This window comes from Pseudoliparis swirei, chromosome 15 (genome assembly GCF_029220125.1).
Source record: "Pseudoliparis swirei isolate HS2019 ecotype Mariana Trench chromosome 15, NWPU_hadal_v1, whole genome shotgun sequence".
NCBI classification, from domain to species: Eukaryota; Metazoa; Chordata; class Actinopteri; order Perciformes; family Liparidae; genus Pseudoliparis; species Pseudoliparis swirei.
Window position 1 is genome coordinate 20742421 of NC_079402.1, and position 144179 is coordinate 20886599.

At 43.0% G+C, this 144179-nt stretch overlaps 3 protein-coding genes across 11 annotated transcripts in view; 2 read left to right on the plus strand and 1 right to left on the minus strand.

The window, feature by feature from the left end:
* Window positions 1-301: 301 nt before the first annotated feature.
* Window positions 302-56177, minus strand: LOC130204910 (probable E3 ubiquitin-protein ligase HERC1). Its single transcript, XM_056431916.1, has 80 exons — window positions 56109-56177; window positions 51734-52718; window positions 50427-50522; window positions 50154-50336; window positions 49841-50053; window positions 49233-49331; window positions 49037-49133; window positions 48778-48921; window positions 47970-48097; window positions 47283-47427; window positions 46986-47157; window positions 46664-46798; window positions 46215-46380; window positions 45868-45993; window positions 44882-45103; window positions 44559-44711; window positions 43815-43953; window positions 42636-42839; window positions 42240-42461; window positions 41646-41819; window positions 41060-41174; window positions 40824-40941; window positions 39891-40092; window positions 39480-39780; window positions 39318-39366; window positions 39199-39244; window positions 38414-38676; window positions 37772-37969; window positions 37454-37574; window positions 36767-37007; window positions 36493-36659; window positions 36048-36200; window positions 35839-35936; window positions 35620-35715; window positions 34510-34677; window positions 34172-34411; window positions 33997-34080; window positions 33198-33414; window positions 31803-32097; window positions 30750-31453; window positions 29961-30174; window positions 29084-29253; window positions 28426-28509; window positions 27351-27537; window positions 27120-27247; window positions 26721-26944; window positions 26299-26558; window positions 26098-26150; window positions 25812-26009; window positions 23416-23581; window positions 23074-23323; window positions 22193-22418; window positions 21493-21770; window positions 21046-21173; window positions 20511-20638; window positions 14844-15071; window positions 13648-13775; window positions 13311-13510; window positions 13001-13115; window positions 11917-12048; window positions 11657-11755; window positions 10872-11045; window positions 10503-10787; window positions 10337-10402; window positions 10069-10194; window positions 9501-9639; window positions 9170-9351; window positions 8867-9022; window positions 8657-8779; window positions 8356-8458; window positions 6294-6463; window positions 5602-5740; window positions 5346-5515; window positions 5039-5208; window positions 4153-4318; window positions 3323-3399; window positions 2950-3202; window positions 2680-2832; window positions 1516-1821; window positions 302-820 (listed from the first exon to the last, which is right to left on the minus strand). Exons 2-80 carry the CDS (start codon window positions 52685-52687, stop codon window positions 635-637), a joined length of 14388 nt encoding a protein of 4795 aa, XP_056287891.1. The 5' UTR covers window positions 52688-52718; window positions 56109-56177; the 3' UTR covers window positions 302-634.
* A 4172-nt stretch (window positions 56178-60349) lies between these two features.
* esm1 (endothelial cell-specific molecule 1) lies at window positions 60350-62854 on the plus strand. Its single transcript, XM_056431913.1, has 3 exons — window positions 60350-60787; window positions 61422-61565; window positions 62012-62854. The coding sequence occupies exons 1-3, from the start codon at window positions 60469-60471 to the stop codon at window positions 62098-62100; spliced, it is 552 nt and encodes a 183-aa protein (XP_056287888.1). The 5' UTR covers window positions 60350-60468; the 3' UTR covers window positions 62101-62854.
* Window positions 62855-71894: 9040 nt separating this feature from the next.
* arhgap24 (Rho GTPase activating protein 24) overlaps window positions 71895-144179 on the plus strand; it is a 72533-nt gene continuing 248 nt past the window's right edge. The window contains exons 1-10 of one of the 9 annotated variants that reach the window (XM_056431894.1): window positions 71895-72237; window positions 83429-83644; window positions 99093-99180; window positions 132216-132338; window positions 135726-135933; window positions 138329-138461; window positions 139713-139786; window positions 139877-139998; window positions 140085-141207; window positions 142191-144179. The exon at window positions 142191-144179 is cut by the window's right edge and continues 248 nt beyond it. In XM_056431894.1, coding sequence (XP_056287869.1) covers window positions 83444-83644; window positions 99093-99180; window positions 132216-132338; window positions 135726-135933; window positions 138329-138461; window positions 139713-139786; window positions 139877-139998; window positions 140085-141207; window positions 142191-142455 — 2337 coding nt within the window. In that variant the 5' untranslated portion in view covers window positions 71895-72237; window positions 83429-83443 and the 3' untranslated portion in view covers window positions 142456-144179. Of the gene's footprint in view, window positions 72238-83428; window positions 83645-99092; window positions 99181-113050; window positions 113413-119108; window positions 119474-119565; window positions 119769-119818; window positions 119875-120033; window positions 120102-126260; window positions 126343-132215; window positions 132339-133503; window positions 134087-135725; window positions 135934-138328; window positions 138462-139712; window positions 139787-139876; window positions 139999-140084; window positions 141208-142190 lie in introns of those variants that run through there. The other 8 variants (XM_056431895.1, XM_056431896.1, XM_056431899.1 and 5 more) reach the window with 8 other exon arrangements.

The following is a 144179-nucleotide window of genomic DNA, read 5'->3' on the forward strand; positions in this document are numbered from 1 at the left end:
TTTGTGTTGTAATATAAGAGACATTTTCTTATGTACAATATTTCTACACTCAAATAAACAATAATTGAACGCAAAGAGTTATTTAACAGTATGTTCGAGGAGTTTATTAAGTGTTTCCGGCCCTTTAAGAGGCGGCCATGACGCTGATGTGACCCGCGGTGAAAATGAGTTTGACACCCCTGATCTAAGACAAGCAAGCTTTTACATTCACTTACTTAGTAGAATATTCACTTAATTCATAATATGAATGTAAATACATATTGTGATGCAGAAATCAAAATCAAAAGGCCGACACCAAAAATACTTATTTAAACACCCTTTTATTTTACAATAATATTATCTGTGTGGGACGGGTTATTAAATTATTACATATTTTCAAACAAACAGGCACATTAACTCTTTTTGGGGCTTTATTCGCCTATATATTTTTAAAATCTTGTTCTCTATCCCTGTCGTGCCGATTCAGAGTAAGCACTGCGTTAATTACACCACCTTGCACATTTGGAAAACCAAAACTACACGTATCTTTAATGTCAACCAACATATAAACAATACAGCACACTACCTTACAGGTTTGGCGAATAGAAATCAGTGCATAATGTGCGCGGCGTGGGAGAAGATCCGTTCGTCGCCATCAGTCCTCCGGGTCGGAGCTGTCCACCGGCTCGGTGTTGTGGGTCAGCATGTAGTTGTCCATGTCGATGGAGGGGCAGTTGTGGATGGAGTAACGCAGACGCTCGGCGAGGACGGCCTGGCTCGTGTACGGGGGCAGGCGGAACAGGAAGAAGCACGTCTGCGCAGTCGGGAGGCCGTTGATGGGCTGAAGGAAATGAAAGGGAGGGGAAAATAAGTTTATCGTTTGTACTGTAAAGTAGTTCTGAAACTGGGCACTTCGCAGATGATGGAAAACAGGCTTCCGGACGCGCGTGAATTAAGTTATCAACATTTAATGGCAGGAAGTGTAAAACAAACATTCAAGGCGCTCTTCCTCGGCTCCCGGCGCCTCCGCCCCCTCAGCCTTGCGGCCTCGAGGATACCTGTAGAAGAGACCCGATCTCCCTCATCCACGGAGTTTCATACTCAATCTCACTGGTCAAAACGGCACTTCCGGTCCAGTCGCTAAACAAGTATTTACACAATAAGAGTCCCGTCTTGTTATTGTCCGCATTAAAGTCACTTTCACAATAAAAGTCTCTTGTTATTGTAGTCACTTCACGGAATTCAACCGGCCTCGTCAATCTATAATACTAACATACAGTCACTCTCATGCAATATACATTAATTCTTGCCATTTACATTTGCATAGAGTAAACATTACCCCTATGCTTCATAATACATTAATCACAATATCAATATTCTCCCTAATATTTTCTATTATAATATCTTTCTCTATGTATTAATTTAAAACATAAGACCTCTGCAGATGTTATCAAAATAAACTATTACAACTTAACAGTACCGTGGATACGTTTGCCTTTGTGAACAGGCTGGTTGTTTCGCTCGCGATGACCTCACCCTGTCGACCTTGATGATCTGGAACTTGTGCGTGATATCCGCCGGGTTGGAAGGCAACCTGGACCGGCCGGAGACGAAGCGGAGGAAAAGCACCCTCTCCTCGTTGGTGAACTCCTCCAAGCTCTGCCAGAACCAGCCGATGAGCTGGTGGCTCTCGGCGATGTCACGGTAACGCACCAGCTTCTTCAGCATCTCCACGGAGACCTCCGGCAGGCCGCAGACCAGCTGCTCCAGCTGCTGGGCCGTCAGCAGGGAGAGGAGGGGCACCGGGATGATGTTGGACATGCCCTCTCGGACCGCTGCCACCTGGACACAACAGAACATCCGCTTTGAGACTTCTGAGGACGAGATAAAGGGAACGCCGACAACGGCACGACGAGCAGTCGGTCCAGTGAATGGAAACTGGTGGGCAGACTGGTGTTTAAAGTGGGTGAGTTTCAGGTGCAGTGGGGAGAAACTCACTCTCCATGTTATTGTTCAAAACGGTCCATATGGGTCAGGTCTGGTGAATTTAGATGGTGGAACCCAACCACTCTGGCATATTATAAAGAAATAGCATTCGACAGTTTGCATGCACATAGGTTGTGTGCATACACTACCGCTCAAAAGTTTGGGGTCATCCAGACAATTTCGTGTCTTCCATGAAAACTCACTTTTATTTATCAAATTAATTGAAAATTGAATAGAAAATATAGTCAAGACATTGACAAGGTTAGAAATAATGATTCATATTTGAAGTATTAATTTTGTTCTTCAAACTTCAAGCTCAAAGGAAGGCCAGTTGTATAGCTTATATCACCAGCATAACTGTTTTCAGCTGTGCTAACATAATTGCACAAGGGTTTTCTAATCAGACATTAGTCTTCTAAGGCGATTAGCAAACACAATGTACCATTAGAACACTGGAGTGATAGTTGATGGAAATGGGCCTCTATACACCTCTGGAGATATTTCATTAGAAACCAGACGTTTCCACCTAGAATAGTCATTTACCACATTAACAATGTATAGAGGGTATTTCTGATTAATGTTATCTTTATTGAAAAAACAGTGCTTTTCTTTGAAAAATAAAGACATTTCTAAGTGACCCCAAACTTTTGAACGGTAGTATATGTTCGTACAGATCTGCTAAATAAACACAAATCAATCTCCATTATTTCAAACCTGTGAATCCATTTCGTGGAGCCGGTAGTCCAGAGCTCTCTCAACGTATTCTGTACGGTTGGCGAAGTTGAGGGAGATGTTTTGACCTCCAGGAACGACAGGTACCAGCCTTCCATCTGCACTGTTGGCCATAAACGAGTCCAGCGGGATCATCTTCATCGGGAAATGTGGCAGGAGTGGGAGAAATAAAAGGATAGTATAGAAAAACAAAGCGAGGGATTGGGATACAGAGAATGAAAGGATAGGAGGTGAAGGTGCATCGCGTCTCACCACATGGAAGTTGTCCTCTGTGATTCCACTGTTGTCCAGGTGAAGAATGCCTTGCAGGGTGCGGTAGGTGAGCAGGTCCACCTCCTCCAGGTCGGGCTCTCCCAGCGGCATCGAGCAGAGCTGTTTCCACACCCAGGGAGCCAGATGCAGGTCCAGAGGTTTCTTGGTGCGGATAGCCACAGCCATGAGGATACCCAGGAAGCGGAGCTGGACCAAGTGGTCCTCTGAGAGTGCCGCTGGGTTCAACAGGAACCTGTCGGGGGACACAGCCAACGCCAAAGTCAAAAGAGACATTCTTTTAAATGTGATGTAAAAAATTTAAAAAAGTACTGATTCTGCTGGTGACGATGGAAGATGAGTACAAAATGTGCACCTGTCGGTGTTACTGCCCACATCTGCAAAGCTGTTGGGAGTATGAATCAGAAGATCCACGACACCAGACTGCAGCTCCTGGTGAAATGATAATAATAACTTTATAATGATAATAAATTTATTTATATAGCACCTTTAAAAACAATGTTTACAAAGTGCTCCGCAGAGAGTCAAAGCAAAACAAGTGGAATAGCAAGAAACCAATATTACATTTAAAAGTATATATTAAAATAATAAATAAATAAATTAAAAACCAAATCAAATTAAAAACAGACAACTAAATTAGGGGAACCAAAGTTCTGCATAAAAAGACTAGATTAGATACTAGATACTATAATAATAACTTTATTTATATAGCACCTTTAAAAACAATGTTTACAAAGTGCTCCGCAGAGAGTCAAAGCAAAACAAGTGGAATAGCAAGAAACCAATATTACATTTAAAAGTATATATTAAAATAAAAAAATAAAATGGAAAATAAAAAATAAATAAATTAAAAACCAAATCAAATTAAAAACAGACAACTAAATTAGGGGAACCAAAGTTCTGCATAAAAAGACCAGATTAGATACTAGATACTATAATAATAATAATAATCCGTAGTCTTATATAGCGCTTCTCCAAGTACCCGAAGTCGCTTTACAGAGTCCAGAGTCCAGTAGTCATACACACACAGTCACATCAGTAGCCACATCTGCCCTGGGGGCAGACTGACAGAAGCGTGGAAATAACATTTTATTGAGTAAATGTCCAAGCGGCAGAGAATATGCCGGGCTGCATTTGAACCGTCTGTGTTGCTCTTCGACCTCCACTGCGTGGTGTCCGTCCTACCTGGCACATCTCAGTTATGGTGTCGTCGAACACCCCTCCGGCATCGTCGGCTCCCTCGCCGACGAGCTTGACCTTCCAGGCCCGCGATGGCAGCCGCAGCTCCAGAGGGTTCAGGCTGACCACTTGTTTGGCGATCTGCACGAAGATGGGCTTGCTGGAACGCCCCCTGTGGAGTGCCAGGAAGAGGACTTCAAATCAAAGATCTGATAAACAAATATTACCAGGTATACACTAGCGTTCAAAAGTTTGGGGTCACTTAGAAATGTCTTTATTTTTCAAAGAAAAGCACTGTTTTTTCAATAAAGATAACATTAATCAAAAATACACACTATACATTGTTAATGTGGTAAATGACTATTCTAGGTGGAAACGTCTGGTTTCTAATGAAATATCTCCAGAGGTGTATAGAGGCCCATTTCTATCAACGATCACTCCAGTGTTCTAATGGTACATTGTGTTTGATAATCGCCTTAGAAGACTAATGTCTGATTAGAAAACCCTTGTGCAATTATGTTAGCACAGCTGAAAACAGTTATGCTGGTGATATAAGCTATACAACTGGCCTTCCTTTGAGCTTGAAGAACAAAATTAATACTTCAAATATTAATCATTATTTCTAACCTTGTCAATGTCTTGACTATATTTTCTATTCAATTTTCAATTCATTTGATAAATAAAAGTGAGTTTTCATGGAAGACACGAAATTGTCTGGATGACCCCAAACTTTTGAACGGTAGTGTATAATAAATTGAAGATTGCAATAGAGCAGACAGAAGCCGTGAAATGCAAATACGTCCCGTCGGACGGTCGGGAACGCAGCCGGTTATTTATCGATTACCTCCAGTGTCTCCACCAGCCGACCCCTGAATATCGTGGTCATCCTTACCTTGTGGAAATCCGTTTCACCGTGATCTGTGGCCCGTACGTTTTTCCCTGGGTCATCGTCCTGCCGATGGAGCGCACGAGAGGCAGAGTGTTGACCTTGGGTGACAGGAGACCTCTGAGATCCCCGCGGATGATGGCTGTCGTCCCTGAACTATAGCGTGACGTGAACACCTGGATAGAGCGCAGGGCGGGGAATGAAATAGGAGGATGAAAATGGGAAATGAAAAATGACAGCAATGCACAGAGAAGGCTCACAATCAGGAAGTGAATGGTTATTAGAAAGGGTCGAAAATTAGATTGAATTTTACCGGATTCTTGGCGTCCAGGTTGAGCAGCCTCCAGGACTTGTACATGAGATCAGAGAAGCGGTAGAGCACCTGGAGGCGCATGCTGAGGACATCAGGGCTGCAGTCTTTCAGAGTGTTGTACTGAGGAGGAACTAACTGGGGAAGGCCGAGCTGGAAACTTCCAGAGCCACCTGGAGATGTAGAAAAATGGAGTCTCGAGTGGATTTCCTTTCATGGATTATAGCTACAAAGAGTCTGTGTGTGTCTGAGTGTGTACCCGAGTTTTTCAACGAGGTAGACGGGGTGGTCCAGGCTGAACTGTGGCAGCGACCAGCGGAGATCTGTCTTACGTTTTTCCCCTGGAGGGTTGTTACGAGCGTGGGCTCTTTCACCGGGTTGGAGTGCCCAAGGCCGAGCTGGAACACACACACACACACACATTAAAGAGTGTGCTTCTATCGCCAAGAAAACAATCCTCGTGAACTGGAAATCAAGGAATAACACACATATCTCACACTGGAAAAATGTAATGTCAGAATATATTTCAATGGAACAACTCACCTCATCTCTCATTTACAATACAACAGAACACCACGACATCTGGTCATCATTCACTTCATTTTTACAAACATGACACCACTCCTCTTATTTATGAGTTAATTCATAATGCACACGCACACACATATGTCTTTCTTTCTTCTTCTCCTTCTAATTATTATTATTATTATTTTTGTTTTGGTTTTTGTTGTTGTTTTTTTCACAAATACTCTGACTTTATGATGTTATGTCCATTGTTTTGTCGTCTGCATTGTTTATTGTCCTCTAGGTGTTATGTCTATGTATTGTCTTTTGTCTTATAATAAAATAAAAAATTAAAATAAAATAAAAAAGAGTGTGCTTCTGACGTGCAATGAACGCACACTTCAGGTTGATGAAGTGTGCGATTTGATTCCCCGGGATGTCGGTTACCTGCCCCTCGCTGTTGCAGCCCCAGGCGTAGACGTCTCCGGTGGAGGACAGGGCGAGCGAGTGTTCACAGCCCACGGCGACGTCCTCTATGAACAGCCCCTCCAGAGACGGCACCAGCTGGGGGCGGGACTTGTTCCTCAGCATCGAGTCCGGCAGGCCGATCAGAAGCTCTGAGCGACAGAAGGAAAGCCAAGTCACACAATTGGCATGTACGCATGTGCTCAACAACGAAACCAAGAGAAGCGTACGTTGATTTACTATTGATGAAATGATGACGAAGGAGAAAAGTTCGAGCGACTCAGCACTTGATAAGAAAACAAAGTTTATTCAGGTCAAAAACAGACGCCAAGAACGACCGGAGACGTTCAGGAGCCGAATTGAGAAAATCTAAGGATATGGCATTCGGCTACAGGTTATATACGAGAAAGGAAAGAGGCGTTAAGCTCTCTGTCTGTGGGGTGAAACAGTGGAATGTTTTAACTGATGACATCAAAGAAAGGACAAATCTGGTGATATTCAAGCAAAAATTTAAAGACATGACACTGGAGAAGTCCAGACGTAACAGCATTGATGAAGCATCATAATTAACGGTTAATGGGGACACGTTTTTTGTTTTTTTTATTGTTTTATGTAAATATGTATGTGTGTCTATTTATGTGTGTGCGTGTATGTATATGTATATATGTGTGTGTGAATATGTATGTGTATGTATATCTATATGTGTATATATGTTTATGTATGTATATATATAGGTATATGGTTCTCTGAAATAAGTTTTTTCGTGAACTCACAGGTTAGGGCACTTATAAGCTTGATAGCTTCAGCCTCGACCCTTTCGGTCAGCCACTTTCTTTTGTTGAATTTTGATTTTTGTATATTTTGCTGATCGAAATAAACTAAACTAAACTAAAACTAAAAGGTTAAAATCTATAGGCCGGCCACGTCAGTTGGGAGGGCTTCGAGTGGGCTCCTATCCCCCACCCCACATGGTCATCTTTCACACCAAAGGCCCCTCACCACAGAAACCTTGTGACGCTCTGGGCTCAGAGCTTCCTCCGACCTACAGATTTTGATACCTGACATGCCTACTATGCCTACTATGAACTATTCATACACTCTGTCATATTCATTGAATGTATTTTAACTCTAAATCTGTCCTTCTGTACACATTACATCTATTGCATCTGTCCATCCTAGGAGAGGGATCCTCCTCTGTTGCTCTCCTCCAGGTTTCTTCCCTTTTTTTCCCCCTGAAGGGTTATTTGGGAGTTTTTCCTGGTCCGATGTGAGGTTTTGGGGCAGGGATGTCTATGTGTACAGATTGTAAAGCACTCCGAGACAAATTTGTAATTTGTGAAATTGGGCTATACAAATAAACTGAATTGAATTGAATCTTGTGTAATGGAAAATACACGACAGTGCCAAGTAAGTTGGTGACTTGATTTAGAAGAGAGCATTCCCTCCGTGTCTTTTGTGCCAATCAGGACAATTCATGACTGAAATACACAATGTGTAGCTTAGCTAAGTTATTGCATCAAAAACAAAATACACTGTGGCAGACAGTAATACAATAATTACACGTTTTAGATGCAGATACTACCAGAAAACTAAATTTAAGCTTCCTGGGTTTTTTTCAGATCAAGTAATTGACATTTAACCCTCCTGTTGCCTTCGGGTCAATTTGACCCCATTCAATGTTGAACCCTCCTGTTACCTTTATATTTACTGACATATTTTACCCTCGGGGTCAATTTGACCCCAGCAATTAAAACCTCCAGAAAATTATTAGAATTAATATTGTTTTCCAAGTTTAAGTGTGAGGTACTTTATGTTTGTTTGTTGACTACCCAAATAGCCCTTTAAATATATAAAAAAGTTGATATTACTTATATGTTTGACACAGTGAAAAACAGCCTGGGGTCAAATTGACCCCAAAGAACACCGACGTTAAATGTTGAATGGGGTCAAATTGACCCGAAAGGTGACAGGAGGGTTAAAAGAAGCTGCATAGTTTTGAAGTACGTAAGAAACGCTGCAGGCGTCTCAAAAGACGTAAACGCACCTTGTCCAAATGTGTAAACGTGTCCGTAACTGGCCAACGCCACGGAGAACTGAGTCCCGCAACTGACCTTCTTGATCCCCCTGTTGCAAAGCTGCTCCACTTTCTGAAATGATGAACAGGCAAAGATAATATTGTATCTATATTAAATAAAAGCACTTGATTAAGATCAGAGAATAAATACATTACGCCATGGATACAATAGAGGGAATAGCAAGCAAGTATTGGTGTTTCCCACAACCAGGTAGTAACACGAATCGACTGTTTTCTTTTTAGGATTCTTGAATATAAACCTTCGTCTCACCTGAGGGTAGAATTTCGCTGTCGAAGAACCAGTTCCCAATTTCCCATAATCCCCATCTCCGAATGCCCACACAACCATTCCATCAAGGGAGAGCACGAGTGTGTGGTTCAGACCGCATGACACCTGAAAGAGCTCATTAAGTTATATTTTCCTATTTCACTGTGGAAACTGCATCACCACCTGAGTTCAAACAAACAGTCCAATTCTCACCTGCCCCACATGATATCCCTCTAGCGCAGCCACCCTTTCAGGCAGTATCTTATTGGAAGTTGACCTCTGACCCAGTCGACCAGACTCACCGCTGCCGAAGGTGAACAGTTTCCCGTCTGCTGTTACCACGGCTGAGTGGCGGAAACCGCAAGCAAGCTGGGAAGAGGAAGAAAAGGCACCTGGATATTCTCACACGCTTTTAGAGAACAGAGATGCATTGATTTATCTGTGTTTAACACTAAAATGTGACTTCTGTGAACTGTGTTCCTATCCCCTTGGAGTTCCAAGCAGGTGTATCTCTACCTGAACGACCTCTTCTCCCTGTAAGGCCTCGATCTGTTTCGGCCGCCTCTGCCTTTCGCTGTTGCCGTGGCCCAGTTTTCCAAAATCTCCATCCCCCCAACTGAACACCTCCCCCGTCTCAGTGAGGGCCATGGAGTGTCCGTCAGATCCACAGGACGTCACCAGCTGCGTCACCACATAGCCTGCCCACAGATCAGAGAGTTAGTGAAGCTCAACTTCTAGAACTAAGAGAAAGAAGCGACTACATTCAATTGAAATACTGCAATGTGTTTTTTTTTTTTACATTGTTTGAGGGCGAAATTTAAATTCATCGCCTGGATGAATCCTGTACCTTGAAAAGCGGATATAATCGTGGGGACGTATAGATCATCAGAATTCCCCTGACCCAGTCGGCCATACTGTCCTTCTCCTACAGCCAGGACCGTCCCATTGGACTGGACCAGGAAGGAACAGTTCTGTCCACACACAACCTGAATGACAACACCCGCAGAGGGAGGGAAACATTAGAGAACTAGAACGGGGACTCGGTAGAGCGCATACCTTCGCATATCACAAGATTGGGCATTGAATTATGAACATTTTGGCATTAGTTGCATGCCAATTGGATACAAATTGACCGTGCTATGGTAAAAAGAAGATGTTGACCTTTTCATGACCTTGACATTGACCTTTTACCCGATCGATCCCAAAATCTAATCAAATGGTCCCCGGATAATAACCAATCATCCCACCAAATTTCATGCGATTCGGTTTTATACTTTTTGAATTATGCGAGTAACACGCATACAAATAAATAAATGAATAAATGGCGATCAAAACATAACCTTCCGCATTTTCAATGCGAAGGTAAATACAGAAACTATGGGCAACGTCTGTGTCCTGTGTAAACGAGTCGCTACCTGTATGGTCTGTAACAGAGAGGGTGCAAGGGTGGGCGTCATGAGGTTGGTTCCCATTCCTGCCAACTGTCCGTAACGTCCGTTCCCCCACAAGTAGACCTCACTCTTGCCCCCTAGTTGCCAGTCCTAAAAACACACAGCAGGTGCAATACAAATTACAATATCCTCCAACACTCTCAAGTTAAAATAAAACACAATTCCACTGTGCAGATAGATGAGAGACAGAGAGAGTCAGTTAAAGACTGTTTCACAAGAGCTAAACTGTCACCTCTGGTTTGGTGGTGGCCCATGACATCAGCTGTTCGTCCATCCTGAAGCTCCACTTACTATTATCCTGGGAAACAGAGAAGTCTCTCAACAGATACCGACATTGGGGAACGTTATCCAACCATTTTCCGAAGCAAACGATATCTCAAATGACGGCCGTCGCTCACTAGCGCCTTGCCGATTTCGACGGCGTCGAACTCCTGAAACTCGGAATGATTGAAGGATTCCGGGAAGGCGGTCCCGCTGGCGATCGCCTCGGCGCTGCGGACAGTCGTGGCATAGGTGGCGAGCCAGCTCCACTCTGGCGGGCAGGAGGGGGCGTCGGGTCCCGTGTGGTGTGGAGGGCGTGGGTAACGGCACAGGTGTTTCTCTAAGGACAATCCAACACTCAGGGAGGCCAGGCTTTGCAGGAAGGCGCTGTGGACCAGCTGGTCCCCGGCCGCCACATGGGCCTGCAAGAGGAGACGGAATTCTAAATATCTGTCTCAGCCCAGAAAACACAAACACGACTTTAAAAACATAGTTTCGGTAACGACCCGCTCGTAGCTGTACTGCTCCTGCAGCAACAAGGGCAGCCTCTCCAGTAAGACGGCCAAACAAGGCGCTCGATTTAGACCCAGGATGTTCTGGCTTCTGAGGACCGTGCGACAGGAAGCCAGCACGTGATTTTGACTGATCCATTCAGGGGTGCAGCAGATCAACAAAACATCCTGGGGAAAAGAAAAACAACACAATGACAGACCAGAACTGTGGTGTGACACAGGGAAGAGAAAATGCATCGGCAAACAAATCAGAATCAGAAACAGTTTTATTGCCGGGAATGTTTCCACAAACGAGGATTTTTTTTTGCCGGAAGGTGCAACATTTAGACATGACAAACAACAATCAACACGACAGCAACAGTGAACTTAAGTATAAGATAAGATAAGATAAAGATAAAGATAAAGTGCTCGGACAACAAATAATGTTAAAGTGTTTAGGTGTGTGTTTCAAGTGACGTGTGTTTAAGTTAAAGTGCATGTTAAAGTGACATGTGTGTGGAGGAGGCCTCCAGGAGGGAAGAAGAAGGAGGAGGGAGAAGGAGTAGGAGGAAGAAGAAGAAGAAGAAAAAGAAGAAGGAGAAGGAGGGGGAAGAAGGAGGAGAGAGGAAGAAGAGGAGGTAGGGTAGGTATTAAATGAAGTTAACACTAGTATGGAATAGTATGAAGAAAAGCACTGTTGTTTTCTTAAACGTCTGTATGCTAAAAATGAAGTTAAAGTTTTGAATTAGAATTCAAAAAAAAGGAAACAAGGGCTCAGAAATCAAAATATGTTAAATTACCTTCGACCTCCCGAAGCAGGCGGCGACACCCAAATGTGGTACCCAGGTAGTAAGGATGACCGAACCCAGACCTGTAACAGTCTGCAGGACCGAGCCATCCTAGAAGATGCACAGAGCGGCAGGAGGGTTACAACTCTAAAAAGGAGACTCCTTGACAGACGTATGTTTGAATAATACACAATCATAGTTTAGCTGTCTGGTAAGAAAGGAATATTTTCACTGACTTCAGGTCAAGCAAACGGTGAATGTGGTTTTCTGACCTGCAAGGACCAGATGTTGAGCAGACCCCCGATCCCTCCAGAGACCAGAGCAAGTCCACTGGAGCAAAAGGAGAGCGACTTCACTCCTGTGATGTGGCCACGAAGCACAAACACACTTTTTGCACTCTGCTGCTGTCCAAAGAAACAGAACTGGATGAGTACATGAGCTGAAATCAGCTCTCAAAGTCAAACTAAATGAATGACTGGCACATATATGCCTGATAAGCTTCTATCATACGACAATTTAACCCTCCTGTTACCTTCAAATGGACTAACATATTTTACCCTTTTTGACCCCAGCAATTAAAACCTCCAGAAAATGATTAGAATTAATATTGTTTCCCAAGTTTAAGTGTGAGGTACTTTATGTTTGTTTGTTGACTACCTAAATAGCCCTTTAAATAAATAAAAAAGTTGATAATTACCTTCGCATTGAAAATGCGGAAGGTTATGTTTTGATCGCCGTGTATTTATTTATTTGTATGCGTGTTATTCGCAGAACTCAAAAAGTATTAAACCGAATCGCATGACATTTTGTGGGATGATTGGTTATTATCCGGGGACCATTTGATTAGATTTTGGGATCGATCGGGTCAAAGGTCAAGGTCATGGAAAGGTCAAAATCTTTTTTTTACCATAGCACGATACATTTTTGTCCAATTGGCATGCAACTAATGCCAAAATGTTCATAATTCAATGCCCAATCTTGTGATATGCGAAGGTATGCGCTCTACCGAGTGCCCATTCTAGTTCTTATATGTTTTACACGGTGAAAAACAGCCTGGGGTCAAATTGAGCCCAAAGAACACCGATGCGTACGAGTTGTGTTCAGGACATTGAAAACATATCATGTGATTTTTATATTTTTCCAGTTGTCCCCGGTAAATTAGGAAAAGTCATGAAATATGAAGCAAAAAAAATGATGTCAATCATATTTTTAGAGATGTTAAATATTGAATGGGGTCAAATTGACCCCAAAGGTAACAGGAGGGTTAAGGATATTTGTAGAACCAGGGCTGCAAAAAGGAACCATCTACACACCTATGTCCACACACCTATAATCCAACCTTTAATCCAAACTGACCTTGACATCAGTGCTTTTATCTTGGCGCCGGGAGCTGTTCAACATGTTGGGCAAAGACACAAAAGTCCCGCCCTGCGGCAGAGTCCAGACGTGCACAGAGCCGTTCTGACAACCTCTACAGAAACAGGGAGAGAAATTAAATGAGAATTTACAACAAACATACCAACATTCATTTCAAGATATTTCATAAATCTGATTACAGAAATCACCCAACAACTACATTTACACGAATGTTTTCTCTTTCTTTGTATTGTAGGAAAGAAGAAAACATTCAACAGAGAAAGACAGAAGATTTAGTTCCAAAACTCACGTAGCCGCCATGAGCCTGGGATCCGGTCCTCTGCCGGCCAGTGGGCACCATTCGGCGACGTTAACGGTGCTGGAGTGAACGAGGGAGTGGAGGGTCACCCAGTTCCGCCCACAGCGTCCCAGTATCTTCACGACCTCGGACCTCCCCAAACAGAGCAGCAAGTGTCCTGTGGGGTCCCACTTTAGAGAACACACACTGTCCTGTAGAGTGACGAGAGGGAGGGTCGAGTGGTCAAGAAGAGAACAGTGGGTGGTAGGGCTATGGCCCATGTGTGTGAAGTAAATACAACTATTTGTCGGGTGTTTTTTGTGCTCTGGAGTGAAGTTTGCCGACAGACCTGAAAGACAGACAGCACCGCAGGCTGCTCGTTCTCATGGGTCTCAGTCGTGGCCAATAGGATCATCCCATTGAGGTAGCCCACTGCAAAAGGCTTGTCCTCGCTGTGCCAGGCGACACACTGGGGGGCTAGGAAAGATGGGCAGAGAAGATCAATCGCTTTCAAGAATAGTTCCACATTTTGATTTTGATGAGACTGAGATGGGAAGATTGATACCACTCACTAGTCTGTGTGATATTACGCTACAGCAAGCAGGCAGTTAGCTTAGCATACTTAAAGGAGAAAGAGTAGTAGAGCAAACAGCTAGCTGTGCAAACCTACAAGAAAAAAACTCCAGGAAGTTACCGTGTCCAGTCAACAAACTGTTCCAGCGTGTAACTCACGGCGAGCCTGCTATGTGATGTTCGTGAACATATTAAATAGACAAAAATATCATGTGTTAATGTGAGCTTTAGACATGTTGGTCCTTTTTTCCCTTTGCTTCCAAACTGTACGGTTAGCTAACCTCAACATCGGCTGGCTAGAGCTTCATATTTACGGTATAGACACGGCGTGGTTTCAATCTCCTTATTTCATTCTCTGAGAATGAAAGAGTGAGACGCTATAGTTTTATTTTATTTTTTTATAAGACAAAAGACAATACATAGACATAACACCTAGAAGACACAGTGGACACAACATCATAAAGTCAGAGTATTGAGAAAAATATAAAATAAATAAATACAAATGCATGTGTACATGTGTGCATGTACGCGTGTGTGTGCGTGAGCTTTTTTTATTTTATTTTATTTAATTAATTTTTTTATTTAAAGAAACAAAATACATTGATGAAAGCAGAAATTTAATTGGTTTCCAGGCAAGGGAAAATAAAATAAAAAATTAATTAAGATGAATGAACTAATCAATAAGATGAGTGGTGTCATGTTGGTAAAAACACTACAGTTTTAGAATTAAGAGAGTGTGTGTGTGTGTGCTTTTTTTATTTTATTTTTATTTAAAGAAACAAAATACATTGATGAAAGCAGAAATTGAATTGGTTTCCAGGCAAGGGAAAATAAAATAAAAAATTAATTAAGATGAATGAACAAATCAATAAGATGAGTGGTGTCATGTTTGTAAAAACACTACAGTTTTAGAATTAAGTGTGTGTGTGTGTGTGTGTGTGTGTGTGTGTGTGTGTGTGGCAGTCTCCTCACCCTCTTTACTGTGGCAGCGGGTGAGCTCGGTGCTGATCACATGCAGGTCTACCTGCTGCAGATTGACCTGCAGCCAGCAGAGAGAGCCGTCCAGCCGCGCCACCAGCAGACTCTCGGCGGGTCGGTTCTGACCGGCCGTCGGCGGGTCCAGAACCGCCGAGCTGAAGGTTTGAGCCCAGCAGAGGGCTGCGACCCGGGACACCTGAGCCTCCACATGACAATGCGATCCTGAAGTGACACAAACATGCGCATTTCGTTACAACTCTTTGTAAATAATCATAGCGGCAACATTTCAAGTTGCAACCGAGAGAAAAAAGCGGGGCGCACGCCACATTAGCAAAGAGACACAAGTCAGACGCACCCCTGATGTTCATGATGGAGATGTGCTTGTTATCTGGGGCAGCCAAAAAGTTTCCCCCTGTGCTCCAGTACACGGGAGACATGTGGGGACATCTCCCGGCCCGCTCGCTGCTGGATCGATCCACCTTACTGGAGAGTCAGAGGAGGGAGACGTTTACAACGACAAGAGATCCGAGTTCCTCGATAGAAAAGCAACACCGCTGCTCTTCAGAAACGTCCCGGTGTGTTGCTTCATCTACAAGAAACGTTACATCATATCCATTTGGCTAAAACTACATTAGACGAGTGAAATCCAATATTCTCAGACATAGCCTCCGGATAAAATCTATGTTTTGACAGTTAGAAATCTGGTCTTAATCTGTTATAACCAAAGGTCTAAAGATCTATAAAAATCTCTAAACTTACATTTCAAACCCGTTATTACAAGCTAAAGCACGATAGTCAAACAATCAACAATGATGTCAAGTTCAAGCACCAAACACATGACTGCCATGAGCCTCTCTGGAGAGGACACCACTGAAACCAGCAGACAGCACCTGGTAATGCAGGAGAAGGTGCTGTGTAATTCCACACTGTGCTGGCTGATGCTCCACAGCTGCACCACCTTGTCCTGCGAGCAAGTAGCCAGCAAATTCTGGTCACTGTTCCAGGAACAGCTCGTCACCTGAAGATAAAAGATGACATTGAAATTATTGTTATGTTCACCTCTCATGATATGCTGTGAATCACAAAGCCTGTTTTCACTGAAACTGAAATCAGTAGCCAAGCGCTCCAAAGGTCCAAGGAGGCGAGTCTGTGACTCACACTGTTAAGAATACCACAACGATAATCACTGTCTTGGTGGAAAGTAAAAAAGAAGCATGCAGAACATCTTTTCTTGTTGTGAGAATAAAGGAATTACAGATTAAGATCACGGATAAAAAGGATAACAGAAACGACACACATCCTGATTTTAGAAATGAAAATCTTCTGACGCGGCGGACCTTGTTGTAATGTCCTTCCAGCCTCTTGAGAGAACTTTTGCGCAGGTCTCCAGCCAGGTCGCTGTACGTCTGGGGGCGGTTGTGAGCGTCCCTTCCCGTGGCAGCCAACGCCTGCACCAGCTGCTTCGCCGCCCACTGGCGGTGTTTACTGGTCAGCCTCGCCGACAGGACGCATGCCGCCAGGGCGTTGGCCAGCTCCAGAGGGCCCACTCGGGCACCCGGGTGGGGTAAAGGGGAGGCGGGCGAGGACGAAGAAGACACCCCTTGGTTTCCTGCGTCTGCGTCACATGTGTGGAGGAGAGCTACGATGAATCACCAAAATCACACACAACTAGAACGGGCACTCGGTAGAGCGCATACCTTCGCATATCACAAGATTGGGAATTGAATTATGAACATGTTGGCATTAGTTGCATGCCAATTGGATACAAATTGACCGTGTTATGGTAAAAAGAAGATTTTGACCTTTTCATGACCTTGACCTTTGACCCGATCGATCCCAAAATCGAATCAAATGGTCCCCGGATAATAACCAATCATCCCACCAAATGTCATGCGATTCGGTTTTTAAAAATTGTTATGCAAGGAACACGCATACAAATAAATAAATAAATAAATACACGGCGATCAGAACATTACCTTCCGCATTTTCAATGCGAAGGTAATAATCCTACACAACAAGGCCACTGCTTTCTCTCACCGTTCGCCTCGTGTTCGGCCTTATCCGGGCCGTGGCATTTCACGCCCTTTTCGGTGAGCAGGGACACCAGGTTCTGTGTGACTAGGAATGTAGGCGGAGTCTGCTCATCGTAGTCCTGCTGCTGGGCTGCGGCCGTTTGACTGGAGGTCAGACGGCTGCTTTGCTGCGGGTCACCGGTGGCCCCGGCGGCCCCGATGTTCACCCCTGTAGCCGCCGCCATCAGGTCCTACCGCACAAACAACAACAACAAACATTCAGTCAGAACCTTCATTCATTTGCTAACAGTTCAATTATCCGTTCAAGCCAGAATAATTACATGACTAAATTGATCTTTAATTATGCACAATGAGTAGGGCTGAACATTAAAAACAAATGTTTTAATGACTAAATGTTAAAGTGAGAAAACCTAAAGCAACAAGAGATATTTGAGCTGGTTTTCTACCAATAAGAAGTCAGACTGAAAACTGCAATTAAGTCATACAATTATATAAAAGCATGCCAGCGCCATAAAGGAAGTGTAATTTTGAAATGTCCCCACTGTGGGACGAATAAAGGAATATAATATATATATAAATCATAATTTCCTGATGTATTAAAACAAATAATAATGTACTGTTATCAATGACAAATGTGACACTTTGTAACATAGAAGTTTGTTTGTGTATTTTATTCAGTCAATCAAATCAAATACAATATTATTCTATATAATATACAAAAGAGAAAGACTGAAAAGGTATATGTAGAAGCAAAAAATGCTTATAAATTCCTACCCTAAGTCATATTGAGAATGAGTTACTGTGATGTAAATTCTAGATCATGTCTTCCAGTAATTAGCCTGATGCAGTTTATATCATCAGTGTATTAACTGAAGAAAACTGACCCGAGTGCATATTTTCACGAGCTGCCTGTAAGCCGTAGGGCTGTGGGACACCACGCTGCCGATGGCCGAGGTAAGAAAGCTGAGGCAGGTGGAGCCGTTGCGCTCCGTCGCATGCCCCCTCACGCCCAACTGTTGGTCCACACTGCCGTGAGCCCTGCCCCCTGCAGCCAGAGTCATCAGGCGGACCAGGATATGGATATCTGCCAAACCCAAGGACTCCAGGCCGTTTGAGTGGCTGCACACTGATGCACTGGAGAGGAGGTTTAAAGAAGACTCTTGAAAACGCTCCGATTTGATGAAAGACAAATGATGGCGAGGGCTATATATTCTGGTCACATGTACCTGGAGGCAGTCTGAGACAGTGCTCTCATCACCATGCTGTATGCGAGCAGAATCTGGGCTGTGGAGGTGACTCTTCTCAAAGCCTTTAGTCGATCATGAGAGTCCCTCAGTGATACCGCCTGCTGTCCGAGGCTCAGGGGCGTCTTCTGCTCAACGAGGGCATTGCCTGGTCCGGAAAAACACATCGAAAGTCATGCTACTTTGGTAAATAATTGGACAAATCCTCTATTCACCTTGCTTAAACTCACATCGTTAAACACCATATCGTGTGTGTGTGTGGGCATGCAGAAAAGTCGAGATAATGGATCAAATGGGAGAACTGGGAGTGATTTGCTGTGTGCCTCAGCCGCCCAGCGATGATGAATGAGTGATGAGTCACTCTGCTGCAGTGAGTCTCACTGCGGTGGGATTCTCCTGCCGCCAACAGAGGGAATGTGGGTGGGTGTTACAAGTGGGCTAACTCTTTCAGCAGAGACAGAGTTACAGAAACATTCAATGCAACATGAACAAGAGGACCGTTAGCTGCAGACACGCATAGCCAGCAATGACATCATTGGGGGGGTGGGGGGTGTATAACATCATTTGAACACACTGCCCTAGTCTCAGGGCAGACCTGCATAAAAAAGATCTTGCAGAGACGATGTCAACGGTGTGTATTTGTTCTTTAAACTGGAGGAAACTATTTCTCACCACATGACTTTCCATTCTTCACATTTTTACAAATATAATGTTTTTAAAAACCAACGGTCCTATACATGCAATTTGTTTTGATTATTACCTTTGCATTGAAAATGCGGAAGGTTATGTTTTGATCGCCGTGTATTTATTTATTTATTTATTTGTATGCGTGTTACTCGCATAACACAAAAAGAATTAAACCGAATCGCATGAAATTTGGTGGGATGATTGGTTATTATACGGGGACCATTTGGTTAGATGTTGGGATCAATCGGGTCAAAGGTCAAAGTCATGAAAAGGTCAAAATCTTCTTTTTACCATATAGCGCGGTCAATTTTTATCCAATTGGCATGCAACTAATGCCAAAATGTCCATAATTCAATGCCCGATCTTGTGATATGAGAAGGTATGCGCTCTACCGAGTGCCCATTCTAGTTGTTATTATATCTTTATTCTATGTATTATTATTTTGCAACCTTGTCTGAAACAAATTAACTAACATATAGGCTACAGTGGGTACGGAAAGTATTCAGACGCTTTTAAATGTTCCACTCTTTGTCTCATTGCAGCCATTTGCTAAAATAAAAAAAAGTTCATTTTATTTCTCATTAATGTTCACTCAGCACCCCATCTGGACAGAAAAAAAGAAATGAGTGTACATTAATAAGAAATAAATGTTTTTTTCATATTTTAGCAAGTGGCTGCAATGAAACAAATGGGGCACAATTTAAAGGGGCCTGCATACTTTCCGTACCCACTATATATATTAATAAATTAAGATCTATTGGTCTGATGTCATGCCCCTTTAGCATTCCAAGTGGACCAAAGATCAACACAGTCGTCAGATATATTCGGACATATAAACACATTCATTCACAACATGACAATAGCCAACAGTTTGATCTAGAATAGGTGAGATTAACTTGAAGCTGCTGTACTTTAAGACTTTCACTGCAACAGCCTCCGCCTGAAGCTAACTAAACATCAGCAGCATCACTTTATGATTTACTACACTGACAGCTAACATTCACCCTGGATTCTATTTATTGGTTTCACGACTTTCTACACAGCAGCTTCTTCCTGTTTCTCTCCTTAAGTGACAAGCCATCCTTCCCCTAAAAGGGGACACGGCCTCGGCGATTGGCGCATGATGACGCAATGCCTTGTCCTTGAAAACGCCCCCGCTCCGCCCTCTAAACAGGACACTGCAGGTCGGTTCCGTAATGAGCAGGCTGGAAACACTTTTCTTCTTTTTTTCTCTTTTCCGTTCTGCACCATAGATATGATTTTTTAATTGCATTGTCTTTTGAAAATGTTGCAATAAATATTTTGAGACACTTGAACTCAAAGAGAGTAGAATACATTGAGCAAACTAGAATGGGCACTCTGTAGAGAGCATACCTTCACATATCACAAGATTGGGCATTGAATTACGAACATAAAAATTGACCGTGCTATGGTAAAAAGAAGATGTTGACCTTTTCATGACCTTGACCTTTGACCCGATCGATCCCAAAATCTAAGCTGAAGGTTTGAGCCCAGCAGAGGGCTGCGACCCGGGACACCTGAGCCTCCACATGACAATGCGATCCTGAAGTGACACAAACATGCGCATTTCGTTACAACTCTTTGTAAATAATCATAGCGGCAACATTTCAAGTTGCAACCGAGAGAAAAAAGCGGGGCGCACGCCACATTAGCAAAGAGACAAACGTCAGACGCACCCCTGATGTTCATGATGGAGATGTGCTTGTTATCTGGGGCAGCCAAAAAGTTTCCCCCTGTGCTCCAGTACACGGGAGACATGTGGGGACATCTCCCGGCCCGCTCGCTGCTGGATCGATCCACCTTACTGGAGAGTCAGAGGAGGGAGACGTTTACAACGACAAGAGATCCGAGTTCCTCGATAGAAAAGCAACACCGCTGCTCTTCAGAAACGTCCCGGTGTGTTGCTTCATCTACAAGAAACGTTACATCATATCCATTTGGCTAAAACTACATTAGACGAGTGAAATCCAATATTCTCAGACATAGCCTCCGGATAAAATCTATGTTTTGACAGTTAGAAATCTGGTCTTAATCTGTTATAACCAAAGGTCTAAAGATCTATAAAAATCTCTAAACTTACATTTCAAACCCGTTATTACAAGCTAAAGCACGATAGTCAAACAATCAACAATGATGTCAAGTTCAAGCACCAAACACATGACTGCCATGAGCCTCTCTGGAGAGGACACCACTGAAACCAGCAGACAGCACCTGGTAATGCAGGAGAAGGTGCTGTGTAATTCCACACTGTGCTGGCTGATGCTCCACAGCTGCACCACCTTGTCCTGCGAGCAAGTAGCCAGCAAATTCTGGTCACTGTTCCAGGAACAGCTCGTCACCTGAAGATAAAAGATGACATTGAAATTATTGTTATGTTCACCTCTCATGATATGCTGTGAATCACAAAGCCTGTTTTCACTGAAACTGAAATCAGTAGCCAAGCGCTCCAAAGGTCCAAGGAGGCGAGTCTGTGACTCACACTGTTAAGAATACCACAACGATAATCACTGTCTTGGTGGAAAGTAAAAAAGAAGCATGCAGAACATCTTTTCTTGTTGTGAGAATAAAGGAATTACAGATTAAGATCACGGATAAAAAGGATAACAGAAACGACACACATCCTGATTTTAGAAATGAAAATCTTCTGACGCGGCGGACCTTGTTGTAATGTCCTTCCAGCCTCTTGAGAGAACTTTTGCGCAGGTCTCCAGCCAGGTCGCTGTACGTCTGGGGGCGGTTGTGAGCGTCCCTTCCCGTGGCAGCCAACGCCTGCACCAGCTGCTTCGCCGCCCACTGGCGGTGTTTACTGGTCAGCCTCGCCGACAGGACGCATGCCGCCAGGGCGTTGGCCAGCTCCAGAGGGCCCACTCGGGCACCCGGGTGGGGTAAAGGGGAGGCGGGCGAGGACGAAGAAGACACCCCTTGGTTTCCTGCGTCTGCGTCACATGTGTGGAGGAGAGCTACGATGAATCACCAAAATCACACACAACTAGAACGGGCACTCGGTAGAGCGCATACCTTCGCATATCACAAGATTGGGAATTGAATTATGAACATGTTGGCATTAGTTGGATGCCAATTGGATAGAAATTGACCGTGTTATGGTAAAAAGAAGATTTTGACCTTTTCATGACCTTGACCTTTGACCCGATCGATCCCAAAATCGAATCAAATGGTCCCCGGATAATAACCAATCATCCCACCAAATGTCATGCGATTCGGTTTTTAAAAATTGTTATGCAAGGAACACGCATACAAATAAATAAATAAATAAATACACGGCGATCAGAACATTACCTTCCGCATTTTCAATGCGAAGGTAATAATCCTACACAAAAAGGCCACTGCTTTCTCTCACCGTTCGCCTCGTGTTCGGCCTTATCCGGGCCGTGGCATTTCACGCCCTTTTCGGTGAGCAGGGACACCAGGTTCTGTGTGACTAGGAATGTAGGCGGAGTTTGCTCATCGTAGTCCTGCTGCTGGGCTGCGGCCGTTTGACTGGAGGTCAGACGGCTGCTTTGCTGCGGGTCACCGGTGGCCCCGGCGGCCCCGATGTTCACCCCTGTAGCCGCCGCCATCAGGTCCTACCGCACAAACAACAACAACAAACATTCAGTCAGAACCTTCATTCATTTGCTAACAGTTCAATTATCCGTTCAAGCCAGAATAATTACATGACTAAATTGATCTTTAATTATGCACAATGAGTAGGGCTGAACATTAAAAACAAATGTTTTAATGACTAAATGTTAAAGTGAGAAAACCTAAAGCAACAAGAGATATTTGAGCTGGTTTTCTACCAATAAGAAGTCAGACTGAAAACTGCAATTAAGTCATACAATTATATAAAAGCATGCCAGCGCCATAAAGGAAGTGTAATTTTTGAAATGTCCCCACTGTGGGACGAATAAAGGAATATAATATATATATAAATCATAATTTCCTGATGTATTAAAACAAATAATAATGTACTGTTATCAATGACAAATGTGACACTTTGTAACATAGAAGTTTGTTTGTGTATTTTATTCAGTCAATCAAATCAAATACAATATTATTCTATATAATATACAAAAGAGAAAGACTGAAAAGGTATATGTAGAAGCAAAAAATGCTTATAAATTCCTACCCTAAGTCATATTGAGAATGAGTTACTGTGATGTAAATTCTAGATCATGTCTTCCAGTAATTAGCCTGATGCAGTTTATATCATCAGTGTATTAACTGAAGAAAACTGACCCGAGTGCATATTTTCACGAGCTGCCTGTAAGCCGTAGGGCTGTGGGACACCACGCTGCCGATGGCCGAGGTAAGAAAGCTGAGGCAGGTGGAGCCGTTGCGCTCCGTCGCATGCCCCCTCACGCCCAACTGTTGGTCCACACTGCCGTGAGCCCTGCCCCCTGCAGCCAGAGTCATCAGGCGGACCAGGATATGGATATCTGCCAAACCCAAGGACTCCAGGCCGTTTGAGTGGCTGCACACTGATGCACTGGAGAGGAGGTTTAAAGAAGACTCTTGAAAACGCTCCGATTTGATGAAAGACAAATGATGGCGAGGGCTATATATTCTGGTCACATGTACCTGGAGGCAGTCTGAGACAGTGCTCTCATCACCATGCTGTATGCGAGCAGAATCTGGGCTGTGGAGGTGACTCTTCTCAAAGCCTTTAGTCGATCATGAGAGTCCCTCAGTGATACCGCCTGCTGTCCGAGGCTCAGGGGCGTCTTCTGCTCAACGAGGGCATTGCCTGGTCCGGAAAAACACATCGAAAGTCATGCTACTTTGGTAAATAATTGGACAAATCCTCTATTCACCTTGCTTAAACTCACATCGTTAAACACCATATCGTGTGTGTGTGTGGGCATGCAGAAAAGTCGAGATAATGGATCAAATGGGAGAACTGGGAGTGATTTGCTGTGTGCCTCAGCCGCCCAGCGATGATGAATGAGTGATGAGTCACTCTGCTGCAGTGAGTCTCACTGCGGTGGGATTCTCCTGCCGCCAACAGAGGGAATGTGGGTGGGTGTTACAAGTGGGCTAACTCTTTCAGCAGAGACAGAGTTACAGAAACATTCAATGCAACATGAACAAGAGGACCGTTAGCTGCAGACACGCATAGCCAGCAATGACATCATTGGGGGGGTGGGGGGGGGGGGGGTGTATAACATCATTTGAACACACTGCCCTAGTCTCAGGGCAGACCTGCATAAAAAAGATCTTGCAGAGACGATGTCAACGGTGTGTATTTGTTCTTTAAACTGGAGGAAACTATTTCTCACCACATGACTTTCCATTCTTCACATTTTTACAAATATAATGTTTTTAAAAACCAACGGTCCTATACATGCAATTTGTTTTGATTATTACCTTTGCATTGAAAATGCGGAAGGTTATGTTTTGATCGCCGTGTATTTATTTATTTATTTATTTGTATGCGTGTTACTCGCATAACACAAAAAGAATTAAACCGAATCGCATGAAATTTGGTGGGATGATTGGTTATTATACGGGGACCATTTGGTTAGATGTTGGGATCAATCGGGTCAAAGGTCAAAGTCATGAAAAGGTCAAAATCTTCTTTTTACCATATAGCGCGGTCAATTTTTATCCAATTGGCATGCAACTAATGCCAAAATGTCCATAATTCAATGCCCGATCTTGTGATATGAGAAGGTATGCGCTCTACCGAGTGCCCATTCTAGTTGTTATTATATCTTTATTCTATGTATTATTATTTTGCAACCTTGTCTGAAACAAATTAACTAACATATAGGCTACAGTGGGTACGGAAAGTATTCAGACGCTTTTAAATGTTCCACTCTTTGTCTCATTGCAGCCATTTGCTAAAATAAAAAAAAGTTCATTTTATTTCTCATTAATGTTCACTCAGCACCCCATCTGGACAGAAAAAAAGAAATGAGTGTACATTAATAAGAAATAAATGTTTTTTTCATATTTTAGCAAGTGGCTGCAATGAAACAAATGGGGCACAATTTAAAGGGTCTGCATACTTTCCGTACCCACTATATATATTAATAAATTAAGATCTATTGGTCTGATGTCATGCCCCTTTAGCATTCCAAGTGGACCAAAGATCAACACAGTCGTCAGATATATTCGGACATATAAACACATTCATTCACAACATGACAATAGCCAACAGTTTGATCTAGAATAGGTGAGATTAACTTGAAGCTGCTGTACTTTAAGACTTTCACTGCAACAGCCTCCGCCTGAAGCTAACTAAACATCAGCAGCATCACTTTATGATTTACTACACTGACAGCTAACATTCACCCTGGATTCTATTTATTGGTTTCACGACTTTCTACACAGCAGCTTCTTCCTGTTTCTCTCCTTAAGTGACAAGCCATCCTTCCCCTAAAAGGGGACACGGCCTCGGCGATTGGCGCATGATGACGCAATGCCTTGTCCTTGAAAACGCCCCCGCTCCGCCCTCTAAACAGGACACTGCAGGTCGGTTCCGTAATGAGCAGGCTGGAAACACTTTTCTTCTTTTTTTCTCTTTTCCGTTCTGCACCATAGATATGATTTTTTAATTGCATTGTCTTTTGAAAATGTTGCAATAAATATTTTGAGACACTTGAACTCAAAGAGAGTAGAATACATTGAGCAAACTAGAATGGGCACTCTGTAGAGAGCATACCTTCACATATCACAAGATTGGGCATTGAATTACGAACATAAAAATTGACCGTGCTATGGTAAAAAGAAGATGTTGACCTTTTCATGACCTTGACCTTTGACCCGATCGATCCCAAAATCTAAGCAAATGGTCCCCGGATAATAACCAATCATCCCACCAAATGTCATGCGATTCGGTTTAATACTTTTTGACTTATGCGAATAACACGCATACAAATAAATAAATACACGGCGATCAAAACATAACCTTCCGCATTTTCAATGCGAAGGTAATAACCGGACTGTGGTCTTTCTACAGCAAAGCGCGATACCTTTGGAAGCTGCCGCTCTCGTCGGGTCGGCCGAGCTGTACACCAGGGCGCCGAGGGGATCCGGCTCAGTGAAGGCAATGGGGTCCGGCACCAGCTTGTTTTCAGTCAGCCCCAGCGGTCTCAGCAAAAGCCCAAAGTCCTCCAGTCCTGTCAGCCTGTCTGCGTCAAACTCGTCTCTGTGGCTAATTTCCCAATCATCTGAGCAAACAGAGGTTATTCATATCATAAAACAATCGAAAAATGATTTTAAAAATATGAATACTAGTTATTTTATGACCTTCCCTACCATCAGACGTGCTGTCCAATTGGCCGATCAAATCGGATGTCAGGCCTTTAATCCTGAAGCAAAAGGAAGACAAATAACATCCTATAGAACCGTTTTACTTCACCAAATATAGTCCATAACAGCATGAGGACAAGAAACAGTCTAAAAAAGGCATCGCTATTGGTTGCATGCATTTGTAATTTCCTTAATTCTCTACAATACCTTTCATATTTAGAACTTGTGTTGCTCAGGTTTGCAGCCAGATACTTCTCCCTGCAGGAGCTGCAGAGGAGGTAGAAGGGGAAGTTGGAGCCACACTCCCCTTTGAACCAGACGTCCACGTAGGCCCCGGTGCTGTCGTAGCCCTTACGTGCAGCACTCTGACCGCAGCCTGGGTGGCGGCGCTTTACGTGGTTGTTAAATTGCAGCGTAAGGGTGCTGCACAGCTCACACTTCACCATCTGACTGTGTTCTTCTCCAGCCTGGAAGTTTCAAACAAACCGTGAAACAAAAAAAACGGCCACAAGCAACACAGGGAAAGATGTTTTCCTTTTCGAATTCAAAGTATTTTTGGATTCTGTTACGTCATGCAGCCTTGGTGACGACAACGTGTGTGTGTGTGTGTGTGTGTGTGTGGGCATTACCTCCACTATCTGGAGCGTATCTCTTTCCAAGCTGAAGAATGACGTGGTGAGCAGATCCTCATACGTTTCTTCATGGTACGGGTCATCCATGTAGCCCAACTCAGACTCCTCAGCAGAGAAGGGATGAAACTCCACCTGCTCTGGCCAATCAGTGACCGATGTGTGCTGTTGGTACAGCTGCGGGAGCCGGTTGGGTGATGGCAAGTCTGAAAAGATGGCATTTGCTTCAAATGAAAAAATGAAGAGTTTAATGTTTAGTCATGATTACAATCGTCACAAGAGTTCAATCAGGGAGCTCAAAACAAGCATGTTAAACATTTGTGTTGTTGTTCTTTTTACAATATCTGCTTTTTTTAGCACATGTGAACAAATTATTTCTGGATCAAAGCCGTGACTGACCTGCCCTTCGAAAAGAAGTCCTCTGACTCGGGCCTGAGCGCCGCCGCCGCGCTGGAGGAGGCCTGTTCCTCGTGAGGTGGACGTCCAAGAAATTCTCCCTCTCTATCCAGTCGAGCCCAGGCAACAGACTAGAAACAAAAAAATACAGCCCATCGTTGCATTTATAACAGTGATAATATCATAATGCCAGTGTCAAAGAAATCAAATTAGAATGTTTCTCAAATCCCGGACCTTTCATTGATTTGAGTGGCGGGGCGCTCGGGACATTGGACCGTCTCTGGTCCGTCTGGCGACGGCGTGTCAGGAGCCCCCTCCGGTCTCGCAGACTCAGCTGCCTGCTGCTCGTCCATCACGGGGTGCTCCAGCATCCAGCTGGCCAACACCTCGATGGTTTGAGAGTCCAAGTCCCCCGCTACATCTGGGAGGGACCACAGGGAAGGTGAACTGTCAGAGTTCAAAAAGAAAAGATGGATCGTGGAGCGTTTCACATTCTCATTTGTGTTGGCCAACCCCACCAGATGATCACGCTTAGGTGTGCTGTCTGAGGTCAGCCTGGCACATCTGCTCTGATGATACAGAGTGTGACAAGGGTCAGTGTGTCAAATGTGTAAAAGTGTGACATATTGAAAGTGAGAGAAGGTCTAACATTTTTTTAGAATGTGAAGAGTTTGTGATTTAACCCTCCCGTTACCTTTAGGGTCAATTTGACCCCATTCAATGTTTAACATCGGTGTTCTTTGGGGTCAATTTGACCCCAGGCTGTTTTTCACTGTGTCAAACATATAAGAAATATCAACTTTTTTTATGTACTTAAAGGGCTATTTAGGTAGTCAACAAAGAAACATAAAGTACCTCACACTTAAACTTGGGAAACAATATTAATTCTAATAATTTTCTGGAGGTTTTACTTGCTGGGGTCAAATGGACCCCGAGGGTAAAATATGTTAGTAAATGTGAAGGTAACAGGAGGGTTCAACAGGCGATGTAGAACACATTACAATGTATGCCGATTAATATAGATTAATTTTTCTGACCAATAGTACTTTTTAGAATCAGAATTTGTTCACCTTTAAATTGTAATATTAGAAGCCCATATATTCTGTGAGCAACATTTGAGAGAAAATTGGATTTTCATTTGTTCCTTTTTAAATCCTAAAGCCAAAACTGATTCCCACCACGAGTAGGAGCATCGTGTTAATCTTTACTACGACAACAAGGCTGCAGCACAGTGAAGGACAGATGATTAAAATAGAAAGCACGTGAAGCAAATGAAGTGAGTGACATCAGATGCTCCACCAAGCAGTACCTGCTGCCTCCATGGCCCAGTAGATATGTGTCATAGAGAATCCCATTTCTAGCAACCGACTGGTGACAAACATTTGTGTCCGTTCTGGTGATTGAGGAGAAAAGTAAAAAGTACACAAAAAACAGAAAACAAAAAACAAGCCCACAGCTACAGAAATGTTCATAGACGTGAAGACAGACGTGATATTAGTCGTGAAGTTATTTCCACAGTCCGTTTTGTTTTTTTCCCCCTCAGTTTATGTTCTGCTTCTTTAGTTTACAGACTACAACAAGCACCAAAAATAAGCCAACATAAGAGATGATGGAAAAAAATAGTGCCATTCAAGCATGTGAGGGGAAAAACTGTGTAAAACTGAGTAAAATCAGATCTGTCCAATAGCAAAGCAAAACACGTGCCGCTCTGAGACGTACATATAAAACCATGCAAGAGACAGGCAGATCCCACTCAATAATCTTAATACCACTTATTTTTACAATAGCTTAATTTCCAAATTATATTACATGAATATGAAGCCATGGAGAGTTTTTTTTAATTGATTTTTTGTATATCAACTGACTTAGCAGAGCTATTCTCTTTAACGCAGTGTGTCGTTGGTCACTTATTGTAAGTTAGATGATTTTTTCTTCATTCGACAGCTTTTATCTGCGCGTGTTCTTACCCAGGCTGCTCCTGGCCTGTGTGCTGCAGGGACCTGGTTCCATGAAGCTAGTCTGCTGCTCTGTGAAGGCGTCACAAGAAGCAGAGCTGGCCAGGCTGAAGCGAGGGTGCAGCGCGGGGGCCGCGCTAACCAGGCCGGTAAGCGTGGGGAACCGAGTTAAGACCATGTGCCTGGAGCGAGTCAAGAGACATTATACACAGTAATAACACAGTAATAACACAGTAATAACACAGTGCACGTGATGCTATACTGTCGGTATTCAGTGATGACCTGACATTTAAAAATGTGATGCATCTCAAGGAAAAAGGTCAGGTGGCTACAAATCACAATGAGCCAAGCATGCGTGCCTATACGTCAGTTATTTAAACGATCAAGTCCGGGATTTGTCGTTGTTGTGTCAACTCGCATTCAGAGAAGTTTTTACAATATGTCATTCAAGAGAGACTTTGGCAAATATCTCTGGGCTATTCTTGTCAAAACTCTCCTCACTTTGATTGTATTCTCTGTTTGATCATCTGGCACGAGGCCGTTAGTTCGTTTGCCACTTGTAAGCAGGAATAACACCGGCCCTGTCAGCCGGCTGCCTTAATAGAAGAACAAGCAGGCAGAGTTGCAGCTGCAGCTGAGGTTAGAGACAGTGCAGGCAGAATCCTAACGCTCTTTTTTCAGATACATCCTCACTCAACCATTCTCTGGACTTCAGAAAAGCTGCCGCTTCCAAAAATACAGGTCTGTAGCGATCAGTAACAACACGGGAATTGAGGATAACTGACTGCTGTGTGTGTGTGTGTGTGTGTGTGTGTCCATTAGAATAAATGACTCAACCGACAGGTAAATCAAACGAAAATCATTCACGATCCATCCGCTCTTTACTCACTGGAGGAGGCTGATGGGAAAGACGGGGTTGAAGTTATCGAGGCCTTCCGTCTGCAGGTTCGTTGGCAGAGAGGACGCCAAGTCGGCGTTGGAGGACGAGGCAGAGGCTCTGTTCGATTGGCCGAAGATGGCGGTGCCTTCTGAGCCCGCGCTGTACAAGGACACGGAGCTGGAGGACTTGGAAATGGGCTGAGAGGACAAGCGCTGGCCAGATTCTGCGAGGACAGGAAGGAGAGGAGGTCAGATCATCCAATACTAAACTATGTATTTTAGATATTGACCCTGAACACAGCACGTCAGTCCTTTAGTCTCTGAATGTTGATTATTAACGTGTTAGCAATTTAAAATTGTAAAATAATTGTGAATATTTAGTCTATTGACTGAAAACTAACTGGTTTTCCATGATTTGATAGTTGATTATTCCGTCTTCTCCAATGTCAAAGTTTGAATTAAATTCGAAACCTTAGGTTACTGGGAATTTTTTCATCATTTCTGACTTTTAACATTTTTTTACCGAACAATTAAATTTAAGAAAATATCAGATTTGCAGCCCTCAAAGAACCAAGTTATTTCAATTCAAAAGGTCACATGATTAAATAATTATGAGTTCTTGTTAATTTCTTCACACATTTTTCGGACGCATGGTCAACAATTTAAAGTCAATTAAACGTTATAGACAAATATCACAAATCGAATATTTGTCTCTCGGAGCCTCGAGTCCAAGTTTGAAGTCGACACCTCTGCACACACAACAACACGCGTCTCAAATATGATCCATGAACATCGATACCTCTGTGTTCTTTGTCGTCCTGCAGTCTGCTCAGGGCTCCTTTGTAGATCATGACCTGAGCCCTTTCCAGGTCGACAAGAGACACGCTCTGTTTGATGGGACAGGGCCTCACTGCCCACTTCACCATGCTCTGCACCACATACTGAAGCACCGATCTCAGCTCCGCACTCTCATCCCACTGGCTGCTGCCGGCCTTGGCCTGATCAAGGTTCGGGCTGGAAACGGGACTCATTGAGGAGGAAGGGTCAGGTTTAGGCACCAGGAGCAAATCCGATAGCTTCTCACAACTAAAAATGACAGTCAGGGATTTCAAAGCTCCAATGAGGAGGTATGAGACTCGAACTGCTCTCAGTTCATGTGCAAAGGCATCCGCTTTGGAGGTCTGGCATGTTTGGGGAAGCTCGGGTAGACGGGTCAACTCCTGATGGTCAACAAGCGTTGTGGCATCTTTGGTTGTGGAAGAAGATGGGACGGGGTCTGTCTCGGCCATCTCAGTTTCTCTAATGTTCTCCTCAGAGGATTTCCGTTTGGAGGCTGGATGAGCCCCCTGCCATCCCTGCTCCTCCAGCAGCCCCATCAAGTAAATCAGGTCTAACAGCACCGTCGGTTTGAGGCCTCCGAGTGGGGTGACGTCGCAGAAGGACACGTCGCTGGGCTCCAACGAGACCATCGGCGTGTCGCTGGGTGACCAAGAATTCACGGAGCTTAGTTATCGGTAAGGACGGGAAGAAGCCACAGACACGGCACGGGGGGGGGGACACCGGGACGGATTCAACAGGGGTTAATGGATTTAAGAATGAGGAGGAAGAAGCAAAAAGACAGTAAGATCAGGGGGGTTAATGATGAAAATAAAGTAAGATGTCAGACAGATTACTTGGAGGAAAAATAAACACCAACAAATAATTATTATACAGAGTAATAATAAACATGCAGAAAGGACAAAGACAAGAAACCTATATGAACTGTTACATGGAAGTTGATGAGAATCAACATTTAATATGTAACGACGTGTCATAAATTCGGGGGCGTGTCATGAATACATATGTGTTCTACCTGATGGAGACGTCGGCCTCCTCCCACTGCAGCTTGGCGAGAGAGCTTCCTTCTTTCAGGACTCCCAGCAGAATGGCCCTGCGTCCACTGGGCTTGTGCAGGCACAGACCTCCGGCCCGGAGGCCACCGTCCACTCCTCCGATCAGGGCCAGCACCGGCCACACGTCGGTGCAGAGAGCGGCCAGCTTGGTCTCCGACAGGGTCCGACGTCGTCCCAACAAGTCCCCGGTGTCGTCTGCAGCGACGCCTCCGTCTCTTTCCTGCTCTTCCCTCTCAGAGTGTGTGGGACCGACGCCTGGAGGTGAAAGTCAGACGGTGAGCATGAAACAAAGAGTGAAGGAACAGCCATGAAGCCACAGAATTACCAAATCAAAGTGTCCAACTTATTTTCATCCGTCCGTTCTCGACACCCGCCAGTCATTCCTTGGTCCACTATGGCCGGATTGTGATTGACAGGAATTGCTAAATTCATTTTAGTGCTGAATCACATACTTGGAGGATAATAAAAACAACTCTCAAGCCTGGTGAAGGCTGAGGTACAAATTAGGAGTACTGAAATTACTGTGCAACAGTGTATTTGAAATCATATATTTTCATATTAATGCGATAGGTCTTTTCTATGAGCATGCATTAACAGAGCAACATAAATGTAGGTTAAGCAATGAGGGTGGAGAACCAGCCGAGTAACCCAAAGCATCAAGGTGTAAACCTCCACATCGAAAAGAAACTCCTAATTTAGCTTTAGCAGTCTCAGAATATCTGTGCTCCTGGGACCAGTACAGTTGTACAACACGGGTGTAAAAGGAGATCAAAACTCCTCATGAGCCGCAACCTCCTTTGTTCATATGTCCACTATCGCTATCCATCCTCCCCAAAAAGATTATGCAACGAAGCATATTTACCTTCGCATTGAAAATGCGGAAGGTTATGTTTTGATCGCCGTGTATTTATTTATTTATTTGTATGCGTGTTATTCGCCATAACTCAAAAAGTATTAAAGCGGATCGCATGAAATTTGGTGGGATGATTGGTTATTATCCGGGGACCATTTGATTAGATTTTGGGATCGATCGGGTCAAAGGTCATGGTCAAGGTCATGAAAAGGTCAACATCTTCTTTTTGTATCCAATTGGCATGCAACTAATGCCAAAATGTTAATAATTCAATGCCCAATCTTGTGATATGCGAAGGTATGCGCTCTACCGAGTGCCCGTTCTAGTTTAGAGTTATAGTTTTGTTGGAAATAAACAACATTCAGAAACGAATGAGTGATGTAATAATTCCTTTTTTCCTTATTGCTAACTATCTACTTGATTGATGATATGATGATTTCCAAAGTGTTATAAAATGAAACGAGAGCAAGTTTTATTCAAGAGCAGGCTGAACGGTCCCGACCTGGATTGAAGTCATCCTCTTTGAGCAGGGGACCAATGAGCTCCAGGTGGGTGTGGATGTACTGGTTGATGTGCGAGGCCCACTGGTCACACCGATGGAGCCGACGGAGGAGCTGCACTGTGGACTCCAGCAGCACCGTGGTCCGAGGGCTGCAGAGTGGCTCCCCGGGGAGAAGTTGACTGGGCATGCCTCGCATCTTGAGGTCACGCAGTGCCACCTGTGAGAAGAACAAAGGCCCATTTATGTTGCCCTCCAAGATCCTATCCAAAACATGCACCTATTGTTTCCTTCATTTCACTCGTTTGTAATTAAGATACAGTTATAATATTATGTGTTTTACCAACTGTGGCCAAAGATATTCAATAACTCAAATATCTGGTGGCAAACGCACACTAATCTCTGCCTCCACAGGATTTAGAGATGGGGGACAAAAGTGTCCGTTATTACCTTCGCATTGAAAATGCGGAAGGTTATGTTTTGATCGCTGTGTATTTATTTATTTGTATGCGTGTTATTCGCATAACAAAACAAGTTTTAAACCGAATCGCATGAAATTTGGTGGGATGATTGGTTATTATCCGGGGACCATTTGATTAGATTTTTGGATCGATCGGATCAAAGGTCAAGGTCACGTAAAGGTCAAAATCTTCTTTTTACCATAGCACGGTCAATTTCTATCCAATTGGCATGCAACTAATGCCAACATGTTCATAATTCAATGCCCAATCTTGTGATATGCGAAGGTATGCGCTCTACCGAGTGCCCATTCTAGTTGAGTAAGTGCCTATAGTAAAAGTACCTTTTCTCCAGGGTTACTGCTGTAGAACAGCACACAAGGATACAATTCAGAGGCAACCACACCTTCAAATGCCAACTTTGGTTCCTAGCGGAAACGAAACAAAACAAAGATATTGCAAATCAAGAAAATACCAAAAGGGTAAAAATGAATCGTAGTTGTGGATATTTGGTCCGACCTTGTCATTCTTAGCAAACGATATGGTGTGGGCCTCCATGTCCAGGATGCAGGTGACTGTGTCGCCTTGGGTAAACGAGGGAAGTGTGCGGACCAGTTCCCCTCCATGGTACAGGTTGCCGCTGTAGGCCCGATACAGCCACATGTCAGTGGTGGTGTGGTGGTTGTGATCTCTGACTGGCCAGCGTGAAACACCGACGCATGTGGCCTCGTTGCCTCTGTTCTCTTTGGCAATATAGAACTAAGAAGAGAAGGATTGATCTGTTTGTTAGACATGTTCTAAGGAGAAGATGAAGTGTATCAATGTTTCCTTTCTTCATGTATACATCAGTTACTCACCTTCCAGATGAAACAGCCGGCTGTGATGGCTGTGGTTGCCAGGCCGTACCCTTTCCCTCCCGAGCCGTGGGAGAGGATGTTCCCGCTCTCCAAAGAACAGCAGATCAGCTTGTGTGGGTCAAAGGAAAAATCTCCAATAGGAATACATTCATCATAGCTGCCAGGTTTCTGCAAAAGATAATAACAACAAAACAATACTTGGTTAACAACCACTGTGCGACACAAAAGCAACGCAATATGACAACACTGGTTGCACGGTGGTGTGGTGGCGAGCAACAGGGGTCCTGGTTTGATCCCTTGACGCCCTTCTGTGATTTGCAAACACATTTTGAAATGATAATAATTACATTATACTGGAGGGTTGTGTTTCATATTCATGTTTTTTATAATGTGACTCTAATACAAATGTGTTCATTTTCTTCCCTTTCCCACTTCCTACCCCTCCCCGCTCCCCCTCCGTGGAGAACAAGCCCATCTGTTCCACCAAGTGGCCCCGCTGTGCTCCGCTTCATTACTGCCAGGAGGGAATTTCACTTCGACCCAAACTCAGCATTTTCTGAGTCCTGCAACGTTGCATTCAGTCCCGATTGTCAATAAACATCAACACACGTTCAGACATGGTTATGAGCATTTCGACTGGCTGGTTGTACGGAAACATTTTGATCGAATTGTTAGAAAGCCGAGTTGTGTTTTAATGTAAGCACAAAGATTCGGCAAGAAAAGAGGACGGCTAAGAACCCGCAGCGCAAGCTGAGGGGTTTGAAACGCGGGTATTTTGTGTAAGTTGGAATAGATCAAAGAGTTAGCTCTGAATAGATTTCCTCACACTTTGTCTGCATTGAAAAGGAGAATGACTACCCTATTTGTCATGTACACGAAGTGAATGATACAGTTCTGACTTATCGAAAAAAGTACTTTTCAGACCGCAGATAAGTGGCAATAATGTGGTTAAACGCTCATGAAACTGCAAAGACAATTTGTTTTACATAGTAATACACTGAAATAAAAATACTTATTATTACAGTAAACGGTACATAGTATTATTTGTAGAAAAATAGCCGAGGAACTGAGAGTTGACCACATTGTAATTGTGTAATCCTGCTGTATTACCCCCTTTTCTTTTTCAGCCGTCTCCTCGTGGTTCTTCTCGGCTAGAGGTTCCTTCCACATATAAACAGACAAGAGCTGAAATAGTTGTTGAATAATCTACAGGAGAATGGAGAAAAGGAAAACATGTGAAGGATAACTACTTCATTATAACATTCACATTTTCAAACTTTTCTTTTGCTTCGTCCCTTGCACGTTTGAATTTACACTTCAACATCATACCTGTTGAATTTGAACCGGTTCAGAACAGGCAGGTAACAGTCTTTCCAAAACATGGAACGCCAAGAGCTTAGTGCGGAGGTTCTGGAAGCACGAGGATCCTGAAAAGAGGCCGGTGGAAATGCACAGGGAGTTATGTATGAACAAAAATATAATTTTGCACTTTAAACAATAGCAATGCTGTTTTTAAATACCATTTAAAAATGTCTTACCTGAAGAGCACTTATGTGAAATAATGGCCATGATTGGATCAATCCACTTGACAAAGGTAGAAAGTCTTTTCATCACTCTTAATGACAGGACACGCCTCAGAAACACCAAGAAATCTGCAAGCTGAGATTCAACCACTTTGCTGCTTTCCCCTCCTAAAACAACAAAGACAGAAGGAGAACTCGACTTAATAAGGCTTCACAAAAGCATCATTTGTCCTTAAAAACAACAGACTTTATCGTGTTGTGCGATTGGTAAAAACATATAATATATAAATTATAAATACAGTTAATATATATATAAAAGATATATATATACAGTAATTATATATATATATAAATTATATATACAGTTAATATATATATATATAAATAAATATATATATAAAAGATATATATATACACAGTAATTATATATATATATTAAATATAGCTTAATATGCAACACCAATTGGATTTGTGCTCTTGCTGCAGGAGTCCAGATCTGTCCTGTCAGCAGTTCCTCTCTCTGCGGTCTGCTGCTGGTGAAAGGTATACAGGATGTGTTGGAGCTGCTCGCACAGCACTTCCATTAGAGCATGGGACACATCCAGAGGCAGCGAATCCTCACAGGAGCTGAGAGCACAGGACAATGTGTTACGCATGTAGCACTAAAGTCTACTTTCACTTTGAATCAATGAAAACCAAAGAAGTAATGAACATCCTGTTCTTGTCACGCTCACCTCGCAGACACGGTCAATATTTGAAGCAGGCGGGCACAAGCTAGTCTGACAGCCCCACTTAGCAGCATGGTTCCAGATTTAGAGGCCGCAAACCAGCCCTGGTTCATCAGCGCACAGCTGTCGTTGGTCAGCATGGAAAGGATTTCCAGGATTCCACATTTGATGACCAGCACCAGGTCCACTGGTTGGTAGCAGAAGTTCAGGGCAAACATGGTGGCCAGGAGAAGGTGCTGGCAGGAACCTGGTGACGATAGAGACCTAATCTCAACTACATGCAAAATATGATAAAAAGGCATGGGCAGTATATAAAACATGTGTGCATGCTTAAAAACACAAGTAAGTCCAACATACCTTCAAAAGAAAATCCTATCAACAATGAGTCAATACAATGAAACAAGATCCCTGGGAAGTTTCATACCAAGACAACTTACAAGACATAGAGCCAAACACAAGACGACAGCTGAAAGCCCATTCTTCAATAAAACAAATTATTTTTATATCGTGAAAGAATATAATATTGTCGTTGTTTTTCCAAGAGCAGGGACGACTGAATGCCCTCGTGTTACCTGTGTGGTCGTATGAGTGTCTTTAAGCGTAAACTTTTAGACACGGTCAAAGTCAGTTTTTCCATCCGCAACTGAAAAATTGGACCATAATGAAATTCCTGTAAGTGAATAATGGACAAACCTGGATGTTCTCTCTCCAACAGGACCCTCTGTTTGAGGACCCGCACCACCTGCTGGTAGAAGCTGTGGGCAGCAGACTGCAGCTCTCGTTGCGTACCCAGTGATGCTGAATGCGTCCCAGACTGGATTAAGAAAAGAGGGATTAGAGAGTAATTCGTACGGCAAAAGATAGAAATGTGGAAGAAAAAGACCAAATTAATACAATATTCAGTGATTCTCCTCACTCCATCTGGCTTGAATTAAATATTAATTCCTTCGTTTTTTCCGGGGTTCATAAACATCTTGTCAAACATTGTGATAGTGAGATTACTAGATGTACCATGTAATGCTGCATCTCATAATTAGCTCCAGAGTGAGAGGCAATGAATTGTGTTCCCAGAGCAAAACATCCAGAGAGGAACTGAAGCTGCACAGACGGCAACAAGGCAGGAAACTGAGGGGCGGCGGTGAAGCCGGTGCTCTCCTCCTCCATCTTGGACAGGAAGGACGACATGTGACAGAAGGCCTCCAGATGCAACTGAGCACAACAAAGGGAGTTAGGAGTTAGTGAAGACCTTTAAGTTAATTTACAAAACACCAGACAATGTCCAGGGTAGCACTGCATTTTTGCAATTGTTTTTGATGTGATATATTCCTTTATTCGTCCCACAGTGGGGAAATAAAAAAAATCACAGCAGTGGTGCACATCAGAGCATCAATGAAAATAAATATAAAACACAAAACTAAATACTAAAAACTAATACTAAATATCCATGCATTAATATTATTATATAATCATTTCCACCTATAGTTGAGCCTATGTGTATCACTTCTGCCATTACATTTCTGGGATTTTTTTTAAAACACCCAAAAAGACATGAGGAAACCAAGATATTAACAAACAGCTGCAGGTGTGACAGAGTTTGAATTCCTCAGCAGTAATAATGAACTATTATGGAAAGGGGAGAAAGAATCGTGTTACCTCAGCCCTCTGTTGCTGCTGCAGTATCGCAAAAGAAATGGCCTTGGGATCCGCCTGAGCGCACGTCTGTCCACTTGGTAGTGTTGGTGAGGAGGAGGAGGAGGAGGACAAGTGGGTCAGGCTCCCACAGACAAAGTGGAACGCCTGGTTCAGAATAGGCACCGTGTTGCTGCCGTGGTGGGACATCGGCGAGGTCGGACTGATGCACTGCCGAAGCCGGTCCCAAGCGTCTTTCATGATGCCCAGAGAGCAAAGAGGTAAACCTGGAACAGACAGACCAACAGACTAATCCTTCAACACCCACAGAGTTGATAATCCACTTTTAATTCATGAAAGGAAAAAAATGCAAAAATAAAAATGAATTAAATTAATCCCTGAACAAGTTTTCCCCAGAGCAGAACGCTTACAGTCGGATATTAACCTATATGCACTCATTCTGTCATGCTACAACATGTTGCCATGGGGATAATGCAGACATGATGTCTAACTGACCCCAAAAAGACAACTCTGAGAACAAAATAAGGAGATTAAAAAAAACACAGTATACACATTAGGGACATTTTAGGAAGTATGTATATTCGCTTTCTTGCCGGACCAGCCAGGCCCCGGCTGGCTCCCCCTGTTTTCAGTCCTTATGCTCAGGGTTGATGAAAGGAGCCTCATTATTAGAGTAGTGTTCATCTCCTCATCCAATGCTCTAAACTATTCCATTAATACATGATTGTAGGCAAGACTTTTAAATGGTATTTATTGAACAAATGTTTAGGAGAACTGATTTAACCTACCCATTTTATTCTTGGAAGATCCCAATGAGATTTTGGATTGGTCAGACTAAGCAAGACAAAGACAATACATTAGCACTGATAAAGAGGGGCGGGGCCACATGGTACAGGCAAAGACTCACCTGTTTCTGTCCGTTAGCAGCCATCATTAGGAATTCTGTTGTTGATTTTCTAAAAGTGGGATCATAAGGATAGTTCAGTGCAACAAACGGCCACACAACGAACATACCACAACAACAACAAAAACACATAGCTGCCTCACACACACACACACACACTCTAACCTTGCTCCAGTATTCATAGCCTGACTATTCTCCCTTTCGCTGGGTTCCACAAAAGCAGGCCTGACCCCCAGCAGGAGGAAGAGACAGCGGGACACCACCAGGTGGCATGCAGCAGGGAAACCCACGCTTTCCTCAGATTCCCTCTGCTTCTCCCACTGCTGCTTCAGATCCAGCTCCCTCTCTGGGCTGACTGGGCTCTCCATGCTGCTGGGGAGGGTGGAAGTGCCAAAGGATTCGTACACTGTCACGTTCTGCTGTACTTGCATGGCCTCCCGGGTGGCCATAAATGATTCTAGGACTTCTGCAGAGACACGAGAGGATCAGATGCGTGTGTAATGTGTATTTCTGTCTGGGCCGGCATGAAACACATTGTCAATGTTGCTGGAAGAAATGCAGGCGTTCATTTCTAACCTGACAGGTGCATCTGACTGTCGCCGAATGCGTCCTCCTCCGCGATCTCTTCCTGGTTGTGGTTGGCGGTGGGGGGCGGAGGCACCAGCAGCTCCAAGCTGCAGTGCCCTCCTGACTGCGGCTCGTGATCCTTTCCCACCTGCTCCGCTGAGCTTCCTGGCTCTTGCCCGTCTGCATCGGGACTTTGGGGAGTTTGCGTGGTCTGCAACGCAAGAAATGTTTTGTTTGTTTGTTTGTGTATTTTATTCAGTCAATCAAATCAAATACAATACAATCCTATATAATATACAAAAGAGAAAGACTGAAAAGGCATAGGTAGAAGCAAAAAATGCTTATAAATTCCTATCCTAAATTGAAATCAAAATAAATCAGAAAATTAATATAAAATAAAGAAGAAAATAAAACAATAAAACAACAATAAACAAAATAAAAAACAAAATATATTTATATATACTACCACATACATCTTCCATATTAATACGTTTTTAATTACATTTATAACTCTCAAGAATTGTTTTATAAATAATTCCCTTGAAAACCAAAAAGGAGTTCACCATTCTTACATCCATTTCAACATTATTCCATAATTGGACTCCTACAACAGAAATAAATCTTCTTTTAATCCCTTTTTTAGCCTTTTGTACCGTGAACTTACAAACATCTCTCAAATCTTATTTACAATTTTTCAATGCACCCGTGTTCTCATCTCTAAATCCAGATTGTGTGTCAGTCCTCGTTAGAATAGCAGCATAAAGTGCCTCTTGAATAGAAAGTGCAATGCAGTGATTGTTAACAGTAACCCAAGAAAACACAAGTTTACAGAACAAACATTAAACTATATAACGTTATTAAATCAGTGTTTTGGTTCATAACTCTGAAATGTAGGAAAAAGATCATCACGATGAAATACTAAAGTCATTTCAGTAATGGTACCTGTTTGACAGCAGTCTGCGCCCGAGTAATCCTTGGAGAGTTTTTATTGGCCAACAGTGCGCTTCTGATTTTATAAACCGTTTCATAGACGTTCGACAGCATCTCACAGGGCTCGTATCTGCCTCAAGAGAGGGAGATGAATACAGTAAATAGTTAGCATTGCAGTACGGATCTTACACAACGATGAGTTGATAAAAAGCTCAGGCCTTTCAGTACGGTCCATTTGTGTGACTGACCTGTCCTGCCAACAGGCCTCGTTCTGCAGTCCAGTGTGTTTCAGGAGAGCAGCCAGACTGCAGCGGCACGCCGTCTGCAGCAGACCGTCACCTGCAGAGCCTCCACTCTCCCATTCTGCTCCCACAGCAAAACGACACAAAGTCACACATGCATTAAAGAAGAGAATATACGATAGAATTGTGCAGCAATGATTGGAGTAAGTAGATTAAAACAGGTGGATGAAATGTGTCTTTTTTCCTTTAACCCTCCTGTTACCTTTCGGGTCAATTTGACCCCATTCAATGTTTAACGTTGGTGTTCTTTGGGGTCAATTTGACCCCAGGCTGTTTTTCACTGTGTCAAACATATAAGAAATATCAACTTTTTTATATATTTAAAGGGCTATTTAGGTAGTCAACAAACAAACATAAAGTACCTCACACTTAAACTTGGGAAACAATATTAATTCTAATAATTTTCTGGAGGTTTTAATTGCTGGGGTCAAATTGACCCCGAGGGTAAAATATGTTAGTAAATGTAAAGGTAACAGGAGGGTTAAAGAAAGATAGTTTGTCTTTCAAACACAAGCATGCGAGTCAAAAGCACCTTTGCTGTGAGCATAGTCCTCCATGTTCCGCCACAGGCCGCTTGCAGGTCCTCTGGAGGATCCCATTGCCAGTTCCAGTAAAGTCCTGGTTTCCTCATTGAGACTGAGCTCTGCCAGCCGGGCATCACTCCTGCCCAGCAGTACCACCTCAGTGAGCCACGCCATGCTCGGGTCTTCAGGACAGAGAATCACATGGGACACATGACAAGTGAAAACTACACACTTAGAAAAATGTACTTCCTTTCATTTGCATAACAGCATTATATCTTGAGTTAAACATGCCTGTCAGGCTACCCCTGTGTTCTCATGTTATAAGTCTAAGATGTATATAATATAAAAAAGGTAAACTAGGTAGCTTCCTGTTTGTCATCCAATTCACCCTCTTCCTATTGTTGTACGACCTAACAAAACAACCAAAGAATTGAAAACATTACTCCCGAAAATCCTCTTTGCCCATTGGCAAACACGGGGATTCTATCATTTCATTATCATACATACAAAGTGTGGCCACATTAAACTTGGGATGAACATTGCATGCAGCTTATGTCCATGAGCCAAAAACATTGACAAAAGCACGCAGTATGTTTTCCTACCCAGCTGTTCGAAGTCCATCTCAAGCCCGTTCCTGAGGAGGACATTCGATAGCCAGAACTCTGACGTCTTCTCCTGGAGTGAGGGCGGCGGGCCTTGCAGCATACCGCCGAGGCAACGGCCGACTGCCAGCGCCACAGACCGTTCCAGATCCAACAGCCAGACCCACTTGCTCTCCTCCTCATGTTGCTGCTGTCCAAGGCCTGTGTTATCTTCGCTTTCATCTGGAAGGAAGAGCCCTCTGACTGGTTAAATGTGTCCATACTTGATCCTGTGAGAGGAATCTTAAGTGTAAAAACATGCCATTCTTTTTATATTAATTATACCTGCGACTCTGCTCGAGCCGCTAATATAACAACTAAATCGATGTGTCAAGCGTTAATCAAAACTCCGCTGACCTGAACAGGTTTTCGGAGCCTCCATTCTCAGTTCCTGTTCTTCCAGGAGTCCCGTCTCTGGTAGCAACCGATTGAACCCGTTCAGTTGTTCCAACAGGGCCAGTAAATGGCTCAGGAGGGGTTGCACTGTGCCCAGGGGCAGCAGCAGCAAGGAGTACATGACCTGGCACAGCAGGCTGCCAGCCACTGAGCTGTACAACACCACTGAGACGTGGGGCGAGAGAGCGGGATTAGAGGGACATACAAATAACTGAGGAATACAGAAGGACAACAACTATAAGAACTAGAACGGGCACTCGGTAGAGCGCATACCTTCGCATATCACAAGATTGGGCATTGATTTATGAACATTTTGGCATTAGTTGCATGCCAATTGGATAAAATACAAATAAATGAATACACGGCGATCAAAACATTACCTTCCGCATTTTCAATGTGAAGGTAATGAAACAACAAACTGTAGTAGATCGCTGGAGATCCTGGCAAACTCTGCACTTTACTTTACTCAGCACTTTACTTTGTTTTCCCCCTGTATATTTAGTATTAGTATTTAGTTTTTAGTATTTAGTTTTGTGTTTTACATTTATTTTCATTGATGCTCTGATGTGCACCGCTGCTGTGATTTTTGAAATGTTCCCACTGTGGGACGAATAAAGAAATATCATATCATATCATAAGAGCAGAGTAGAAGATTAAATCATTTAAAGACATTTATATAATGTGCTCGTCCTCAGACCAACTGACACCTACCCAAATGCTCTAAAACTGATGAGCCTGAAGGTGTTTAGCTGGAGACGGTTGACAGACAGAGGTTCTGTGTGTCTTGTTGTTCTGACCCACGTTTCAAGGTGTCAGGATATACACTACATGTTGAAGTTTGTATTTTGGTTTGAGAACTTATCTCTCGTGTATACGATACTTCCCAAAGATCAAAATCAGATTAACAGAGTGAAATATCACAGTCTTTGATATCATCCTTTTCTGTTCCAGTTGGAGAAAGTAATGTCAATCTAAAATATGTTTGTGTAAATTAATGTCTTATCACATCTTTCAAAAAAAGGTATACACATCTAGCTATTTGATGAACAAAAGAACTGTACATAATAAAATACATATGGGACAGTAGATTGTGTAGTTTATAAAAAAGGCACACACACACACACTTTTAATCAGCCATACTTCTTACCGTGAAGCTTTTGATGATTTGTTTATCCAGGGAACTCTCCTTCAACAGTTGGGTGGCTCTCCTGAGTGTCTCAGCAGCACAGGGAAGCAGCAGGTAAAGATGCTCGCGAAGCAGCGTTACACTGCTGTCATCCTACAGAACAGCAGAATCAGAGTGAACATAAAAGCAGATTTATGGCTGCAGAGCTATTAGATTTAAATTTACACTACCGTTCAAAAGTTTGGGGTCATCCAGACAATTTTGTGTCTTCCATGAAAACTCACTTTTATTTATCAAATGAATTGAAAATTGAATAGAAAATATAGTCAAGACATTGACAAGGTTAGAAATAATGATTAATATTTGAAGTATTAATTTTGTTCTTCAAACTTCAAGCTCAAAGGAAGGCCAGTTGTATAGCTTATATCACCAGCATAACTGTTTTCAGCTGTGCTAACATAATTACATGGGTTTTCTAATCATCCATTAGTCTTCTAAGGCGATTAGCAAACACAATATACCATAAGAACACTGGAGTGATCGTTGATGGAAATGGGCCTCTATACACCTCTGGAGATATTTCATTAGAAACCAGACGTTTCCACCTAGAATAGTCATTTACCACATTAACAATGTATAGAGTGTATTTTTGATTAATGTTATCTTTATTGAAAAAACAGTGCTTTTCTTTGAAAAATAAAGACATTTCTAAGTGACCCCAAACTTCTGAACGGTAGTGTATGTCAATATAAGTATACCTCAGGGCTCGGATGGATATAGCAATGTGCCAGCAGGTGTTTGTGCAGTCCAGACAGCAGCTGGTGGAAGTGGCAAGGAGGATCAGTCTGTCCCTGGCTCTCATTTGATAGCTTCTTGTCACTGTTTTTCTCCAATTCCCCAAACGCCCGCTCCTGGGTGGACAGGCACAAAAACAGAAACTGCGTTGAGGAATAGGAAAAGGACAATCGACTCGATTTCAACGGTAACAACGAAAATATAGAACATTTGGGAAGATTTGACTGAGAAAACAAAAGTGAAAGTGCAATTCAACACACAAGCGCGCAGCGTCCTCTCTCCATACCGTGTAAAAGCCGATGCTGAGGAGCAGGGTTCTGAGCAGCACCTCTGCTAAGTGCAGAGGGTTATAGGCCTCAGAGCTGGATGAGGAGGGCGGCCGGGCGGACGTCGCCGGTGTCAGAGGGGGCCCCAGAGATGTCACCTCCCCAAAATTGCTGTAACCTAGTAGAGAAGATACATGGCTCTGATCCTGAAGGCTGCTGAGGACCATGTCTAACTGCAGGCGCTTTTGAAAGATACGGGGGAAAGACAGAGACAATCGTTTGGTTTGGGATCTTTTTGTTTTCACATGTTCACAACATTCAAGCCGTCTTCAACAATTATTGCCTAGCAACACTCCTTGTTGGTGCTGTGATTTGGACAAACACACTGTTTGTTTGCTTTATGCATCCAACCAGTTTACAGCCAACTATCTGGATCAGAGTTATAGTTTAACCCTCCTGTTACCTTTTGGGTCAATTTGACCCCATTCAATGTTTAATGTCGGTGTTCTTTGGGGTCAATTTGACCCCAGGCTGTTTTTCACTGTCAAACATATAAGAAATATCAACTTTTTTATATATTTAAAGGGCTATTTAGGTAGTCAACAAACAAACATAAAGTACCTCACACTTAAACTTGGGAAACAATATTAATTCTAATAATTTTCTGGAGGTTTTAATTGCTGGGGTCAAATTGACCCCGAGGGTAAAATATGTCAGTAAATATAAAGGTAACAGGAGGCTTAAACATTGAATGGGGTCAAATTGACCCGAAGGTAACAGGAGGGTTAAAAGAGGACCGCCATGCAGCAAAGGAAGGCCATGTGTCTTTTATTTAAAGCAGTTTAAATATATTTTTTGTATTCTGTATTTACATAAACATCTTCTTTATTAAAACAATCTGACTGGTCATTTGTTGAGGCACAAAAAACGCATTTGGTCAGGATCACCAGCACTATTTTAACAACACATGTTGTTAAATGAAATGGTACAAAAGAGCTGTACATACCTGTCCTTTGGAGGGGACATTTATGCTCTGAGGGCCCTGAGGGAGCAGGGACAGGAGCAGTTCTGTTCTTTCCCTCAGTGGAGGAAGCAGCAGGGATGCACCGATGGACAACGTGCTCAGAACTGCCTGAGGATGGACAGGAATGTCAACACAACATAAACAGACACTTGGGAATCAACGGGTTAGCATATACATAAAATACAAATGGGCTCCGTCAATCAACGTCACAGATTATATTACACAAAACTGTTCTTACTATTTTGGTTCTATCACCTGCAGACAACACCAACAATTCAGCCTAAAAGTAATAAGTAAATAACCTAGTCAGAGGCAGACTGATAGTTTACCTGTTGTATGGAGTCTGGCATATTGGTATCTATGAGGCGGAAGAGCAGGTTTCTGAGGGGCCTCCCCTGAGCCCCCAAAACCATGGCGCCAGTGCCCCCAGCATGGGCCAAGGATAAGTGGATGGAAAGCAGCTTCATGCACAGCAAAAGAAACTGATGGTGGTCCCTGAGAAATATATACACAGAGCATTAGGAACGATGGTTAAGTGGGTAGGAGGGAACAATACGGTGTGGGATTCCATGTGAGCTCCTATGGGCGGTGATGTAATGCAATAAAAACATAGATTCAATTCATTATAACTGACCGGGGCTCAGTGGGTCACAGAAATGGATTTTTGCACATGACTCTATCCTACATCAAATTTCAAACACAAATAATAGAATCCAATGTTCTTTACCGTGTTAGATTATGACCACTGATAGAGTGCTATGTTAATTAACGTTCATACCTTTTGGATAAGAATGGGGCAGGGGGGGTGTCATTCCCGATGCCGTCACAATAGCTCTCGAGGAAGTTGCGTAGGTAGGCGAATGTACTCTCTTCCAAGTCGACACAAAAGGGCCTGTGCCACGCCACCAGTTGCCTGGACAAGAGGAAGTCACTTAAAAAGAGCCGTGCAGGCACAAACACGTTCATCATCGATCATTTCAGAATGATGGATGAGAAGAGTCGTATTTATGGCATAAAACAATGCCGAGCGATCAATGGAAACCCAACAAAAAGGCAGAAACTAAAGACTTGCGTTAGTTTCGGACCAGATTAGGTTTTACCTGTCAGTCGGGTCTGCGGTCCAAGCCAGACTGTGAGAAGTGCCGGCGGTGATTTGCTGGATCGCCACCCCCTCTAGACCGAGCACTTTCTTGGGTTTGGTAATTGGTGTGGAAGTGTGGCCTTGTCCACATTGGCCCATCGTGTTGTTCCCCCAGGCGTACACTTCATTCTCTGTCGGAAGGAGAGCAGCGTGCGATGCAGTCAGCGCACGTTCACCATTGTAATATCACATTATTAACAGTACAGAATTAAAATTCTTGCACAACATTTTTTAACTGATGTTGAAGGTCTCTTACCATGCGTCAGAGCCAGACAGTGGCTGTCTCCACATGAGATATCAATGATCTTGGTGATGCTCAGGTCTTCTATGAACCTGGGTCTCAGAGAGGTCGTCTCCGACGAGCCGCATCCCAGACAGGAGCCGCAGCCCCATGCAAACACCTGAATACAAAAAAGAATAGACATTAGCGTATTTTCTCTATATATACACACTTCACTTGTATCGAGGATATAATTTAATGCAGAAATAGAACGGGCACTCGGTAGAGCGCATACCTTCGCATATCACAAGATTGGGCATTGAATTATGAACATGTTGGCATTAGTTGCATGCCAATTGGATACAAATTGACCGCGCTATGGAAAAAAGATTTTAACCTTTTCATAACCTTGACCTTGACCTTTGACCCGATCGATCCCAAAATCTAATCAAATGGTCCCCGGCTAATAACCAATCATCCCACCAAATATCATGAGATTCAAGAAGATTTTAACCTTTTCATGACCTTGACCTTTGACCCGATCGATCCAAAAATCTAATCAATGGTTCAGGCAATTCGGTTTAATACTTTTTGAGTTATACGAGTAACACGCATACAAATAAATAAATAAATACACGGCGATCAAAACATAACCTTCCGCATTTTCAATCCGAAGGTAATAAACATATTAAGAGCTGATGAAGAACAAGAATGTCCTCTCACCTGTCCTGCAGAGGTAAGGGCCAGAGTTGACTGGCTGCCAGCACACACTTTCCTGATGATGAATCCATGCAGCGCCTCTATGATCTTGGGGCAATACACACGATTAGTGTCTCCGTGACCTAGTTTACCTGCAAAGATGAGTCAAGTCCGAGAACCAGCATTAATTCACTCTACCTTAACAAGATATATTTCTGATAGACCACAAATGATCCCACTACGGTACTGTCTGATAGAGATGTACTATAGGCAGGCACGTGCACAGACATTTTGGGGGGCAGGTGCTCAAACCAAAGAAAAGGGCACCCATCACCCAAAAAATGTTCTGACAGTTGAAACATAATCAGCATTACACTAATTCTGCGGTCCTCGACTGCGTCTCCTCTTGGCAGGATTAGACGGCTAGCTTACATTTTCCTTATGAATAAATATGAATTATTACATGGCAACGACAGTACAATAGTTCTGATTGGCTAACGGAGACTCGTGTAAAAAAAAATAATAATAAAGCCTCGTCAGATATCAAAATACATTTGAAGGGAATTGATGACAGAAAGTATTTCTTATTAAATACCGATGAATGAAGAAACAATTTGTCTCCAGAAAAAGGGGCAGTTTTCTCATCCAGGGCAAAGGGGGAGGAGCTTGAGCACCACTAGGGGTCTACCTGTGCACGTGCCTGACTATAGGGTTTGTTATTTTCAAGCAATTTATACATTGGATAGAAAAGATATACACTAAAACATTTGATTTCCTTCAGTCCACACAGATGCTACAAAATTGGCTTGAATCAAGCCGCATGTCAACGTACCGTTGTCCCCTCCCCCAAAGGACCACACGGTGCGTCCATCCTGCGCCACGGCGACGGTGTGGGAGCTGCCACAGACCACCTGCCCGACACCGCTGATGTCCTTCACTAGCGTGGGCACGTTCCGACTCTGGCTGTCACTGTGACCTGCTCGGGGGAGGAACACAGGACAACAGAGGTGGTTGTTGTCGTCGTTGACATGCTTCACTGAAATGGTTGAGAGAAACGAGCTCAAGCAAATTGAGAAATGAAGTGCGTGTACCGAGTCTGCCAAAGTCGCCTTCTCCCCAGGTGTAAAGCTCTCCATCATTCGTCACAGCAGCACTGTGTCTGTAGCCAGCAGACACACACACAACAACCTGCCACAGACACCATAATCGATGGGAATGATGAGAAATCGCATGGCTTTCCACAACAATGTGTACATGAATAAAGTGGAAGGTTTTCTGAATGCCTACCTTGCCAAACAGCGGTCCTTGTATGATTTTGGGGTATTTCTGTGTCACACTGTTGCCATGGCCCAGTTTGCCGTACTCTCCATCACCCCAGCTGAACAACTGGGAGAAATATTTAGAACATTTCATTATTAACTAGAACGGGCACTCTGTAGAGCGCATACCTTCGCATATCACAAGATTGGGCATTGAATTATCAACATTTTGGCATTAGTTGCATGCCACTTGGATAAAAATGGTAAAAAGGAGATGTTGACCTTTTCATGACCTTGACCTTGACCTTTGACCCGATCAATCCCAAAATCTAATCAAATGGTCCCCGGATAATAAACAATCATCCCACCAAATGTCATGCGATTCGGTTTAATACTTTTTGACTTATGCGAATAACACGCATACAAATACACGGCGATCAAAACATTACCTTCCGCATTTTCAATGCGAAGGTAATTATAAAGAAAGTGAAACATTTTATTCGATGCATATTTGGCAAAAGCATGTCTTAAATGTGTTATTTGACAATTAATGGAGTTGGAAAACTGTCAAGAGTGCAGTCTGCACATCTGGGAGATATGTATGAGCACAGAATCGTAGTTATTTGAGCTCGTTACCTCTCCCTCTACAGTGATGGCTAAAGTGTGACCATCAGAGCCTTTGGAGGAGGACACCTTCTTCATGTTCCTATGTGGCTCCAGCACCAGTTTCTTGGGCATGGACTGGTTGTTGGAGTCGCCCAGGCCCAGACGGCCATAGCTGCCTTTTCCACATGCTTTCACTGAACCGTCTGCAGATACTGAAAAAGTACAGTACTGTCCTGCCTCAATCTAAAAGAAGGAAACAGTGTGGAAACCCGCCCCACAAACGTTAAAAGATTAAATGTGGCAGAGTGATATGATGGGTTGTCAATATTATGGGTAGCCATACCATTTGGGCATCGCTAAAGCCCTGAGTCAGCTTTGGCAGCAGGATTTTCTCCAGAGTCCCCTCTGCCAGCTGATGGCTGCTGTTGCTGCCCCACACATACACCACGACTGTGTCCCCCTCTGAACCCGGAGCCGCTGCATTCGTGCTGCAGGAGCACAGGCAGTAGGATGCTAGATTACAAATCTGTCAACAGAGGGAGGGTGCGGTCCATAAAGTCAGTTAGTGGAAAGTAGATCAGTTCTCAATAGTGCCTAAATGTCACAGAGCATGTACCTCCTCAAACAGGCAGAGTGCAGCCTGGGAGAGTCGGCAGAGTCCATCTGCATCCTTCTTCAGCACCTGAGTATTGACGGAATCCCCTCTGGAACCCTGGGGGGGGGGGGGGGGGGGACATCTTGGTTTAGCCTTCAACATAGTGTGTTTTTATCATCACCTGAGACTCCCTGTGTGTACATATTAAGGTCGGTTTGGATGTACACTACATCTGTTTTCTTACATTCACAACGTTTTATTTGCACATTCTTTCTAAACCAGAATGTTTTATCACAACAAAAGAAAGAAAAGCCTCTATTTCAAACGCAGTGGCGAGTTCCTGCGTGATCGGGCAGAAGGTGGCGTGAAGAAACACCGAGAGGCACGCGTTTGATTTCGTCTTTAGATGCAGATCCTAAGTGTGTTTTATGTTGTGTTCTCCTTCAGGCCTTTCTTCACTATAAGACACAACAACATTGTGTGGAGGATGGGCTGAATAAATCCTGAGGAGGTTGGCAATAGCCAGACCTTGTCGTCATGTGTCTAAACATATTGTAAAGCCGATTCGCCTGCTAAGGAATGACTCGATATGAATACTGTTAAATTGTAATAGTTCATTTGGACTTTGCACATAGGGAACGTTTGTGCTTTAAATTAATCCATATAGCAAGATATTATCATCGTAAATATTAGGGAGAATATTGATATTGTTGTTGATGTGTTATGAAGCATAGGGGTAATGTCTACTCTGTGTATATGTCAATGGCAGAAGTAATGTTTATAATTGTATGTGTGTTTATGATCATATGTCTGCCGCATGAGAATGAAAGTTAGTTTATTGTTTCAATGTTGACACATGAGTTGGAAGCCGGTTGAAGTGAGAGTGACATGTGGGACTTTTATTGTGAAAGGGAACTTTCATCACACAGCTGACCGGAAGTAATATTGGTCGCGGGATCATGACGTTTGACCTATTTTATGACCTGTTTATGACCCGTTTATGACCTGGCCGTAAGCCAACTAGAGTGCAGCATGCTGAACTGACCAATGGAACTAACTTTTAGGATTAAGAAGTGTGGATGCCGTTACTAATAAATCCGGGTGGAAAGGGTGAGTTCGTTCTCTAGACGGTCGGAAGGTTACAAGACAGTTCCCTATCAGCTACTTTGCTGTTAGTCTGTGGCGTAATATTCCGGTCGGCTCTACGATCGTAGCTTCAATTTACTGCTTAGACTTCTTGCCATTAAATATTGTTAAACGTATCTATCGCATTCAGATTCTCATGTTATATCGAGCACGGGACCTCCAGTTTGATTCCAAAGACCTACCGAATACTGCTTCATTTGGAGGAGGGTCTGATGGATGACATCAAAGCCAACGCCAGCTGAGTTCTGGGAGCTAAGTGAGGAGGAAGAGGAGGAGGAGGATGAGGACATAGAAGCAGCCAAGGCTACCTCCACCCACTCCAGCAGAAACTTCAGAGAGCCTCTCTGCATGGCCAGGCCGAGCAGCAGCTCCAGCGCCAGCCTCCGGCCGGTCGGGTCCGCACCGCCGGTCCCGCTGCTCACGGACGTCTTCTTCAGGAAGTCCGACACCTGCGCCAGGCAGTCCAGCCCGACCGACGGGATCTTATTCTCGTTGGCCAGAGAGAGCGGCGGCAGAGAGGTCAGCACGGAGGACGCCGTGGCGAGCACGTCGTTGCAGAGGACCGACTCCGGGTGCACGGAGGCCGAGTGCCTCCAGTTCTGCTGCAGCAGCGAGAAGAGCAGACTCAAGCCCGTCCTCACGCCCATCTCGATCAGAACATCCGTGCCCGACTTGACTTTGGACGCTCCCCCGAGCGGGAAGGGCTCCGAGGCCAGCCCGAGCGTCCCGCACTGGGCGGACTGGGAGGGCGGCCGCGCGCGGAACCGGTCGTGGTATTTGCTGTGGAGCGCGTAGTAGATCCTCTGGAGGACCACCAGCCGGCGGTGGAGGCCCACGGCGTAGGAGGTCTGCGTCAGCATCCGGTGGGCCAGCCATCGCTGGCTGTGGAGCAGCGACGAGAGGTACTCTTCCTTCTCCGCGGAGGCGCTGGACTCGCACTCGAAGTCGGGCAGGCGCGGGCCGACGAGCTCCTGGACGGGTTGGGCCAGAGTCACCACCTCCTTGTTGTGGAGGAGCTTGCTGTAGAGCACGGCGGCTCCATCCCTCCCGGCCGTCTGCACACTGTCTTCTGCGGCCCAGGAGCTATTGAAGTGGTCCTGCCACTTCAGCAACACATGGGTCTGACAAGGCACCATGTCTGAGCATCGTCTAGACACTGAGCTACACCTGAAAGACAGAGAGGGAGATACGGTTGAAAGAACCACCGAGGGATGTTAGTTGACATATCGATAAAATACACACACATCATCCCACACATTTGATTAATAATAATAATAATAAATTGGCTTTTTCTTTAATCTCTGCCATAAAATGTACGGGCAACATTTGCCGCTGAAAGTCGATCTAAAATATATATATAAATGTTGTGTTTATTTTATAATATTATATATATATAAATATATATATTATTATTTTTAACTCACAATGTGCACATACATCTTTCTTTCTTTCTTCTTCTTCTAATTATTATTATTTATTTTTTTCTTTGTTTCTTTTTTCTTCTTTCACAATCCTCTGACTTTATGATGTTATGTCCATTGTTTTGTCGTCCGCATTGTTTCGTCGGCCTCTAGGTGTTATGTCTATGTATTGTCTTTTGTCTTATAATAAAATAATTTAAAAATTAAAATAAAAAATTAAAAAATTAAATTAAAGTCGATGATCTCATGTGTTTTCCTGCCAAGTGAAATCTGAGTAAAGGCGTCGTGTTTCTCCTCAGTGTTGGAGCTTTCCCAGCCAACAGGACATCCAGGCTCGTGGCCCAATGGGTATCCCTGAAATAGGTCGACTCCCCCTTTGATAACAGCGAGCCGACGCGCCCATGAGGAGACTCGTCTCACAGGCTACACAACACCGAAGTGTTTGTTTTAGCTTGTTAACATTTAAAAGTCATAATTTCATATAAGGAAATTAGACACATGAGTGATAATAATCTATTCCCCCTCATTCATATGCTCAAGGCGGTGGTCATACAGTTGTCAAATGCAATCATGTGCAAAGAAAACCAGCCTGTTTGCATTTATGTCTTCCGACTATATCTGGATTAAAACACAGATTAGCACTCCAGTGGCTCTTAAATTGCTCTTATTATGGTACTTTAGTAGTTCGACTATGTTGAGGAAATGTTACTTTCTGTATTCTTGTTGTTCTGAGTTTGTACTCTAGGTTGATGCACTTATTGTAAGTCTCTGTGGATAAAAGCGTCTGCTAAATGACATGTGATGTCATGTAATGTATGAGAGATGGCATTCATATTTTAGCAGGTGGCATCAGTGGCATTATCTGCATTCACTGTACCAATTCTAAACGGAATAAAAGAGTATATTTAATAACTACTCATTTAGTACAAAAATGTACACAGATGTTTTCATTACAAATGCTTTTTTTTTTTTATCATGTGCTATAATGACCCCAAGATGAATTATTTCTCATTCCTGACAAGAAACGTACTCAACGAACTGGTGAAATCGGTGGTTGACTTGTAATGTAGAAATCCCCAAACTCTCGGGTAATGGCTGAGGCTCCTTCTTTCTTTCAATCATTTTATTACCTTCGCATTGAAAATGCGGAAGGTTATGTTTTGATCGCCGTGTATTTATTTATTTATTTGTATGCGTGTTACTCGCATAACTCAAAAAGTATTAAACCGAATCGCATGAAATTTGGTGGGATGATTGGTTATTATCCGGGGACCATTTGATTAGATTTTGGGATTGATCGGGTCAAAGGTCAAGGTCAAGAAAATGTCTAAATTTTCTTTTTACCACAGCACGGTCAATTTTTATCCAATTGGCATGCAACTAATGCCAAAATGTTCATAATGCAATGCCCAATCTTGTGATATGCGAAGGTATGCGCTCTACCGAGTGCCCGTTCTAGTTTTAGTATAAATTAGTATGACAGATAGATATATACTTTATTAATCACTAAGGGGAAATTTGTCAATTTATAAGAATAGGTTACACCAGACAATCAAAAACGAATAAATATAAATTACAAAACAACCAACTATACGAACAATCAGACAAGGAAGAAAAAATGTAATAAAATAAAAATAAATATAAAATTAAGAAAATAAAAACACAAACATAAATCCTAAATCAGGAGGCCTCTTCTGTGATTAACACTCGTGCATTTGGACGAGAGAATGCTCGTTGCTGCTCAGCATGCCACCATAGTCCGCAGTCATCTCTCTGGCCTCGCCAGTGGGGCTATATGGTTTCCACTCAGGCCAAAAATAACAGCAAGCATTGAGATAGCAATGGAGTCTCGGGGTCGGACTACCACCAGCAAGCAACCGGCCGCACGACCATTACGGACTACGAGCCATCTGTGAAATCAGGACGTTAACACAAAACCATTTATACATTCAAAATCCACATCGCTGACTTTGATGAGAGGAGAGCGTTGTCTTTTCAAGGTTCAAGGTTTTTTTATTTGCCATCTGTGCCTAGACCAGCAGTCCAGACACATCGGAATTATGTTTGCAGGGCTCTCCGAGTCAACAGAGGTACAAAACAAACACACTATCATAATAATAATAGTAACAGTAATAACTAGAACGGGCTCTCGGTAGATCACAAGATTGGGCATTGAATTATGAACATTTTGCCATTAGTTGCATGCCAATTGGATAGAAATTGACCGCGCTATGGTAAAAAGAAGAGTTTGACCTTTTCATGACCTTGACCTTGACCTTTGACCCGATCGATCCCTAAATCTCGTCAAATGGCCCCCGGATAATAACCAATCATCCCACCAAATTTCATGCCATTCGGTTTAATACTTTTTGAATTATGCGAGTAACACGCATACAAATAAATAAATACACGGCGATCAAAACATAACCTTCCGCATTTTCAATGCGAAGGTAATAATAGAAATATGAAAAGTATATTTTAAAAAACACTGTAAAAAAAACACTGTACGTAGTGTATTAACCGTATTAGGTACAGGAACAGGTTATCAAAAATAAACATAAAAAAGGAGAGTGCAGAGATAATAAATAGGTAAGTAGGCTTGTGAAAAGAAAGAGGGGGGAGGGGACAGTTATATGGGATATTGCACATATTGGGGGAAGGTTGTGTGGGGTTCCTGTTCGATCATTTCCTTTACCTCCTTGGGGACTACGTCCACATCCTGATGGTTATTCATCAACAATATATTTGCGTGAACATTGTATAAAAGCACCACCGTCAACCCCTTCCATTTCATCGATTGACATCTCATTAATTCCTTATCTACACGACAGAAGGATGACAATTTACAAATCTATGTCAACATGTTCCTGAATGCCACGTATGTTTGACAACACTATGAAATGTAAACATTGGCTACAACTAATTCTCGTTTTCCTTGTAAATGTATCTTGCCTATTAGTTTTTTCTATCCATCGAATCGTAAAATATGAATCGATGTAATATTTGATGTAAAATGAAGAGAGAGAGAAATGTTAGAAACTATTTAGCCTAATGTTTCATTACTTGGACTGTCCCAACATCGTGAGAACCACATATATTAAATGTACTATTAAATGAGAAAGAGAGAATCCCTCACACTCATCCGGCTTTGATACTTGAGAATATAATGTGGCCAAGATCACGTCTTTCTTCTGCAGGATAGCTGGCCTCAATCTACAAGAGAGAGAGAGAGAGAGAGAGAGAGAGAGAGACAGAAAGAGTGAGACAGGGAGACAGAGAGAGAGGGAGACAGTGAGAGAGAGAGAGAGAGAGAGAGAGAGAGAGAGACAGAGAGAGACAGAGAGAGAGAGAGACAGAGAGACAGGGAGACAGGGAGACAGAGAGAGACAGAGAGAGGGAGACAGAAAGAGTGAGACAGGGAGACAGAGAGAGAGGGAGACAGTGAGAGAGAGACAGGGAGAGAGAGAGAGAGAGAGACAGGGAGACAGAGAGACAGAGAGACAGGGAGACAGAGAGAGAGAGAGGGAGACAGGGAGACAGAGAGAGAGGGAGACAGTGAGAGAGAGAGAGAGAGACAGGGAGAGAGAGACAGGGAGACAGAGAGAGAGAGAGAGACAGAGACAGACAGTGATACAGAGAGAGAGAGAGAGAGAGAGAGAGAGACGGAGACAGAAAAAGTGAGACAGGGAGAGGGAGACAGAGAGAGGGAGACAGAGAGAGAGAGAGACAGAGAGAGAGAGACAGGGAGACAGAGAGAGAGAGAGAGACAGGGAGACAGGGAGACAGGGAGACGCTCAGCTTTTTGGGAGGACCTTCACCATCCTGCATCACGTAGCTTAAGGGCTGACCCTGGACCAGCTGGAGGTGATCCAGGGCTCTGAAAGTCATCCAGAACAAGCTGGAGGAAGTTGCTGAGCCAACGGTCGGTCGGGCACTGCGTCGGGCATGCTCGATCAGGACCTCAGCCAATGGGATCCTCGAATGAATGTCGGACTAACGACATTAAATAGCCCTCTGCTCTCGCGCACGACTTGGAAATGCGTCTGTTAACATCACATGTTTTTTCTCGAGCGACAGTTAGCTCTGCCAAACGGCCACAGATGTGAACCTGAAACAGTCGTCGTCCCCACGCATCATTAGGCAACACCGGGGACGTTATTATTATTTGTATTGTTGTTGTTGTTGTTGTTGCTTCTGCGGTGACAGCTGAGCTAGCGGCTGACTGCAGTGCAGTTGCTAGGCTGGTCCATGGCTGTCAAAACAGACCAAGCCCCTCCGCTGGTCGGCTGACAGCTCTCAGCAAAACACTCCCGCTGCTCGTTAACGGTAATAAGATATCCGCGTGGTTAATACAGGAAATAAAACACATCGCGGACACCTAAGTTACCTTGTCGGTTAAAAAAAAAAACGCAGATAAGTGGAATGCGTTACCTGTCCCGTCCCGGTGAGGTCTCCCTTTACGTGAATATCATATCAACCTTATCCTCTTTCTTCTGCTTCTTCTTCTTCGTGACATTTGCCCACCGACGGCAACACCAAAGGTCGGCAGACGCCACCTTGTGTCTCGGAGTGGATATTGCCATCTTCATATATATATATATATATACTATATAAACATATATGAATATATATATACTTATATATGAATATGTATATACATACATATATACTGTATATATATATTATACATATATATATACTGTATATATATAAACATATATGAATATATATATATACTTATATATGAATATATATATGTATACATATATATACAGTATATATATACTGTATATATATAAACATATATGAATACATATAGATACTTATATATGAATATATATAAAAATACATATATACTGTATATATATATATTATTATACATATATATGAAGATGGCAATACCCACTCCGAGACACAAGGTGTATATATATATATACTGTATATATATAAACATATATGAATATATATATACTTATATATGAATATATATATATGTATACATATATATATACTGTATATACATATATATATATATGAAGATGGCAATACCCACTCCGAGACACAAGGTGTATACATATATATATACATATATATATATATATATATATACTGTATATATATAAACATATATGTCATGCATTCTGGATTCATTACAATCAACTGAAATATTGCAAGCTTTTTTATTTTTAATATTGCTGATTATATATTACACAGCAAAAAAAAAAAACTCTAAATCCTATCTCATACATTTTATATTTTCAGACCAAGTAAAAAAAAAAAAGATTTAGCTGAGTGTTGTGGCAGCTCAGGCAGGTGTTTCCTTAGAGGAGTTTTAATTTAACAATTCAAGTTTAATACCCTATATATACTTATTCATGATATTATAATATTTATAGATAGGATATGTGAGGTTTCTTAAGCTGTAAGCCATATGTCACAGATCAAGTAGTATCGCCGCGGCTGTGGTGGTGGCTGGGGACTTTAACAAGGCAAACCTAAAAAAGTCAAAGAACTTTCACCAGCACACCACGGTGCTACCAAGAAGAAAGAGCGTTGGACCACCATTCAAGACAACAAGTATGTCTCTCCCCCTCGTTAGGAAATCAGACCATGCCGCCATTTTTTGCTTCGGAGTATAAAAAAAAAGGATCGCGCGGCGGTAGTGACGACGAGCACAATAATGCGGTGGTCTGACCAATCACTGAGAGGCCAGGACGCTCTGAGTATTGTATCGACTGGGACATGATCAATCCAGCCAGTGGCGTCAGCGAGTTTGCGGAGTAGCAACGAGCCTCATAGCAACGCTAAACGGACACCAAAGCCCCCGTCTAAAAAATCAAAAGCCCCTGGTGGAAAATCAAAGGTTGATAGATCCATCCGCATCCGTGAAGCTGTGGCCGCTGCTGCTGTTATAACTATTGTCATTCGCAGGCATGGGGCAAGGGTCTATGGCTGAGGTAGGGCGTGTGAAGCGCCAAAGAAGGGAGACGAGACAGAGTGGAATCACAGATGGAGCAGCGCGCCAGGCCAGGCGCATGGGGGGCAGGACTATTACACCAGAAGAGCAGCAGACACCGCAATGGTGAGTGCGGCGCCATCACGACGGGACCTGACGAACTGAATTTTATTTTTGGTTTGTTAACAACAACAACAGCTCTTAGCTCGCCTACAACAACAACAACAACAGCAGGCGAGGCTCTACTGGGGATGAACACACACACTCTGACCACCTCGAAGTGTGAGAGGGAGGTTGAGGAGAGGACTTGAGGGTGAAGGGGTCAGAAGCTGCAGGTCCAGATGGTACAGAAGACCTGAACCTAACCTGTGCAGCCCAGCTCTGTTCACCATTCCCTACCTCTCCTCTCCCCCTGGTCCCCCCCGTCGTCTTCAAGAGATCCCAAGATCCCCACTATTCCCCCAGCCATGCCAGAGCTGCAGCATGATGTATGAATGACCGTGGGCCCTCCTCACCGTGGAAGTCGAAATGCTGAGAGAAGGAGAGAAAGGACATCATCCCTTCCTCCCTTCCTCCATGGATGTTGCATTTTGGGAAATGTAGGATCCAGGTTTTTTGGACACAGTAATGAATTTTCTTTTAACCTTGTGAATCATTAACTTTATGGAATTGCAATACTTAGTTGCTGGAGTGCACCTTGTATAGTACTTTTGTTAATCTTGGTGTGTGTGTTGTCTCTTGAGAAGTCCTGTGTGTCTCTTTTATTTCCTGATAACATTAAATGTGTACTGTTATAGTCTCTCCATCAAAAATATAAGTAAGAAAAACTATTTACAAGTTACAATATTTTTAAAAAGAATAACAAAATAAAATCTGTTTCAGACAATCTCAGGGTCCATAACTCCATGTCTTCTTTTCTTTTGTTGTCCCTGGATAGGCCTAAATATCAGGTTAAATAAACGTATAGCTTTGTATCTTTCATTTTATTTTGGACACAACCTTAATACAAGAAAATCACCTCATTAACTTTTACGTGAGCCTTCAAGATAATTTAATTGATGTATCTTGTTAAATATTGTCAATAGCATTTCCAAATAGGATGTTGTGAATAAAGAAACATCCGAACAGCCGAGCCAGTCACGAGTTGTGTGTGTGTGTGTGGGGGGGGGGGGGGGGGGGCAGTTCCGTCGGTCATTAACACAACAACAAACCCAAAGATAACTTATGACATCAGGTCACACGCATTTCAATTCCTGGATGGTGGTCCAGAGTTAATCCCACTTCCAAGCCGGATTTCTAAAAAAAGGCGTCTGACTGTCAAAAAAAAGAAAAAGAAAGGACGACAACACCGGAATGAGGAAATTGACCAGGGCAAAGCCATGTGCAAAACAAAGTTGTCCATCGCTGATAACCGCACAACCCGGTGCACCAGAGGTCACTCCGCTCAAGTCTCCCAGAGGCGCGCGCTCCTCTGTCCCTGCCCGCAGACGTACCAACAGACAGCAGTCCCTTCCGCGAGCCCTCTACCCGGTACCCGGTGATGTCTCTCCTCCTCCTCCTCCTCCTCATCACTGTGCTGTCCCCGCTCCTGGTGCGCGATGCCGCGGCGTGGAGCGCCAATGTCAAGTACGCGGTGAACTGCCCGGACCAGTGCAGCGCGGAGCGGTGCGGCGGCACGCAGCGCTGCGCGCGCACGGTCCTGGACGACTGCGGCTGTTGCCAGGTGTGCGCGGCCGCCAGAGGGGAGCACTGTTACCGCACCGTGTCGGGCATGCACGGCGTGAAGTGCGGACCGGGATTATTCTGCGAGTTCTACAAGGACGAGGACGAGTACGGGGACGAGTACGGGATCTGCAGAGGTACAGTCCCGCTCCACACGTGTGCTGCTGCGTCTTCAATGAGTGATGCCCTGCGGCACCACGCAGCACATCCCAGCGTGTTGTTTCAGCCGTTAATAATGCTCGTATGTGTTGAATTATTACAATGAAGATGGACACATCATTAATTCAATTCAGTTTATTTGTATAGCCCAATTTCACAAATTACAAATTTGTCTCGGAGTGCTTTACAATCTGCACACATAGACATCCCTGTCCCAAAACCTCACATCGGATCAGGAAAAACTCCCAAATAACCCTTCACGGGAGGAAAAGGAAGACACCTATTAATGGTTTTAGAAGAAACCTATTAATGGTTTTATAGGCACATTTGCAGACTTATGCATCCTTGCTAGAAATACATATTTTACATTTAACTTGATATTTAGCCTGCAGAGGCTAAGAGTTGAGACATTTAAACATTAATGCGTGTGCAACTACGCACTTACAGTTTACCCATTCATCGTAATCACTGATTTGGCTTATCGTTATTTTTACTGTTAATATGAATCTTTGACACTATAGAATATGGCCCACATATCAGACCTAGTCAGGGACGTCTTCTGTGAGACAATTAAGGCGGACGAGTGTAAAGTCATGTTTTCTTTCTTCACAGACTGTCTGTATGGAACCTATGGGATTGAGTGCCGCAAGGCATGCAACTGCAAAGGTGGCATCTGTGACAGGGAGACGGGAGCTTGTCTCACCCTCAGATTCTTTGCCAAAATCGCTGGCAAACTCAAGACTGAGCCTCAAGAAGGTACAACAAGAACATTTAAGATTGCTTACAGTGTAATTTGTGAAATTTGTGAAATTTCCCAGTTGTGTGAATTGGAAGCAGGGCTCGTACGGTCATGGAAAACCTGGAAAAGTCATGGCATTTTAAAATGGTCATTGCCAGGCCTGGAAAAGTCATGGAAAAAACTTAAATCCTAAAAGTTTTGGAAAAGTCATGGAAATGTGTTATAATTTATGCCGAGTTTGAAATATTTAATATGTTTTTTAAAGGAAGATGCTCAAAATACAAGCCGGCATTTTCTAAATTTGTCATGTTTATACCGAGATTTCAGTTTGGTCACGGAAATTTGGTTTAAAGTCATGGAAAAGTCATGGAAAAGTCATGGAAAAGTCCTAGAAATCCATTGGTCAAAATGTGTAAGAACCCTGTGGAAGAGTAATGGATTGTCTCTCTCTTGTGTGTTTCAGGAGGAGAGGTGGGGTCGGGAGAGGTCAGCACCGGCCAGGATCAACACACGGACAGATCCACCGCTCAGAACCGGCTCAACCCTCGCTGACAAGTGCTGACAAGACTGAATCTATTCAGTGTAAATGTAGCATTAACTTATAAATGAACTGAAAGATATATTTTATTATGTTAAACAATGAGAAACTTTTTTACAGCATTTGGAGGTTTTTTGTTTGTTTCCGTTTGGTCCTCGTTTGACACAAGCGTCACGTGACACGTCTCGTGAGATACACCGGCCGTGTTGTTCTCCTCACACTCTCTTTGTCTCTGTTCCTCGTCTGCTTCTCAAGATTAGCCCGCCGTCTGTTCCCATGACGGCGTGGACCTCATGTAGTTCATGTCACAAGAAAAGTCATCGCATTAAGTACCGACTGCACACTGCAACTTTTATTTTCATGGATTCATTGTCGTCCACTAAATGTTTTGATGTTTTCCATAATGATATCTTATTTGTACTGTATATATGAAAAGCAGACATGGACAATATCATGTATGTGACACCAGCTAATGTAAAGAAAGCCCTCACAATTAAACCAAAGTTATCAAAGACTCTTTTCATTTTGTGTTTCATTTACTAATAATGCATGAATCATTTGATACAGAGAGTGTATTTCAAAAAAAAATATATCGTGTAATCAATATTTACAAACTTTGTTCAGAAACATCCAATTTGTCATTCTCATTTGAAGGGCTTGCTGCTGTGATTCTTTTGTGTACACCAGGATTTCTTTGTATTTTGGCATTTTACACAAATGTTTTTGAAAGATGGTCAACAAAGTTGCACAAATAAATGTTTAACTGCTGTTGTCCTAAATGTGGTAATTTGTTAACTGTTCCTCAATACATTCTTGCAAAAAGAAGGCATGATATTAAGTAGATTCTACATTTAAAAAAAATATGCGAACAAAGTGTCAATCAATAACATTACATAGATTTTAAGTCATGTGGTACCAATTATAAGTTGATTTGCAAAATGTATTTATGTAAAGATAAATAACAATTTCAGTTTAAATGTGTTGAATTAAGTAACATTCTTCCAAGTTGAGTTGTAACTTATTTTATTTATTGAATCCAAATCAGTATTATCCAGATATTTAGTAAATGGAAATCAATTTCATCCACATAATTAGTAAATCTAAATTACTTTTCACAGCTATTTGGTATATCTAAATTACTTTTTTTTGAAAACCTAGTAAATATTAATCATTTTCACCAATAAAATTAGTAAATATAAATTGGTATTATCCGGATATTTAGTAAATGGAAATCAATTTCATCCACATAATTAGTAAATCTAAATTACTTTTTCACAGCTATTTGGTATATCTAAATTACTTTCTTTTGAATACCTAGTAAATATTAATCATTTCCCCTGTATAATTGATTTGGATTTACTCAACATTTGCCATATTATTAGTAAATCCAACATATTTGTATTTAATATTTTGTTTAAATTTGCTTAATTAAATCAATAGTTTTTAATCAAAGATGAAGTATTAAATTCTATTCAATTATATTAATTGTCACTTTGTTGCCTTAATTTTATTGAGTAGACAATGGTCAAACTTTTCTGAGTGCATGTAAACATAAAGAACATAAGGTGCATAGACAACATAAAGTGCAAAAATAGTAAAAAAACATGTAAACATATAGACAACATAAATTGTACTAGCTGCATTCAGACATTAAGATGAAAGGCATCCAACAACAGTAGACTAAATGCTATTCCATTAAATATAATGTGACTTACACATGTGTGTGTCGTGAAACTAGGATATAAAATAAAATAAACATAACAAACTATCACCTGAGGGGGAAGTCACATGATCACAAGACAACTTGTGGAAAAAGTATCAAATCAATTGAATTGACAAAAGTGAGTTGATCACAAAGTAATTTAAAGACTAAATGTGAAACCACTCCAGCATTGACTTCCCTGTATATTTTGGTTTATTGTCGTGTTTCTGTATTTAGAGACTTCTCACGTCCAACGGCAGCTGCGTCCTCGCTGTTTTTCCCCCCAAGGATCTCTTTGTTCTTTACTCTTTGCATTATTGTATTATTGCAAGAGAATGTTTCCTCTGGGTATTTTCAAATCAAATTTTCCGTCACTTTTAGTAAGAAGACTGATGAGAATATATAACTTGTGCACTAAATACAGTATTTCTAGGATAATTTCACATATCTACACGTTGGAGAGACTTTGCACGTGGGAATAAAATACTTTGCTCAGAAAATGAAGCAAACTAAATTGTGAATAAGATTTCTGTGAGAAAAATAGAGAAGAAGACGTTGATATTCTCAGGATGATTTGAGAGGGATTTATTTATGGACTGTGGAACAGGCTTCTCGGAACAGCGTATGAATGTCTGGATAGAAATATGCCTTCTGAGTAGAAGGGATTTTTATTTCCCATGATGATGTGAAGTGGTCCAAACATCCAAACAAGAGCACAGATTGCTGAGAATTGTTCAGGCATGCTTGAGTCTTGGAACGACCTACTTACTCAACTTCCACAAATGGCCAAATATTCTTTGGTCCCATGCAAAGAAACATTTGCCAGCCATGGAAAAAATACTCTCACCATATATAGCTTCAGAAAAAACGAAAAGCAAAGACAAATGATCATAGGCGGGAGAGAATTTGGGGAAGTTTCTCTGCCATAGCAGCTACAGAGAGAAACGTGCCCACTCAAAAGCCGTTATAGATCAGACACATGCAGACAGGACTTACATGTGTCAACATGGGAGGAAAGAAAGAATAGAAATGATACTATCAAATGATGTTTAGGTCATTCTTGATAAATGCACATTTGAACATTTCCTATACCTGCAGGAACACTTTCATAGAAGTTGTTACTTTTCTCTGAGCCTCTTCTGAGACAACATTTACAATATGAATTCAATAAGTAATTTTCCTGAGCGAGAAGATTGATTATCTTTATATTTGTAATAATAAATCAATGCACTTTACCAAATAAAACGTGTGTCTGCATAAAGAATACAGTCTTCACATATACATTGATGAAGATTTGAATGAATCAAAGTTAAAATATCTTTAATAATGTATTGTCTTTTAAATACAGGACACAGTAGCTTTGTGTTAACTAGCAAATCACTTCATGATAAGTTAATGATAATCTTCAGAAATACATGATTTGAGTTTATAATGCATAAAGTCAACAGAGTGTGGCTTGTGGTCGACCTTTGAAAAATGAAATATGCACATGCTTTGGTCTCATAAATGCAGTTAATCAGTTGATGACAATGATTCGATAAAATATTCATCATCTTTGTAATTTTGACTTTCTAAAAGTGATCACACATGATATGTGGCTCTTTATTAGAAGAGGGTTTCCCTCTCAAGACCCCTACATCGCCACATAAATAAAGTGTGAAACTTAAAAATCATATCATACAACAGTGTGTCCCAATCTGGTCCCAGCTCAAACAATCCTTATTAGCCTCACCTCTGACTCCTGCACAAATGTTTTCCAGTATTCAGCTTGTTTATTTCCTGTGCTTCCTGACACCTGTGAAAATGTCCCTTCTTCCTGTTGTTGTTGTGTCTGCCCAGGACGGGAATTTAAAAGCAAGGTTTTTTCTTTTCTTGAAGAAGCAACAGAGGCTCCGTCCTCTTGTCGAAAGATAGAGGAGGAGACTCCTCATTATTTTAGGACTATTATCCACATTTTAAAATCATCTCTTGGGAAATGAGACATTTTAAATATCGCAAAGAACAACTTTTTTTGCTTTGAATCTGTAAATTGCAGCTGCTGCATCAAACTGAGAGTGAAATGAACGTAGGTCATTTGTCTTTTTCTCATTTTGGCGTTTTAATATGAATGATTGTGAATTCAAACCGGATCATCTTTGTATGTTAATATATCGTAGCATTCAAAAGCTCATGAAGTTTGGTGAAACGGACGTGAATCCACTGCGGGGATGTATCGCCTCAATCCAAAGACAAGGTGACGCACACACACACACACAGTGATGCAAACAGGTATGGGAGCCGTCTGTGTATGGGAGCAGGAGTGTTCACGAGCTCTCGGGGCTCAAACGTTCCTCTCGTTCCCCTGAGAACCGACAGGCCGAGGCCTCGCAACCAAACAAAGGACCCTGGAAAACAACAGGAAAGCGTTGGTGAGAAATACCCTTTATCTGACTCCCTGAACACGTCACTGCCGCCTCTGCAGGAACAAAGGTGCGTGAATGGGGTAGTAAATAACCCTGATTTACTACAAATAGATGTTCTGGTATTTACAGTTTGGCCCCGCCTCAACAGGTTGTTTATTGTAGCTGTGGACTGACAACACGTAAACATGTGAACAGGGACATTAAGTGTGGGATGGATTACATCGAGAGCAGATATCTAAACTGAGGTCTCTGACGTATAGCAGGGAGCACTTTAACTCTCAGGCTGTCATGTCACTTAATTCAAAATGTGAGGCAGACTGATGAACTCGTTGACTTTTATTTAAATAGTTCTCAGGAACAACAAGAGTCTGGAGCCTCGACCTCAGCGACCTGACAGATGTCCCACAGAAGGATTGTCTTGTTTCTTATGAATTGTTCGGTTGTAATAGTTTATTTTGATATTGCACATGTACAGAGAGGTCTTATGCTTTAAATTAATACATATAGAACTAGAACGGGCACTCGGTAGAGCGCATACCTTCGCATATCACAAGATTGGGCATTGAATTATGAACATTTTGGCATTAGTTGCATGCCAATTGGATAGAAATTGACCGCTTATATGGTAAAAAGAAGATTTTGACCTTTTCATGACCTTGACCTTGACCTTTGACCCGATCGATCCCAAAATCGGAACAAATGGTCCCCGGATAATAACCAATCATCCCACCAAATTTCATGCGATTCGGTTTAATACTTTTTGAGTTATGCGAGTAAAACGCATTCAAATAAATAAATAAATACACGCCGATCAAAACATAACCTTCCGCATTTTCAATGCGAAGGTAAAGATATTATAATAGGAAATATTAGGGAGAATATTGATATTGTTGTTAATGTGTTATAAAACATAGGGGTAATGTTTACTCTATGTATATGTTATGAATGAAGAGGTTTTTTATCACTCATCAGAATTAGTATATAATGTAATCCATAACTGTGAGATCTGATTGCATAACTTTGAGGGTGTTTTCCTGTTACGTGACTAGAGCTTAAACAATTCCTCTCTGCTATTCCCTGCATCATGAATAGCACAAATACTTTTGCCTCCACATCCTGATATTTTTACTGCGTAAAAGATATTATAAGAGAAATCCCTGAGCCAATAACTATCTGTTGGAGACACTGAGTGTTCAATATCAAGTCATGTGAGCCACACAAGGCACATGATCATATCTGACTGTTGAGATTAAATCTGGTGATGGGATGCTTTTAGAAAGTAGGAGCAAGAAGACATTAGGATAAAGGTATTATAAGGAATAATTGATGCATTTCATACATTTCTTAATTATGAACTACAGCAGTTGTGTTGAAGGTGTGAGGCCGAGGCAGGAAGCGTTTGTGATGTCGTCTGACTGAATGTCAAAATATATATCGCGGTTTAAAGAAAATAAAAAGTTATACAATTTGTTTATTTGGTATAGTCAAACTTAAGAATGTTTTTTATTGTATACAATTAAAACAAAGCTGTGAAATTATACAGTGATTTAGAGCTGAATAAGTTTTTTTGAATGTACATATATTTGCTGTAACAGATGGACCTCTAGTGGCTTCTTCATGGTATTGTATCATTTAGTTATTTTGCATTTATTTTCTATCAGATTGTCTTGAAGCTTCGATAAACGTTGGAATACAAGCTTTTACTTTTATTGTCTTAATTTGTGTTCATGTCTCTGGCTATTAATAACAAGTATGATAAGAGTCTTACAGCGCTGACCCAATCAGTACATTTCAGGTTATACTGCTATTGCGCCTAACACCATTATATAAATATCTTCCTCAAACAGAATATTAAAGATATGAGTATGAATGTGTGTGTGTGTGTTTGAGTGCGTAAGACATGTTATAAATAAGTGTGTTTAAATTACCAATCTGAAAGTGTTCAAAGTAACCACTAGAGAGCAATATTGCATCAAGAAAACTTACAGACTGAAGAAAAGATCAACTTTATCAACCAAAAATGGATAATTCGACTATTGCAGTCGTAAATGATGGACTTATAAGAGCAAAAATAAATAACTGGGGACTGAAAACCAAGAATTATCACGCGGACCAACTCAGGAGAGATGAAGGTGTGTTTGCGGTGCGCTCAATGATAACTGCCGTGTTTTCAGGAGGAAGCGTTGACCTTTCATAACAACGGTCAGCAAGTTAAGAGAAGGAGCTGCAGAACACTGAGGTCAGCACCCAAAATGGAACTGACGTGTACAAATTACTGTACAGTAGGGGGTGACCTCTACTTCCAGAAGCAACAGAGGGTACTCCCACACATAAACCCTTATTATTAACAATATTATTCAATATGATGACCTCTCTCTTCTCACCTAAACCGTTACAGCTGGCTTACAGATGCTTTTCAATCTTTTCCCGTCTGTATTTCTAGTAGTTTATGCTTTTAGAGAGTCGACGGTTGAAAGCGGGCATTAAAATCTGGGTTGACGTGATGCATGCAACACAGTTTCCCACCCGGACTAAAAGCAGGTTAACGGTTGCTCGCGGCAACTTTGACTGTCGGCTGTTTGGTGTTGAGCAGGTATGGTGTACGGTTTTTTAAAAGCCTTTTTTCGTACAAAATAAATGTGCCGTCTTCTTTTAAAGTGGATACAGATGAAAGCATTGAACTGCAGGCCGTAAAGCCCAAAACTAAGAGCTGAAAGAAGCTGCAAAGCTCCCCCTGGGCGCTGCAGAGTCAGGGGATGACGATCTGAGGACAGAGCATCACGGGGTACCACAGAGTAACACAGCGTTATTTGAAGTCCTAATCAAAGTGAATGAGTGCCAGTAAAGGAGGAAAGGCTTTTTGTCGGACTCAAACAGCCGTCCAACGATTTTCATCATCTTCCCAGAAGTCACCAACTGTCCAAAGCCTCTGACTGCGAGACCATGAGAACGGCAGACCCACAGAAAACAGATCAATCCCCAGAAGATCCATCCGCTCTTATCTGGTGAGTTATCTCCTCTCGGACGCCCAGAGCATCTCATGGGAGTGAATGCAGCTCCGGTTTGTTTACAGGCGGCCACTTCTCACGTCACAAGGTCACTGAGCTTCGTGTTCAGCATTCCACGTCCTGCGAATATTATAAAACATGCTGAAGGATGCCGGAGGACAGATGGCTCAGAGCCCACCGTCGTTTGCTCTCAACATTTCATTTCAGCTTTTTTTTTTTTTTTTTTGCCGATGAGGCTTTTCACAACTTCTAGAAAACTCATCTTTTGCGTGGAGATTAAACTTTATTAGGAGGAATGAATTTCTCTTTTTTCTTTTTCTCACTGTTGACTGTAAATTCCTTTGCAGAGCTGCAAATAAAAAATTATTAGAGATATCAACTTGTTATATAGGGTAATCAAATGTGACAAAGAGGACTCTGAAGCCAAGGGTGTTCCACCAAGGGTCGTTAATGGTTACTGTGCATTATTGTCCCAAAGTCAGCATGAAAATTTGATTTTGAAGCTGCAACAGAGCAACAAATACTACATTTAAAATAACCAGTAGGTTATATGTCGGGTAAGAGGGCGTGCACGTTGAACCGAGTTAGCATGACTCATCTAGATCTTTAGTTCACAAAGGGTTCCAAGAATAATCTCAGGATTTTAAAACAATTTAAATAGGAAAAAAATCTATATTACTCTGACGCAAAGTTGTATATATAGTTTTTAAAATGTATACTAATGTGTGCTTTTCAAAAATAAAGTTCTGGATACATAGAGCCACAAATCAACAGTGATGAGCGAAGAAAACAACGGTTTGTTTTGTGAGGGTCAGAAGCCCCAAAGGTCGGGAACCACTGGTCTACACGCCTAGAAAGATGGCAATGTTACAAAAAGAAGGTTCTCACAAATGTTATTGTCGCGGCGGAACATGGACCGTCGATGCGGGATGTTCGATTCTGGCCACTTCAGTTCAGATCGCTCCAGAGCTAAACATGCGAAACCAAAGATAGAGAAATATATTCTGATACCTTGACCAGATAAGGCACCAGACAACCTTCTGAAAGGAGAAACGCATCAGTCGGTATCACTCGTGACAGATTCATGTACTGCTGCTGCCCCTTTGATCAATCATTTGACAAATGCTGATAGAAGGTTGACCTCACTGCTGCCTATAGATCACACAGATCAATAGGTAATGTGTTGAGCACCTCAATAACCCAACCAGGGTTGAATCCTGTCACCATACACACACCCTCCATTTCCATTCCCTTATGGATGTGAGTCTGAAAATAAACCAAATCCCATCCTGGTGATTTGATTTTGAGGAAGTAATTATTGTTGACACATCAGCCACCTCCTACATAGATCGGAATGTCCCTCCCTTCTTCGTAATGAGGCCAGTTTCCAGGCGCAGGTGGTTGTGGGCGACACATTGCATTTGTGTGAGGCTTGAATCTGTCATGTGGTGATAATGTAAATTGTACCATTATACACTGTGTACTTATGTATTAGATAGGAAGAAATACTTTAGTGTTGAATATATTCTTATTTCTTATACAATGTGTGTTTATCAAACTGTATTTATTTATTAAAACAAAAAGAACGGGCACTCTGTAGAGTGCATACCTTCGCATATCACAAGATTGGGCATTGAATTATGAACATGTTGGCATTAGTTGCATGCCAATTGGATAAAAATTGACCGTGCTATGGTAAAAATAAGATGTTGACATTTTCATGACCTTGACCTTGACCTTTGACCCGATCGATCCCAAAATCTAATCAAATGGTCCCCGGATAATAACCAATCATCCCACATGCGAAGGTATGCGCTCTACCGAGTGCCCGTTCTAGTTCTATGAGGAGCTGAATGATTGCATGATCGCACGCCGGAATGTACCGCACGTGTAAAAGCACGACACCGTAATAACTGTGAAATCATCACATCCATGACTACAGCGGAAAATATACTATATTGTCTCCATTCATTATACACATTTATATAGAAGCCCGTTTCCACCACTGTGAGAAACGGGCTTCTATGCATTTACCATTGTTATGTTTGCACATGACAAATGCTCTTCTTCTTCTTCTTCAGAAGGAACCACTGGAGGACTGTGGACTAGGGAGGCATGTGAGACCACTCCCACGTAAACAAGATGCACGTTCCACTCGTGTGTATACAGCTGGGCTCGCACCAGTGTCATTGAATAAATGTTTGTCGAGCTGCAAGCATGCAGTCATCTGTATGCCACATCTTGAAGCCACCTTTAAACCGGGGCAGCTTTCTCCGTTGTTGTCTGCAGAATTACTCGCAGATGATTTACGGGAAACTCGTGATTTATATTCCACATTATGAAACTTTGTGAATTTCTTGTCTGTTAACATTTTTGAGAAGAGTGTAACACACTGTGGGAGCTTTAAAAACGCCTGTTGCTTGTGTGCTATCTGAAACACAAGAGTCAGAGAGCTCTCATCTTGAGACTTCCTAAAAACATGATCACACACACACACACACTTCCCCCTCCCTCTCTCCTCCCTCCTCCTCTCAGTAACCAACATGCACACTGTTCTCAGACTGACTGTGAGTGTCTCACCAGCCAGGATGACTGGAGGAGTTGGGACTGCATAGTCTGCAGGGGAGAGAGAGTGTGTGTGTGTGTGTGTGTGTGTGAGTATGGGTGTGTGTGTGTGTGTGTGTCTGGGCGGACTCCCGCTGTAACGCTGCCCCGTGTGTGTGACTGAGCTGACCGCGACATCCATCCTGTTCTCAGCATGCAGATGGTGTGAGCAGTCAGGGGAAAAGTTGAGAACGGCTCGGCTAAGCCGAACTCAATCCACTCTGCACACACCGAGTTGGTTGTGTGTGTGTGTGTGTGTGTGTGTGTGTTTGGGGAGAGCAGCAGCAGAAGAAGCAGCTGAGCTGGAGTGCAACTTCAGCTCGTGTGTTACCAGGATCTATGGTGACTGATTACCTGACTCTGGATTGGATACCACCGGCGTGCATCACCACACGTCAGAGCTGAGAGGTTCAACACGGCTGTGGATTTGAAAAGGTGAGTCCGCTCTTTGAGTTCTCCAGTCTGCTGTTTGCCTTTGAGGTATATGTGTGTGATGTAGAAATGTCCCCAATCGTTCTTGACATCTCTGCTCACTGAAGTGTGAAGTCGCTGTCGGCGAATGCTCTGACTCACTGGTCCAATCTCAGAGGGGTTGAGAGACACTTTCGGTTATGTAATCAATATTCTGAGCAGGTATAACTGGAGCTGAACTTCATATACAATTGCAGAAGTAACCCCACATTCTCAAGCACAGCGGCGTTGAGTATTTTCACGTTTTGTTGACATGCGTACGTCAAGATGCGTCCAATGGATTCGATCGCTCATCATGAATGTGATTTATCTCCACTGTGCCACTGCACAACTCATCCAGCTGTGTCGCGACTGTCCTGATATTGGAGTAGAGGTGCATCAGAGGAAATAAGATATGAATAGAGGCGTCACACCTGGGTCAGCCTGCTTGGGGATCTGAGAAACACGTTGAAAAGATTCAATGCTGCCATTTTTAACTAAAGTATATCGGCTTCATTGTTTGCCTGAAGCGGCATATCTGAAACTCTAAGTCACCACAGCAATGTTGGACGGCAAGATAGCATACATTTTCTCAATTAAACTCCAGTGCACTTATTGTGCTGTGGCTACATCATTGTGCAATTCTAATGCAGGACAATAAAAGGATGGAAACGACAAGGTGGTTGATAAAGTGGCAGAGAGGACGGAAAAGACATCTCTGCGACTTGTTTCCCCCCACCTGGCATGTCATTGGAAAAGGACGATGTGAAAGCAAACAAGGCACGAGCTGAGGTAGAAGCAACGGAGATATGATGACCCCCGGGTGCCAGGAATGTCTGCAGTGCACAAGCTGTGCTACTGGAAAGACCAGGGATCGGGTTCCCCGTGTCAGCTGCTGCACTCGACTGGTCCCAGGTCTCACTCTGTGATATCTGTTTATTGAGACGGAGAGGAAGTGATGGAGACGAGGAGACACTGCAGCAGAACCGGAGTGGAGATGAAATTAGAGAATTTCAAGAAATACTCTTATTTCCCTTGTGGCTCAGTTAGATGAGAATATCAATCTTTTCATCTAACTTTCCGCCAGAGTGAATTTGGGTGAAGATGTCCAACTACTCCTTTAACATCTGCTAGTTCACAAAGTGAATCTTTCGTAAAGTGACATTTGTGAAGCTTAAAATGCAAAGTCAGCTTTCCTCAAAGTGCGATAAGAACAACAACTAGAACGGACACTCGGTAGAGCGCATACCTTCGCATATTACAAGATTGGGCATTGAATTATGAACATTTTGGCATTAGTTGCATGCCAATTGGACAAAAATGTATCGTGCTATGGTAAAAAAAAAGATTTTGACCTTTCCATGACATTGACCTTTGACCCGATTGATCCCAAAATCTAATCAAATGGTCCACAGATAATAACCAATCATCCCACCAAATTCCATGTGATTCAAGAAGATTTGACCTGTTCATGACCTTTGACCTTGACCTTTGACCCGATCAATCCCAAAATCTAATCAACTGGTCCCCGGATAATAAACAATCATCCCACCAAATTTCATGCGATTCGGTTCAATACTTTTTGAGTTTTGCGAATAACACGCATACAAATAAATAAATAAATAAATACACGGCGATCAAAACATAACCTTCCGGCATTTTCAATGCGAAGGTAATGAGTCAGCGGGCAACGTGAAATCCTCACAGCCTCGTTTCTCCACGGAACTGCTGCTCAGTGTACCAGACATACGGTGACACATGGCGCGGAGGAACATGGGGGGGGGGGGGGCCGGCGGTGCCAGTGATGGGGTAGTGAGCGTATCATACCAAAGGGGATGCATTGTAGACTATAAGGGGGGGGGGGCACATATGGCGTCTAAATCTGTGCGGAGACAAAATAGACGGTGAGTCATCAAATTGACTCACACAGGAAAGTTAGGGAGGTTCTTGGGGGTTTCAGCAGCGGGAGAGAAAAGGAGAATGTATCTCCCGGATCCAATCCTTCCGTCATGGTGATACATGACATCGGCCACCTTCACCTCCCCTTTTCTCTTCCCGCTTTCATCCATCCACCTTTCTCTTTGTGACGCATAGGTCGTGTGAGTCAGAGACAGATCGCGTACCCCCGTAATGAAGGATGTGGTTCTCAGATCGTGACCTCACTTCCACCCCCGTCAGCATCGTAAATCACAACAGACCTGACGTGTGGCGTGCGGCGGATGGATCAATGCATCGGTTTCATTTTCCATGTGTGTGTGAGTGAGAACTTCCATTTGTGAACGCTCTGAAGCCCTTCCTCTTTCACGTCCCATCAAATGACGAGCACAGCAAGAAACATGCGCTCCTCCTACTTGTGCGAGTGTTCGGCAGGAGTCTGAGAGAAGCAGGCTGCTCTCGAGGTAGCAGGCGGGTTATATTTGTCTTTCACACTTGTGGATCACAGAGGCCCGACTGTCCAGACTTTAAAGGGCGATGTTGTTGAGGGATATTAAAAGGGTTGACATCATTGGTTGGCAAATGTGAGTTCATGTTTCCTCTATTACATGTCTGTAGATACTCGCACAAACAAATGGGAATCCCTCTCTAAGAAGGGCACATTGTCAAATTTGATCTGAATCATGTAAAGTAGTTCTGAAACCGGGCACTTCGCAGATGATGGAAAACAGGCTTCCGGACGCGCGTGAATTAAGTTATCAACATTTAATGGCAGGAAGTGTAAAACAAACATTGAAGGCGCTCTTCCTCGGCTCCCGGCGCCTCCGCCCCCTCAGCCTTGCGGCCTCGAGGATACCTGTAGAAGAGACCCGATCTCCCTCATCCACGGAGTTTCATACTCAATCTCACTCGCCCCGGTCAAAACGTCACTTCCGGTCAAGTCGCTAAACAAGTATTTTCACAATAAGAGTCCCGTCTTGTTATTGTCCGCATTAAAGTCACTTTCACAATAAAAGTCCCTTGTTATTATAAGTCACTTGACGGAATTCAACCGGCCTCGTCAATCTATAATACTAACATACAGTCACTCTCATGCAACATACATTCATTCTCGCCATTTACATTTGCATAGAGTAAACATTACCCCTATGCTTCATAATACATTAATAACAATATCAATATTCTCCCTAATATTTTCAATTTTAATATCTTTCTATATGTATTAATTTAAAACATAAGACCTCTGTAGATGTTATCAAAATAAACTATTACAACTTAACAATCAGCATCGGAGAAATGGTCGATAATGAAACAAGGACAGACAGTCAGATAAATAAATAGACTTCTATAAACGTGATAAGAATAATCGTGAGCACTGTTTTGACCCTCCAGAGTGACTTTTCCGATCAATGCACCATTGACCTTTGCATCAGCCAAAGAAAGTTGGCACAGGCTTTACTGGCGAGCACCGGTGCCAATGTGGAGTCCAGCAGCTGCTGACCAGGCAGGAAAACTAGACAGACGGATGATGGTGGCATTGTTTTACAAGTGTTACAGGACACAACTCAGTGAATCACAAGCCTTCAGACGCAAGACGAATCGCATCACTGTGAACATTGATAACCTTTGATATTATGAACACACGTCGCTCATTACTTAGAGTTTTCATCAACAACATGTTTTGGAAAAATGCGATGGAATAAAAATGCTCAGCAACAGTTCGCTAAGCCGCTCTTCCCCGAAGAGCTCTTGTCCAAATTAGGACGGAGCTTAAGTGTAAATCACCACCTGTCGAGTTTTGGATTCCACCGCACGTCCAAGAGATTTGCACGGGGCTGTGTGGATGAGCAAGACTCTTCCTTTATTGTCGGGTGACCAGACGTCCTCTTTCCCCCGGACATGTCCTCTTTTTGAGACCTAAAAAATGCGTCCGGCAGGGATTCCAAAAACGTCCGGGATTTTGCTTTCGTTGGATATTTGTGTTTCTCTGGGTCTTTCACAAACTAGTTATTACCCCCTTACAAGTTTTGGAAATGGTATCTCCCTTACGTTCCACCTTCTTGCGCGAGCTCTGACTGTAGAGAGAACAGTCATCGGTCGACTGGCGGTCAGTGTTGCCAGATACACGAAAAGTATCCTCCTTTTAGGCATGTATATCACAAAACAGGCAGAACAAGAGAGATGTTTAATCGCTCAGCACTCCCCCCCCCCCCCCCCCCCGAGACGAAGCATCCTCTTTTTCGCAAACTCAAATCTGGTCACCCTATTTATTGTCTTTCCAAAAATCTCAAACTAAAAGATCTGCTCTAAAATAGACTGCAGTCCAGTTTAGTAGCTAAAGAGCTAACTGAGTTATAGGCACATCCGTTGGTGGTGTTACACGTTAATTTGAAAAAATCCCTGGAGGCCTACAAGGCTAGCGCATTCGCTGTGCGGAAGCCTGACCGGTCCTGAATGCTTTCATAGTTTAGGCTTCGACTTTTGACCTGCACTGTCCAGCTCCTCATGTTAAGTTCACATATGTTTACATTCCAGCAACCTCAACCCTGTCACCCGACCCAGCGTTATGTTTAGCAAGCACATGAGGCTAAGCGTTAGCTCCATGAGCGAGCTAGCGACAGCCGAAGAAATCTGCCAGCGAGTCGTCATTTCAGCCGATGACTCGACTCTCTGAAAGGAGGCATTGCTCCAAAGATGACTTCCAATGTGGCACATGATGTCTGTAAAGTTCATGTTTACCATTTCTGCCTGCGATGGTTTCGAGCAACCACAGGATTGGAATAAAAGTCTGCTGAGCGCAGTTTTCTTTGGACAGTTTGCTCCGTCGCGGCGGTTGTGATCGGCCACTTCCTGTAGTCCCCACCCAACACCAAGTTTGGGCAAGAGTCTTAAAAGTCCAAATTCTGGGAATTGTATGCTCTTCTTAACCCTCCTGTTACCTTTAGGGTCAATTTGACCCCATTCAATATTTAACGTCTCTAAAAAAAATTATGGACATAATTTTTTTTCCTTCTTTTTTCATGACTTTTCCTAATTTATTGAGGACAACTAGGCAAACACAAAATTCACATGATGATATGTTTTCACTGTCCTGGACACAACTTGTACGCATCGGTGTTCTTCGGGGTCAATTTGACCCCAGGCTGTTTTTCACTGTGTAAAAAATATAAGAAATATCAACTTTTTACACACATTGGTTTTGGTTGTGTATTTTTATTTATTTAAAGGGCTATTTAGGTAGTCAACAAACAAACATAAAGTACCTGACACTTAAATTTGGGAAAAAAATATATATTCTAATAATTTTCTGGAGGTTTAAATTGCTGGGGTCAATCTAATTGAACCCACGGGTAAAATATGTTCGTAAATTTGAAGGTAACAGGAGGGTTAATGCAGGCAAAAATGTAGGATTACGGTAACTCTTCTGTATTTTTACAATCTTCCCTCGAACTATTTTAATTTCCCAGAGGAAGAGCCAGACTCAATATGTTTTCTCAAGTCAAAGGAAGACGCGTCAAACAGCAGTTCAGGTGTCCTGTGTGCTGTCAGCATCAGTACTTTCCCATCAGGGGAACACACACTCTGTGCAACCTCCTGATGCTGTGAGACGAGTCCTGTGTGGACAAGAAGGTCTACATTTCATACGTTTTACAATCTCGTCAAACTTCTCTTCTTGTTCAGACCTCTAGATATCCTTATTTCCGATACGGGTGTAATGTTACTCGTGATGCAGCCAACATGTGGTGCTCCTGGCATCGATTGCACATGAAAAAAGGACTTCGCTGATGTGTAAAGGTCGCTGTCACTGCGTGCTGAATTATCCCGAGCGGTTTATCATGCCACACCACTCGACAAAAACCGAACCCCGCTTTTTTAAATATCATGCATAGGTTTATCACCACACGTATCAGTTTACATCAAGAGGCTGCATCGCAGGGAGCAACTAAAAAATGATTTATCATCCAATTCAGTGCCTTCTGAGCATAGCTTCTTTTTTTTCTCACTAAAAAGATGTCCAGTAGCTGTATTTTATGGGTGCACTGACAGGGTGCATATTTCCAAAGCAGCAACAAGGTGTCCCTGATCCCGAGATGGTCTGGCTCCGCATCCATTTCACTGATGGACACAGACGGACAGAGAATACTAATACCAGTGCCAACATGGAGACACAAAGATTTGCACCCCTCATAGAAAAGTCACACCATCCACTTTTTTCTTTTACTTGTGGAATGTATTCTTTTTTTATTCCACTGCCACAGAGCCACAAATACATCCTGCTCAGAAAGTACAGTGCATGCATGCATGCCGCGATACCTTAGAGGGCTGGTTAGTGACTATCTTGGTGCTGTCCTTTCGAGTGTTTTGTGGTGTCTTTGTAAGTGCCGATGTGTGTGGCTGTCTGTGCTGTATACTGAGCTGCTGTTTTGTTTTTGTTTGTAATGAAGGTCAGGGTGTCTCACTGACTTCTTAGGCCACATTTACACATAAATGTATTTCCAGAAACGAATATTTCTGCCCCTCCGTTTTCAAAAATAACGTTGTACACACAAGGTCGTTTTCAAAAAAGTTTCTGTTTATATGAACCCGCATAAATACGCCCCCGGGCGCCATCATAACTCTGCCAAACCTGGAGTCGGCAGTGTAACGAGAAGGATAAACACATGCAAACCAATCAGAATTCTCAAAACCAACAACAACTACGAAAAACACGATCAACTTCCTTTTCCTTTAGAGAGTAAATATGGCGCGAGGTTCATTTGTATGGACAGACAGCGAAGCTGCTGCTTCGAGTCGCCGTAGATTATAAGGCAAATAAAGCACTCGATAATGTGGATTGGGAATCATGCCAAACTAAATATAGGGATATGTTGGCATTGTTCTTAGAACAGTACCCGTCCGAGACCTCCGAGGAGTATCCTCGTGTCAAGGAGGAAATAACTCGGGCGCACCGAAGCAAACTAACTGTAAACACAGGACGCTCACATGACGTGAAGCATTTTTAGTCGCATACTGTGACGTTTGACAACCTAAAACTCCGTTTGTCTTCGTTCACACGCAAACACAAAAACAGAGTTTTCAGAAATCTCCACTTTGGCCGGAGTTTTTAGAAATGATCGTTTTCCGTGATAAAACCTCCGTTTTTGTGTAAATGAAAGGCCAAAACGCATGAAAATATATGCGTTTTCCCATCGTGTAAACGGGGTCTTAGTCTGGTCAAAGTTCTCAGACGCACGGTGAGAAAACTCTGGAATATTCCTGAACTGAAAGAGACAGAATCAAGTGAGACTAGACAAGAGCAGATGGTAACGTAGAGCGTTAATTACTGCTTTGGAAATGAATCGCTCCATCATGCCGCCATTAACGGTCATTATTCTGGAGATCAGACTCGATGTCATCACCAAATTTAAAGAAGAAAATTGGGCTTCATGTCAATCTCTAATTATGTTTACTTCATCACAAAATTAGTTCTGTCACAGTTTTGATTACACGTCTTGCTAAATCTGCAGTTTAACACAAATGTAAGGGTTTTATTTAACAAGGACCTTCAGGCATCTCCAGGCATCTTTTATCCGTCTTGTAAAGTTATATTTCTTTGTTTTTTTACGTGTTGCTTTTTCGAACCTTGGTGGTCATCAGAGACTGAGGCATAAGGGACAACTCACACAGTACACACATCTGCACACACAGGTGCTTAACAGAGATGCAGACTGCACCTCTGGGAGGCTGTTAATGTGCTGAATCGACACAACAGTCTAGTAGTAATGTGTTCTTGCAGAGAATTTGCAGTTGCATCATAAATGTGCTTACAACCATATCTGGCATTATCAGGAGGTTCACCGGAGAAGTGTCTGCAAAAAATAATGGGATCGTATAAAATCTAGGTTTGAAAAATAGGTCGACTACCATGACTTTAGCCCTGGTTGGGTTGTTCCGCGTACTAATAAGGTACATTAATCTACAGCCAGATATATTTGTATTTTAGTAAGGTTTCTTTTGTAAAAGAGAGCGACAGTATGCAGAACGTGGGTGGTGGGAATTAACCTGTTGGCTATGTCCATCCTAGTTGAAATTTGGTGGGATGATTGGTTATTATCCGGGGACCAGATTTTGGGATCGATTGGGTCAAAGGTTAAGGTCATGAAAAGGTCAAAATCTTCTTTTTACCATAGTCAATTATTATCCAATTGGCATGCAACTACGTTGTGCTCCTCTTTTAGCCGACATCTCATGAATGCAGGAAAACGTTCAGCAAACTATTCATACCAAACCAGTGGTCCATGTCCCAGCCTGGTGCCAGGCCCAAGTACAGGTGCAGCTTTGTGTAGCAGCGCTGTCTCTCCTTCCCCATCCCCCGACTGATGAACCAGACATCCTACTGATGTTGTTACTAATGGTATTCTATTATAATAGGACATTTCTTATACAGGGTTTCAGTCTTCAAAAGCACCAAACATTGCATTTCACATGTTGTGCAGACTGTTGCATGCATGTCTGCACAATATTTTCACAGCTTACTGTTCTGGAGTAAAAGAAAGTCTCAACCCTGCAAATGTAGAGTTATTTAAAGTTTAAATGAGTCGTTGTGGAGATAAGGTCGCAGCAATTGTGCAGGCTTGGCGAGGCCTGTGGTGCAGGAGTTCAACGGCAAGCCACTTGTTGGGATATTTCCGCCTCAACCAAAGTGGTGAGCCAAGCGACCCACACCACTTGCTTGGCCAAAAGAGCAATATTAAAATATAAAAAGTACGATGTGTCTTCTCCTACTTGATATCCAATGTGTGTTTGAACGCAGTTGCTTATTCCACCACAGTTCATCTTCATAACGTTCGTAATAATATAGGATGCCTTCAAGATTCATTACTTTATGGCTGTTGTTAACACATAATGTTCCCATGATTTCTGTTTCATGATATTTCTGCTCGACCCCACAAACTGGCTTTTAGTGGGAACATAACATTTATAACTAGAATGGGCACTCGGTAGAGCGCATACCTTCGCATATCACAAGATTGGGCATTGAATTATGAACATTTTGGCATGAGTTGCATGCCAATTGGATAAAAATTGGCCGCGCTATGGTAAAAAGAAGATTTTGACCTTTTCATGACCTTGACATTGACCTTTGACCCGATTGATCCCAAAATCTAATCAAATGATCCCCGGATAATAACCAATCATCCCACCATATTGCATGCGATTCGGTTTAATACTTTTCGAGTTATGCGAGTAACACGCATACAAATAAATAAATACACGACGATCAAAACATAACCTTCCGCATTTTCAATGCGAAGGTAATGAGTAACCTTACAGAGGTCCCAATTCATCACAGCGTTCCTGCGTGGGCTAAGAAGCTCTAACTTTTCGGCTAATCTTTATCTACTTGTCTGTTGATTTATAGATTTACAGATGATTATGTCTCCTATCCATGCATGTGCCAATGTACTACCACTGGACTAGGACTCAGTGTGTTGTAAATGTGTAAATGCTTTTACTCTGAGCTCAAGCTCCAAGTCATTCACGTTAAAAAACCTGTATGTGTGTGTGTGTATGTGTGTGTGTGTTAAGGCTAAGGGAATCACGTGTGTAGGAAGCAGCAGGTATAATAAGGTTATTCCCTCCAATATTAGCGTTAACTATTCCCACAAAATGAAGAATGTTCCGGAGCTCAGATAATAGCTTTCGCTGCTGTTATAAAGAAAGCCCTGCCCACTGTTTCCCCTCATAGATCCAGCATTAAAGTGGCGCAACGATGTAGTGGCGAATTAGCGATGGACGACACATTATGAGTAGGTTATGGCCTCCATAATGCAAAACAAGTGAAAAACGGTCATATTGTTCAAGCAGAGCAGCAAGCATGTCCGTGCATGCACACGCGTGCAGGACTCGCTTATGGACTGTGTGCACGGGACCGGAGGAAGTTTGGAACGGCGGTCCTGCTGCACTTGTTCCGCTGCTGCCTGGAACGCTGCCGGGCTGCATCTGGACCTCATCTGGACCTGTGGGCTGTTTGGACTTCCACCAAGGAAAAGCTCCAGCAGAGCCACCGACAACATGGCAACGCTTAACGCTGACAGCAGCAGTCCGGAGCGGCAGCAGCGTGTGTCGCTGAATGACGCAGAGCTTTAAACAATCTATCATGCGCGTGGAAACCATATGTCTCGGGTGATTTATTGCACGGCGTCGTCTCTGAGTGCGCTCTTGTATTCTATATGTCCATCCGGGAAGGTTTTACGTCTCGCCGAGGATATTTGCTGACGGGTATGAGTGTGTAACCGTGGAGAAACGTTGAGGCCAAGTTGTGAAAAGGACCACCCGCTGCTTCAGAGAGTCAAGGAAGACCAACCGGCCATGTGTATTAACGATGTCGCCCCTGTTGACGTGCCTTTGAGCAAGACAACGGATGACTCCAAGGAATACTGTTCAATACGAGTGAGCCTGGCCACTCTGTCGTAGAAAGGGGAATGCAAAAACAGGATGTCCATGTGGAGATGAATCACATTATCTTGAAGTAATCTTTTTTTCTACCTCTACTTGCAGCCTACTGCACAGTCAGCAAATCTGTTCCTCAGTTATTGCAATTATGGATTTATTATATCTATCTCGTTAGCACTCCATAAAGTACAACCCGCTGCAACGTTTAATACACGAGTCAACCCTCCGACGTCTCTCAGTACATGACACCTTGAATAACAACCAACCAGTTATTGAAGGCACCAGCAATGTTAAGTATGAATCTCAAAAAGAGGATAATAGGTCCCCTTGAACAATTAATTTGAGTTGCTTTACATAACTATACACTTACATTCCAGATCAGATGTCATCACTTGAATATTAAGTATATTTGTCACATTAAAAATTCAAAACAGTTCAAATGTCACACAGAGACGAGAAAGACCGGCGGGCCAACATGTGTAGGTGGGTGACGCAAGATTAAAGAGATTAGAGTTTTGGTCTGTGGTCTTGTTATCTGGTTTATGAATTCCTCCTCCCACACTTCCCCTTCTGCTTTTGTTTCCTTGCACTCAACGCTCTGCAACAAGTTTCCACAACGCTCCGTGATCATTTCTGTTGTAAATGTATTGAAAAGAGGGCGTTTATGAGTTCTGCAGCATCTGTTTGCAATACATGTATTTGTTTATCTTACGTTCACCTTTTGCCGACTTGGAACGTACAACTTCTGCAAACCAAAACAGAATGAAACAGTTTGGCATTTCTTTTTTTCTTCTTTTTTTTGCAGATTAGAGTCGCTGCAATGGACGACCGGTGCGTGTCCCACGGCAGCCCCCAGCGCAGCGGAGGTCCGGCCGGCACGGAGACGCAGAGGCCGAGTGTCATCAGGTGTGGGTGGCTCAGGAAGCAGGGGGGTTTTGTCAAGACATGGCACAGTCGCTGGTTTGTTCTGCGAGGGGACCAGCTCCACTATTACAAAGACGAGGAGGAGACCAAGGTCCTGGTAAGGCCCAGAAAACACTCTGAGAGACTCAACCAAGATGAAAATACCAAGTCCTCGAAACATGCAGGAACATACATAATGGAACATGCATTAATATTGTATCAAATATTCATATTATTTCATTCAGCATTATCAAAAATCAGAAGTAAGCAAATGAAACTAGAACGGGCACTCGGTAGAGCGCATACCTTCGCATATCACAAGATTGGGCATTGAATTATGAACATTTTGGCATTAGTTGCATGCCAATTGGATATGAATTGGTGAAAAGAAGATTTTGACCTTTGGTGAAAAGAAGATTTTGACCTTTTCGTGACCTTGACTGTGACCTTTGACCCGATCGATCCCGAAATCTAATCAAATGGTCCCCGGATAATAACAAATCATCCCACCAACTTTCATGTGATTCGGTTTAATACTTTTTGACTTATGCGAATAACACACACGCACGCACGCATACAAATACACGGCGATCAAAACATTACCTTCTGCATTTTCAATGCGAAGGTAATTACACAAACACAACTATTGAGTTTGGGCTGCAAAACAACAAAGTACTGTCTCAACAAATGAAGTTAATCTCTTCTGAACTCAGCAAGCTGGCAGTTTGATGTGATTCCACCAGTCAACTGAGCTCATACAGCGTGATGAGCGTGCAGACGTCGACTATGAACAGCTGATCGGATCAGGATGGTGCGCGCTGCAGGGGATGATATTTGGGATTCGTTTGGCTCCCACGCACTGTGCCGGCCGCTGCACCTGTTCCTGGTCAGGTTCATTGATTTTGATATTATCTGATGTTCAGCATGCTTGATCAGACACATCTGGACACAAAACCCTTTGTCCAGTTCAGGAGTGACCGGGAATAAATGGGTCCAATTGTGAATTAGCCTGACATTCATTGAAGGTTTCGTCCGATAATTGGTCTCATATTTTCATCAGTTTCGAAAATATCAAGCAGATATTTTATTTTTCGCTGTATTTCGGCAGATCACAGAATAAGTTGAGTGTTAAAGTTTCTGAATCAAAAATATGTTTCATATCAGCCTGCTGTCGTTCCTAGAAGCGTACAATGCCTCATGGTTAACGTTGTGAGCAATTGGTTAGGCTAGACAACAACGAAAATAAATCATGGTTTTGTGTTTAAATATTAACGTAAAAACATAATATAACAACCTAACTAATGTCAATAAATAACAAATGCCCGTGGGGCATATTTCTAGGAGACGTAACAGAACAAGAAGAAGGACTTTGGGTTTCACTCGGGTGAACGGCGGTTTCCTGCGTGAAAGTCCAGTGTTTCCTGGACTGGACTGCGTATACTTGAACACATTTTATACCAGGTAACCTTAAATACACAACATCACTTGAGCCAAGTGGCGCTCGTTGCAAAATCAATCCCCTCCTGTTACAGTTAGGATTTAAAGAGACAGACGGCAGATATATAGCTATTTCAGGTCCAGCTGAAGGTGATTATAAGACAAATGACCAGCTGTGGTTGTTGTGATTATGTTATTTTGTGCATATTCATATATGTGTCAACTTTTTTGCTCTTGAACAAATTCAGCCAATCTGAACATTCGTAGTGCCGTGTCTTTAAAACACCTGGGGGTTTGCGGAGCCGACGCCTCTCGTCGAGGAGTCGGGTTGGATCGACTGTGTGACTGTAAGTCAGAGTAAACTCACGTGAGCCGCCTGTCGCTGAAGCCAACGCACAAAGCTGCCCTGAAAGAAGAGGAGACGATGAGTGACGCGGACAATAAGGCCCGTCTCCAACGTTACTGTCACCGGGCAGCCTCTCCCACCGAGCATGTGTCGACCCAACAAAGAGGCAGACACACAGACTTTCATTCTCATCCCCGAGGAAGTGAAAAATCACAGACTTGTTGAAAACAAACTGTCAAAGTTGAACTTACAACTGGGACTCGGAGAAATTAGAATCTGTTGTCATTGATTTATGTTACTTCTGTTTCACGGCTGTTCTGGGATCAGTTAGCAGGGATTGAGTGTCGGGGGAGCCAGGGACACAATTACAGAGTAATTTGACATCTTGGGGAAAAGGCTTATTTGATTTTCTTGCAGCGGGAGAGAGAGAGAAAGAGAGAGATCTTTGATTCAACTTTATCAAAAATCAACCTGATAGCTCATAATAACGTAGCAAATATTACAAGTGTTACAAATAACACTCGGCTATTTAGAGTCTTAATTGGCAGCCGCTTGAGAGCAGAATCAACACAGGTGTAATTGATTGAATTAATTACGGCCCCATTCTAATTAGCGTGTCGCAGTCGTTCCAGTGAGCCAGCAATCACAATACCAGGAACCGGACCCACATCATTAATTACACCTGTGTTGAGCCTGCAATGACTTGTCAAAATGGCTGCTGTGAGAATAGCAGAAGCCAGCTGTTTCACAGCAGCAGCTTTGTTCATTGTCTGCACAATACACAGAGGACCACGACCGTTTATAGTACATTATCCACCATAACAATATCCTCTTTTTTCCAGAGGAATCTTAAACACTTGAACACAACCAACATCTTCATACTGCTCCTCTACCCACACATCTTCGTCTGGCTGATTTCCCAGCATGCTCAGCTCAGCCAAACCCAAGCCACACCGGCAGCAGAAGTCTCTGAAGGTTAAAGACGCAGAGCTGGAGGCGGGCCGCTGGAGAGGAGATACTCTTCACTACTATTTCTGGGTAGAGACGGTTCTTAAGCAGGAGCACCGACTTGTCGTTGCTGCTGCGGAAAAACATGATGCAAACTAGAACGGGCACTCGGTAGAAATTGGATAGAAATTGACCGCGCTATGGTAAAAAGACGATTTTGACCTTTTCATGACCTTGATCTTGACCCGATAGATCCCAAAATCTAATGATATGATATGATATATACCTTTATTCGTCCCACAGTGGGGACATTTCAAAAATCAAATCAAATGGTCCCCGGATAATAACCAATCACCCCAACAAATTTCATGCGATTCAAGAAGATTTTGACCTTTTCATGACCTTAACCTTGACCTTTGACCCGATCGATCCCAAAATCGAATCAAATGGTCCCCGGGTAATAACCAATCATCCCACCAAATTTCATGCGATTCGGTTTAATACTTTTTGACTTATGCGAATAACACGCACGCACACATACAAATGCACGGCGATCAAAACATAACCTTCCGCATTTTCAATGCGAAGCTAATGATGTGGAGCAGGTCCTTATAATAATTTACAAACACTGACAGGATGCAATTTGTTTCCCCTTTTAAATATTCTTGCCTTCTATATTTACCCACCCAAAAATATTATTCATTAATGTCACAACTTCAGCGGCTCTCTGATGTTGGGTCTATTTGCTTATACTTATGAAACAAAGGCAAAAAAAAGATTTCAGATAGCGAGAACTGCTACTTTTTTTTTTTTTTACAGAGATTTTAATAAAACTAGGTCGGGCACACAGAGCGGTGCGTTCGAAATCCTTAAATCAGTGTGACCTCCAAAGCAGCACGGCATGGATTTAGAACAAAAACAACACCCTGAGACACGATACCCAGCTGGGTACGAGATAACTAGTCTGCAGTTCCTAAAAGAAAGAACGCATGTAGCGCAGAAAGAAGAAAGAGAGACAAAGTTGTTCCCGTAACCTTTATTTTGCGATCAGGGGGCCGAGCTGCGTTTCGCACCTCAGCGTGAGTTCAGTGTCGTTATCTCTCCCTGACCGGAACCAGAAGCACAGGGCGTGAGGCCATATTTAGATCCGCTGTTAATGAATTCTCTCACGTGCTGTGAAGTCTCCATTAGTTACCTGTCACATTAGCCTCATTGCTGCTTCCTCCGTGGGAGCAGGAACATCTGCCCCTCTCTGTCGCCATGGAAACACGGACGCTAAGTAGACATGTCACATATTTAAACACCAGGGCCACGTTTTCTTTTTCTGATAAGTTACCACTTGTGGTCTGCCCCTCTCTCATTATTACTCGTTTAAAATGTAATACCATTAATTTAATTTCTAAGAATACAAATAAATACTTTCATTAGTGGTCTCCACCCATTCATGAGGGAAATATATGGCTCTTTAGCAGCTAAATGTGACACAACGGTTTTTCTTTTTATTGCTTTTTGTTGTTGAAAACAGCCACCGCCTCGGGAAATACACTTATGAATGAATCAAAAGAGTAAAGGAACAAGAGACACAAGCAAAACAACGAGCTGAAGGAAGCTGTGAACCTTAATAGTTGATGGAAACTGTTGAGTCAGGTCAGTCCTCTGTGGGTTTGAAGCTTCTAGTATTAGTCATTTGATCCTCAGAAGAAAATTGATTATAGCCGCTTTAACCAAGCAAGAACCTGAATATGAAAATCGGTTGAACGAGTTATAGTAATTGTTGTAGTAATGCTTTATTGGCCAGATGTTCATGATGTCATCGTGTCCACCTCGTGTGTGTTTACGTTCCATACACATTACATAGAAGATATACTTTACTGAACTGGTCCTTAATAGCACTTAATAACATAATGCAGACATAAGGTGAGATTTGTAGTTACCTTCACATTGAAAATGCGGAAGGTAGTGTTTTGATCGCCGTGTATTTATTTATTTGTATGCGTGCGTGTTATTCGCATAAGTCAAAAAGTATTAAACCGAATCACATGAAATTTGGTGGGATGATTGGTTATTATCCGGGGACCATTTGATTAGATTTTGGCATCGATTGGGTCAAAGGCCAAGGTCAAGGTCATGGAAAGGTCAAAATCTTTTTTTTACCATAGCGTCAATTTTTATCCAATTGGCATGCAACTAATGCCAACATGTTCATAATTCAATGCCCAATCTTGTGATATGCAAAGGTATGCGCTCTACCGAGTGCCCGTTCTAGTTTTAGTTATGATGAATTCTAATGTTTATACAGATAGCATTATTAGAAAGAGTGCATTGTTATTGTCAGCATGGGGCCGTGTTGTGTCCGATACAGTCCGGCCGAACCTCTCCGAGCAATGTCTGGCATCTGAAGAACGGGAGTCAGATGGAGGTGAAAGGTCACCGAGAAGCATGCGTAGGGAACGGCACGTGTGGGCTTAGCGTCAACATGCCATCTGCCTGCCCTCGCTCGCCCGTGGAGATGTATGCACACACAAGCATGCATGTATTCACTGACAATCTCTCTCTCACACGCACACACACACACACACACACACACATGCAGGTTCTCAGATTTCATCTGGCTGAGCCATAAACAAAGACAGGATTCATTCAGTGGGTGAAATGGTTAAGATTATTGTAATTTAAACCACTTAGCATTACATCTGTATTCAGTAAGCGAGGTAACAATTATGAATGACTGAATGAGAGACTTGTGAATGAATGCATTGAACCAATTTTAATATATTATAATGCAACAAGAAATAAAAGACATATTAACATTCAATTAGGACATAACAATTCTAGTCACAACAAGTCTTACAAGTGAGTTGATCATTATTCACAGCAGCAGGTCTGAACTCAGACAAAAGGACCGGAAGGAATGTACTTGCAAATAAATTGCAATAAATCAATAATGCAACAGTGCAATAATGCACTGAAAATCCTTTGTTTTCTCCACTTGAGCTGGAAACTGTTCGACCTCGGCATTCAACGAGAGTAAATAAAATGCCGCCGCGCTTCTGTAATTATTCATACTGCAAGACCGTGTCGTCCCGCGGCCCTCTTGATAACACATCAGCACTGTGCCGTCCGTCTGACCGAAGCCAGCTCTCGTGGCATGGGGGTCGCAGTGAGCCACGTCACATCCAGGCGAGATCTGACTCGGATACGTCAGAGGAATGTGGACAATAATGTGGACGTTATCCAAACACCCTCTCGTGGACGTCATCAAACGCACGGCTGACATCGTCTTCTGCTTACAGAGCCAAACGCAAACTTGACGTCTTGGTGTTACGTTAAGTCTTGGCTGGGTCACGCACGAGTGTCTTCTCTTATTCCTGACAATCATATTTAGCAACAGGCCTTTTCTTCATCAGGATTAATACATCAGAGAAAGAATAAAAGTGTCGTGTCTCGTCGGTTGTGTTCAGTTTGAGGTTTTAGTCCTGTTTTCCATGTCCGCTTTTATTTTGTAGTAACTGTCCTCTCTCGTTTCAGAAACTTTATTTCTGCCCCGGTGTTTCCTCGTTAGTGTGATTGCCCCATCACCCCTGATTGTGTCCACCTGTTCCCCATTTCCTCATGTATTTTAAGCCGGTGTCTACCTGTCTTGTGTCAGATCGTCTTGCCTCGAGTCTCGTCCTGATCGTTCTTGATAGTGTCGTCTTTTGTCCTGGTTTACTTTTCCAGCATAGCTGTGATTTTCTGTTTTTATAAACTCTTTTGATCGCCCTGAACTTTGTAGTCGTGCTTTTGGGTCCTGTTTTTGAGTCGTGACAAAAAGCAGTTAATATCATGCATGCTTAATACAGAGATTGCTCTGTAATAGTTGGTGCCTAATACGTTTTGTATTGATGGATGAAAATGTCTCTTGCATTCAACAAGTTTCTGAAAGATTAGTTTTGTGAGCACTTTCTCGGCCCCTAATACCGTAGGTGGTATTAAGGTACGACTGTAACGTGTAGCTGTGTGCAGGTGTAGTGATATTTGTGCAAGTGGGGGAGCACACCTCCTCACAATAAGTGAGTGTGCAGCTGGTGCAGGAGCTCTCTGGAATCACAGCGACATACTTCACACACAACAGGGTTTTCAGTTGGAACATGTCAGACTTATACTTGACTTTCCCCAATGGCTAAATATGTTAGCCTGTGTTTTATCCCACAGAATATAAGTATAAGTGTTGTTTCATGTGGCTAAAACCAATTCATTTATATAAAGAAAAGGATGCCATGGCAACTTGTATGTGAGAGGGGACTTGACTCACTGTTCTGTCTGTTTTCTTTCAGAAAGGGAAAGTGCTAATCGTCTGGCATACGTTGCTAACAATTATTAACCTGTAGCTCGTGATATTAATTATAAAGGAAATTACAAGTATTGTCATATTCTAATCCAGCTGATGATTTGCCAAATGTACCATAGCAAATGTGCTAACAGAGATATTAAAGTTACTCTCCCCTCTTATATTTGAGCGTGGCAGCCAGGTCGCTGCTCAGCGTGTAACAGAGTGATCTGTCACACAACAATGTGCATCAGCAGTATCAGTTGATGCCATATAATCCTCTCCACTGTGTCCTCAGACGCCCTGCAGGAAGAGCCGGCCTCAGAAAGACACAAAAGATGTCTGTTGTAAATCTTGCTGTCTGTTTGCTGTGACCAGTAAATCAAAGCCATGCTTGAGGTTTGATATTAAAGAACAAGTATCGCATGTCTCAGTAAGGTGCTCCACGTCATCCGCTTGAGAGAGAGAGAGAGCTGACTGGGTAACTGCAAGGAAATATCTTACATTGTTACTAATGGTACATCACGGGTGAGAGAGAGGGAAACTGGGTCGGCCTGCTGAGCATGCAGGGAATGCAGATGACAATGGATGGGTGGATGGATGGATGGATAGGTGGATGGATGGGTGGATGGATGGATGGGTGGATGGGTGGATGGATGGATGGGTGGATGGATGGATGGATGGGTGGATGGATGGATAGGTGGATGGATGGATAGGTGGATGGATGGGTGGATAGGTGGATGGATGGGTGGATATGGGTGGATGGGTGGATGGATGGGTGGATGGATGATGGATGGGTGGATGGATGGATGGATGGGTGGATAGGTGGATGGATGGATGGATGGGTGGATGGATGGATGGGTGGGTGGATGGGTGGATGAGTGGATGGATGGGTGGGTGGATGGGTGGATGGATGGATGGGTGGATGCATGGGTGGATGGATGGATGGGTGGATGGGTGGGTGGATGGACGGATGGGTGGATGGGTGGATGGTACATCAAAGGGGGGCAAAGGGACATCAATACACAGTAAACGCACATTTGCTGACAACAAATCCACACAAACAGACAATGACCAGTGGGAACTCTTTGCATTTACAAAGTAGATTACATTATTTAACTTTTATCCAAAGCGACTTACAATCACGTCACGTTCATACATAGCAGACGCAGCTACAGGGAGCAACTCAGGGTCCAGTGTCTTGCTCAAGGGCACGTCAACTAGAGCGGGGATTGAAACACGGACCTGCTAACCACTGACCCACATTTCATTCAGCAAAGTATTGTACAAAATCACTACCGCTGCTTTTGGGGATTTTGTTGATTCCATGTTTTTTGTAAAATGTATTTTTCTCACACAACCGCAAGGTGAATTATTATTTATATAAATGAATACATCTCCAGCTTTGCAAACTGGTGTCATAACTGATGGTATTGTTCTTTCAACGACGCAGATATTCATCTCGATATTCATCTCGACCGAGACTCAAGTACATCACGCCGTTGTAGGCTTTCACGATGCGTTCCCTCGGCAGACTAATCACGTTTCAATCTGTTTCCTTCATGTTCTTCAGATTTCCGACGAGCTAAATGTCATATTATCACTTCAGAAGACGTATCAAGGTTTTATTCAAGGCTACTTTTTTTTCTTCTTCTTGGTAGCCGGTTATCTTCAAGTGCCGGGGTTGTTTATCTTCTAAGACTCCAGGCAGGCTGCTTTGAGATGTCACGCAAACAGTATTGGACACAAGTGAGTAAAGGAGCATGAAACAGAAGTATGGTGTCTCTCTGTTTCAGTTTTAGGACTCGACTGCAACCGGCTACAAACTAAATTACCTGGAAAATAGCCTCCTGCAGCTGTGCTCCAGTTTAAGGGTGGAGATATACTGGAAGTTGAGCTCAACATGCGATAGATTAATTTCACAGGAAACATGTGAACTCATATCTTGAATTTGGAACACGTCCATAGAGTATGTATACATAGTAATAAACAGGAATTCACATAAAATATGTACCCACATGGTCATGCCTGTATATTTGCAATTAAAATGGCATTAATTGTCACAGTATTTGTGATTCCATTGCATGATAAATAGAATATAGTATCATGCAGTATGATACATAGGATATAGTATCATGCAGTATGATACATAGGATGCAGTATGATACATAGGATAAAGTATGACAAAGTAATTATGTCCTTAAAATGACACGGCGCTGCTTATCTCAACATGTTTATTAGCTCAAGAGGAAGATTAATCTATAAAACACGAACTCAAGGGAACACTTTGTAATAAGATGACATAAAGACACATGGAAATGTATTTAATAAGGTTACATAAAGACATACAGTATTTGCACTGCAGACAAGGAACCTTTATAAGTGTGATACGCTGTGCATCATTAGAGTACATTTTGAAATACTTGTCCATACATATACAGTATTGTACACAACATGTAGTATTTTATTATTTATTCTAATGAATTGGAGCAGAGATAGTCACAACTACAAGTTATTAAACTCCTTGAGCCAATACATTCATCTTCTGTAAAGGTTTTTTATTTGGACTATGTAGCCTTCAGTCTCTCATTTAATCAAAAACATTGTTCCTTTATATCTTTCCTAACATTTCATCATTTGAGAAAGCTCAGATTTGGGCAGAGGATATTTTATAATTCTTTACATATGGGAGTCTGTCTTGGAGGAAGATAAAAGGTATCTGTATCAGGCCGGCAGCAGTGAGACGTATTCCTGCACGAGAGTGGCAGGACACCGTGTGTTTTACAGCTGCTTTCACATAAATCACTGGAGGCTTTCGTACTTTTTATTCTTCGGGATTTAGTTTTTGATGGATTTACTGTTGGAGCCAAGAAGCTTTCTTTCAGACCCTTCTTGTCCTTGTTGTCTGCCTCCTTGGCTCTTTGTCTTGGATTTTATTGCATTAGTTGTTTTCAAGAGAACCCTGTGCTGTTTGTTCTTTTCGTGACGGAGCTCGTGTGATCCTCGTAAAGTCCGCCTGGAGTCTGACTGTGATGAATAATCCAAAACACCGAGAAAGATAATAGAATAGAAGTGAAATGTGCCTTACCTGTTCATTTTTATGTTGTTATACAGTTTTTAAAAAGCACATCTGTCACTGTTTTCAGCAAACACTTCTTGTTTTCTGATTTAACTTTTTAATTCCCCTCCTGTTAATTTAAGTTGTCTCTCCATCATCTTGTCATGGATAACTTCTCGCATCATTAACACCCGCGATAAATCCACCAAATCAATAAAAGTAATTGAGGTGCCCTCTATTTTTTCCACGCTATTGCGTTTGACTGGCATATTAATTTTTGCAGTGAATGTTATGCAGGCGCTGCCGTGGCTTTACTGAGTATTTTTACCATGGCCAGTCAGAGCGGAAGTTCACAGCTATGGAGGACTCAAAATGACTTAAGTATAAATAAATAAATGCATGAATAAATATAGGAATACATTTATTTATTTATTCCTGTATTTATTTATTTATTTATACATTTATTTAAGCATTTATTTATTTATTCTTGTATTTATTCATGCATTTATTTATTTATTTATACTTAAGGCATTTTAAGTCCTCCATACACAGCTACCTGTTTTATAACGGTGAAAAAAGGAGGACGTTTATTGGATCGATGGACTCGGTGGAGTGATCAGAGCAGAACCACCGCTTGGAACTCTTTACCACTCGAGTAGTCTTATCGCGAAGACTCGAATAGTGAGAAGATTTTCTTTTTTCTTAAAGGCAGACAGATGCACTCACACTTACCAGTCCACACAGGGGAACACATAAAGGTAACCTCTCCATGGTCTCCCACTGAGTCTGACTTCCTGTGTGTGACAGTAATTATTGGATAAAAGGGCCGCTGGTCAACCAGCCACGGTCTAATGAGCTCCTAACTGACCTGTGACCCCAATAACTTCTGCCTAATTGACTTCAGTGTGAGCATTTATCTGTTTGCAATCTGAAATCCATTTCTGCTCCACAATATATTTCTCTGTGTCATTCATCAAACCAGATCATTAACCACAAACAGGATTATTTATACATTTAAAATTCATGGCTGCTTCATTTGATTTAGGAGCCGGAGAAGTTCCAGTGGGGTAATCGTTTTTATTCTTCAAGTGGCTATAATCAATATATTTATATTAACAATTGATCTCTGTATATGATGTGGGGGTAGCTGACAGTGATGAATGCCCAAATAATGATCATGCATGCACCGTGTAGCATTTTGAGCCATATGAGCATTTCTGATCTACAATATCACTGTTTTTGGTTCATCTTCTCATGTTAACATTTCCGGGTGCAGCTGCCCGCTGTTCTTCTTTTGGGTGAAATATCGATATAAAAGTAACATAAAGGCAGAAAACTTTAGCAACTAGCTGCTAATAGAAGAGTGATACACCACCTTTCCTCAGGTGGCATACACCACTCCCAATTAATGGTGATGTTGCTCTGTACAAGCTGGATGATCAAAATTTACATTCCTACCGTTGCAACTGAAAGTAAAGGTTGCCCGATAGATCATATTAGGTATCTGACTGCATGGGCATTCCTGTTGGGGCCTCTTGCGAGCTGACCCATCCAGCTGTTAATTATGAGCTCAATTTCTTTATCATGCAGAGGACACATTGGCAACGGCATTCTTACATCATTAAACTAGAACGGGCACTCGGTAGAGCGCATACTTTCGCATATCACATTTTGGCATTAGTTGCATGCCAATTGGATAAAAATTGACCGCGCTATGGTAAAAATAAGATTTTGACCTTTTCATGACCTTGACCTTGACCTCTGACCCGATCGATCCCAAAATCTAAACAAATGGTCCCCGGATAATAACCAATCATCCCACCAAATTTCATGCGATTCGGTTTAATACTTTTTGACTTATGCGAATAACACGCACGCATACAAATACACGGCGATCAAAACATTACCTTCCGCATTTTCAATGCGAAGGTAAAGATGAAGATATTGACATTGGATAGCCTACCCCATGTCCTATGTCATGGTGTACAAGCTGGTTTCATTGTGTCTTGAGATTTTATTGAAAAAGCCAATCTGGCATATTAATGAAACATCCAAAGCTGAGGATAACAATGAGGCACAGTTGAACATTGACCCTATGTACTCCAAACAAACTGGAGAAACAATGTGTGGTTTCGGACCACAAGTGGCTTCACATTTTGATTGATTTGCCACAGCGTGTGCAGGTTGGTCAGATGCCAATAACTGAGCAGAGCTGGAGTCACACTGCAGTCGGAGGAACCACTCCAAATTGTATTTTATTTGGATCGTGCTGTTGGAGAAACAGCCTTCCTGACAGGCTGCTGCTTACCGACCTGAGCCTCCTGCTGTCGCCGTCCTCAGGCGGAGACCTTCGTCCCAACGGTGTGTGTGCACAGCTTTCCGGTCGAGAACAAAAGATAAGTGGGTGTGTGTCACTGCAGAATGACCTCATCCTCGTTGACGGGATAAAAATGCAAAGAACACCCCAAAATAGTTTGCACCGTGGGCTGGGCCAGGCTACCGTGCTCGGTAGATATCACTCTGTCTGTGGTTGAGTTCGTCTGCAGCGAACAACGGACCACCGGGGAGGATGTCAGGATGGAAAGGTTGGCTGTGGCTGAGAAACAGAGGCGAGGAATATATCCGTGGAGTTGTGGCTTTACAATATGGAGCGACTACTCTGTTCTTTTTTTTTAGGAAAGCTCAAGTCCAAAAGGCACATATGTTTGAAGTCTATCTCACCCACACACGTTTCATTTTAAGTCCTATCCCGTTTCCTTGGAATCAGTATGTGACCCAAAAAAATAATAATAAATCGTTTTTTCACTTCTTAAAAAACTTCTCAAAGAAGCTTTTAATCCCGAGATGCTGACGCTGAGCAGATTCTGTTGCTGATGACCACATCAAACGAGCTTTCTCTGCCTCACTGTCCGCCCGGTCTTTATAACCCCTTTTAAAGCAGTTCATCACGGGGCTTCAGGTATGGCTTTCTACTTCTGAGATGTCACAGTTAAGGCTCATTAAAGAGCTCTCTTTTTCAGCAGGAAGGAAGCCGACTCCCTTCAGATCCCGTAATGTGTCCGGGTCCTTAATACTTGTGCTGTCGCGGATGCACATCTTGTCTGCGTTAACCCAGATAGAGGGCTCTGTAATGGCTGTCAGATGCTGCATTGTGGCTCTGACGTCCACGTTGTTACTCACTGTTTGAATGCATGAAGGGTCGAAGTGACCCGCTTATAAACATCTCATATCCAGATCCTTTACTTTACCCGGGTTGCAACTAATGATTAGTTTTATTATCAACCAATCAATTGACCGTTGGCCCAATAATTCAAATTATGTGACCGACAGTCGGAAACCTAATCATGTTCAGTTTGTTATCATAAAATATATGAATATAAGAAAGAGCGGTTGGAGAGTTTGGGGCTTAAACAAATGCATTTAACAATTAATACATGTTGGTGAATCAGTTGGAAGATTAATAACTTGATCGTGCCTGTAAAAAGCAGAAAAACCACAATGAAAATAACTCTTTTACACACAAGAAGTCCGGCGTTTATAATTTCACTGAAAAGTAAATACAGAAGTTTAGCAAAATATACTTAAACTGACCAAAGTAATAATCAGGCAGCTGAATGGCCTCCAACATGATTAATATATTATTGTTATTACAGATCCATGCTGTGGAGCTGATTACCTTCGCATTGAATATGCGGAAGGTTATGTTTTGATCGCCGTGTATGTATTTATTTATTTATTTTAGTTTTATTTATTTATTTGTATGCGTGTTACTCGCATAACTCAAAAAGTATTAAACCGAATCGCATGAAATTTGGTGGGATGATTGGTTATTATCCGGGAACCATTTGATTAGATTTTGGGATCGACTGGATCAAAGGTCATGGTCATGGTCATGGAAAGGTCAAAATCTTCTTTTTACCATAGCGCGGTCAATTTCTATCCAATTGGCATGCAACTAATGCCAAAATGTTCATAATCTTGTGATATGCGAAGGTATGCGCTCTACCGAGTGCCCGTTCTAGTTTTAACTGATTTATATCTTGTTGGGTAATTTGATGAGCAACAATCTATCATATTTCATAACGGGATCATGTGTGATGTAAATCAGGAAAATAACAATTAACACTGCTGTAAGCCCAGCATGGTGTCTCTGGTCCAGCCAATGAGGGCTTCGGTCTCTTGGAGGACGACATACACACACATATGACTCACAAGCTTTCGACCAGGCAGGAAACAGTAAGGTTATTGAGAGGTTGACTTTGGAAAAAGCTGCCGCTGATGCTCCTGCTATTTAAAGCAGAGAGCCGTTGGCCTTCAGTGTCACACAGATGATGTATCACACGCTGATTCCCTCTGCTCGATGCCGCCGGTTTGCCACATTTTAAAACTGCTGAGCTCCCTCACCCAGATGATCTTACGCACCAGCTCATACGCATGACCACGCAGAACCCCTTCACACACATCAGGACGGCAGGAAGTCTCTACAGCTTCCGGCGGAAACTAAAAACACATCTTTTCCGACTAAATCTGGATTAAAACACAGATTAGCACTTCAGTGGCTCTTAACCCTTCTGTTACCTTTGGGTCAATTTGACCCCATTCAATGTTTAACCCTCCTGTTACCTTTATATTTACTGACATATTTTACCCTTGGGGTCAATTTGACCCCAGCAATTAAAACCTCCAGAAAATTATTAGAATTAATATTGTTTTCCAGGTTTAAGTGTGAGGTACTTTATGTTTGTTTGTTGACGACCTAAATAGCCCTTTCAATATATAAAAAAGTTGATATTTCTTATATGTTTGACACAGTGAAAAACAGCCTGGGGTCAAATTGACCCGAAAGAACACCGACGTTAAACATTGAATGGGGTCAAATTGACCTTAAGGTAACAGGAGGGTTAAAATGTCTCTTATTATGGTACTTTTGTAATTCGACTATGTTGAGGAAATGTTACTTTCTGTATTCTTGTTGTTCTCAGTTTTTACTCTAGGTTGATGCACTTATGTAAGTCGCTTTGGATAAAAGCGTCTGCTAAATGACATGTGATGTCATGTAATGTCAGTGTTTTGAATAGTTCTGTGATAACGTGAGAGGGATGGTGTGAGTTGAGCTCAGGATTGGTGACGTTACAAGAAAACCTGCGTGAAGGTCGCGCAAAATAACCTGTTCTAGATCAAATGTGCAGTAACATGGGAAACAAACAAATATTAAATCAATATGTTGACTGTGAGGTCTCAAAACAGGGAGTATTTTAAAATTGAAGTGGGAAAAGTGTGTTGTTGGACATTAAAAGAAAGCATGATGAGAACACAGATAATCTATACCATTCAGTGGGAATAAAGTATGTTGATGTGTCTGAAAACAAATATCAACAAAACAGATGTAGGCCAACTATCCAAAAGATCCTGAATATTTAAACTGTCTGTTTTGCGTATCTGATCCCTTTGCTCTTTGTTTTTCGCAGGGAGCCATTTTCTTGCCTGGAAACAAAGTTACAGAGCATCCAACCAGTGGCGATGAAGGGGGGAAATTTCTCTTGGAGATCATTCCAGGTAGGAGAAGATGAGATTCATATAATTACTTTTCATCTTTCCTTCAGACAAACTGATCATAGCCATGTTGGCTAACGTGGCAACAAAAACACGAGGTTTGAGTCCCTCTGGTCTGCAGCAAATACATTTGAGTGAAGTCATGAACTCTGTGAAAATCATCTAAGAAAGAAATCAGTACATGCTAACCCCTGTGTATATATATAAATATAACCCCTGTTTATAGCCTTCCCAAACTTTTCCTTTAGTTCAGAAGCTCGGCTCACGAGCCGACACACACACACACACACACACCGACCACACACACACGCAGGCGAACACAAGCACTCTAGAACTCCTCTCTCCTCCTTCTTCCCGCTCCTTCCTCTTCCTCCTCCTCCCTCTTCCTCCCACTCCCCCTCCCTCCTTGCGTTGATTGTTGTTTGTCATGTCCAAATGTTGCACCTTCCACCAAAAAAAATTCCTCGTTTGTTTGTGAAAACATTCATTCTTTGGCAATAAACCTGTTTCTGATTCTGAATAGTGGGGAATCTTCCCAGGCTGAGGGATGTCAGGAATGTGAGTCTATGGAATATATATTTAAAACACATACACACTGGGGACCGAGAGGCAGCTGGAGAAAGATACAGTAGCACCAGTTGAGCCAATCGTAAAAACACTGTGGAAAACACCGGATGTGTGCGACAACTGTGGCATTTTATTCATCTTTTGTTTCTCTCCACTGAAGTTTCTTTCAGAGGAAACCAAATTATTTATATATAAAAATAAAAATAAAAATATAAATAAATAAATAAATGAATGAATAAATAAAATATATATATATATTTATATATATATATATATAAATATATATATATATTTATATATATATATATATATATATATACCGTGTGACCTGGTAGATAATGGTGCACAAAACACAGTAAAAGGTCATTACAGGCTCAGACTGAGCCCAAACTAAATAATTAATTTGGGCAAATGGCCAGAACTGACATGTAAAGTTCAGGTGTGTCGCAGGTTCGCTTGACAGACTTTTGATGGTGGTTTTGGTTGCAAATTACCTTGCTGCTTTTTTTTTTTTTTCTTACATAAGATGAGGATTAAGTTTCAAGATGTCATGTCATGTTCAAATACATTTTGACGTATCAGCGCAAATAGCAGATATTTTAATGAATATAAAACAGCACTCAAGTCAAAAAGCATTTAGACGCGAGGTGTTTGATTCCAATCTTCATCTCACAGCGAAGAGATCAGGTGTTGCTCAGAGACATTCTGACAGCTGATGACACACACACACACACACACACACACACACTGGCTGCTGTGAGTGTTCAAACCTGCACAGCCAGAATATGATTGACACCATCCATGTGGATGCCTCAAAAAAGTCCTAATAATTAGTAATGCTTTTGCATTTGGGCTATGCTTGGTTCAATAAAGCTGTTTTGCACAAAACACATTGAACTGTAAAAAATTTTTTTTGAATAATCAAAGGAACAAAATGGAAGTTTCACAAGCTAAACTATATCTTCTCTTCTCTTTTTGAGACCCATTTACTGCAGCTGAAAACCACAATACAAATTAGCGGTACAATTGTATTTGTATGCTGAGCTGCATGAGGCTTTGGTGACATCCAGTAACGATCATTTTCTTTAGAAACACGAATATGACCATTTTCGACGGCTCTACTGAAAGTTGTCACCTGGCAACAGGGGGCAGATCAGAGATCGCAGTCCTATTCCCATGCTATTTGAATTTTGAGGGCGTAAGACTTAAAAACAGTGCACTAAAGAATTAACCCTTCTGTTACCTTTACATTTACTAACATATTTTACCCTCGGGGTCAATTTGACCCCAGCAATTAAAACCTCCAGAAAATTATTAGAATTAATATTGTTTCCCAAGTTTAAGTGTGAGGTACTTTATGTTTGTTTGTTGACTACCTAAATAGCCCTTTAAATATATAAAAAAGTTGATATTTCTTATATGTTTGACACAGTGAAAAACAGCCTGGGGTCAAATTGACCCCAAAGAACACCGACATTAAACATTGAATGGGGTCAAATTGACCCTAAAGGTAACAGGAGGGTTACACACATGCCTCTGTGACTCATTGTGGCCCCTCTCAGTCTCAGTTTCATGTCCCCGTCTCCAGGTGCCATTCGCTCCGTGCCGTGTCCTCACATGTGAACAGAGGTGATGTGGTTACCCCTACGTTCGTTTTTCCCTCTGGAGAAAATAGCCTTGTGTCTTTGTATTGGCAGCTTTTCAATTTCTCTTGACTTTGGAGACTCGGTGATGTGTTTACCGGGTCCCCCCCACTACAAACCTGTAAAAAAAAAAAAAAAAAAAAAAAGGGGAAAGGAAATGTGGGATCCAGTGAGACGGCTTTCTTTATGGCAGTCGTGCCATCATTTCCACTGTGTGCCGCTGCCAGCCGCCATGTTCCTCTCCCCTGTTTGAGAGGCTTGGTCCTCTAGGTTGGATGTGAAGGTTTTTAAAGCAGCTTATTGAATGGTTTGTGGCACATTGTGGTGGTAAATGTGGTGAAATATTGTTTCTGTGCTGCGTGACTTTGAGGCAGCCAGGATAATAAATGTATAGTTACTGCAAATGAGATGCTAATGGCTTGATATAGCACCGTATGATGTATTTACAATTGTTGCTATTGTAAATGTTTTTGTCCCTGATACATTACGGATATTATGCATACACTTCTCTGCCATAAGGGAATAAATACAGATGAATACAGATGAATACAGAGCCGTGTATCCTAAAACGTTCGTGTTGTGTTTAAGTGAGAAAATTCCCGGACGGTTTACCTAAATAATGAATGACTCCACCCTCAGATCTCAGTTCTTTTAAACCAATGTCCTAATTGACTGGTGAGGCTTTAATTTTAGTTTGAGTAACATTTGCATCATCTTGTCCTTTTTCACCAAGTAAGGCCGTAGTGTTCTTAATATTCCTAATTTCCTCTTTCAAAGGTTATTTAGTCTCCTTTCAAAGAAGGAAGAATAAATATGAAGCAACGAACCCCACAACGTCGGATTATTCCGGCTTCTTAGTCTTATTATGTCGTTCCTGGACACAAGCTCTATTCAGAGCTATGATTTCTCTATTTGCTCACACTTCACTCCACTGGCCACAAAGTCCGTCGTAAACTTTCTTCTTCACACCATCAAAGACCCGGGCGTGTTATGGCTGCGTCTTAAAAACTGTGAAATGACTCACTGAGACTAAAACGCGACTCCCGGCATGTTCACGACAAGGGCCTCGCTGGTTGTTAAAACACGACGAGAGTCTCTTCCAAATGCCACTAATACGACTCGACTGCTTTCGCCGTTCGGCAACATCCACTACGCCCTCGGACTGACGGGAAAAACAAGAACATTTGCAAATAAAGAGGTCTCAGAGAAGCAGAGCGAGCAAATGAAAGGAAAAACCCAACACATATATTCCACTGGTCTAAATGGGGCTGTGCAGCGTGAACACAACACGGACAGTCTCTGGCAGGCAGACAGACGGGATGTGATGGGGGGGGGGGGGTCCGTGTTGTACAGAGATGTCCGTTGTCTTCTCTGCTGCTGAGGTCTGACCACCAGCCGGGTATCGGGCCATCAATCAGGACATCTGCATGGGGAGGGAGACTCGACACACGTCTCTGGATTCGCCCCTTTGCTCCGTGCCTTGAACAGCTTGAAGGTTTTGCAAAATAGTTCAGAGAACAATCAATTCAATTCAATTCATGTTATATAGCCCAATATCACAGATTACGAATGTGCCTCGGCGGGCTTTACAACCTGTGGAGACATCCCTGACCTTTGACCTCGCATCGGATCAGGAAAAACTCCCAAGAAATAGAAGAAAAAAAACTTTCACAGGGAAGAGAGGGAAGAAACCCTTCAGCAGAGCGACAGAGGAGGATCCCTCCCCAGGAAGGACAGGAGACATAGATGTCATGTGCACCATCAGATGTTTTTCTCCTGTTCTTCCTCTTTCTCTCGTCTTTAATTCTTTCACGTTGCAAATCCACATCTGGATGATGTGTTTTAAAACCAGCATACACAAAGAAAGAAAGAAAGACAGACAGGAGGATGGCTGGTGAAGCGGATTCAACACTAACGATATTTAGACTGTAATCACATTTATGTCTTTATTAGCAGCCGTCTGACTGAGATACTCTGGGACGGACACAATGGGGCTTTTGTTCGGTTCGCCCACACTCTGAGACTCAAAGCGCCGGTGGAGGTCTTCCATCACACGGACGCGTTGGAACATGTGCGAGCTCACGTGGGCCCGAGCGAAAGAGAAGAGGAAAAACAACCACAATGCATGAACACAGGCTGTTTATGGCATCACATCTATATTTTTCTCAGCTTATCTATGCAGGACAAGTTTCTGCCCCGCTTGAGGATTACATTAAAGGACGTTTCATTACCTTCGCATTGAAAATGCGGAAGGTTATGTTTTGATCGCCGTGTATTTGTTTATTTATTTGTATGCGTGTTACTCGCATAACTCAAAAAGTATTAAACCGAATTGGATGCAATTTGGTGGGATGATTGGATATTATCCGGGGACCATTTGATTAGATTTTGGGATCGATCGGGTCAACGGTCAAGGTCAAGGTCATGAAAAGGTCAAAATCTTATTTTTACCATTTTTATCCAATTGGCATGCAACTAATGCCAAAATGTTCATAATTCAATGCCCAATCTTGTGATATGCGAAGGTATGCGCTCTACCGAGTGCCCGTTCTAGTTTTCTGTGTAGCCGTATTTGCACGCACCTGCAAACTATTCTAAATGATGCGACTTCCTCGGGGATCACAGAGAAAGTAACTTTCTGAGAGTGTATTGCTCACACAGCAGGCGGCACTGACAGAACAACAACTGGAGTTATCTCAGTGCATGTATCTGGAATACGTATCAGAACATCCCGCTGCTCAGCAGCAGTGTGCCGTGTTATCTGATGTTCCCTGAATCCTCCCAAGAATGTGAGATATGATCTGAATACAGCTGTGTGATATAACACAACTCTGGGTTGTGAGATTGCAATAAGCACACCCTGCCTTTAGCAGAGGATGAATTCAGACAACAACAGCGGAGGAGGCTCTCCTCTTTTTGTGTGTCAAAGATGCATAAATACCTGCAGCTGAAATGTCTCTTCCACTGGTCCGACGATGATTAATCATCCTGATCCTTTAAAACAAGAATCAACACAGGAAACACTGCCTGCTGTGTTTTTGATGGAGAAACGGTGTGCTCCTGTTTCCCCGAGCTCTCATAAACACGAGGCTTTGGCTGTAGAGTTCGTTATGTCTCTCTCTCTCTCTCGCTGCCCCAGGCTCAACCTCTCTGTTTCTTCTCTTGGTAGCCCGTTTAGAGCGGCTGGTCAGGCCACAGCAGGTCACGCCGCTGCTGAATTATGGGAATATTTCCTGAGCTCATCCCCAGAGGCCACCTTCATTCATGAGAGGACCTTTTGGGGATCACGCGCGGTGCAGCGTGGGCGGCCTCCAGGAACGGAGCCGGAGTGCGTAACCGGAGAGTAGAATGGTTTCCTCTTCTCTACCGGTATCAACGATTTTGGTCGGCTTTACAAAGTAAAGTAACGTCTTGGCATTTCTTCTCATTTTGAGTGAGAGTTGACGTGATGCTGAGGTGAAGGTTCCTAAATTAGGTTGACAGTGCCCTCGTGTGGTGTTCTAAGGCATTGCATGGGGGATAATCCTCTAATCCAGCCCTGTCAACATTAGTCTTATTTTGAATTAAACAGAACGGTATTTTCATATTTTTTCACGAAAGCAATGCACTAATATTGTATAATTATGTATATATCAATTCTGCAAAGTTGTAGACTTTGTGGTGAAATTTAATGTAAATTCAATTATGACTGAAGTGAATTAGTACATTTTCAAATGCCTTGTAGAATGTAATTTGAATTGCTTGTATTATACACTGGTGTTATTGTAGCGGTAAAAATAGTATAATATAGCACAATATTATTATTCCGCATTTATTTGAGATGCAGTTCTTGAGAAAGTCATCTTGAGTTTGCGTTTTTGTCAGAATTACTTTTGAAATACTTTTTTTACAGCCTGCTTATGATCACTTTGCCATCAGCCCAAATATCTTCAGTGAGAACATTTAACGAGAATATGTAAATATATTTATTGTTATGTATCGTGTAATTTAGTGCGTCCATGATTAATCCTCCATCACTATGCCATGTAGGCCCGATGGGCAGCCACCTCGGTGACCTCTGCAGTGACTTATGAGTGTCATAAATCACTTCGGTGGATGTCTAATTCACACGATGTGACTTGTGTGATTGACTTATGATAATCATACTGTAAATATGAGTCGGCAGGCCAGGCAGCGTGTGAGTAAATCAGACCCTTCCCAGCACAGAGGGGATGTGTGAAGAGATGTCTAGAGCCTCTTCTTATCGTTATTAATCTGTTTAACCCTTGTGTTGCCTTCGGGTCATTTTGACCCGATTCAATATTTAACCCTCCTGTCGCCTTCGGGTCATTGTGACGATATTCAATGTCGGTTGTCTGTCGGAGTCAACAAACAAACATAAAGTACCTCACACTTAAACTTGGAAAACAATATTAATTCTAATAATTTTCTGGAGATTTTAATAGCTGGGGTCATATTGACCTCAAGGGTAAAATATGTTAGTAAATATAAAGGTAACAGGAGGGTTAAACATTGAATCGGGTCATATTGTTCAGCGAGACGGAAAGTGAAAAATTGAAAATCGGCCATTGGACCCGAAGGCAACACAAGGGTTAAGAAAACAGAAAACAATCTGTGTGCTCAGTCTGTGCTTTCTCAGGTAACATGCTAATCTGACCTGAACCTATATAGTCAGACTTGTAATTAAAACGGAACGACTGAATGATTATTATCAGAGGGCGAAGACAGACGTGCAATTATAAGACCACGGACCACTGTACTGTTCATTATGAGGACGCCAGAAGATACTTACAGGTTGGCATGTCGACTTTAAGCAGATAAAGTTGATGATGGGAAGATGGATGGGGGAATTACATTTTTCTTAAAGGCTCAAGTCAGCATTGAGGGTGGAAGAGAGAGAGGGGGGGCAATTATCCCACTTGGTCTTTAATAAATAGCAGCCTGAGAATAAAACCCTGTCGGCATCTCATCTGTGTTCACGGTTAAGGAAGCCACCAGTGGAGTAATTGAGAACCCGTATTAATCTGTGGTGTTGACGCTTCACTGTCAGGACATAAGCAGGTTTAAATAGGCCCCCATGTCACATTAGTCATGGATAACTTCTGGTGCTGGCATCGGCTGTGTGTGTGTGTGTGTGTGTGTGTGTGTGTATGTGTGTGTTTGTGTGTTTGTGTGTGTGCCCTTCTGTATAAACAACGATTCAATGACCACTAGTGCAGCTTTAACTCGTATCATGTTCTCTTTAGCTTGACTATGCACATAATAAACTGGTGTTTTATGGGTCGCCTGAAATACCTTGGAATATGTGTATCAGACAGCTGCCTCACGGCTTCATGTGCAGCTCTAGTTCAAAGCACACGCCTTTGGGTTGCTCACAAAGAATAGAATCCATATTCTTCACCTGTAATTATGCGTTTACAATACAGAGTTTGGGTTTTTGATAATACCTTTCTCAGTGTGCAGGCAAGTCCCACTCAATGCACACGATTACATGAAGAGGCAGGACTTCAAAAGAGTCCAGTGACATAAGATAAAATAGAGTACAAGAGATTAAACTGGAGAATAAAGATTACAGCACAGACAGATCGGGTGCATACAATTAAAACACTGAGATATTATATTTCACATGGAGCCGATTTCAAAGGAAAAGGTGCGGTAGTGCATATACAAGATAAGACAAGCACATACCAAAAGGAAAAGAAGAAAATAAAAATCAAAGGAAAATGCAGAAATGTCATAATTATAGTGAAATGCAGGCTCAGCTATAGCATTTCAAGGAAAACCTCACCCAGCTATAATGAATGAAAAGGCTCACGGGAAATATAATGACTTCCCCCATCTCACACCCACTTCACTGCCATGGATAGAATATATATCAACCTCGACACGAGTTGATCAAATTAACCTGACGGTATGAACAAGAAGCAGCTCTCTGTTCCCGACTCCATGTTCTGATGTATTGGTTTAATCAGCACAGCTTCTAATGCACCATAAATCCAGGAGGAATAAAGCAGCCGTATCAAAGCATGCATTAAGAGGGAAGGCAGTGATTTATGGATATTACTGGCAAAAATGACGTAGCCGGAGAAGCATGCGTGACAAGATTGTGTTTTTCTAAAATAACATTCTTCTTCACTTCGTGTGTACGTCCGGCTCGAGTCGGTCCGTTTGGAGCTTTGTGTCCTTTCCCCTTTGTGATATGACTTTCTTTTTTTTAAAAGGTCAGCAACTGAACTTCTCTTCCCTTCCTCAGTGAATGCTTGTTTATGTGTGTCTGGACATGTTTATGCACATCCATGTTTTCCCAGCGTGCATATGAAGTCAGTAACCTGCTGTCTGTGACACGGCGGCGTTTGGCCTCCTGGAGGAGTTGTGGCCGGGCAATTTGCTTCTGTTGACACTTGTCATCTGGGGCCTCTGAGATTCACATCGCTTGTTGTTGTTGTTTTCTCGATATCTGAATTTACGATCCCAAGCGTTGCAGAGGGCCACATCAGACCGACACACACGGTGGAGATCAATGTACGGGCGCCAAGAGGTGATAACATAGTAACGCGGCAACAGAGACATTTTCATGAGTAATAGTTTCCCCGGGGAGGATCTCAGTGGCAAATGTTTGAGATTGTGTTCATTACCTTCGCATTGAAAATGCGGAAGGTAATGTTTTGATTGCCGTGTATTTATTTATTTATTTATTTATTTGTATGCGTGTTATTCGCATAAGTAAAAAAGTATTAAACCGAATCGCATGAAATTTGGTGGGATGATTGGTTATAATCCGGGGACCATTTGATTAGATTTTGGGAACGATCGGGTCAAAGGTCAAGGTCATGAAAAGGTCAACATCTTCTTTTTACCATAGCGCGGTCAATTTATATCCAATTGGCATGCAAATAATGCCAAAATGTTCATAATTCAATGCCCAATCTTGTGATATGCGAAGGTATGCGCTCTACCGAGTGCCCGTTCTAGTTACCTTCGCATTGAAAATGCCGGAAGGTTATGTTTTGATCGCCGTGTATTTATTTATTTATTTATTTATTTATTTGTATGCGTGTTATTCGCAAATCTCAAAAAGTATTGAACCGAATCGCATGAAATTTGGTGGGATGATTGTTTATTATCCGGGGACCAGTTGATTAGATTTTGGGATCGATCGGGTCAAAGGTCAAAGGTCATGAACAGGTCAAAATCTTTCGCAGAACTCAAAAAGTATTGAACCGAATCGCATGAAATTTGGTGGGATGATTGTTTATTATCCGGGGACCAGTTGACTAGATTTTGGGATCGATCGGGTCAAAGGTCAAGGTCAAAGGTCATGAACAGGTCAAAATGTTCTTGAATCGCCTGAAATTTGGTGGGATGATTGGTTATTATCCGGTGACCATTTGATTAGATTTTGGGATCAATCGGGTCAAAGGTCAAGGTCATGGTCATGGAAAGGTCAAACTCTTTTTTTACCATAGCACGATACATTTTTGTCCAATTGGCATGCAACTAATGCCAAAATGTTCATAATTCAATGCCCAATCTTGTGATATGCGAAGGTATGCGCTCTACCGAGTGCCCATTCTAGTTGTATATGCAATGATATCTTCTAATAGCGGGGCTTTCCGTGGCGCTGTGTACCGAGTGCCCATTCTAGTTGTGAATTGTGTTGACATTACAGTAAACAACGTATCCTGTGTGGGTGTGTTTGTGGCTTGGCTCTATCACTTGATTTTCCTATGAAGCGCCACAAGCAGGTCACTGTTTTCAAAATGATTCCATGAAATATCTCTAGAGCTACAACATGGAAGTTTGGGCTGGGGTCCAAATAATAGAGGCAATAGAGGTAAGTATTTACATTTTCCTTCTGGAGTTCTGGAAAACCACTCAGTGTCCCGGAAGGTGAAGTCGAGACGTTGCTCAGTCTGCCTTTGGAGAGGAAATGCTGATATTCCGAGGGGAAAAGTTGGAAGGTGTCGGGAACAGTTTGAAAAAAGGAGTGAGAGCATTTCCTTGGCAATGGTGGCTGAGATAGTTGCAAAAAGCATTATGACATGACATGATATATGATATTCCTTTATTCGTCCCACAGTGGGGAAATTTCAAAAATCACAGCAGCGGTGCACATCAGAGCATCAATGAAAATAAATATAAAACACAAAACTAAATACTAAAAACTAAATACGAATACTAAATATACAGGGGGAAAACAAAGTAAATAGCTGAGTAGATTATTAAACACATTTTTTGGGATTGTGTCCTCAAACAGATCGGAGAAAACTCCTTTCCTCTGAAGGCCAAGTAACAAAGCTGGAAAAACCAACTGGCTGACTGTCAAGTGGATTTAAAAGTAACAAAGCAGACGCCTGTTGGTTCTCCAGGTCGAGGCAACATCTGTTTGACCCTCTCACTGCTGAACGGTTTGGAGTTTGCAGAAACCTGACGACGCGTGGCCTTGTGGGTTAGGAGAAGGTCACCGGCCGGGTTTCACAAGGCGTCGTCGCGGGAGACGCTGTGGGCTGCCAGCCGAGCTCTTCGTGAGGATCTCTGGGGCCAGTGGACTCCCTCTGATGCGTACGCCTCCCTCCTCGGTGGGATCGTCATGGACCGCTCCTCGCGGCAGACAGTCTGGACAGCGTTCGGTTCGCTGACAGACGGGGTGAAATCGGCAGTTTGGAGAAAACATTGTCCTTTTAAGGTTATCACATCGTGAGTGTGTTGGCGAACAGCTCTCGGTTTTAAGTAATGTTTAGAAAAGACGTGGACTCTCACATCCAGCTGAGGGGAGAAGGCTCCAGTCTTTTTTGGGGGGGGGGAGATTATGAATTGAGGCAACAATCAAAGACATTGGCTCTTGGATTTGACAGCTAAAAAAACAGTTTTGCAAGAGGGAGGTGACACCTTTGTAAGAGCACATGAATACTGATGGTTTTATACGTTGTCAGCATCTTCAACAGCAGCCTGACGTCTCTGGAGCAACACAGTGTGACGTTTATGTATTTTAGTGATGGGACCAGAGCTCGTGGGAGCTCGTATAAGGACTCAATCTACGAGTGAATGACGGCACCCATTTTTCATAAAGCCATGATTGATCAACCTCTCAATGGGAAAAGACAGCAGCAGCAACAACAACAACAACAACAACACAAGAGCTTAACGTGTGGATGAGTGGGTGTGCAATGACGCCTGCTTCACTTCTCACACTGTGCAGACAACAAGGTGTTCGCCGAGCTGTCGGACGATGGAAAGATGATAAACTGTCGGCTCGCGGCGGCAAGCGGTTTTCTATCCGAGCCGCGAAGTGTCATGTCTCGTCGTTTATGTTAAGTTTTAAGTTTTAGTTCTGTTTTCCATGTCCACTTTTATTTTGGAGTAACTGTCCTCTCTTGTTTCAGAAACTTTATTTCCTGCCCCGGTGTTTCCTCGTTAGTGTGATTGTCTGCTCCGCCCCTGATTGTGTCCACCTGTTCCCCATTTCCTCATGTACTTTAAGGCTGTGTCTACCTGTGTCAGATCGTACTGTCACGACTCAAAAACAGGACCCAAAAGCACGACTCCAAAGTTCAGGTGAATCAAAAGAGTTTATAAAAACAGAAAATCACAGCTATGCTGGAAAAAGACTTGAACAAAGTACAAAACAAAATCACAACTATGTTGGAAAAGCAAACCAGGACAAAAGACGCCACTATCAAGAAGGATCAGGACGAGACTCGAGGCAAGACGATCTGACACAAGACAGGTAGACACCGGCTTAAAATACATGAGGAAATGGGGAACAGGTGGACACCATCAGACAATCACATGAACGAGGAAACACCGGGGCAGAAATAAAGTTTCTGAAACAAGAGAGGAGTTACTACAAAATAAAAGCGGACATGGAAAACAGGACTAAAACCTAAAACTTAACATAAACGACGAGACATGACACAAAGGACAACAAATGGTGCGGAAGATATTGCGAATGAAAGAATGCACACAACCGTGGAACTTCTCCACGCGTGTGTTTGGCCCGCATGCATGCATTCCTCGCAGCCCATCCAGACTCGCATGCGACGGGGCCGTCCGACCGCCGATTCAAAAAGCTGCGTGACGGAAAGCAGGAGGGTCTGGGAATTCGGCACGTCCAAACAATAAGCTGCATACCTTCCTATGGGCTCCATGTTGTAGGTAAACCCGCCTCCTTCTCATCCGCGCTGCCGGAAGAGAATTCCAGGCGTTATAATTCCCGTGAGTTTACCTTTCTTTAGTTATTTTACTTTGTACTCCATGCTTATCATTTGGTTGTATGTAGTTTGATTGTTTGGTCCTTCCCTCCCTCCTCATTGGGTCCTACTCTGGGAGGATATAAACATGTGGGAGGGGATGGGTGGGAATCTTTGGCGGGTGTTTATGTGGATATGGATGGATTTGGATGTGTGCTGATTACCTTCGCATTGAAAATGCGGAAGGTAATGTTTTGATCGCCGTGTATTTATTTATTTATTTGTATGCGTGTTATTCGCATAACAAAAAATGTTTTAAACCGAATCACATGAAATTTGGTGGGATGATTGGTTATTATCCGGGGACCATTTGATTAGATTTTGGGATTGATCAGGTCAAAGGTCAAGGTCATGATAGGTCAAAATCTTATTTTTACCATAGCACGGTCAATTTCTATCCAATTGGCATGGAACTAATGCCAACATGTTCATAATTCAATGCCCAATCTTGTGATATGCGAAGGTATGCACTCTACAGAGTGCCCATTCTAGTTTTATTTTGTTGTAGATATATATTTTTTTTCTCCATGTCAAGGAATAATCTGTTTGTGGAAAATGCAAAATAAAAAGTTATAAACAAAATAATAATAATTCCCGTGAGTCTGAATGAGTGAGAACCTCTGGAGGAAATGCACTGGAGGCCAAAGAGAGAAACGGGAAGCTCGGAAGCTTACATAACAGCCGCATTGAGGGGGTTTGACATGCCGCATAGCAACGTCCTCCATTAGCCTGGCGCTCTAACCCCCGTCCGCAACCCTCGCTCCCACGTGTCGGGTTGGCCGGGTTCCAGCGAGGGCCCGCGCCGGCCTCCAGGGAGGTTTCAGCTGCAGCTACTACAGTACGATCCTCTGCTGGGGGACACTGGACTTGAATGTTCAGACCAATGCTATGTAAGCAGCTCTCTGTCTGGATAAATATTTAGAAGTCCCCCCCACTCCACATCCCTCTGAATTAAATCCAAGGGTCAGTGTGTCAGTCTTAAATTTGAATCCCTCTCCAAGTCCAGGTTCAAAGCGACGCTCTCTGCCGTTTGACGATGTGTGGTTCGCCTTCGAGTCAGGGGGAGATTTAAAAGACGATAAGGAGGCTATTAAAGACCTTCCTCCGAGGGGGGTGAAGCCCCAGCGTCTCGGGGCTCCACCAGTAGCCGCGTCGTCGTCGACCCGGCGCGTCTGTATTTATAGAGCGCCGTGGACGAGTCGTTTGGCAGAGCGCCCGCTCTTCGTTCGCCAGATTTACAGGTCCCCCGCTCTGGGAAAGGGCCGCTTGATTTACGACGCTCCCCCTCCAACCCCGCCGGCTCCCAGCCCACCCCTCTCCCCTCCTCTGAGAGGACCGTCTTGGCTTCGGCTCGCCGTCTCGCTCGGTTTCATTCGGGCCGCTCGCTTCTCCAGAAACACGCTCCCCCGTTGCTCCTCGGACAGAGGTGCGTGCGGAGGAAAGGCTTCCCGAGAGGCAGGCGGGCTCGACCCGAGCCTGACCCCGCTAGCCCGAGCCTGACCCCGCCCGGGTGCCGATCGCCGCGTCGCATCGACCTGCCGTCGACTCGACAGAATGAAGTTGTAGGCGGAAGAGTCGTAGTCATTAGAGGAAAGCGAGAGGCCCGAGGACGGCAGGAAGTGGTAGCGCGGAGTGCGTTTGAGCAGAAGCACCGAAGTCGATCGAGCCGATGAAGAGTCGGCAGCGGGGGGTCCTGCGGTGAGCGGCGGCGGCGTGGCTTTTGCTCCCTGGACCTCGTCTTCTTCTGCACCCAATGGATCTCAACTCCAACCCAGGTCTGCCTCTTCGCATCACAGTCATACATACGAACACGTGTGCGTCTGTTTTGGAACGATGGCAGCGATATAATTAGACTTTTTAAGTTTCAGTTCCGACTGGAGGAAGGCGCGGCAGGATCTCTCAGACAGCTTTACTTGATACCGAGACACTTGCAGCGTTGCAAACGACGCTGTTCTCATTCAGACGTATCTCTTCCTCACGCCGTCCATCCGTCATGTCAACAGAGGGGCGTTTTACAAGTCACAGTGCATAGCTTGTGTTTAATGCAGCTGTGATTTCAGTTCATCAGTTTATGATGCTTGCGTTCCTATTTTTGCTGTGGAGGTGGCACCGCTGCAGGTTCCTTTTTATTTGCAGACACCAACATTTGCACACAAATGGTCATTTCTTCTTAAGATGATGACCTTGACCTTTGACCCGATCGATCCCAAAATCTAATCAAATGGTCCCCGGATAATAACCAATCATCCCACCCAATTTCAAGCGATTCGGTTTAATACTTTTTGAGTTATGCGAGTAACACGCATACAAATAAATAAATAAATACACGGCGATCAAAACATAACCTTCCGCATTTTCAATGCGAAGGTAATGACTTGCTTATTGGGAAAGCAGGTAATATATGACAATACACGTGAATGATTATGCAATAAGGGAGCATAGCATAACAATATTAGTCAACTATTATCATTGTTAGACTGTGACCAGCTCTGTTTGACATTCAGCGTTAATTTTTTTTGATCTGGTGTATTCACATGGTCAGATGGGTGATACTAAAGAGCATAGTTCATACAAATAGTGGACAGAAAATTAATCAATTTATTGTTTGAGTAAATGATGAGTAAAAACAGAAATTAGCTCATGTGCTGCTTCTCGTCTTACGTGATAATATACTGGATACCTTCGGGTTTTGGACTGCAATTTGAAGACATTTTTTTTTAGTTTGTGTGAAGAATTGTGATTTTTAGGACCAAAGGAATAATTGATTAAATGAAAAAAAGCTGCAGATGATGCACTAATCATGCAATTGTTAATTGTAGCCCTAATAGCCCTTCATGTTTGCTATAAAGGGCAAAAACTTCTGTTAATATATGCAGCACTGTATACTGATTTATAAAAACAGAAACTGTAGTTAATGACCGAGAGCGCTATCCGAGCGACATCAGCAACTGACCTCGCCGTCAGCGTTTCTCTGTCTCTCCACTTAGATCCCCCCCCCCCCCCCGCACTGCAGCTCTCTCTGGCCGACAGTGTGCTTTGGCCAGCTTTGTCAGAAAAAACAACGTAGGACTGCTGCGACGGCCAAAATCAGTAGCTACGAGCTTATCTCGGCGAAAGTCCATTGGCCGCCGATTCAACGGGAGCTTTTTTTTTTCGGGTGCATGCTTCACACAAGATATGTGTGCAGAATCACACAGTGGAAAATCTGGCACAGACAGACACAAGTATAGAGTTTATTGCATAGTGACAAAAATGCTTCCGCTGCGGGATCATCGAAAATGGTGTCGCTTATATTCCACCTCATCAGTCACCAGGAGGAAATATGAAGTGGTGGATAAGGCTCATGCAGGGAGGTGACTGATGAATGTCTATCTGCTCTCCTGCTCACCAATAATGTTCTCCTCTGACGGGCCCTTCCATCTCCCAAAGCAATCGAGCAGATGAAAATATTGATTGATGCGTCTATGAAACCTATCCAGTGTGAGTTCTTGTAATTACTTCAGGTGAACGTGAATCGCAGGAAGCATTCGTCTTAAAACTCACTCTGCACATCTCCTGCACGTCCAGCCAGACTGGAGTTATTTCTGTTTTTGATCCTCCCTCATTGCCGGTTCTCTTGGGTTCTCACGAGGAAAGACAGAATACGTAAGCGGACGAACAATAAACCAGAAGTCAGGTTTCAATAACCCTGAAAAGTTCAAACGGCTTTCCCAAAGGCCAGGCTGGCTCGACCTACCAATTGTGGCTGAGGGGTGTGCAGGTGTGCATCTGCCCTGAAGCCCCCATCAGCGTTGAAAGGTGATATTAGCAGGTATTAGTGAGCCGAGCAACAGGTACTTTGTCAGTTCCACTCCTTGTTTCATTCTTTGGTCTGGTTGGAGGGAGGTGCAGTCCCTTCGCTGAGTGCCAGGAAGCTCGTCTACGTCGATTCCTTCTAGGTAATTAAGATAAAAGCAGTAAAGTCGAAAACAATGCAGCAGATTAAGGGGAATAACTTGTTCGCCTGTAGGGAAAGAAAATCAACTTTTGACGTTAAAACATTATCAGACAAAAAAAAGGAACATCCTTGTCTACGTCCCTGTGTGTGTGTGTGTGTGTGTGTGTGTGTGTGTGTGTGTGTGTGTGTGTGTGTGTGTGTGTGTGTGTGTGTGTGTGTGTGTGTGTGTGTGTGTGTGTGTGTGTGTGTGTGTGTGTGTGTGTGTGTGTGTGTGTGTGTGTGTGTGTGTGAACCTTCGCACATTTTGGCATTAGTTGCCAATTGGATAAAAATTGACCGCGCTATGGTAAAAAGAAAATGTTGACCTTTTCATGACCTTGACCTTGACCCGATTGATCCCAAAATCTAATTAAATGGTCCCCGGATAATAACCAATCATCCCACCAAATTTCATGCGATTCGGTTTAATACTTTTTGTGTTATGCGAATAACACGCATACAAATAAATAAATAAATACACGGCGATCAAAACATTACCTTCCGCATTTTCAATGCGAAGGTAACCATATCAATATTCTCCCTAATATCTCCTATTATAATATTATAATATATTATTATAGTATTAATTTAAAGCATAAGACTTCCTCTGCACATGTGCAAAATAAACTATCACAACCTAACAGTTTACATAACCGGAAGGATGCCTACATATTTCACACGGACGCACGCCATCACACGCGGCGCAGAGAAACACAGGGAGTGTGATGTTCGTTTGAAGAGTGTCTGGCTGTACATGGATTCTCTGACATGGGGATTATACCTCAAGCTGCATTCAGGACCTCTGCCAGGTGACTTTGGGGAGCTCTCTGGGTGATCCTCTTGGACCTGTGTGTTCTGCACCTTTCCAGACGGTTTCTCTAAAGCATCAGTCTGCTTGAGTCACTGATGTAAAGCATCGCATGCAAAGTGTTCGAGTGACAACAGCTGCCGGCCCTCACCAAAACTCACCGCTCCTCACGTTTTAATGGGACGTTAAGCCCCCCATTCGGTCGTCACCGAAGCTGTGAGTGGTGTTTTGGTATTTTAACAAACCTCAAAGTCTCGTCGAGCATAGTTCAAAGATGTTCGGGATTAATCTCGTCGTACTGCGTGTCGTGACAGAAATAGGCTTGAGGTTTCACGGCAATTGACGAGCGCTGCTTTAAATGTCAGCTGTGATTTATTTTGTACAATTTTCCGTTTTTGACTGCTAACACTTTCAAACCAAGTCAAACATTAAAGAATCATTCCGGGATTTTTTTTTCTTCTCAGTGTTATTCTTTACATTTGCTTTAAACCGCCATCCTGCCATTTTCCAAAGGTCTTTCCATTCACATTTCCTGCCTGCGTTGGTTTTCATTTCAGGGAAGTACACCGACTTGAGGAAACTTGAAACTCCCTTAAGATACGGTATATCAACCATCACAGGAAATATGATGTACTGTATTCTTATCTTGTCAGAGTTAAATTGGAAAAAGTTGAAGATTGGCAGACAATGCCGTGTTTGTACTCAACGTAGTGGAACGGACTAAAAGGCCGTCTTGTTTTCATCCATCTGCATGAGTCTCTCGACTTTTTAATTATCACGCCGACTTACGACTTGCGTTCCGACACAAGCTCTGGACTTAAAGTCGTGTGCGAGCCGTGTTTCCTTTTCCAGAAGTCGAATTTGATTCCCCTTGCATCATGGTATATTTACAGCTGCCTTGGCAGCACACAGACACAGCTCTTTATTTAGTTGGCTTGAAATCAGAAATGAGACACTCTGCTTTTTTGACCGAGCCCCTCGTTCCCCAGACTGTTCTCATGACAGCTCACTGAAACCCTGTTCGCTCAACAGCAAAGTATCACGTTTGCCTTTCAGCACCAAAGAATACAGAGAACTTAGACTTAATGTGGTAATTATTCGAAATTTTTTCCGGTGCCGTGATTGCCTCCGTCCCTATGGGCGCCCGTCGAGGGACAGTAGAGCCTAACAGCCCGTGTCCCCTTTGACCTCCACTCCTATTCACTGTGTTACTCATTCAGCATCCGATGGTAATGGATAGCCGGAGTAACTCTTTGGACTCTGTGTTCTCCCCCAGACAATGTCTTTGGGGAGGCTAATGCAGTGGTGTCTGCCCTCGGTGTATGCCGAGGACCACTGTGACACCGGGGAGAGAATTAGCCATTGATACCTGACTGGGGGCCAGGTGGAACAGGACACCCATTAGAGAGACATGGGAAGGTAGAGCAGCGAGAGAGAGCAGCGAGAGAGAGCAGCGAGAGAGCAGCGAGAGAGCAGCGAGAGAGCAGCGAGAGAGCAGCGAGAGAGCAGCGAGAGAGAGCAGCGAGAGAGCAGCGAGAGAGCAGCGAGAGAGAGAAGCGAGAGAGAGAGCAGCGAGAGAGCAGAGAGAGCAGCGAGAGAGCAGGGAGAGAGCAGGGAGAGAGAGCAGCGAGAGAGCAGAGAGAAGCAAGAGAGCAGGGAGAGAGAGCAGCGAGAGAGAGAGAGCAGAGAGAGCAGCGAGAGAGAGAGAGCAGAGAGCAGCGAGAGAGCAGGGAGAGAGCAGCGAGAGAGCAGAGAGAGCAGAGAGAGCGAGAGAGAGCAGCGAGAGAGAGAGAGAGAGAGCAGAGAGAGAGAGAGCAGAGAGAGAGAGCAGAGAGCAGAGAGAGCAGGAGAGCAGAGAGAGAGCAGAGAGAGCAGAGAGAGCAGAGAGAGAGAGAGAGAGAGAGAGCAGAGAGAGAGAGAGAGAGAGAGAGAGAGCAGAGAGAGAGAGCAGAGAGAGAGAGAGAGCAGAGAGAGAGAGAGAGCAGCGAGAGAGAGAGAGCAGCTCTACACCGGCAGCCTGTCAGCAGCTCCAACGCATTTCTAGTTGGAACGAGAGTTTAGGATTTTTGGCAATGAAAAAGTACGATTTTGTGTCGATTTGGTGACCTTTTGACATCCGTATGGACGGTCATAATACGGAGATGATAAGTTTAGTTCTTTTTATGATCATTTAATCTGTGAAAACCCAAAGATATTATAGTTCCAATGATTCCAAGGCACAACAAAAAAAGGCTTGAGAAGAAATTTGAGAAGTTGGAACCGGAGAATGATTGAAGTTATTTTTGGATGATGAAAATAGTCGGCAGACTAATTTCCTGTCGATTAAGTAGCTAAAGATTGCATCTGACGTTTTCATTTAATTATCAACCGCTCAGGCGCTTTATTGTAACAGTGATTGTTCATTATTGACAACACTTGTTATCTTTAGTCCATTAAATGTCTTCATGACTCAAACCATGTGAATGTTAGTTTAACATAAACACAGTCTGCATCGTGTGTTTGGCCGTTGGATCAAATTAAACAAACGTGTTTATTCTAAATGTTTGAATGCAATAACAAAACAAAGTGATAATAGCGCCATCACAATAGTGGTAATCATGAGGTATATTCTGGGTTGAAGATGTGAACAAAGCATTGCGGTGTGAACGGGCCGTCCCGTGTTTGCTCACGGGGTCATGCCCTAAGCCTTCAGAGAGATCTGTCCACTGTTCCCATTACAGTTCTTAAGAGAGGTATGTGAGTGTGTGAGTGTGTGTGTGTGTGTACTCCCCAACCCCCTCTTCAAACCTCCCCTCCCTCCCCTCCTGCCCTTTCTCTTTCACACCCTCTCAGCTGTGCTCACTCACTCACTCATTCTGAGCCAGAGCAGCTCCTCCGTCAGGAACCCCCGTCCTCAAGTTAACCCCGACGGCCGGGACTCTGCAGCCCACTCGGGGAGCCTCTCCTCTGGATTGCCAGAGAGCGGAGCGTGGGGAAGACATGGAGATGCTTCATCAGGCGATTCGTAGTTTACCACAGTATGGATTGTGTGATTTACTCTCCTCGCCTCAAGGTAACAATAAGTGTGTTCTGTGACTGTTTTGAGCCTGCTGAACGCCTCCTATCTCCGCACCACCTGAACGACAGACCTCTTTGTTGCAACAGCTGCAGTTTGAGGGGTTAGATCATCCGGAGGGGGCATCGCCCATGAATGAAACGTCCTCGTAAAACCGAAGACGAAAAGGGAAATAACAGCGGTTTCCGTCTCCGCTTTGAGATCCTCGTCATCATTGGATACGCGCGACGGGAGAAACGTCGCCGCACCGTCGCTCTGCGAGTGACTTCCTGTCGTGTTGGAGGTATTTATGGTGTGTGGACTTCTGAGAAGACTATCATTAGACACAATATTGAATCTCAACTCGCCCCCGCTTGCACGCAAACAAGAAAACTCTCGCAGACGAGACGGAGCAGGCGGTGAGATGAAGTCACGTAATCTCCCTCTGCACACACACACACACACACACACACTGAGAGAATTAAGACATATTGTTGTCATTTAAGGCTAAACAAGGTGGTTACAGTGTCTGCATTGTTTTCTGGGCCAGCTGCTTCCTCCACTTGGCAAGCAACACAATCAAAGTCTGGAAGAGCAATTTCACAAGTCTCGCACGAAATGGATTCTGCCTTTGAATATTTTGGAGGTAATGTATTATTCTTTAACACGCAGTCCCTTTGGGGCAATGCCTGGCACAATGTAAACAAACTGACCATGTAATGAGGTGAATATAAGGTGGATCACATTTGAAGGTAGAGAGACACCATATTCTGTATGGGTTCAGTTGTATAATCTTCCCTGTATCGTACTGCACCGAGATCAGTTCAACCACAGTTGAAAACCATATGAAAGGAATAGTTCTACATTTAGCTAAAGTTGACTATTCACTTTCCGGTCTGAACTGAGATGAGAGAAGTGATCGTTTCATGTCAGTTCGTTCATCATGAAACTACAGAAGAGGAGGCGGTTAGCTTGGCATAGAGACTGGAGGTATGGAGACACAGCGAGTGTGCTCCAGTATGTTGTATGTGTTACATTTGTACAAAAACAGGTGCGTGAAGTCAACAACTTGAAGTTTTCAGGAGGTTTCTTTGAAGCGTCTCTTGACTGTAGTTTCATTATTTAACGGACGCATTTGAGAGTTGTATTGATGTTTTTGTCCAACTCAAAGGCAAGAAAGAGAATACTAGCATATTGTCCAACTACTCCTTTCAGCTAAAAAAGACAATGGACTGAGCAATATGCACAATTTGCATACCCATACATATGCAACATTTCAAAGTGCATCTTTATGTCGTAGCAGTTGGTGAACGATCTGGCGCTAGAGATGAAAACTGTTATCTGCACAAAATGAAAACATTTAGTATCTGTGATTCCCATGCAGCCGTCTCCATGGAGAAGAATAGCGGCCCTGTGTGTTGTCTGACTTCCTCACAGAGCGACAGGTCAGAGTGAAGTGCGTCGGGGCTCCAGGTTTGACAGCACAGTGGGGTCCTTTGTTGTCTCCCACCTGGTTCTGAGCCGTCAGCTGAAGGCTGCTCTGCCGCTGCTCCGGACACTTCTTAAGGCCGGTGGTCAGAACGGGAAGGAACTGTAGTCCCTTTGAACCCAACGAGTCATGACGACAGCGCAGCGAGACAGAATGGAACAGTCAGAGTTCATTTCATATCATGCAAGATTGTCAGTGAAGTGTTAGGTTTTTTGTTTTTTTTTGTCACTTAAATTCTTTATTTGTTTAGAAATATAAACATAAAACAAGTACAAAAACGTCAGACATAAACATAAACATATATATACACACATATACATACACCTACACACACACACATACATATATACATATATATATATACACACAAACATATACACATGCATACATACACACACATATATACACACATACACACGTGTTACAAGTACAAAAATGTCAGACATAAACATAAACATATACACACATATACATACACCCACACACACACACATACATACATACACACATATACTGTATATATATATACACACAAACATATACACATGCATACATACACACACATATACACACACACACACGTGTTACAAGTACAAAAATGTCAGACATAAACATATACATACACATACACTCACACACACACATACACATATACACATATACACACATACATGTACACAAGCCTACATACACACACATATATACACACACACACACACACACGTGTTACAAGTACAAAAATGTCAGACATAAACATATATATACACACATATACATACACCTACACCCACACACACACACATACATACATACATACTGTACATATACATATACACACATACATACACACACATATATACACACACACACACACACACACATGTTACAAGTACAAAAATGTCAGACATAAACATATACACACATATACATACACATACACTCACACACACACACACACATACATATATACATATATATACATATACACACATACATATACACAAGCCTACATACACACACATATATACACACACACATGTGTTACAAGTACAAAAATGTCAGACATAAACATATATATACACACATATACACACACACACATACACATAAATACACACACACACACACACATACATACACACATATACAGGACTGTCTCAGAAAATTAGAATATTGTGATAAAGTTCTTTATTTTCTGTAATGCAATTAAAAAAACAAAAATGTCATGCATTCTGGATTCATTACAAATCAACTGAAATATTGCAAGCCTTTTATTCTTTTAATATTGCTGATTATGGCTTACAGCTTAAGAAAACTCTAAAATCCTATCTCATAAAATTTTAATATTTCCTCAGACCAAGTAAAAAAAAGATTTATAACAGCTGAGTGTTTGTCAAGGCTCAGGAAACCCTTGCAGGTGTTTCGAGTTAATTAGACAATTCAAGTGATTTGTTTAATACCCTACTAGTATACTTTTTCATGATATTCTAATATTTAGAGATAGGATATTTGAGTTTTCTTAAGCTGTAAGCCATAATCAGCAATAAATCAGAATAAAAGGCTTGCAATATTTCAGTTGATTTGTAATGAATCCAGAATGCATGACATTTTTGTTTTTTTAATTGCATTACAGAAAATAAAGAACTTTATCACAATATTCTAATTTTCTGAGACAGTCCTGTATATACATATACACACATATATATACACAGGCATACATACACACACACATATACACATATACAGGTGTTACGGTTTTGAGTGAGGACATACGATGAATCAGAAGTCATTTAATACAAAAGAAAATGCCGCCATGTATTTGTTTTTGTTTGACGCCGCATAAAGTTTTCAGGTTGATGGTATGAACCGTCCGTCTGTGGTTATGCTGCAGCATCATCCAGTGTAGCTTCCTGTATGTGAGAAGGAGCTCAGTGGGGTCAGGGGGTCGTCCTGCAACCCCAAGGTCGTCGGTTCGATCCCCGCTCTCCCCATTAGCTGCAAGGCGAAGTGTCCATGAGCAAGGCACTGAACCCCCGGGTGCCTCACTGCAGCCCTCTGCTCCTTAATAATCTCAAGCATGCGCAAAGACGCAAAGTCCAGTTCCTAATCCAATTCACCGTTACATGCCACGATAGTCGAATTATCAACCGGATCGGATCGAGTTATCCAGGGTGTTAATCGGATCGTAGTCGGACCGCACATAGTCGAACAAAGGTGTTCACATGAAACGGATAATTCGATTTCAGTCCGACTAAGCCAGTTATTCGAATGCATGTAAACACGGTCTCTGGCGACAAACCTCGGCTGGGATGGGTCTCATTCAAGAAGCAAGGATTTAGTTCAGTTTTTTTCAAAGAGTGCAAGTCAGAGAATTGTGTGCCGTGAGAATAATGCCTAAAGGCAGCAGCACCACAGCTGGGAAATAATGTGTCAAAGGGAAGCCTCGAGTCATCTCATTCCAGACAGATGTGGAGAATCTACAGGCGACGGGAGGATATTTGAGCGAAAAGCTTTTATCTTTCTGCAGCTATGTCTTTAATCGCCCAAAATCCTGACGGCTGTGAAAGTTGGAGACGAGGGATTGAAAAGCTAATATTTGTTCTTCACAGGAATGTGGCTTTGTTCTGCTGTGATTAACCGAATATCCGATTTTACTCCGCAGACAAATCATTGATTGACGTGTGTCTTAAATCAGGAGATAATGCCGCAAGAGTTACTTGGGAATGCTGTGCGTTTGTGATTAGGCGGCACATGAGGTTCCAAACAATTAGTACTTTTGTAGAACAATACTTTAATCGCATTTGGCTAATAAAGAAAGAAGATGCCATTGGGGGAAAAAACTTGCCATCATCTTTGCCAAGTATGCAAATGGTAACTTTTCATGAAAGCAAGTTTATAGCACATATGTCCTTCACCAAGTGATGACTCAATTATTGCAGCTGCTACTTTGGTCTGCTTTTCCCGTAAACTCCTTCGGTGGATAAATGGAGCTCATGGGAACACACCTCTATTCTCTACCTCCCTTTGACATTCACGCAGAGACAGATGGCACCATTTTGTTGTCACTTGTATTGTCACCTGCTTCAAACGGCCGATGGATCCGCATCCATCTGCCGCTCCTGATTACCGTCGCATTGAAAATGCGGAAGGTTATGTTTTGATCGCCGTGTATTTATTTATTTATTTGTATGCGTGTTACTCGCATAACTCAAAAATTATTAAACCAAATCACATGAAATTTGGTGGGATGATTGGTTATTATCCGGGGACTATTTGATTAGATTTTGGGATCGATCGGGTCAAAGGTCAAGGTCAAGGTCATGAAAAGGTCAACATCTTCTTTTTACCATAGCGCGGTCAATTTTTATCCAATTGGCATGCAACTAATGCCAAAATGTCCATAATGCAATGCCCAATCTTGTGGTATGCGAAGGTATGCGCTCTACCGAGTGCCCGTTCTAGTTTTGGGCTGTTTCTGTGACGTGCAAATGTTCTTAGATTAACATACAGACCGAACATATTGGTTAAAAGGCTACAGATGTCTATGTATATGTCCATTCACGAAGACATCTCAGGAACGGCTCTCTCACAGGTTTACTTTAAGTGAGTTTGACATATCTCCTCGTCTTTAGAAACAATGGAGACAAAGGAAGAATGTTGAGCATCAACAGGAAATGGCAAGGGGGAAGAGGAGTGTGTTGTAATAGCCAAGGCGTGCTGTATAATCCTGTCGCACACTTGTTTAATAGCTTCACTGCCGTGGTTTCCAAAAGGAAACGCTGCCTTTCAATGGAAGTAATGTGAACACAACGGGCCGATTGGTTTAAAAGGTAGACAAAAGCCCTCACAGGGGGAATCACACTCGCTTTGCATGACAATTAATGCAAATGTGACACTTTTGTGCGCCAAACAGGCCGATGTGACCTCTTGGTGTCACCGTGGAATCCGTCCGGCAGGATCCGCTTCACTCATCAACGCGTATGCCGCTGGGACCAAGAGTCAAGAATATGTGCATGCTCATACTGTCTTGCTCCAAAATAGTGACTGTAGTTTTTTTTTTTTTGACTTTATAATGAAAAACAGGTTGCTTGTTTTTATGAGCATCTTTCGTCAAACAGTGGTCATAGTGCTCAGCACATGTTTTACAAAGAAAGTGCATTTCCGCACGCACAGCCTAATAAATTACTGAAAAAATAGCCTGCACCTGCTTTGACATGGTAGCCTGAGATTGAAGCTAAATTAGACAGAATGGCTTCTTTAATTGATATGAACCCTGCATCACTGTCTCAAGAACCACACAATGTCAGCATTATGTCATTGTCGGCATTATTTTGTTATATTTGAATATTGCCTCTTAGCTATTAAACTATGCACACACTTTATGTCGGTTCCATTGTTAGTAAATGTGGAATTCTAAATATGTCCTATTGCACTAGAGGAACATAACTGGAACAGTTAATTGGACATGTTTTAGTTTAATGATACTTTATTGCTGTTCTTCACATGAGCAAAGTTGATTATACAATGTTTGCAAATTAATTTTAAATATGTCATAGTGGTTACCTCACTTCAAGGGTAAGTCTGGTGGTATTTTTAATTTGTCTTTTCAATAAATCACGCGAGAAGAACAAAACTATTAATAAGTGTTGCCCGTGTGGCCAACACCTGACATAACGTATTCCTCTGTGTCATAGAGCTCCACAAATTACAAAAGATACATCAATCAACTTCACGGCCGTGACATTTATCATTATTACCTTTATATATATATATTATATATTATAGCAGTTTATTTCCCATATCTATACTTTGGTCCTGGTGCTGTAAACTCTCACTGGAGCTGCACGTGTGTATTAATCCACAGCTGAAAATAGTCCCCAATAATTGCACAATGTATTGAATAACGTATACTAAAAAAAACAGTTGACCACTTTTTTTTAATAGGAGATTATTCCTCCTTTGTAAATGTGAGCCGTTCTTCATAAGATGCCGACATGTTCAGTCGGAACATGGACTTTGGACTGATTTGCTTCGGACCCTCTAGTCAGAACCTCTCTCTATCCCCTCTCTCTCTCTCTCTCACACACACACACACACACACGCACATGCACACACACACACCGATATTCCCTTCCTCTCCCGGTCTCTGAATGAAATCCAGTATCGTATCAGCCGGTGAGCTCGCGCCCCCGGAGGACTTGTTACTCTGACCGTGACGCGCGCTCCAAGAAGCGCGACGGAGCGTCTTCCTCCGCCGGCCGGACGACTCACATGCGCCGGTGCACGAGCGGCTCGGTGTCGCGTTGTTGTTGTTGACGCACGGCGTCGGTGGGAATCTGTTGCGCGTCGCAGGTTAAGAGAAGCGACATTGTCGATGTGATCCCCGCGCGCGTGACAGGTGAGCAGAAGCTGACGAGTTGTTGAAATGAAATAGCTTAAATACTAATGTTGTTCTGCGACATCAGAGACCCGGATGTGATTGACAAGAGGTAATCGATGTAATGAATGGGACTATGAGGTCAATGGCGGGTACCGGCTAATCCCTGGACCGGGAGCAGAGGCACAGCCTGCTATTAATAGGAAGGATGTCACATGATGTCACGATGTGGGTCAAAACTTTAAGTTCTCTAGTTTGAGAGTTGCATAGTTTGTGATCCTTTAATGAGGCAGCCTCATTGTTACTGCAGGCACACTGTGAATGGAGTATTGGGGGGATGTAATGCATAAACAGCTGCAATGATGTGTGGACACATGCAACATCTGCTTTATTACAACATAATCTGTCCAACCTGAACAGCCAAAGCTACAGTTGCAATACAAACAACTAATTGTTTAGACATTTTTATTGTTACTGCTTTATTGACGACGACAACTAATGATTATTTTCTCTCAATCTGCTGGAAATGTTCTCCATGTGCTTTCTGTAAATGTCAACAATAAATGCTCTTTCTTACTTTAAGTGGGTGCGTGCAGCAAATCCTCAGGGGAACATCCAATCGTCCAATCATGTCAGCTTCTTTGTCACATTAAGTCATTGGAGCAGTTTGGAAATGCAAAGGATGAGCAGTAAAAGTGATGTTTAGAATCGTTGGTCGTCGTCTTCGGCCAACGAGCCAAACGGAAACCAACTGCGACTTTCACACACACAAAACTCACGAAATAGATGCATCCTCACATTCCCGTGAGGTATCTTCCTCTTCTTGTCTGTGTTCATAAAGTGGGTAAACGTTGTGAACGTGGAGAATGGCACACGGGGCAAACACTGACATCTGCTGCCCGCCTAATGAGATCTCATGAGGACCGACGGAGAGCATCGATGTCGAAGTGGGGCTCTAAATATGACCGCACAAGTTATCCAGAGTCTGGATTTTCTTCGGTTGGTTCACATCTGGACACAAATCTGTTTAATAAAAGAACATATTTGTTTATTAATGATGGTAACGTTGATAAAAAATGACCTTCAATTGAAATAATCTGTTGACATATATATATTTTTATATATATATATACATATATATATGATATATATATCATATATATATATCATATATATATATGATATATGTGCACTTACACGTGAACCAAAGTGTCTAAAACTATATGTTTGTTGTTGTTGTTGTTTTTAAAATCCCATTCTGATGATTTGAGCTTCATTTTAAAACACACACACACACACACACACACACACACACACACTTCTGCCCAGAGATGTTGACTTTTCTTTTGATTTATTACTGAAGGAGAGGTAAAAGGGCAGTGTGTGTGTGCGTGTGTGTGTGTGTGTGTGTCCAAAATCACCCCATTTCCTAGAGATGCCTTACGGTTAAATTGAAGTACATTACGTGTCATCCGAGGCGTTTATAGTCAGCGCTTTGTCGGTCCCTGGGAGGTCAGACACTGCAGGTAAAAACCTTGTTCTTTCATAACATGTTCTTTCAGAATAGTGAAGACGAAATCCACAACACAGATTTAGTTGTCTGTGTTATTACTTTGGAATTTGATGTCTGTGGTTTGGTGAGCATTAGATAAGGCCGACTTTGCATATTGAAACATAACATTTCAGAAGACTTGTAACAGAAAAAACATTAGTTTTAAAGTAAATGGTCAAATGGAGAAGATTAATGTTGACATCCATTATCGATTATGTGTGACTACCCCTTTCACCTGTAGTGTCTTTTACACACGTTTTACAATATCTTAAAGGGAATCTTCTCAAAATCTTTTTGTTTTCTCAAACTGAGCCGGAAACTACACTCACCAAACTTTCCAGATCCATTCCTATCTAATCTCTGATTGTGCAACTAATGCCAAAATGTTCACAATTCAATGCCCAATCTTGTGAGATGCGAAGGTATGCACTCTACCGAGTGCCCGTTCTAGTTCTCATTGTTTGAATACTACATTTTCAAAAAGTTTTCACGTACACACCGAGATTTCAGTTTGGTCATGGACATTTAGTTTAAAGTCATGGAAAAGTCCTGGAAAAGTCCTGGAATTCCATCGGTCAACATTCAAGAGATTCAAGATGTTTTATTTGTCCTCATCCGTGCGTGAACAGGATGACAGACACCACCACTGTTTTCATGTGCTGCTTGTCGATGCTAATGACATTTGCAGAAGCAGTTTGTTGTTCATTTGGGTGACTTTTAAAGTTTCCAGTAGGGTGGAGGATGGATGAGTGTGTGTGTGGCCATCAAACTGCTGGCTTTTCACTAACTCCAGTTGGCTTGTGCACAATGATAATAGTGGAACCTAAATCTATTTGTGGGTATGTGTGATAGAGACGGCACTTAGCAGAAAATTCCAGGTGCAATACTGCAATTATTATCACAATGTCAGCGTTTGTTTAAAAATAAAAATAAAAAAGTGCTTTATTAAATACTGCAATATGTTTTATAGTACTTTATGTTCAAAGTTGTATCTAAAATAAGCATGTTTCCAGAGTTCGTTGGCAGATAAAGCAGCAGGTGGCCCGCCTGCATGTTGTAATCCATATGGCGCGGGTCCCGCCACATGTTGGTTGCGAGGAATGTCTGTGAAGCTTGAATTTACACTCTCATGTCTGCATCTTCATCCTGCATGTTTGTTTTCCTTCCCATCCGTCGTGTTCACGCCGATGCACTGACATTGTTTGTTTGTTTGTGTGCTGGTGATGTCATGAAGTGCGCTGTGATTCAAAGCCAGTGCAGACGGTGTGATTGTTCCTGGGTGCTTACCGGCGCTAAGTCTCGCTATTGACTTTACTGGCTGCCATTGTCCCGCATTGTGTTCGGCGGGGCACATGTCTGCAGACGGGCCGTGCAGCCGGCTCTGCGGCGGTGAATGGGCGAGGCCTCTTGTTTTCAGTGCGGGGAGTTTGATATTGATTGCGGTTGACTGCTCTTCGAGCCATTTGTCAAAGATGCCACAAGAAGGTGGCTCCAAATGGGAGCGGGCCGGACTTTCTCTCACACTCAGTCATTGCAGGCTTTGCTATTTTGCTAGCTGCCTGATTGGCGGTCAGTGCCCATGAAGTGTGATTCCAAGTCTCTGTTCGGAGAGTGACAGGCGGGAGCTCCCCGAAGCTGTCGGACTCGGAGCTCCCAGGTTTGCTGTCACGTTGTGCTGAACACTCGCCATGGCGTCGTTAATCGCCCAGTGGTCATGTGCAGTTGTCTCTCCATATGGATCTTAATTTTAGCAGTAGTTGCTATATTAATGAGTGTAACTGTTCTTCATGCTAAAACATAGACTGTGTATCAGTAACTTTTAAATGTCCAGTCATGTTCAATAGAGCCTGCATGGAGATTATCCAGACTGTTTTATTTGTTGATTTGGACGGACCGAGTGGAGATGTCAATCTTATCTTTGTCGTTGTGGTACAGGCCACCAAACTGTGTCATGCAAACACTGCTGTTCATCAGCTGAACACACACACACACAGTCATGTGTGTACAGGGAAGACATTCCCAGACTGATGACGGAACGTCTGGGATCCTCTTTTCAAACTGTGAGGGATTTGGGAAATGTGTACACAGCCACCTGTGGCCTGGCGGTCAGGAAGTCCAGGATCCAAGCACACAGGGGTGTTCAGTCCCAGCTCAATCAGCTTGCCGGCCAGTCTGGAGGGACTATGGTGTTGAAAGCTGAACTATAATCAATGAACAGCAGTCTCACATAGCCCCCCCTCTGGCTGTCCAGATGAGAGAGTGTGGTGTGCAGTACCTGGGAGACAGCATCATCTGTGGATCTGTTTGGGCGATAAGCAAACTGCAGCGGGTCCATGGAGGAGGAGGAAGGCGCAGATGTAGTCCTTTATCAGCCTCTCAAAGCATTTCATGACCACCGAGGTGAGGCCACGGTCGGTAGTCATTCATACATGCTGGAGAAGCATTCTTGGGCACAGGGACAATAGTGGATCTCTTGAAGCAAGCGGGACCACGGACTCAGCCAGGAGAGGTTGAATATTGTGGTGAACACTGGAGCTAGCTGGTTTGCACAGGTCTTCAGTACTCGCCCAGATATGCCATCTGGACCTGCAGCTTTCCTGGTGTTCACCTCAACAGAGCCCTCCTCACTGTGCTCGGTCACAGAGGTGTGTGTTCATCCCCAGCGGTAGAACTCACCTCGGCTACGGTAACGGTGTTGTTGTTAGCAGCGAGCTAAGCTGTTGTTGCTAGCCTCAAACCGTGCATAAGATGGGTTCAGGGCGTCGGCTAGCGATGCGTCGGCACTCACCATTGAGCGAGGTCTGCTCTGGTAGTTTGCGATAGTCCGTTGCCCCTGCCATAGGCGCCTGGTGTCGCGCTGCTCCATCTGTGATTCCTCTGTCTCGGTACTTCCTCTTGGCCTCCTTCACCGCCCTCCTCAGTCCATAGACCGCTGCCTTGTACTCGTCCATGTTGCGGATACAAGACCGGAGTTATAGGCAGCAATGCAGGCGTTCACAGCTTCACGGATGGATCTATCAACCCACGGCTTTTGGTTAGGAAAGACCCTAACTTTTACCGTGGGGCGATGGTGTCCGTTAAGCGTTGCTATGAGGCTCATTGCTACTTCCATAAACTTCGCTGGCGTCACTGGAACTGGATTGGATCATGTCCCAGTCGGCGACACGCAGAGCGTCCTGTAGCTCAGCCTCTGATTGGTCAGACCACCGCTTCACGTTCCTCGTCACTACCGCTTCCAGCGCGATCTTTTGCGGTATCCGGAAGCAGAAAAATGGCGGCATGGTCAGATTTTCGAACGGAGGAGAGAGACAGCCTTGTAGCCTCTCTTGAATGGCGTATAGCAGTGGTCCAACGTTCTTTCCTCTGGTAGCACACGTAATGTGCTGGTGAAAGTTCGGCATGACTTTTTTAGGTTAGCCTATTAAAGTCCCAGCCACCACCACAGCCGCGTCGGGATACTTGTTCTGATGCCGACATAACACATCATGTAGGTCCGATAGTGCTACGTCGGTGTCCGCTTGTGGTGGTATGTAGACGGCTGTGGTGATGACCGAGCTGAACTCCGGGAAGGTAGAATGGACGGCATGAGATCGTCAGATGTTCCAGGTTCGGCGAGCAGGAACGAGAAAGAGTCTTAATGTTCTTGGGGTCACACCACTTGTTGTTAGTCATGAAGCAAACCCCTCCACCCTTAGATTTACCAGACTCTTCCGTTCTGTCTGCATGGAAAACAGAGAAGGACTCGGTTGGGCATATGACTCGATCCGGCACCAGCGGGTTCAGCCATGTTTCCGTCAGACAAAAGATATTACAATCCCTCATGTCCCGTTGGAATCTGATTCTTGCCCTAACATCATCCATCTTATTTTCCAGAGACTGGACGTTAGCAAGAAGGATGCTGGGCAGAGGTGGGCGGTGGGCTTGAACTCTCAGTCTGTTCCGAATTCCGCTCCGTTTCCCTCGATGTTTTCGTCGTCTCCCCGTAGTAGCGGCTCCACTGTTGTTGATGTGGTTCGCTCGTACGATCTCTGCCGGCCACGCTGGATCGATGGAAAAAGTGGACAAAGTGGACAAAAACCCTTGTTTTGCGCAAAAGTTTATGTCCAAAAGTGTGCTGTGGTCGTATGCTGTTAGTGCCGATGTGTTTGTGGCAAAGAAAACATTAAAAATAAACACAAAAACTAAAAGAGCGCACAATCTCCGCGGAGCTACCTCGACGGCGTCTGGACACAGCCGCGCCATCTTTCTAGTCATGTGTACGAACCCTGCTCTATGTGTCGAGAAGTTTGCTATCTCCAGGACATTGTCCTCATCCGTGTTTCTCTCTCTTTTACGTGAACAGGGGGAGCCAGAGAGCGGATGACAGCCAACCATGAGACCTACCTTCTTATGGCCAGCACCCAGGACGACATGGAGGACTGGGTGAAGACGATCCGCCGGGTCATCTGGGCCCCTTTTGGTGGAGGTCAGTGCGCACACACCACCACTGTTTTCATGTGCTGCTTGTCGATGCTAATGACATTTGCAGAAGCAGTTTGTTGTTCATTTGGGTGACTTTTAAAGTTTCCAGTAGGGACGCTGGAGGATGGATGAGTGTGTGTGTTCCATCCCCTCCCTCTCTATTGGTCCTTATGAGCAAGGCCATCAAACTGCTGGCTGCGTGGTCTGAGCCCAGTAACAAAATACATCCGTTATACGGCAGAGAATGTGTTTCACTAACTCCAGTTGGCTTGTGCACAATGATAATAGTGGAACCTAAATCTATTTGTGGGTATGTGTGATAGAGACGGCACTTAGCAGTAAATTCCAGGGGCAATACTGCAATTATTATCACAATGTCAGCGTTTGTTTAAAAATAAAAATAAAAAAGTGCTTTATTAAATACTGCAATATGTTTTATAGTACTTTATGTTCAAAGTTGAATCTAAAACAAGCATGTTTCCAGAGTTCGTTGGCAGATAAAGCAGCAGGTGGCCCGCCTGCATGTTGTCGTCCATATGGCGCGGGTCCCGCCACATGTTGGTTGCGAGGAATGTCTGTGAAGCTTGAATTTACACTCTCATGTCTGCATCTTCATCCTGCATGTTTGTTTTCCCTTCCCATCCGTCGTGTTCACGCCGATGCACTAGGGACATTGTTTGTTTGTTTGTGTATTTTATTCAGTCAATCAAATACAATACAATATTATCCTATATAATATACAAAAGAGAAAGACTGAAAAGGTATAGGTAGAAGCAAAAAATGCTTATAAATTCCTATCCTAAATTGAAATCAAAATAAATCAGAAAATTAATATAAAATAAAGAAGAAAATAAAACAAAAAAACAACAATAAACTAAATAAAAAACTAAATATATGTATATATAGTACCACATACATCTTCCATATTAATACGTTTTTAATTACATTTATAACTCTCAAGAATTGTTTTATAAATAATTCCCTTGAAAACCAAAAAGGAGTTCGCCATTCTTTCATCCATTTCAACATTAACGTGTTGAAATCAATTACATGCTTCAAATAAAACTAAAAAAACCCGCTGGTGATGTCATGAAGTGCGCTGTGATTCAAAGCCGAAGTGCACGACGGTGTAATTGTTCCTGGGTGCTTACCGAGCGCTAAGTCTCGCTATTGACTTTACTGGCTGCCATTGTCCCGCATTGTGTTCCGGCGGGGCACATGTGCGGCATTTCGGGGACCGGACGGGCCGTGCAGCCGGCTCTCTGCGACGCGGTGAATGGGCGAGGCCGAGCCGGCCCCTCTTGTTTTCAGTGCGGGGAGTTTGATATTGATTGCGGTTGACTGCTCTTCAAAAGGACGAGCCATTTGTCAAAGATGCCACAAGAAAGGTGGCTCCAAATGGGAGCGGAGCCGGACTTTCTCTCACACTCACACACACACACACACACACAGAGCACACAGTCATTGCAGGCTTTGCTATTTTGCAGAGACTAGCTGAGCCCTGATTGGCCGGTCAGTGCCCATGAAGTGTGATTCCAAGTCTCTGTTCGGAGAGTGACAGACGGGGAGGGGAGCTCCCCGAAACGAAGCCCGTGTCGGAGCTCGGAGCTCCCAAAGGTTTGCTGTCACGTTGTGCTGAACACTCGCCATGACGTCGAATTAATTACCGCCCAGAGAGACAAGACGAGAGAGAGTTTGAAGTCATGTGCAGTTGTGGCCTCTCCATATGGATCTTTGGAGATTTATTTCATGGTAATTTACCCATTTTTTATTTGTAAAGAGTTTAATTTTAGCAGTAGTTGCTATATTAATGAGAACTATTTGTAACTGTTCTTCATGCTAAAACATAGACTGTGTATATGTAACTTTTTTAAATGTCCAGTCATGTTCAATAGAGCCTGCATGGGAGATTATCCAGACTGTTTTATTTGTTGATTTGGACTCAACATGTTTTGTGTGTGTGTGTGTGTGTGTGTGTGTGTGTGTGTGTGTGTGTGTGTGTGTGTGTGTGTGTGTGTGTGTGTGTGTGTGTGTGTGTGTGTGTGTGTGTGTGTGTGTGTGTGTGTGTGTGTGTGTGTGTGTGTGTGTGTGTGTGTGTGTGTTGAAGGGACCTGCTGGGAGTGGAGATGTCAATCTTATGTGCCGAAGTCGTTGTAGTTGTGGTACAAGCCAGCAAACGTGCATGCAAACACACGTGCACACTGTTCATCATCGCTCCACACACACACACACACACATGTGACTCAGGGAAGACATTCCCAGACTCATGACCGGAACGTCTGGAGGGATGACCTCATTCATCCAGTCACCGTTTCTCTCTCGTTCTCTGATGCTCTTTTCAAACTCCTCTTTCTTTACTCTGGTGGTGCTTGACTTTTTGTATTTCTCTCCGATCCAAGATTTGGGAAATGGATACACAGCTTCAAATATTTCCGTGTGACCATTTACAGTTTAGTCTTGATGGTGTTGCTGTAAAAGACCCCGAAGCCACTGACCCCGAAGAAAAAGACACGAGCACAAGACTTTTACATTTCTGAGCAGCAGCTTTTCCCATGAAAGATGATTAAAGAAAAAACTTGGACTATGAGATGGAAATGAAGACGTTTGTCAGACCTGCTATTAAACTGATGCATTATTTTCTTTTATTTCTGCATCGTTTTTGTTTTCCTTTTTGATAAAACTGCTAAAACTGCGTCGCTTTTTGGGGGGGGAAATGCTGGAATGCAGACATTTAAAATTCTGCACCTCTGGAGTGTTATCGTATTACAAATTAATTGATAGGCGTTTCTTCCGCAAGTGTACAAGCTGTGTCAGTTTCAAGAGGGGTGAGTATATCTTACTATAATATTATTGGGGGAAAAGCAACATGATGATAATTTTATTGATCAGTTGACTAAAAAAAGCTGCAATCTGCACACCTGTAAAAAAAACACACCAAAACAAACAGTTGGTTCGGCTTTTCTTCCGCATCTAAAGCTGTTAAAAGCACGCGCGGTACCGTGTCGTACCACGCGTGTGCTCGTGTGTGCTTGTGTGTGCTCGTGTGCGAGTAGCCTCGGTCTGTCTCTGGAGACCGGAAAAGTATGCAGATCCAAATCTCCCGGGAAGGCTGCCTTAATCTCCTCTTGAGTTGCATCCACATGAGACGGCTGCGAATGGAAATCAGTCTTTCTTCTTCTTTTTTGTTCTTTTTCTTTTTAATGGATACTTCCTCAGACAAAAGGCGAGCGGTACTCAGCAGGAAGTTAGAGATTGGATCATCAGACTCAGGCTTTGTGGGTGGACCTTATCAGAATTTTGTATTTTTGGGGTGAAAACAAAATAACTCGATCCCGATTCTTTTGAAGCGCTGACATGTATCAATGTCGTACCATCATATCTTGTGTTTCAGGGATCTTCGGTCAGAAGTTGGAGGAAACTGTGCGCTATGAGAGGCGGTTTGGGAACAAGCTGGCCCCCATGCTGGTGGAGCAGTGTGTGGACTTCATTCGGCAGTGGGGCCTCAGGGAGGAGGGCCTCTTCAGGCTGCCCGGACAGACCAACCTGGTCAAAGAGCTGCAGGACGCCTTCGACTGTGGAGAAAAACCTTCTTTTGATGGGTAAGGAAACAGGAAGCGGAGCGACCAGCTCCTCGGATTGAAGGGCATTTTATTGTGATTTGTTTGGTTGAGTTTTTCACCTCTGGATCCACATGAGTGTTCCTGATGACCTGAATTCCTCCAGATGTTACACATACACAAATGGGCATGAGGTTTATGTTTTTATAGAGACTTGAATGAACTGTTTTCCACCAGAAACTGTATTAATCCCGTCAAGGAATTTGAAATGTGGCTCCAAATTCCTGTTAAGAAAGTTCCCAGTTGGTGAGAAATGTGTCACGACTCAAAAACAGGACCCAAGAGCACGACTCCAACGTTCAGGGCAATCAAAAGGGTTTATTTAAACATAGGAAGTCCCCAAAAATTCCACACAAAAAACAAAGTACAACTTAAAGTTGCTGCTGAGCAGGAAACTAAGATCGGGTTTAGAAAAAACAAAAAATCACAGCTATGCTGGGAAAAAGACTTGATCAATGTATAAACAAAATCACAACTATGCTGGAAACTGCAAACCAGGACAAAAGACGACACTAACATGAACAACTAGAATGGGCACTCGGTAGAGCGCATACCTTCGCATATCACAAGATTGGGCATTGAATTATTAACATTTTGGCATTAGTTGCATGCCAATTGGACACAAATGTATCGTGCTATGGTAAAAAAAAAGATTTTGACCTTTCCATGACCTTGACCTTTGACCCGATTGATCCCAAAATCTAATCAAATGGTCCCCGGATAATAACCAATCATCCCACCAAATGTCATGCCATTCAAGAAGATTTGACCTGTTCATGACCCTTGACCGTTGACCCGATTGATCCCAAAATCTAATCAACTGGTCCCCGGATAATAAACAATCATCCCACCAAATTCCATGCGATTCGGTTCAATACTTTTTGAGTTCTGCGAATAACACGCATATAAATAAATAAATCAATAAATAAATCAATAAATAAATACACGGCGATCAAAACATAACCTTCCGCATTTTCAATGCGAAGGTAACAATTACTTAGACTAGACGGATCAGGACGAGACTCGAAACAAGACGATCTGACGCAAGACACAGGTAGACACCGGCTTCAAATACATGAGGAAATGGGGAACAGGTGGACACCATCAGGGGCGGAGCAGACAATCACACTAACGAGGAAACACCGGGGCAGGAAATAGAGTTTCTGAAACGAGAGAGGACAGTTACTACAAAATAAAAGCGGACATGGAAAACAGAACTAAAACCTAAAACTGAACACAACCGACGAGACACGACAAAATGTTCTCTCCATGTGTCTGTGGAAAACTTGCAGTTATGGATGTGTTGTTTTGGAAATGATATCTCCCTTACGTTCCACCTTCTTGCGCGAGCTCTGACTAGAGAGGACAGTCATTGATCGACCGATCTCAGGGTTGCCAGATACACGATAATTATCCTCCAAATACGATCATTTTGAGCCTTTGGTACGATGCTTCACCGTTTCCAATCTGGCAACACTGAGCACCTTGCCTCCTCCACTAGTTCATTGTTGTTTGTGCGGCATGCTATAAACTACATTAGTAGGGAGGAGAGTTGGGGAACCATGTCGCTGGAACATGTCGCGCTGCCTCGATCGAGACGTGTCAGGGTTGTTATCGCCGTAGGGAGAAGCTCTGAGCTTGTTTGATATTGAGTTCTGTCTCGTAACTTTCCAAAATACTAATTAATCTGGGGCTACATAAAAATGGGTCGTGACAAATAGCTAGCGGAGACTCTGCGAGAGCATTTCCGTTTGAGCAAAAATGGAGGAAGCTGTCAAGAAAGTTTGCTCTATTTTTAATTCAACAATGTGAATTCCTGTGTCAAGCAAAAATGCAAAATATATTGTTCAACTCCAATGACAGGAATTGATTTTAATGTCACACATTAAATACACATATTCTTGTTAGTGGCTCGACACAACTTAATCCTGAGTAGAGGTCTAATCTGTGTTATGGGGTTAAATGACGAGGCTCCCAACACTGATGCTCTTTCTTGTATGCCACATATGGTATTTTCCCTCATTTGTCCTTGCTGCAGGAGTATTAATGATTATTTGTGTTTGTATCCAAAATATTAACTAGAACGGGCACTCGGTAGAGCGCATACCTTCGCCGCAGCCACCTTTTCATGACCTTGACCTTGACCTTTGACCCGATCGATCCCAAAATCTAATCAAATGGTCCCCGGATAATAACCAATCATCTCACCAAATTTCATGCGATTGGGTTTAATCCTTTTTGAGTTATGCGAGTAACACGCATACAAATAAATAAATAAATACACAGCGATCAAAACATTACCTTCCGCATTCTCGAATGCGAAGGTAATAATAAATAACCGCCACCCCTTCTCTTTTGTGTGTGTCTTTGCGTGCAGTGACACGGATGTGCATACTGTCGCCTCTCTGCTGAAGCTGTATCTCAGAGAGCTGCCGGAGCCGGTCGTCCCCTTCCACAAGTATGACGACTTTCTGGCCTGCACCCAGCTAATTGGAAAAGATGATGAAATGGTAAGAAAAAGCACTCGCTATACTTTCTATCCTTCTGAAATGCCCTCACGCACATCTTCCAACGTCCTGCTCTGCTGGTTCAGTACACAATGACTTTGTGATGGGAATATTCAGATGACAGATGATGAATCTTTTAATGTATTTGTTCCCTCAAAAAAAAAATTATATATACAGGACTGTCTCAGAAAATTAGAATATTGTGATAAAGTTCTTTATTTTCTGTAATGCAATTAAAAAAACAAAAATGTCATGCATTCTGGATTCATTACAAATCAACTGAAATATTGCAAGCCTTTTATTCTTTTAATATTGCTGATTATGGCTTACAGCTTAAGAAAACTCTAAAATCCTATCTCATAAAATTTGAATATTTCCTCAGACCAAGTAAAAAAAAAGATTTATAACAGCAAAACAAAATCAAACATTTGAAAATGTGTTTCCAGGTGTTTGAGTTAATTAGACGATTCAAGTGATTTGTTTAATACCCTACTAGTATACTTTTTCATGATATTCTAATATTTAGAGATAGGATATTTGAGTTTTCTTAAGCATAATCAGCAATATTAAAGAATAAAAGGCTTGCAATATTTCAGTTGATTTGTAATGAATCAGAATTTTTTTAATTGCATTACAAAATAAAGAACTTTATCACAATATTCTAATTTTCTGAGACAGTCCTGTATATGAGATTTAAAATATAAATAAATATAAGAACTAGAACGGGCACTCGGTAGAGCGCATACCTTCGCATATCACAAGATTGGGCATTGAATTATGAACATTTTGGCATTATTTGCATGCCAATTGGATAGAAATTGACCGCGCTATGGTAAAAAGAAGATTTTGACCTTTTCATGATCTTAACCTTGACCTTTGACCCAATTGATCCCAAAATCTAATCAAATGGCCCCCGGATAATAACCAATCATCCCACAAAATTGCATGCGATTTGGTTTAATACTTTTTGAGTTATACGAGTAACACGCATACAAATAAATAAATACACGGCGATCAAAACAGAACCTTCCGCATTTTCAATGCGAAGGTAATGAGCCTGATGAATCGTTGAAAGAAACATCGATGCACTTTCAGTTTGACTAAAAGATCCTTGATGAGATTTAATCTGCCCACTTTTTGACATACTTGTCATTTGGGCTGTGGGTGTGATTGTTGTAATTGCTCTTGATTTATCAGAAATTGAAGCATGAATTGATATACCCTTTCACTGAAAAGTATCTGCATCATCTGCAGGGCATAAAGGAGTTGAGAAAGCTTGTGGAAAATCTACCTCCAGTGAACTACAACCTTCTCAAGTACATCTGCAGGTATCAATAGCTTGTTATTGGGTAATATCTCACACTTTGATCATTACTCAACAGGGAAAAGACGATTTATTATGTTGTGTTCTTTGCCAGATTTCTAGATGAAGTCCAGTCGTATTCAGGAGTGAATAAAATGAGCGTCCAAAACTTGGCCACAGTCTTTGGGCCAAATATCCTGAGGCCGAAGGTCGAGGATCCGGTCGCCATCATGGAAGGTGTGTGTCGGTGCTGGTCGTGTGCGAGTGTCTTGGCGTTTATTTCGTTTTGACCTTAATCAAACGGAAACATTTCCCGTCGTCAGGTACGGTTCTGGTCCAGCAGCTCATGGCCGTTCTGATCGGCCGCCACGACGTGCTTTTCCCTCCGGACGACGACGGCTCCGCGGCCCTCGAGCTCGTCAACAACAACAACGAGCTGCGGCGGCGCCACGCCGCGGCCGCCTCCGGCAACGCCGCGGTGACTCAGAACGCCGAGAACAACAACACGCAGGCGGCGGTGCGGCGGTGCGTTTGGGAAGCGCCGGAGTCTCCCTCGCGCCGCCGCCACGCGGACAACGGCGGCTCCCCGCGGTCGGCGAGCCCTCGCGGCGGTGTCGCGGGGCGCTTCGACGCCGCCCGCAGTCCGCCGCCGCCGACGGTGAAAAAGAACCCGGCGTTCAGCAAAGGCGGCGGGATCGTGACAAACGGCTCCTTCAGCTCCTCGCCCTCTTCCGACCCCAGGCGAGAAAAGAGCCCGACTTTGAACGGCGGCGGCGGGAGTTTACCGTCGCGGCGCGCCGGGACGCTCAAGGGCTCCGGCACCAAGATGGGCACCAGCGGCGCGATGGGCGGAAGCGGCTCCGGGGGGACCGGAGTCGTGCGCATGGGCATCTCCGGCAACGGCCTCTGGGCGCCGAACGGCTGGCCTTCTGCGAGAGCGGCAAAGCGCGACTGCCCCAGCGGTGATCAACGTCAGCAGAACCGCCTCTCCACGTACGACAACGTGCAGCTGAACCAGCAGAACTCGCAGCAGCAGAACCACGGCGCCAACACGTGTCTGAACGGCGGCCACGAGGACAAGCAGAGCGTGGACAGCGCCACCTGGTCCACGTCCTCCTGTGAAATCTCTCTGCCCGACAACTCCGCTTCCTGCCGCTCCTCCACCACGACCTGCCCCGAGCAGGACTTCTACGGAGCGCACTTTGAGGACCTGGACGGGTCCGCGCAGGACAACGAGTGCCCCCAGTCCAGCGAGGGAGGAGAGGGGGAGGGCAGCAGCGGAGGCGGAGCAGGAAGGAGCAGTCAGGGCACCAGCAGCAGTAGTAACAGTGACGGTTACTCTGCTGGCAACGGACCCGGCGGCCATAGTGCTCTGCACAGTTTGGTGGCCAGTCTCAAACAGGAGATGCACAAGCAGAAGACAGAGTACGAGGCCAGGATCAAGAGGTGAGGAATCGTGTTTTTTGATCAGGGTTCGTACGGTCATGGAAAACCTGGAAAAGTCATGGAGTTTTAAAATGGTCATTTCCAGGCCTGGAAAAGTCATGGGAAAAAAATCTAATTTATTGGTAATTTAATGAACATATTGATGAGGGCAGTCAAACTCTGGGTGCTTGTTAATTGACAAATCACAATCTCCAGGAAGGCAGTAGTTGCTGAAGTATGGTCATCAAATTGATTCCGATAATGTAACTGAAGAGTTTCACTCAGCTTATGTGTTTTATTTTTGGAAAACCAACAATTGTCAGATGTGTTGTCTGTTGAGTTTATGATTAATCTTTGCTACAGGGCTCGTACGGTCATGGAAAACCTGGAAAAGTCATGGAGTTTTAAGATGGTCATTTACAGGCCTGGAAAAGTCATGGAAAAAACTTAAATCATAAAAGTTTTGGAAAAGTCATGGAAATTTGTTATAATCACGTGTTTATTTACGCCGAGTTTGAAATAATAATAATAATGTTTTTTAAAGAAAGACGCTCAAAATATAAGCCGGCGTACGCTCTCAATACGCAACATTTTCTACATTTTTCATGTTTATACCGAGATTTCATTTTGTTCATGGAAATTTGGTTTAAAGTCCTGGAAATCCATCGGTCACAATGTGTAAGAACCCTGTTTGATGACATGAGACGGAAGTTGATAAGGATAAATGAACATGGCTGCTGGCTCTAGCTTCATATTCAGTGTACAGACGTGCATCAAATAAGCGGATATTCCAAATGTTGAACTGTCCCTTTAAACATGACAGGCACATTTCAATATTTTGTACTTTTACTAAAAGACTTTTTCAAACTTTCTAAAGCAGAGCGTCTTGTCTTGAGGTTTAGGGTAACCTGCTTCACATTAATGTGGCGTATTGTGTGTTTTATGGCCTCTCAGAAGGAGCCGTTGCTCGCCGAGTGAATCCCGTCTCTTTGCCTCCTTTCCAGCTTGGAGCAGCGCAACCTGGAGCTGGAGACGGAGATGCTGGGCCTCCACGAAGAGCTGGACCAGGAGAGGAAGAAGTACGCCATGGCGGAGATCAAGCTGCGCAACGGCGAGCGCGCCAAGGACGACGCCGAGCGGCGCAACCAGATCCTGCAGAAGGAGATGGAGCAGTTCTTCTCCACCTTCAGCGACCTCACCGCCACCGGCACCCCCCCGGCCGCCGACCCTCGGCGACCCGATCGCAGCAACAGCATCTGGATACAGTGACGGGAGGCGGGGCGATGCCGGCCCGGGATTGGAACGGTTTATTATACGACTTGAACATTATCGAGGGCTCCAAACAGGATTTGGTTGTTGAGGGGAAAGTCGGAAAGTCGCATTTTAGAGGTCAACGGCGTGTTTTAATTTAAGCGACAGGAGTTGAAGGTGTCATGCAAAGGAACCTGTATACATGTAGACATCACCTGGAGTGATGCCAGACTGATAATATCTGTAAATACAGCTTTATTTAAACGGCTCGCGGACAACACCACATGGTCTACGATGAGACGCAGTGCTATTGTTATTTTGACTTGTAGGGGGAAGGCAACATGTTGTGTTGAGCAAAGACACAACAACACAACAACCTGGAGACGCATTAGGACCATGCAAAACTTTTCACTTTTTTCAAAATCTAACCAAAAACACCGTATTGTTCTGTCAATCTGTATCTGCTCATGTACATATTGGGAAACAATGCGGAAAAAACAGTCATTTGTTTGTAAAAATATTAATGAAAGTAATACTTTAATGTTTATCTGGTATTTAACCCTCCTGTTACCTTTAGGGTCAATTTGACCCCATTCAATGTTTAACCCTCCTGTTACCTTTATATTTACTGACATATTTTACCCTCGGGGTCAATTTGACCCCAGCAATTAAAACCTCCAGAAAATTATTAGAATTAATATTGTTTTCCAAGTTTAAGTGTGAGGTACTTTATGTTTGTTTGTTGACGACCTAAATAGCCCTTTAAATATATAAAAAAGTTGATATTTCTTATATGTTTTACAGTGAAAAACAGCCTGGGGTCAAATTGACCCTAAAGGTAACAAGAGGGTTAAGCAAAGTTATCAATGTGCGATATTTTATATTACGATTTCTCCTTGCACTTACGTTGGTTAAGCGTCAGCAAGGTGGTACTAAATGTGAACATGTACTGTCTATGTGCTTCTGTGCTGTTTTCATTCACCCCATGACCAAAAAAGAGCCTGTAATGTAAATATTTTATAGATATTCGTACACTCCTTGTTGGCGTGACGCACATGCAGACGGGAATGGCATGCGTTGAGTTATTACGGATTTAGGAATGTTTTGTAGCTTGTAACGATGCATTTTAAGACTTGCACGATGGGTCGTTGGCACAAACCCCCGCTGAAATAAAATGAGCCCGTTTTGAATTTCAGTTGACAAATGGTCCCGCTCCCTCGGGTGTGCAGCCGTCGTCTTTCTTTGACTGCTCTTGGGAATTACATGTCACGGTCTACCATTTAAGTTCTTTAAAGAGTCACCTGTCGTCTTCTGACAATTTATCCAGCGGACACAACTGCTTTTCATTCTCAACCAGCATAGAATAACAAGCTGCAGCAGCAAACTCGAGAGTTATGTTTGTGGGTGGTAACTGTGAAAAGAAAGTGGATTACAGCATCAAAGTGGGATTAACGGCGAGGACATCAACACTCGATTCAGTCGCACGTATTGCGTGCATGATGGTTCTCGAGTCTGTGCGGGCCGGGGTGTAATAAGTGAATGTCTGTAACGTAACTGCTTATTGTTGAAGTCTTTATGAGTGTATTTATGTAGCTTTAAGCCAAATGCACTGCGGGTACAAGACATCTCGAGTCCAGACCTGAGCTGGATTTCTCTGGAAAGAAGCTGCTCTTCCTCTGCAGACCAGGGACCATGTTGACCTGCTGCTGGTCAGTGCAGGACATCTGGAACGTGCACATGAA

What these genes read in the sequence shown, in the direction of transcription:
- LOC130204910 (XM_056431916.1), bottom strand. Translation starts at nt 52,687, where the DNA reads ATGGTGCCTTGTCAGACCCATGTGTTGCTGAAGTGGCAGGACCACTTC. An exon ending in AGCAGCAACAGAGGGCTGAG is followed by an intron (nt 37,970 to 38,413) that starts GTAACACGATTC and finishes TGTTGTGCTCAG; the next exon opens with TTGCATCTGGAGGCCTTCTG. An exon ending in CGTTTGCTAAGAATGACAAG is followed by an intron (nt 34,081 to 34,171) that starts GTCGGACCAAAT and finishes CGTTTCCGCTAG; the next exon opens with GAACCAAAGTTGGCATTTGA.
- esm1 (XM_056431913.1), top strand. Translation starts at nt 60,469, where the DNA reads ATGTCTCTCCTCCTCCTCCTCCTCCTCATCACTGTGCTGTCCCCGCTC. An exon ending in CGAGTACGGGATCTGCAGAG is followed by an intron (nt 60,788 to 61,421) that starts GTACAGTCCCGC and finishes CTTTCTTCACAG; the next exon opens with ACTGTCTGTATGGAACCTAT. An exon ending in CAAGACTGAGCCTCAAGAAG is followed by an intron (nt 61,566 to 62,011) that starts GTACAACAAGAA and finishes TGTGTGTTTCAG; the next exon opens with GAGGAGAGGTGGGGTCGGGA.